Here is a 141,992-nt window from a genome sequence, read left to right as displayed (position 1 = left end):
TTCTTGAAAGTTTTCAACATTATGAATCTGGGATGTGATTCAAATGAATAATGCAATGAAATAACTTTTTATTTTGTTTGAAGTTGAAATCTTAACCATAAAAATTATGTCCTTTATGCTTCAACTTGATTCTGAGTTTCCATTTAAATGTTTAAATTGGTGTTGGTAATATCAATTCATATGCAGGGTCAGGCTTTGTATACAGGGATGGATACGAACAAGTTCTATCCTCTTGTGTATGGAGGTGACATTGCCTCTATTGATGCAGATGAAGACAGTGCCGGGTATAAAACCTTTTTGTCTACCTTTGAGCTTAAATTCTACCTGAACCTCCTAGCTAATACTAGAGAACATGAATTATAATGGTATGCACTTTTAACAGGAATTGTGACTCAGGAACTCTAAATGATACTTTAGCAAGTGGAAAGATGATTCTTTGTTTCCAATCTCGAACACAGAGGTTAGCTATTACTGCAATCAGAACAGTGATGAAGGTTAAGGGTGCTGGTCTCATTTTTGCTCAGTTTCCTAGCAAGGATGTTTCTTTGTCCTCGGGTAGGCTACCATGTGTCCAAGTTGACTTTGCAATTGGCACATATCTGCTAACATACATAGGAGCAACCAGGTATTTTCTAGTATGAGTAACTTTTCTTCGTGCAGAATCTGTACAAATTGGAAATAAAAATAAAGAGAGCATTGGGGTTTTCTTGACTTTAGTTTTTGGCCCTCCTTATCATATCATTCCTCATAGAAGCCATAATTACATTTCCCTTCTATATTGGATCCGTGAATTTCCCTTTCATTTTTAGTGTAAGCACTCCTATGAATCTAAAGATGCTGCAAAGCCATAGTTTTGCTTTGTTATTCCACCAATTCGGGATGGTGAACTCATTTAACATTATGGAGTGTCTGGTGTAATATATATTTCTTCATGTTTTTTACATTACTTTGCAAATTTCCATCTCCATAAGCACCATGCATGTTGTAAGCTTCATTCATATTTCTTACAAAGGCTTAACAACGATCGTTTGTGTTAATAATAATAAGCTGTGAGACTTTATTTTGAGGAGGACTAAGAAAAATTCCCTAACCGTGCCACAGAAATCCCCTAGTCAAGTTCAATCCAACGAAAACACAAGTGGGACAACAGATATCTCCAGAAGTGGCATTCTTCTCTTCCCGAGGACCCAATTCTCTCTCTCCTTCCATATTGAAGGTATTAAAACTGTGATATAATTTTCGTTGATTTTTTAAAAAACTTTTAAGACTAACATATTCGAATGTGTTGTGCAGCCTGATATTACTGCTCCTGGTGTTAATATTTTAGCCTCCTGGTCCCCTGCTCGTTCCCCATCCAAATCTCCAGATACCTTCAAAATTGAATCAGGAACCTCCATGTCTTGTCCCCACATATCTGGTATTGTTGCTCTGCTTAAAGCTATCCATCCAACATGGAGTCCTGCTGCAATAAAATCTGCCCTGGTTACAACAGGTGTGAAAGTAAATTTCATGGAATTTACTGCATTAAACTTCGTAACTTCATAGACAAATGATTTTCCTTCTCTTTACAGCTTCTCTAGAGGATGAATATGCTCAAAGTATTGTGGCTGAGGGAGCTCCTCACAAGCAGGCTGATCCGTTTGACTATGGTGGCGGTCATGTGGATCCTAACAAAGCCATATCCCCAGGTCTCATATATGATATAGAATCCTCGGATTACATCCATTTTCTTTGCTCCATGGGCTATAACAACACAGCCATCAGCTTAGTGGCTGGGACTAAAATCACATGCCAAAAATCGACCAAATTCATTGTAAATCTTAACCTGCCTTCCATCACCATTCATGAGCTGAAGCAGAGTATGACAGTATCAAGAAGAGTTACAAATGTCGGTCCGGTTAATTCTGTCTACTTTGCTCGTGTTCAAGCACCAGCCGGTGTGTCTGTGAAAGTTAAGCCATCAGTTTTGTCATTCAATTCTACTGTGAAGAAGCTGGAGTTCAAAGTTATCTTTTGTTCCCTACTAAGAGTTCAAGGAAGATTCACTTTCGGAAATCTGTTCTGGGAAGATGGTTTGCATGTAGTGAGAATACCACTGGTAGTTCGAACTGTCCTTGATGATCTTTATGCAGACGCATGATGAATTGCCATTTTAATTTAAATACCTGATCTAGACCATTCATATTTGTAATTTTAAATGTATCCCTATGAATCAATGGTTTATGGTCATAACTTATGTATCGCCTGTTGCTACATTCCTTGTTTTTTCCCACGTGGAATTTCCAAATTTCTATGTTTCTATGTTTATTTTATCCAAACACGGGAATTGGTTCATGTCAATTTAGAAATTCTGAATTTTGTCATAATCCCAAGTTTATTTTTCTCATTCAAACGCACCAACCGTCGGTATATAGGGGACAAAATGTTAGAGGAAGACCAGAGAGAACAAAAATAAGGATATGAAGTATGATGAACAAAGAAATCATAGTACTGCTTCTTTAGTAGAAAAGATGGAGTAAATGGACAATAACCATAGGAAAATCAGAAGTCCAATAAAAGAGAAAGAAGGGAAAGGTGTGCTGAAGCAAGAAATGCTCTGTTGTGTTTTGTCCACCTTTTGTCTTTCTTCGATAAATATTTTTCTCTTTCTATTTTCTTTTGTATTTATTTATTTATGCCGACATGATATTGGTGATAGCGAGAGAAACACAATGAGGAAATGAAAGGAATAAAAAGTCAAGGCATAATAGTCTATTCATTCCAAAAATAAATACAAAAAATTCAAAGATCTTTATAGACTAGCTGATCATGAAACTCTATTTTTCGTATCAAAAAAAATAATTTGGAACTCTATTTTTTCTATAATAAAAGATGCTATTGTTGTTAAATGCATAGCAGGAAAATACCATATTAGCATTTTCCTAGTCTTTTTTTTTTTTTTTTGGATTTTAGTCTTTTATAGTATTTTTAGATCATGGAGAAAGAATTATTGATAAAACTGGAGAAAAAAAAAATGTCTAAATGGATCCCAAGCTTCTACATTTAACGACGGTGCATTTATCCGTATTTCGCAAGATCTGAATCATTCTAATAATTTAACGACTCTTGATATGTGATGCAGACCGCTTAGCACTTACCTACATGGACCGTTGGGATCGCATTCATGCATGAGGATGGTCTTAATAACCTATTCTAAATACGTGCCTTTTCACATATGGGAGTTATTTTGGTTCATAAATAAAGTTATGGAGAGTCTTTTCATCTTTGTGAATTATAGGGAGATTTAATGTGAAGTTATCATTAGGAGGGAAGTTGGGATAGGAAAGGTTTAGGATAATTGTCTAATCTTACCTTATCTCATCTTAGGGGAGTTATGAGGAGTTATGTCATCCTGATTGAGAGGCTTCTATAAATAATGCATGAAATTTTAAGGAAGGGGGCAGTTTATGAATCAAATTTTGAGAAGAACTTTTTCTTTTCTATCAACTTGGTATTCCATGGGAATTAAAAAGGCAGACAGCCCTTTGTTCTTAGCTATTCTCATTCAAGAGAATCAATAAGGATTAAAAGGTTATTTGTTTTATTTCTTTGTTCATTCGCACGTTGTCAATATGACACGTCAATTTTTAACTCTTGACATGTATCTATTTAATTAACTACAACTTAATACTGTTAAGTTTAAAAGAATTATTAAAACAAAATAAAACAAAACAATAAAGAAAAAATTAAAAACCTAGCAGCCATCCTACCTACTTGGCCCCGCGACTGCCGTCGCTCCCTTTCTTCCATAAATATGCATCATAGTAGCGATGGTTTTTTCTTATCGTAGGTTTAAATACCTGATCTTGACTGCCATCATATCAAAAATTGGAGAGAGAGAGAGAGAGAGAGAGAGAGAGAGAGAGAGGGGGGGTGGAAGGGAGAGAGAGGAGGTTGGTTGTGAGGAGGGAAATGGGGTTGCCGTGAGTGGGTGGGGTGGGGTGTGTCATGAGTGGCTGATAGGTTTATGTTTTTTTTTGGGTTATTCGCAGCAATGGTCTCTTAACTATACCCGTAGTTGCAGTTTGGTCACTCAATTTAATTATTAGTTGCAGAGGTCACTCAAGTAAGTATTTTATTGCACCATTAGTCCTTCTGTCAAACTCTGTTAAATTTTCTATCAAAAGTAAGGGTAAATTCAGAAATTCATCCACAATCCTCCCCTTCCTCCACAACCCTCCATTGCCCAACCCAATCCTTGCAAACACCAAAAAATTCGAAGCCGCACAACAACAAGAAGTGGGAAGATCTCCTTGCTGTGAAAAGGCTCACACCAACAAAGGAGCTTGGACTAAAGAAGAAGACGATCGTGATATCAGTCTCTGCATTCTCAAGCATCCTCACAACTTTAGTGAACTGCTCTTGTATTTCTTAGACGCTTTTGATTTTGTATCTGAGTTGTTGTTTACATAATTACATTTCGTTTGGTACTAATGATGCTTGGCACTTAGGTTCACCAGTAGAATTGGTTGTAGACTACAATTGAGTATAATATGGGTTCGATTCAAAATACCATTTACTACTGTTGTGTATCAAGGGGTAATCGGATCCTTTATGTATACAGTGGTGGAGATGGTGAAATTGAGAACTTGGGTACTTTGTGCCTGGAAAAGAAGACTCCTTTCATATGTGGTATTTTGAGACCATGGGTAAAAGGACTTATGGGTTCCTAATTGAAGATGGGTATATTTATTTCACAATTGTTGATGAGAGTTTGGGAAACCTTGGTGTTCTTCAGTTTCTAGAGCATTTGAGAGACGAATTCAAGAAGGTAGCCAGGAAGGGTTCCAGGGGAAATTTTTTGTTGTTCGCAAAGATTGGGTTGCGGCAATGGAGGGTTGTGGAGGAAGGGAAGGATTGTAGATGAATTTCCTAATTTACCCTCATTTTTTACAGAAAATTTAACAGAGTTGACGGAACGACTAATGGTGCAACAAAACACCTACTTGAGTGACCTCTGCAACTAATAATTGAATTGAGTGACCAAACTGTAACTACGAGTATAGTTGACAGACCATTGCTGCGACTAACCTTTTTTTTATTATTTTTTTTCTTTATTTAAATTTATTTAGACTTAACGGTGTTAAGATGAAGTTAATTATATGGATGAGTATCAAAATTTAAAATTTGACATGTTATATCTTGAGTCATAAGGTTATTAGAATGGTTTAAATCTTGCGAAATACGGGTAAATGCAGTAACTAAATGTAGAGGCTCGGGATCCTTGTATGAAGTACGAGATTTAGCCTTTAGTTTCCTTTATTATTGTTAATAGACAAGGCACGCAAAACTCAATTGGTTAAGAGTAGTTACCTGCAACTAGGGTTCTGTGTTCAAATCCCCATCCCTAAAATCACTTGTTATTATTATTTTTTTTAAATAATTTAGTTTATTTGTAGTCATGGTGACTCTTTTCATCTCTAATCAATTATAGTTATAAATATAGAGGCTCGAGAATATAAGGTGTGGCCACTTATGTGTTTATTACACAAAGCAAAAAATACATTTTGAGTACAAGCAATTGAGCAATACCCCACATACCAAAGTAGAGAGCTCATTAACATCACAAAATATTGGGTTATTATGTAATCAATAGATAGCTGGTGGGGGTTTATTTATGTAGGCAATTGTCTCGTAGATTAGATTTAGAGTAATTTAGACTATTACCTGTATTAAAATAAATCACACCATTTAACGGAACAATGTTGTTGTGTCGTAAAAATTTTCAAAGAAAGTGGAGGGCACAATAGGTCTTCTTCTTCGCCATCTTACACTTCGAACGTCATTATCGCTGCCTCAATGCACCTTGGAACGCCTCCCCACCGTGTTGCGTTGGGCAAAGGGTGTAACTTGCTAAACCACAACTAGCACCTTGAGGTGATTCTTGGACTCCTCTCTTAATCTTGTTAGGTCATATAAATTGTAATAGCATATTTAAAATAATTCAGCATTTTATTTATGTATAGCATGTATTAATGTTATCATTTCCAATTCAATGTAATCTAATACGATAGAATTCCATCCAATCGAATTTTAGTCACCAAACATAAGCATAGTGCTATTTACTAGTCTTCCCCACAACACAAGAATCCAAAAGGGCCAGCTAGAAGCCAATGAGGCCATGGTGCAGCATGCTTTTTAACACGTGTTTGACAACTTGGAGCACTAAGCTTTGAAATTTCCAAATTGAAAACCAAATCTCAAATCCACCCCAAAACGCATGCCACTTTTCCTTTTGATAATCCCTGTTTTCCACTCTAAGCAATCAAAAACTATTAAAAAATATCACTCTAAACGCGTGGGTCATATTACTTATTACTAATTATCAATCAATTATCATTAGGCCTCCCTCAAATTAGAAAATATTAGGCGCGGGAGATACGTTGCAGATTAACCAGGAAACGTGGCGCGATTCACGCGTACAAGCAAAGCAAGCCATCGCAATCCCAATCTCGTAATAAACTGTAAGTCCAGGGGCGAATGTTGAGGGTAAAAATGCCACACATACACAAACACCAACGATTGGCGGTTTCCTGGGTGGTTCGTTTTGTTTTGAACCATCCTAGCGCCAAAAATCCCCACAACCCATTTGTCGCCAATCAACGCAACACCCACCGCACATTCAAACATTCAAATATCTTGCTTCTTGATAGGTATTGTTTGCAAATAAATAATTGCACATGAGAATTTGTATCCAATGTCAACAATAACATTCAAAGTATAGATTATTTGAATAGCTAATTTTGATTCTTATTATTCGAAATAGTTCACTCAACCGTAAAATTGTGAACATATAACTTCTAAGCTAAGAGTTCCGCAGTTCGAACACTAATAGAAAACTCTAGTGATTTACATTTGATTACACAAATACATATCTAATCATTATCTAAAGCACTGGTTTTCGATGAGAAAGTGGACCATGAAACTCATTCTTCCTATCAAAAGTCAATTCCACACCCATAATACATATTACTATTGTAAACAAAAATATTTGTATCATGTCATTATTAACAAAGTTCGCGGAAATTAGATAGAAGTTCAAAAACCATTCATAATTAAGAATAGTTAAAAGAAGGTTATATGCTATTCAATGCACACATTCTGACGTGTTTACTTATCAGTAATGGGTATTAGAATGACTCTAATTCTTTATTCCTGCTTATTAACATATGGGTATTTGAATGATTCAAATCCTTAGTTCCCCCAAGGTTACTTACACATGCGAAATAAAAAAAATTACGGGAGGTCCACGGTAAAATCCGTTAACAAACACTCTTAAAATTCGGAATCAAATCAACAAGGAGGAGTAGTTGATCCGATTCCAAATTCTTATCCAAGTTCTTCAATTCATGACTTCTCCTCACAAAAAAGAATAATCGCTAAATATCAATATAATGACGTGGTATGACGGTCCACATATGCTGTAATTTCTTAACTATATAAGATTTTGGGCTGGTTGGAGAAGTTGGAAGGGCTGGAAGCTTGAGGTCATATAGGTCATATAGGTCATAGTCAAACCCTACTAGAATTTGGTCATGGGGAGGGACTTGGTCCGAATAGGCCAAGCATGCCCTTGCCAACCCTTTAAGACCTAGAACAGTCAGCCACCCAGCCACCCCCACCAAATGTCACACGCATGCCAAAATCACCCCATCTCATTATTTACTTATTTATTTTTTAATGCGTACTAAATTTACAAAAAAATATAAATAAATAAATAAATAAATACAGGCAGACTTTGAAAGAGATAGATAAAAACAACACAAAGCCAATAACTCAGCACTTGCTTTGCCCACAACGCCAGCCTTTATTTCAGTGCTTTTTAACCCAACAAACTCTCTCTCTGTGACCCCATCATCTTCCACAGTTTCCATCTTCCTCAACTCCTTTTCCTCTTCTCTCATCTTTCATCTTATCAGGTACACCCTTTTAAAATAATGAAATAATATAATTAAAAAACTGCAGTAAATTAAACCCATGTAGAACTAAAGCAGAGCAAATTACAAGTTTAATTTATTCTTTTGTATATTTCTTTGGGTTAAATTTTGATGGTTGAGGTTTTGGGTTTGTAGAAATGGAGCTCTGCACAAAGGCTTTGAAATCAAGTTTACGCAGAGAACTGACCTTGAAGTCGAACCAGCAAGCTTTGATTGATGAGTTTTGGTGCGCCACTGGAATTTCTGGTGTACCCAGTGAAGATTTTTCAGTGGACGACCTTCTTGACCTCTCTAATGGCGAATTCGAAGATGGGTCTGTTGAAGAAGAAGAAGAAGAAGAAAAAGACTCAGTTTCTGTGGATGATGAAAGTTCCAATTCAAGCAACTTTGTCTCTGCCGACTCTGAGTCTGCTCTGGCCAGCCAACTCTTAGTCCCGGTAACAAGCTTTGAAGTAACAAGTTTTGTTTGAATTTTCTGTTAAATTAAGAAATTATTTGAAATTAATTTATGGGTTTTTTTGGGTTTTACAGGATGATGATTTAGCAGGGCTTGAATGGGTTTCTCACTTTGCGGATGATTCTCTGTTAGACCTCTCTCTGCTTCACCCAGTCGGTACCCAAAAACCGGAGGCTCTTGCCTTGACCCCGTCTGAACCGGAGGCCAAACCGGTTCAATCAAGACCCACATGGTTTCCTAAACAAGTTCCAGTGAAACCCAGGAGCAAGCGTTGCAGACCGGCCAGTCGAGTTTGGTCGTACCCGTCTTCGTCTTCACCATCGTCGTCGTCTTCTTGTTCTTCTGGGTTTTCATTTTCAACGCCTTGTCTTATCTTCAACAACCCGGTTCACAGCGCGGACGTGTTTGTCGGTGAACCGGCGACCAAGAAACAGAAGAAAAAACCGGCGGTTCAAACCGGGGTCGACGGTTCAGTTGGGGTACAGTTTCAGAGGAGGTGTAGTCATTGCCATGTTCAAAAGACCCCACAATGGAGAACCGGTCCACTTGGTGCCAAAACTCTATGTAATGCGTGCGGGGTCCGGTTCAAGTCTGGGCGGCTTTTTCCGGAGTATAGACCTGCATGCAGTCCGACTTTTTCTGGTGACGTCCACTCGAATAGTCACCGCAAAGTGTTGGAGATGAGGAAGAGAAAAGAGGCGGGCGGACCCGAGCCCGGGTTGAACCGAGTAATTCCAAGTTTTTGAGGGTTTAGAACTAGATAAAGTGAACTTAAACCCGGTTGAACCGGTTTTGTGTTGTACATTTTTGTGGTTGTAGTGTAGTGGTAGGCTCTTAGGGAGCTTTAGTCTTTAGCCTCAGTTTTAGGCTTTTAGCTTTATACTTTTTTTTCCTTTAATTATTATTTGGGTGATGTTATGAATGTGTTTTGCAGGTCTAAATTCTAATGGAGGGAGGAAGAGATAGGTATAGATATTAGGACTGAGTGACAGGAGGTTTTGTTTCGTAGGTCTGTTTTAGAGTTTAATGGAGTCTTTGGACCTTTTGATTTATTTTTGTTTTAATTTCATTTTGACAAGGCTTTGAAATGTTCAAACGCAAGAAGTGGTTCAGCGGTTTTTGATGGATGTTGAAACTTCAATCTTCAAAGGCCCACATGAGAGACAGAGAATGCTGAGCTGGTGAAATTGGGGGAAAAAAACATATTTGTTTAGTTCAATCATATGGCATGTTTGGAAAAAAAAAAAATCATATGGCATGACTCATCATTTAAAAGATTATTGTACATCACATATTTGATTATATTTGAAATATGCCCTCCCTTAGAGTAAAAAAAACTTATATGAAACGAATATCACTATTTTAATATTATTTTCGATTCATAACATAATGACATGTGGAAAAGTTATTCTACATGTTATTGCGTTATTAGTTAGAAATAGCAAAAAGTGTTATTTATGTTACGTGAGAGTTTCTCTCCCTTCAAAGAAGCTAATTTTGTGACAAATGCTCTAGCCACTTATGGTCATATGATTAACTCGTGCCATATTTGGAGAGTTGTCCGACAACACTCTCATTTTTTCAAAAAGAAAAAAAAAACATATGCATCACGGCACGGCAGATGCACTTGCACTTGCCACATATGCTAAGTAAAAGATATTAAGAAGAGATTTCATCCTTAAAGCAATAAGTGAGGAGACTAGGTCTAGGTGTGAAACTCATCGGTTGTATTATTTTTGTAAAGAGATTTAGAGCTTAACGTATCCTATCAATTCCATTATTTTTCTTAAAAGATACTTGACTTTAGGGTTGGTGTCATTGGTGTGGTTCCACTTGAAGTCAAACCAATCAAACATTAAGCAATGCAGTTTGGTTAGGTTTAAGGGCATGTTTACGTAACTGGAATCAGAATTGGTAGAATAGGAGTCATTTCCATTTCGGATGACTCATTTGTTTGCTTATACGGGTGAAATGAACGGTAATGTGGGGCCCATAATAAATCTCATTTATAATTCCTGATATAGAAGAGATTTGATTTCATAGAGGGGTGGTGGAATTGGAGAAGGGTGAAAAGGAAATCAAGTTTTTCATGCAAAAAATACCCCTCACAAATCTTATATTTTTCATATGAAAAATTGTAGTAATCTTTGGAAAGAACAACATATTTTGTTTAAGGGCATTTTCGTAATCAAATTTTTTTTTCATTCCGATTCATGATGGATAGTAAACATTTTAATAGGAACTTTAGTTTCATTCCGATTCCTAACAGTTAGTAAACAATTGGAATGCATGCCTTCGATTCTTAGTTAACCCGATTCCTGCTTAACACGATTCATGTTTACTCCAATTCCTGCTTATCCTGATTTCAGATTAGTAAACATGCCATAAGTTAAAATGAGAGGATAAATCAAAGCAAACCAAATCACTATTGGACGGCTTGGTTTAAGCGATTTGGCTAAGCTCAAAACTCTCTCTTTTTAGTGGTTAAGCTCAATATAGAGAGCTTCAGTTGAAGGATTTCTCAAATAGGGACACCCTTGTAAGGCCCACCATGCATTGTATTTCAATGATCCGAACAGTCTAGTTTTTAGATATTCCCTCACAGATCAAATCAACAAAAAAATCACTTGAATCCTGTTAAGACCCAAAAAAATTCACGGTTTGGCCCGAATAAATTATCAGCCCAAAACGACACTCTATTAAGAAAAGGCGTAAAATGGAGTACACGAAAACTTGCCACATGCGAGTCGCAGTTCACGTGCCATGCTAAATAAATAATTCATCATGCTAGAATATACTGGCTCTACAAGCCCATGCCAAAATTAAACGTCGCAGCCCTTCCCAAGGGCGATAAAATTAAAACATGCCAAGCGACATGCCGAGCACAAAATCGTTATTTCACACCCAACCACACACACTACAAGCCTAAGTGGGCCCAAGCCACTCAAATACCCGGGGCTTGCTTGAGTGAGTTGTGGTATGGATGATAATAAATCAACATGAGGCCCATTGATGGGCCGAGAAATGGAAAGTCTCGGGTCGCTTGGGAGCCTCGGGACTCAAGCCCATTTCTTAGGTCCAAACATATGGGTGAGCACAAGAGAGGAAAAATAGCCTAATAGCCCAATCAAAATAGCCTATTGACTCTACCAAAAAGCTCAATGTTTAATAAAAATAGCCCACTTACTTCATGAACCACCTTAGCCCATACAATTGCCACAATGAGCCACATAAGCCCCAACCCCTTGCTAAAAAAATAGAGGCCACGAAGAGAAGGTCTGAAGATTCATTGAACAGAACTACTGGGAGGTTCCAGCAAATGGAGGGGGGGGGGGAGAGCAAGTTTCAAAGCCAAAACATTCAAGGAACCAAGGGGTATTAGAGTGTAAGATGCCAGGAAGAGAAGCACCCTTCAAACCAGCATATATATTCCAACTCATTTCCCCATCAGACTTGGCCATGAAAAAAAAAGAAAGTAATAAAGGAGATGGCTGGGAATGAAAGTCTCTCATTGAGACAGCTGCGGGAAAAGAGAGCCTTGAGCTTCAAAAAAACTCTGATCTGGTGCAAATAGGCAGAGGATTTCATCAAGAGGGGAAAAGTCAAGGAAGGAGATGAGAAAAGAAGGGAAAAGCTTGGCCAAAATGGGTAGAAGCCATTAGGTTTCTTGGGAAGTGATGGTTTCCAGCGGCTATAAAATGAGGTCTCTTCCACCCAACAAAACTAACTGAGACCCAGAGAGCAAGCTTCCTCTCTTACCTGCAAAAATCTAGCAAACTCGTGCACTATTCACCTTTCTTCTCCATCTTCCTTTTCTGGCAGACAGAGCATCTGTCGAGCTGCCGGAAGAGCATTGTTTTTTATTTCTCCTTTCTTAGCCAAATCTCCTACAAACTTCTCCTTTCTCACCTTAGCACTTCCATTTTTCCCCAAGAGAGCCTAAATTTCCCTTCAGTGCTAAACTTATGTTGATTTTGCTTCCATGCCACATGCCTCTCATGCCAAACTCAAGAATTTATCTGTAAGCATTAAGAAATTACATGTAAGTTGTTGTTGTTTTAGTTGGTGAGGGTAACCAAAATACTTCCTAAGGCTCTGCTGCCCTTTCGAAGTATTTTGGGGCTTAATTTTCAAGCTCAGACAAAGGGGACAATTTCATCAGTCTGCCCTTTAAGGCAACCCAGCCCATTTACAGCTGCTAGAAGAAAAAGTCCCCTACAAATCCAAAATCATTTGACCACTCAATTAGATGGTTGTTATTATATTCTTTTCTTGAAGCAAAATGTTCGTCTATTTTATTGGTCCCAAATGCCTTAATGATTTTCAATTTGCATGATTTTTTGCAAGGATTGATCTATGAATGAAGACTTGAAAATTAGACGTTTTGGATCGTAGGATTTTTTTATTTTTTTATTTATAGGGTACCCTAAAGGATTTTATTTGAGAGATCCCTCAATGACTATATATATATATATATATATGGTCTCTAGTCTGGACATCCATATGGCTTTTAATATGCGGATGTGATGCTTTAACCAGTTTTCTTGCATCCAACTACTTGTGTGGATAACTCACAACTTACATTACGATGAAACAACACAGTGGAACACCAATTACAAAGGCAACTACTATTAGGGTTGGGCGCGGTTTGGTTATGTTTGGTTTTCACCTCACACCAGCACTATTTAATCGGTGCTGTTTGGTCTGATTTTTGTGAAAAAAATTTATGAAACCAGTTGGTCCGGTTTAAACCAGTTCGGATGCGGTTTTCTATTTTTCTAGTTTCTGGTTTGAGTCTAGAATATTTTGGAACATATCCTTACACATATCATATAAGTGTCGATAATATCGAAAAATAACGATGTCGATAATTTTTCTCACACTTCAGCAACATTTGGCCAAAATATCGCTATAATATCGAGATGATAAAGACAGTGAAAAATTTGAAGAGTTAATTACACTAACACCCCCCCTGAGGTTTCTTGTGTTTTCACAAAACCCCTTTAGGTCTCAAAAATTACACGAACACCCCTTGAGGTTTCAGTTTGTTTTCACAAAACCCCTTTTCGTTGATTGTTTGTCTAAAAATTGATGATTTCATTGGGAAAAAAAAACTTATGCAAATCACAAAATTAACCTCAATGAAGTATATGCAATCTAATCATAAAGGCCAACTTTGTCATTTGGAGAATTGTTTTGTATAAAATCATCAATCTTTGGATGAAAAATCATTGAAAATGATTTTTTTTTTAAAAACAATTTAAAACCTTAGGGGGGTGTTCTTGTAATTTCTAAAACCTCAAAGAGTTTTGTGAAAAAGCCGAAAACCTTATGAGGTGTTAGTATAAATAACTCAAATTTGAACCTTTAGGGACTCTATGTGGTATTAAGTCACTTGTGTATCTTACTATGCAATGTATAAAGTGTAAATTATTGTAGTAAATCATTATAAATAAATGATTATGGTGTGTTTAATCTACTTTCATTAATTATTACATATTTTCTACATTCGCAGTATTTGTCAGCTCACTATATAATCAACTTAAATCAGTTAAACTCATCATGCAATGTATTTCCTTCCAATTTTTTGTGATAAAGTAATAGATAAATGACTCAATAAACATCATCCAAAGTTTCAAGAAAAATTTCCAACTTTTGCTTACAATTTCCGTAGTTTTTATTCAATTTTTATCGATATCGATAATATCATAATATTTTCATCGAAATTTCCGTGTGTTTGGATTATCAATATTTTCGAAACCATCAATATATTAGCCTTATGAAGCCAAATCGTCAACTTGACAATCTTAACAATTTCAAACACATAAGGCCAACATTGCATCCACTGTTCTAATTTATAAATCTCAAAGTTCCTACCAATATTCAACATTCATAAAAGAAAGAAACAATCTGATTGTATTAAAGGTTGATATCAACGTGCTGAATGAAGCATCATAATAAATGATAATAGCCAATAAAAAGTGCCAAGTGCCATAAAAGGGGACACTAGAACAATTAAACCTAAAATTAATATAAGAGATTTAGTTTGATTAATGCGGTTTTCTTATAGAACAAACCGAATCAAACCAAACTAATTACTATTTAGTTCAATTTGCTCCAAAATTACACTTTTTTGAGTGTTAAAACTGAACCAAACTAGTTAATACATTGGTTTGATTCGGCCCAACTCAACCTCAACTAGTTGTCAGAGCAAAGAGATCTTAATACCCAATGGGGCTTCAATGGACTTAGTGGCCCACCACCCTTTTTGGTGATTTAGTTACCCATATCTTGGTGTTCTTGATGTGAAATCCTTTGCAGGATGATACCAAATATCAAAAGCTATCAAGGAGAACTAGCAACTAGAAAAAGACAACCCAGCAAACACACTATAAGCAGATCTCCTCAATTAGGAGAGAAGGGCATCCATACCATGCTTTTAATTATGGTGAATTTTTGTCGAGATCCACACTTGTGCCTTGAGCCACATTGTACAATTCACCGGATTGACTTTGATACCATTTATCACGACCCAGAGAAGCGCACGCAACCTCGGTGCTATACCTCAAAAGGACTTGTTACTAATGAGATACCCTCCTGGCCTGGTCGCATCTTTTGAAATTTATAGGATTAATGGCTAAAACTAGAAAGTGAGACAACAGTAGTCATTTAAAAAAAAAGTAAAATAGTAAATTCAGAAGGGAAACAAAAACCTTTTTTTAAAATAAAATAATACGCGGCCTTTTGCTAACTTTACTAGACTTGACTTGGGCAAGGCCCTAACGCTTAAGACGTGCTGGACCAAAGACCGAGAAGAAGAGATATAAACGCAAGCCGTGTGCTTTTCGCGCACGCAACCGCGAAACAAACGAACGCATAATAAAACGCCACCCATCCAACCACGTTTTTTCGCCGCCTCTTTCACTTCAAATACTTTACCCAAACAAAACATTCCCACAAGCTTTCTCTGTAAATCGAAAACAAATCCATGGCAATCTGCAAGCGCGTGCTTCAAACCGGTGCCGATTCCGCGTTTCTCTTCGCTAGCTTCCGACGAAACCTCTACTCGCCTTCTTCGACGGGCAACAATGGATATGGGCTCTTCAGCAGGCAGATTTCGGGACTGGTCAAACCGAATGGGAATCGCGCGTTTCTCGTGGACACGTTGGCTCTGGTGAGGGGTTTAGAGGCCAAAGGCGTGCCGACGAAGCAGGCGGAGGCGATCACAGCTGCGATCACTGAAGTTCTGAACGATAGCTTGGAGAATGTGGCTCATGCTTTTGTTTCCAAAGCGGAAATGCAGAAGGTAAAACTGTTCTCCAACTGTTTGTTGATTTGCTTCAATGAAGTTTTAGTTTAGAAGTTGCAGATACGGCGAATCTTGTATGTAGTTTTGATGCGTTTTCTTTGGTGTTTGTAGGCTGGAATGCTACAAGAATCAAACCTGTCCAAGTTTAAATCTGAAGTTAAAAGCTCACAGGTTCTAACAGATTTCTCCATCCTTCTTTCTTAAAAGTTATTCTTTGGTTTAGTCTTTAGTGAAATTTATTATCATTAGCTTAGTCGTTTTCTGCCATAAATTTTTTTATTTACTCCTTAATGCAATCTCAGTGTGGGGTAGGGGGTTTTGGTGGGCTTGATATTAACATGTGACGAAGTCACGTTGAGCATTGTTGACAACGATCAGCTTGGGCTTGTTTTGCCTTTCACATCATTGCACAAAACTAAATGTACAGATGCATGCATGTCATCCAAAACCGTAAGTCAAGGGGAAAATATTGACCGGTTTCTATTTTTGGATGGTTAACCTTGAAACAAAAGCAAAACATATGGTGGTCGTTTCGTAGGTAGAATTGAAGGTGGCCGGATGGAAGGCTGTGTTGACTTGAGTTTGTTAGGGAGAATTGAAAATATGGAAATTAGCAAGTGTTTCCACAGCAGGATTTGCTGGGGATAGGTTTGATCCCCAACATGCTGTCACCTTTCGTTGAATAATCAGAAAATTGACCTGTTTCTTCGAAGGGTTGACTAAACTAATCAATATTCTCATGAAGGTTTCTATCATGAAATGCTCAATGAAGTGCATTTCTTGCTTCATAATAAATCAAGGAATTCATTTTGGAAAACTGACTTGAGATGCTTGCATAGATGAGGAAGTAGTAGAGGTGCCATTCACACTTCTAATTTGAACTTCCAGTTCAACAACAAAATCCCTTCAAGAGACAGTTCAACAACAAAATCCCTTCAAGAGACAGTTCAACAACAAAATCCCTTCAAGAGACTAAGGACCTTAAATCTGTAAACATTTGTGCCATATGTTCTTCCAGATCTGGAAAATGCTCGTTCAAGCACCTTTCCACTTCAAATGAGTTGAATAAGTCCATGCATTGCTTTTATCAACGTATTTATATCTTATGTTCACATTCAGTACTAGATGCATGTGATGGTTTTAGGACTCTGGTAAACACTTTTGATGAAGCATCATATTCTGAATACTCCTTTATATAAGACCAAAATAAATAAACATTAATAGTAGTACATTCTTAATAGTACTTTATATGGGACCAATATCATTGTGTTGATTCTAATTAACCCACAACTTTACGCAGGAGCACCATTTTTCGATGTTGCAACGTGAGACTGAAAAACTTAGGGGTGACATAGAGAAGATGCGTAGTGAATTGAGGTATGTCTTATGATGTATAATGTTTGTGGTTTCTACCATCAGGTGGCATATTGGCTCATAACTTATTTTTTTCAATATTTTATTGTGTTATGTTCTTAGCTCAAATATTTTATTTCCTGAAACAGATACGAGATTGACAAAGTTACAGCCGGGCAGCGCTTGGATCTAAATCTTGAAAGAGGGTAAGCAAACTTTTGTTTTTCTCTGTACTATTGTATCTATAATCTTCAGGAGTTTTTTTTTTTTGGTTCTTGGTACTGTTATAATTAGTACTGATGCCTGAGTGCAGGCGCATACGCGATGAGCTAGCCAATCAAAATGCAGAAACCACCAATCTCACAAACAAACTTGACCGAGTGAGCACCATCATTACTGCACTGGAAGTTTTCTGGTTTGCATCAATTGATTATAACTTTGAATTTTATTTAAACTTTGTTTGAAACTTGTTTACAGGAAATTCATACATTAAGAGCTCAGTTGGAAGCTGCAAAGTATGACGTGATCAAATATTGCATAGGAACCCTTGTCTCCATATCTGCAGTTGGTCTCGCTGTACTTCGTATTTTGTTGTAGGATTATAGCTACTTTGATGGTCAAATGTGACAGAGAAACTCAACGGCCACTATTCTTTTCATGGCAAGGTGATGCTAGATCCGTTACAGGGTTATAGCTACTCTGGTCATGGCAATTTGATGCTAGAACAATCAGTTAAATGAATGGAAATGTGAGATTGTGAAAAGCCAAATCACAGTTGGCCTTGTTTTCTTTCCCCTTTGCCATATTTGAGAGGCAAACGAGGAAATAAATGATACAGTCTGCAATCACTCTTATTTGTTAGGATACTCTAGTTCTGAAATCTTAGTTTAGTTCTTACAGGGAAAGCATGACAAGGAAAAGCACTTTCAGCGGCGAAGCTGATTGGTCGGCTGTTCTTGCATATCCCTAAACACTTGTATCAGCAATGTATGATATGGCTGGAGGTATTGTAACTTTGGCCACCTTTATCATTCATTTTTCCAAATTACTTTACATACAGAATTTGCTATTTGCTTTGTTAAAATTTTCCAACATTGTTTTGATTAAGTAAATTTTTTAATTTTTATTTTTGGAACAATGCTCGTTCTCTGATCACTCAATGAAGCTCATTTAGTTTAGTATATCTCTTCAATATGTATTGACTTGCTATGTTAGTGAAATTCTTTGAGTCAGCATGTTACACGTGACACGTCAATCATATGAATCGGTTGTCCCTATTGCAGCTGCTAGTTGTAGTCTGAGTAGGACAATAGTTGATTTTCCCGTAACTCTGATCATGAAATTGGATTAAGATTATAGCACCAAAGAAATTGGATTAGGGATTAGTTCATGGCAAGGCCGGCTCTAAGTGCGTCTAAGAGATCAAGGACCCGATTTCCTAACATAAAATCCATTATTGAAGGCATGACAGTCGTGACCAACTTCACTTACCCTTTATAGAAATATCATTAATGCCAACAAGCTACCAGACAATCGATGATAAACCCCTAAGATTAGCATTTAGAAACTCTAATTCCCAACACAATCGCATTTTAAATTCCGAAGATTAGCTAAATAAAACCATTAAAAACGTAAATCACATATCTTGGTTCTTTGTCTTCAACTCGTCACGACTCTCAATTAATTCACATGTCTTCTGAAGGTTAGCTTAACAGCAAAACTACTTTTTCAAAATTTCACCATGTAAGGATACGTGTTCAAATTAAAACCACATGTATAAGCATGCAATTTTGTGCAAACCTGAGAGCATGTCCATCGCATGCCATTAACCCGGGCAAAAGGCCCCCTGCCAGCCCAAAAGACCCTCCAGCGCACGACCTGCAGTCCGGGCAAGTCCTGGGTCCCACCAGCCTGGGCAAGCCCGAGGGCAGATTTTGCCTGGGCTTCAGCCCTAGGGCGCTGATGTCAGTGGTGATGTCACGCTGACGTCAGTGAGTTAAAAAATTGAAAAAAATGGAAAAAAAATCAAATTTTAAAAAAAAAAAACCAAAAAATTATGGATGTTTTCCCTATAAATACATAACAATTTTATTCACTTTCCCTATAAATACATAACAAATTTATATTTTGTTGCATATTCTTTTTTTTTTCTTGCCCTTGCCCTAGCCTTTTGGGGTGGAACCATAAAAGGCAAGGCTGCCACTATTCACATGAATAGTGGCAGCCCTTACTTGCCCTTGCCTTAGCCCTTATGGGTGAAGATGCTCTTACATTCGCTAATTCCTATTCCTTACAAGATTTAACACCTCTCATAATTGTCAGTACATAATTTTTTTGGTGCATTTTGCATCCCTTTGTTATTATTATCAATTTTTTTTTGGCACCTAGTAGTTTCTTTTAATCAGAGGGATTTGAATGTGAATCCTTTTTACTAGGAATGCTAGGGTTTTTAAATTTGTTTTTTAATTGATATGGTGACATTCATTAATTGACATGTCATGACACATCAGTTGCCATATAAGATAATCAGTTAATGTGGTCAATGTTGTGTGTCCAAATACCATTACTCTAAAAAAAATTATGTTAGACCAATTTTTGGCTCTAATTGGTATGCATGAGTTAATTTTCTTATGAAATTTATCATATGATATGTAACTAATAAAATTTGCACGGATCCCGAGTCTTCACTGTTGAAGAATATAAGTTCCATATCGAAGACTTGACTAAATAAAATATAATATATGATGAATAGTTTCACTATTAATATCACCGAGATCTTTTGTGATAAAACTTCATACTTATTAAGCTTTGTAGATAATTAAATTGTAAATAATATCGATGTTGTTAGTTGTGTACTACTAGTCTTTCTGAATTTAACATCTACATCATAAGCAGTCCACATCACATATTATACATCTGACCTTTTATACAGATAATCTTTTGTATACCAAACAATATAGTAAGTCCCCAGTAATGACTTGCCACGTTAGCCCAATCTTCATAAAGGCTGCAGATCACATTTTAATTATATAAGAACCTCATCCTTTTCTTTTCAACCTTATCAAATTCATAATTTATATTAACCTCCTCACCAACCCCATTTTCAAGAACACAAACCAAGCCACGGATGATCTCCTCCTTCACCAAGCACTTGAATCCCTGCAATCTTCTTCCATGTTGCTCGTTCTTCTTCTACTCATCTTTTTCTTTATTGTTTTGTTCATGTCACGCCCAAAACTCCCATACCCATCAGATTTGAAAAGGGTCCAATTTCATTCAATTACTGCTAACACACCTCCAACCCCCAACTTTCTTCACATATGATGGCAATTTGAAAATTAGAAGTTAACAAATTAGTGAGAAAAAGGAGACAAAATCGCTAGTCTTGGCGTAGCCACCGAAAGGGTGAGAAGAAGATTGAGCAATGATTAAGCTGTTGAAGAGAGAGAGAGAGAGAGAGAGAGAGAGAGAGAGAGAGGGAGAGAGAGGCCGAGAAGGCAGCGCGAGGTTGACGATGGGTTGGGGTGGGTGGTGGCTATTTTCTTTTTTCATTGAGTAATGCTACTCTTACTACATTCTTGTACCACCTTACTTAGCAGATAAAGTGTACAGCTACATCAATTAGAAACTGTTAATAAATCATAAAAGAAAAAAAAATATTCAATTAATTTTAATTGATGTGGATTGTCCACCTTATCTGTCACTTAAAGTGGTATACAAATATGGTAAGAGTAGTATTATTATTTTTTTTTTCTTTTTTGATTTTCTTAGTTTTATTTAAAAGGATAATAATAATTAGATTCCAAGTCCACCTATAAAAAAATATAAATTTTTATTCTTAAATGACACATGGCAAATTTTCAATTGGAGTATCACAAGTTGAGATGGTAGTGGAGTACCACTAGGGGTGTACGTCGATTTGAAACTAATACAATTTAATCCATATTCGATCCAATATAAATTCGATTGTGATATTTTCAATCCTATCCAATCATATTAGATGTTTAAATTCAATCGGATATGATCCAATTGATATTGGACTGGATTGGGTTGGATGATTGGTTTTGAACTTTTGATAATGAAAAAAATATAATATTGAAATATTAAACATTTATTCTTAGGTTTAATCTAATCAAACATATTAAGACGTAAATGTAAAATATAAATGAAATATCAGAGAAAATTGTTTTGATTATATAATATATTAAATATAATTCCATTAAATAACTTAAAATATTCATAACATTTTCAACTACAACTACCTATAAGAGCAAAATAAGCATTACTATAATATTAGACCAAATTTTAGCTAGCTAATTAGTATGTTTGAATTAATTTCCTTATAAAAATTATACGATATGTAAATAATATCGACACGAATCCCGAGTTTCTAGATTTAAAGACATTCCACTTCTACATAAGCAGCCCAGATCACATATTATACATGTGACCTTTTATATAGATCCTTATTAATCTTTTGTATACAAAACAAAACGAATTAAAAGAAATCCCAATACAATTTCAAATATTTCCTTAGTGCAGACAAGTGGAGCCAAATTCCCACAGGGAATGGAGTTGGTGAGATTAGATCATCCTCTATTGTAAGTCCCCAGTAATTACTTGCCACATTAGTTCAATCCTCATAAAGGCTGCAGATCCCATTTTATATATATAAGCAACTCATCCTTTTCTTTTCACCTTATCAAATTCATAATATATATATATCAACCTCCTCAACAACCCCATTTTCAAGAACACAAACCAAGCCATGGATGATCTCCTCCTTCACCAAGCACTTGAATCCCTGCAATCTTCTCCCATGTTGTTCATTCTTCTTTTTCTACTCATCATTTCCTGGTTTGTTTTGTTCATGTCACGCAGAAAACTCCCATACCCACCAGGGCCAAGAGGGTGGCCCATTATTGGGAACATGCTCATGATGGACCAACTCACCCACCGCGGTTTAGCTCAACTGGCTAAACAATATGGTGGGCTTCTCCATCTTCAGATGGGGGTCTTACATATCATGGTCGTATCATCCCCGAAAGTGGCCCGAGAAATCCTCCAAGTCCAGGACAGTTCCTTCGCCAATCGGCCTGCAAATGCTGCCATATCATACTTGACGTATGATCGGGCCGATATGGCTTTCGCCAACTACGGCCCGTTTTGGCGTCGCATGCGTAAAATTTGCGTCATAAATCTGTTTAGTCGGAAACGGGCCGAGTCATGGGCCTCAGTACGTGAGGAAGTTGAAGAGATGGTTCGACATGTGGCAACAAAAACCAGCTCACCGGTGAATATCGGTCAATTGGTTTTCACTCTAACGAAGAACATAACTTATCGGGCAGCGTTCGGGTCAAGCTCCCATGAAGGGCAAGGAGAGTTTGTGAAGATTTTGCAGGAATTCTCAAAGCTTTTTGGGGCTTTTAACATGCAAGATTTTCTTCCATGGTTGGGTTGGGTTCATGCACAGGCTTTTAAGGACAGAATGGCTAAGGCTCGTAGGTCACTAGACGTGTTTATTGATAAGATCATCGATGATCACATGGCTAAGAGGAATACAAATAAGGCCAAGAAAGATGACAATGAAGCTGAAACAGATATGGTGGATGAATTAATAGCTTTTTTCAGTGATGATGCTGCAAAGGAAAGTGACGACCCCAATTCTACCTTTAGGCTCACCAGAGACAATATCAAAGCTATTATCATGGTAAGTCTTACATGAAAATATAATGAGGATTCATAATATCTCCATATTATTATCGTCAGCAAAATATACCGACATGTTGTTGTTGCATTTTTATAATATTTATGTGCGTGTCCATTCTTTAAATAATATATCCTGCATAGAGAATTTTTGATATATATAACAGTCCATACATAGATATTTATTAATAATTATTTTTTCAATTTTAAGAAAACCTCAACGGAATGAGGGAAATAATTATTCTTTTAATAAACATTTTAATACATTACTATAATTTTCTTTCCAATATTATTAACTACCAAACCCCCGTTCTACTGATCACATCGTTCTCCAATATTGTTGCCCTTTATTTGAGGTGCCAACTCGGTCTAGGGGTTTTCCTTTTTATTTATTTTAATTATCTAAAATTGAAATTTTTTTTATTTATTTAGGTAACTTCACAAGCGGATTACATTGTAATTAATATTTTGTAATAGGTGGGTCAATGCTTTTTTCCTTTTCTAAATCAAAAGAAACAAATCTGATTTCTTGTGTTTTTTACTATATTTACTCAGAATTTATGGTAAAATAAAGCACATTCTCATTTCTCACTCAGAAGATCAATATTATGTGTTCAATTTTGGTAATGGAAATTATGTGTTTAATTATCACTCTGTCACTTCTGATTTACCACTTTGCATTCATAGGATGTAATGTTTGGAGGAACTGAAACGGTGGCGTCAGTGATTGAATGGACAATGGCAGAGCTGATGAAGAGCCCAGAAGATCTCCAAAAAGTGCAGCAAGAGCTCATCAATGTTGTTGGCTTGAACCGTAGGGTCCAAGAAACTGACCTCGAAAACCTAACCTACCTCAAATGTGCAGTCAAGGAATCCCTCCGTCTTCACCCACCAATCCCTCTTCTCCTCCACGAGACTGCAGAGGAGACTTCCGTGGCCGGTTACTCATTTCCAGTTGGGTCACGGGTTTATATTAATGCATGGGCTATCGCCCGTGACCCGACTGCATGGGATGAGCCAGAAACATTCAAACCCTCGAGGTTTTTGAAAGATGGCTCGCCCGATTTTAAAGGGAGCGACTTCGAGTTCCTCCCATTCGGGTCGGGCCGTAGGTCGTGCCCGGGTATGCAATTGGGGCTGTATGGGCTGGAGATGGCTGTGGCCCATCTTCTTCATTGTTTTGCATGGGAGTTGCCTGAAGGAATGAAGCCTAATGAGCTTGACATGAATGATGTTTTTGGCCTGACTGCACCCAAAGCAGTTCAGCTTGTTGCTGTGCCGAGTTACAGGTTAAATTGCCCGCTTTGAATAGTTTGAGGAGATTGTGAAATACCTTTGGTTTTAAAACAGTGATGAGCCTATTTCTTTACGTATTGGTACTGGCCGCCGGTCCTGAATTTTTCAGGCCCCAGGGCAAAAGTAAAAATTATGCCCTTATATATATTTTAAATTTAGTGATGAACTCACTTTCATTTTTCAACCAAGATTTAACCTGTTCACATTAACTAAACATTTAGCAAATAAATTATTTCAATTCAAACTTCAAAATAAAAGGCTACAATGTATAAACAAGATAAATACTTGTAACAATTCAGTAAGTTCTTTTTCATCCGGCAACAAGCAACCAACAAATCAAAAATTTATATGCATGCTCAATAGCCAAAGCAAAACAACATCAATCTAGTTGAAATCCCTTTGCATCCTCGTCCACCAGCAAAATAAAAAATGTCTTTGCATCCTCAACAACACAAAGAACAACATAACCTGGAATTTGAGAAATCCCCCTCCACAACAACAAACTTGATATTTCCAAATTTGCAATCAGTTAGATCTTAAAAGAATTCTTGCAAAGAGAATGTGTAACTCATGTGAGTTCACAAATCTACAAAAAAAATAAAAATGAAAAAATAATATTTTCCTTTTCATTTGATATCAAATCATGAAAAATTACTTTCAATTGATTTTTACAAGGACTGATTTTGTACTGAACAAAAGTCCACACTTTGAATTTTGTAATCTCCCTAATCTACCAATAGAAAAATTAATTTAGGGATTCACAACTCTGTAACTAGTAGGAGAGGCTTAAATGAGATGAGAAGAAGAAGAGGAAGAACGAGAAAAAGAAGAAGAAGAAAAATTTTAAATAGATAAATCTAACGTTAACCTGGAGGAGTGGAGCGGGTTGCGCAAAAGGGTTCTTCTTGAGAAGCGAAAAGGATGCACGTTCTTCCAAAACACCATCTTTTTTTTTTTTTTTTTTCTCAAAAATATTAAATCAGTTTATAATAATATAATATAACACTTTTTTTTAAAAAAAAATTGAGCCCTTGAATAATAGGCTTAGGGCGGTCGCACTAACGGCCCTTGTTCAGGCCGGGCCTGTTTTAGTCTTCTATTTGTTCAGGCCCTATCACTGACTCGTTAGTACAGTTTGTTTGTATGGATCGATCAAATAAACAAACCAAAATATTCCCAATAAGAATCAAATGATTAAACAATGTTGGCTAATTTTTATAAGGGGTGATCTTTGAATGATAATCTGAAAAACGAATGTCCAAATTATGAGATTATATTGCTAAGTGGACCAAAAAAGTGATCAATGCCGTATTAACTTACTAATCGATTAATGCTTGATCACTCCTGATCAAACAACTAAGCCACATAATTATTTATGTAAAAATTTGGCCGCAAGTAACAAAAATTACTTGTAGACGAAAACCCATATGTTAGCAATTATTTTCAAACGAAAATATACAAACCGCTCCCTTCGTGTGATGATTAATTTGTTCATACAAGGAGGAGGGAGGGAGGAACATTTCAATTTAATCATACAACTGGGATCATGCCATTTCAGGCATTGGGCTTCTTTTATGCTATAAATTACTCATACAATCAAAATTGTTACTTAGGCCTTCTACGGTAAGGGTATAGAATGTCATCCACACTCTGTTTGATATAGCTTCCCACTCTATTCACATTCTTAGCAACACCTGATGCTACTAGTATTGCATTCCTCTTAAACCTGCATATATACAAATACTCAGAGTTTTAAAGTCTAACAAGAACAAACTGAACTGGAAAACTCAAACACAAAACCATGTGAAAAAAAGAAAGTCATGGATAACTTCTTTTCTTTGCTAACTCAAAGTTCTACCATACCTGTTGAGATATTCATCTCCTGTTGAATGTGGTGGTCTGTAGCTTTGGGGTTGAGGAATCGGCCGAACATTTTCTGGAGACACACCAAGAATTTATAAACAAGGTTGCTGTGAATGTTATAAGAAAATTCAGTCATTTTGCAACACTAAGTATTCACATTAAATATTAAGGTTTGTTGGTTTACTATGATTCTCAAAAGCTGAAGTTGTCAAGTGGATAGACCTAATAGGGGTATATAGCTTCACTGGACGCTTAGCCCAATCAATGAGGAACTAGTGCTCAACACTTTTCCTTACGTGGATTTCCTCTTGTGGGTGATCATGCACGTGACAAGTGGCTTCAACCGAGAGTTCTTATGTATAATAAGGTGACCTACACATTGTGGCTCTAATACCATGATAAGTTTGTTGATTTACCAGGTATATATTCTAAACACAAATAACACAGATAGATTCGGAAAAGAAATATTATACTTAGATGTAACAAAACAGGCACAAGTTCTTCAAATAAGTTTATTGCCTTTACCCATTCACAAATAGAGCACATAATTAATAGTAAGGCATTGGAACAACAAAGCCTTATCCCAACTATTTGGGGCAGGCAACATGAATCATCGTCCTCTATATCGTCCTATGTCGGGCCATATTATCATCTAAGTCACCCTAATTCTATTATCATATTTGTCTTCTTTCCCTCGAACTACTCTCTATGTTGATTAAGTTACTCTTTCTGACTACCATATTGATCTGCATTGAATATGTCCAAAAACTCCAAAGTACCATAGTCAGTTCTCTCTCATTTCCTATCTAATAAATGCTATTTTTTGGCCTGCCAATGGGTGATACTTCACCTTTCTCACAAATGTGTTCATTTTGAATCCTATCGTTCCTTGTCTTCCCACACATACATCTCAATATCCTCATTTCTGCCACTCACTTCATCAAAATGTTGCTTGCCCTGCATCTATCCCATATAGCATGTTGACCTAACAGCTATTATATAAACTTTACGAAGCATTTGAGAGCCAAATGAAAATGGACCCACTGCACATGAGTGCCATGGGCTTCCATTATCAAGAGAATAAATTATACATCAAAACAAGGAAAAACGTGGGAGATCTCAGTCTGATGGTAACCAAACATCCCTTAATGAATGCAGGAAAATCACATTGCAGATGAACATAGAAAGACTTCATCTAACTTCAGGTGTTTATGGTGAAAGCAACAAAATAGAGAGAAGTATACGTACACAAATAAAGTCACTGAATCAATTAGTATCAGAGACTAAGAAGATACGGGAAGATGGATTCTTTCTATATTCCGACAAATCAAGAGTGAATTGAGATCCCCACAGCCTTTTCAAATAAATAAACAGAGAAAAGAAAAACTTCATATACCTTCAATTTTATGAGCAGGAGCATCAGCCTGTGCATGGCCTGCAGGTTTTTTGTCATACAATACCTGACACAAGCTAGTTATGTCACATATCAACTGATTTTATGAGAAGATCATAAACATACAAATATGAGCATTATGAATTATCAATATAATTATATAACTAACTTAGACATAAGGACAGGAAAGGCAGGAAAGTGATATGGATATTCGACTAGAGAAATGCCAAACAGTCTTTAAGAATAAAATGAAACAAATCAAGAAAACAAGAAAAAGATAGAGTCAAGATATAACACCTCAAGACCAACACAAAACGGCAATTCCGCTTGTTTATTCTGCTGATCACTAGAAGAATCTTTTCTGTCTAAGAACACCGAGTAACCTACACAAGCATACTTGAAATCTGTAAGGCTGCGGTCCGCTTTAGAAGCCTCTAACTCAGTCTCTCCCACAATGTAGCTGGGCACTGGCCATAAATCCATAAATAAGCGCATATCATATAGATGACTAGAAATAAATAAATTTCAGATGCATCTAAATACACAGGAAGAAAATTATAAGAAATTATTATATACTAACAAATAACAAGGACATCATAAACAATACATACTCCACAAAGACAGCCCTTATTTTGAGTGGGAAAATATAGGCATCAATTTAGCCTGTGAATGTTGTAGCACTAGAATATCAAAGAACCGATCTTTCTGGCTTCCAGATTCAATTTGAATTATGCATCAAAGTAATTCATCAATTCAATTTGAAGAGTCTATGAACTTTGGCAATCAAAATGAATGAGAGAGAGACAGACAGACAGACAGAAAGACAGACCTTGTTGGAGGGTTTTGGAGAGGCCAACGCAGGTGGGATATTTGGATTTGGATTTCTGTGTGGATGAGTAATAGAGGCAACCCTTGCATGACTTTCCCTTCGCTGAGCCATTGCTGAGATTAGGGTTAGGGTTTGGAATTTTGATACCTCCTCCATCTGCGTCTTCGCCTTCCTTATCCATCTCTCTATAAGAATTAAAGATTTATTAGAATTTTAGATTATTATCTCTCTCTCTCTCTCTCTCTCTCTCTCTCTCTCTCTCTGACTCAATGGTTCAATTCAATATCATCATCATAAAACTCTCCATTTTGGTTATGGTTATGTGCCCCTACTCCTACTCCTACTCCTCTGTTTCTTGTCTGTTTTTCATTCGCTATTTTTTTGTTCCAAGTTCATTCACTTTTCACTTCCCTCTTGATCTGCACTAGATTCTTCCGGACGTTCAATGCTAATCGGACGGCGCAAAACTGAGCACTAATAACCGAGTCAATGATACATGAATTTGGCTAAGGTTGAGGAAGGATATTCTTGTAAAATCCATCACGCATTGTATTTTAATAATTCGAATCGTTTAATTTTTTAGATGTTTTTTCATAGATTATCTCTGCAAAAATCACTTGAATCCGAAATTATTTGACCACTTAATTAGATGGTTGTTATTATAGCGTTTTCTTGAAATACTGTATTCGTCTATTTTGTTTGTTGCAACAAGATGTTAGACAATTTATTAGAATTTTCTGAAATTAAATGAAAATTAAAATTGAAGAGATATATCTCTTCAAGTTTGAAGTAATGCATTTGTTGAGGCCCAATATGTCACAAGAAACCCAAAGATATTTCAAGCCCAATATAACATATAATATTGGTCATGCGTTAATTCAAGCTGTATTTTGGGAATTAATACATTAAATAAATATATAAATAATGTACATGTCATGCCAAGCCAATAATACATTTTCCTATGCTAAACCATCAGACACGCTTAAGTGGGCCTAAGCCATATACATGCTTAGGGCTTGCTGAGCAGGTTGTGGTGTGGATTGGTACAATAATCCATGAGGCTCGTCAAAGGTTCAAAAGAATAGAGGTTTTGGGCTGCTTGGGAGCCCCAAAACCCAAACCCAATTTCTTAAGCCCATTGAATGAGTAAGCAGAGAGAACATGCCTTCTGCCAACCTTCCAGCATTAAACCACCGACCCAACCACCAAGCCTCTTCTACCAGCATAAAAGCCAGAGCTACCATGCATTTTCCTCCAGCACTTAACTTTAACTTGCCAGTATTAAAGCCTAACTTCCACCATTTCAACCATCCCCATTAAAAGCTTAGACCAACAGTTGCTCTTCCAGCACCTATAAAAGGAGGCATTATCCAGAACCAGAAGGAAGAAACCAAGACAACAATATGAGCAAGCATATTCTCATTACTGGAAACACACCAAACTCAAGCTTAACCCTTTCATTCCTCTCTTTTTCTCCCAGGAAGGCAGAGGCAAGCTCACCCTATGCTAGAAATCACCCAGCCTCAGCCATTCCAAACTTAGAAACAAGCCTTAGCTATTCCAAGCTCAAACCAGTAACACAGAGGCAAGCTTACGCTCTGTAAACACCTAGAAACAAGTCTTACCATGCTTAAACACCATTCAAGTATCCAAATTCTTAAACACAGAACAACCACAGCAAGAGCAAGTCATACCCAAGCCATACTTTCTACCTACTAGAAACCTCAAAAATCATCCCAAGCCTTAAAACATCATCTGTATCTTTTACAACACCGTGCTTCAAGCATCCCCAGCATTCTCTCTCGCTAAACTTATGGATTCTCAGCTTCCACGACACAAGCCTCTCATGCCAAGCCTATATGATCTGTGTATAATATCAAAGTATCAACCCCAATATCAGTTGTCGTATGCCTTCCATCAGTTGCCGTATGCCATCACAACTGCCAGGAACTCCATCTTTTTCAACATCTTCTCCAGCACTATTTCACTACTTGTAAGACATATTATACTTCAAGAAAAGCACTTCCAATACAGCAAAATCAAGCAAAATCATTCGAGTACCTGTTATACATCAGAACCTGCAAGGAGCCATTAAACATGACCAGAATATTCCCTAAGAATCAGAATTCTTTTGGGGTATTTTAGGGTCTAGTGCTTGAACCCAATGGAAAGGGCAATGTCACTATCACATCCCCGATCGGCTCCGTCGTAACACGATATTGTCTGTTTTGGCCCCCCTACCCTCACGGTTTTGTTTCTGGGAATTCACGAGCAATTTTCCAGTGGGTCACCCATCCTGGAATTGTTCTAGCCCCAACTCGCTTAATTTAGAGTTCCCATAATTCCGAAACTAGTGAGTTACCAAAAGGCCTCATCCTAGATGGATGTGGGCATGTAGATATAAGTCACATTACCCCCTCTTCGTTGGTCGATGTGGGATGTTATAGTCACTCTTTAGCAGCCCAAGTCCACCTAGATTTGTTGGAACAAAAAGGCCCCCACAACATCTAAGTTAACATATGCATCACTTGACCTTTCAAATAAAGTCACATATTTTGGGGTGTAGGCAAGACCTACACATGGAAGGTAGAATAATTTTACATATACATATTCATTTCATAGTGCAGTATAAAGATCTTTGTAGAGTCTCATAAGTGAGTCCATATGAGATAGTTCAACACAATTGTGGTTTGCTAGGGCCTTATCATTTGGAGGGCTACTATCGTAAGGACAGGGTTGTTGTATCTTGGGACACAAACACCGATCAACCATAGTGGGGCATAAATTGTCTTAAAGACAGAGTACCTAGCACTTACTTCGACCATTATTTCTAGGGTTTTCTAATCCATATCATGTTAGCTTAGCATTGTATATGCTTGTAAGTATGCATTAATTTTGAGCAAGAGTTTGCATAAATTATTTATAAATTTTCTATGCATTAAATATAGAAATTAGACCCAATTGTTATTTCCAACGCTTAGAGGTGGATCCAGGATTCTCGGGTCCTAGGGTCTTAGTGTAAAAGTGTCGAAATTCTTTTAGGCTAAATTGTTAGGGCATTTTTTTAAGGACAAATGAGTCATTTGTTATCCAATTATTTAAAAAAATATATAAATATAAATATAAATAAATAATAAACACACACACACACACACTAATACTCTACCATTAACCCCAACCTACCCTAGAAACCCTTTGTCTAATACTCGGAAGAAGATAGGTTTTTGAAGATCTCAGGTGCAGCAATGTCTATTTCAATATATCTCACACACATCTTGCACTAATTTCTCTTTATCCTCTTTAGCAAAGATCAATTATCTGACTTTTTGGGAGCTTATACTCATTTGGTAGATCAAGTTATTGACAAATAAATCTAGAGCAGTGACCAGCAACCAAAATTGAAATGATGGAATAACATATATCAATTTCATCAAAAATACAAATTATACTGACATGGGGTGGCACGGGTAGAGTGGTGGTGGTGAGGAGGAAGGGTTTTGGTTGGGGTTTAATTAAGGGATGAGTGTAAAACTAATTTGGGATTGGCAATCAAATAATGGTTTTGCGGGGTTTGGGTTGCTGAAGTCGAGTAGAGAGAGGGGGTTTGAGTTTTTTTTTTTTAAAGCCTGGCTAAAAATGAAGCTGTTTTGTTGTCAGGTCATGAAAAAAATTTGAAATCGCCTGGACCAAAATGACGTTGTGGGAGCAAATTTTCCCACGAGAATATTCGATTACAAAGATTCCTCTTCCTTTATCGCCGCCTCTTTCTCCCTGCAAGATAGAACAAATAAGAGGACCACACCTGGGGGTGTTGGCCAAAGGCTCTCCGATGCCTAAATTAGTTCAAGAGTTTGTAAGAAAAAGCTAACTAGGGTACAGAGATGTGTTTAAGGTGTAAATCGGGAGGCCGGAGCCTTATGTAAAAGAGAGAGAGAGAGATGAGGTGGCTAGGGTTTGAGAGGAATTTTCTACAGAGTTTCAGTAGGAATTTTAGACGTACCTCAACCCTTGTGTGACCATCCTTTTATAGTGGTCTTGGAGGCTAGGGTTTCAGAGGAATAATTCCGTAGATGGAATGGAATTATTCCTCCTCGATTTGGAATTGATTTGATTAATTAAGGATTTGATTTATTAGGGTAAATAAAATCCCTAATTGTGGTAGGTATCAAATCAATTCATAATTTAATTAGGTAACTCCTCATTTAATTGGGAATTGTGGTAGGAATCAAATCAATTCTCAACCTAATTAGGTAACATTCCATTTAATTGGGTAATCCCCAATTAAATTGAGTAACTCCCAATTAGGTTGAATAATTCTCAATTAGGTCAAATAATCCCCAAATGGAAGGAATTATTTGACCTAAGGTTCTGATTTAATTCAGTTCTCACAGACGTCGTTTTGGCCAAGTAGTTTGAAAAAAGAAAAGCCTAACGCTGCAGTGCAGCAAGCTCTCCAGCATTAATCGAGCACGTTGGGGTCATCTTGCAGCTAGTCATTTGGTCTACTCAGACCTCCACAGGCTGTCCATAACCATATTTTCAGCTATTTTCATGGGGCCATGTGACCCCTCTTGTCCCTTAATCCATTCGCCACTGACAGCACTAGATTCCTTAATGATTTAGATTTGCTTGATTTTTTGTATGGATGACTTATGAATGAAAACTTGAAAAATAGATGATTTTGATTGTTGAAAAAAAAATGGTATGTGACCCTGAAGGGTGTCCCTCCTTCAATGGAAGGGGGACTGTTTATTCATTAGATCACCCCAAAAAGGTCGCTCCTATTTATTTAATTATAATTTTTTTTTTATACAAGAGATATTCTACTTTAATTTAATCTAAACTATAGGAAAGGAGATTCGAACTCAATGCATAGTAGGAAGTACATCCGCCCTAGCCAATATGTTTAAGCCCATGTCTGCTCTTATTGCATTGAAATATCCTAAACTCTGACCCAATAAAGTGTATCTAAACAAAGCAAAAACTATGTTTTGCCGACCAAAATGTATAAAATGTCAAATATACCAGTAAAAGGGAAAATATTTGGCTTAGCTCCATATACAAGATTGTGCTTGATATGACTAACTGGTTTGTAAGAAGGAATCAGGATATCAGAAACGAAACAAATAACCATAAGTGCAAATATAAAAGCATAGGAAGGTAGAAAGTTTCCCACATTCCAGTTTTTCTTGCATTTTAAGGATTCTCTTTCTATACCAATTCCACTCTCTCTCTCTCTGGGGATTCTCTTTCTGCACTAATTCTATCTAACACACACGTAGATCGACAATCATTTTGTATTTCTATTATAATAATGCAAATTACTCTGTGCTAACTATGTTTTGTATACAATACTAGGTTGTAGTCGGAGTCTACAACTTTTGTTACTTCAAAATGAGAAGAAATCTACCATATAATAAGGCTTTTAATGAAAAGGCGGGATAAAAGGAAGCAAAAATACACTAAACTGCCCCAAGTTATGGTAAATAGGAGATTTTAAAAAAAGTTTATACAAAGTCAAAACTCTGGATGGGAAATTGCTGTACAGTAACTGCTCTGCTGCTGTGTTCCCAAAATTCTTAATGGTCCGGGTGCAAATAATCGCACGACGCGCCCTTCTTGCAGTGACCACTTTCGAAGAACCTGCACACTCTCTGCCCTCTGAAAGGAGGCCTGGAAGAACCTCCTCCCCCACCTCCACCACCAAAAGATGACTGCCTATTCCAAGGTTTGCCACCACTGAAACCAGGATCACCATGAGAACCTCGATCCCTTTGATTTGAGAACCTATCTCCATTCTGAGTTGCATTGGGTGCACTCCAACCAGGATTGGCATTCCCAAGTGTTGGCCCTTGACCAGGTGGAGCCCAACCTGGATTTGCACTTACCGATGGTGGTCCTTGACCAGGTGGGACCCAATTAGTAACTGCATTTCCAGGTACAGGACCTTGGCTGGGTGCAGTCCATCCTGGACCTTGACTCGGAGGTCCCCAGTTCATGTTTGTATTACCAGGCACCGGTCCTCCCCAGGTCACATTTGGATTTCCTGCCATTGGCACCCAACTAGTATTTTGATTCTCTTGCCCCGTTCTTGGCACAGCACTTTGGCTATCTGGAACTCCCACGCCCCAAGGTGCCTGCGGTTGTGCGGGAGGCTGAATGTATGTATGATTACTCGGAACTGGGGGTCTCCAAGGATCAGAGTGCGGAACACCCGAGAAGCCTGATGTAGGGAAATTTCCAGCTAAATTCCCTGTGTTCATAGATGAGGGGGCATTGTTGGTAGATGGAGCGTTATTCCAGTAACCATGGGTGTGATGTTGTGCAGGCACAGTAGCAGCATTATTTGGTTCTATCCTTTGAGATGGAGCACCTCCCCAAGGTTGAGATTCACTCCCAGGTACTGGGCCGGAGGCAGTCATTTCCTGATTCGGAACTGAACCAGAACCCCATCCTCGAGCATCGCTGGCAGGAGCACGACTAGTCACTGACTGAACCAGATTTTGCAGATTTGAAACTAGGTTATTCACATCAGCTACTTGATTCATTGAGGCATTGGACAATACAGGCGCTGACCCTGTTACTTGACCATGCATTCGAAGAGCAGTTGTAGAGCCCAGAAGAGTAGCATTTTCAGACTTGGGTGCTGCATTAATGCCAGGAAGAGAACTTGAGCGATCATTTCCAGAAGCTCGCAGTGCACTTTCTGGAGTAACTACTGCAGTAGGTTGCAGCACTCCGTTGCCTCCCAAGACAGAGCCACCTGGACGAGCAGGGCTGGGTGACCAATTACTTTCGTAAGCTTGCCCCCTTGCCCCACCCAATGGAGTTTGGGATGGAGTAGGTGAGGGAAGGTTTGTTGTGCTCCACCCATCTGAAGAATACTTGGGGACCTCAACTGATTGTGGAGTACCTCTGCCTGAGGAAGAATTAATTTCATTTTGAGATCCCCAACTTACTCCTCCCGCTTGGCCTTCTGTACCTCGCTGAAAGAGAGCTCCTTGAGACTTCCCAGAATGTACAGGTGAGAGATGTGAATTATGCACCATTTGAGCCTTTGGAAAACTGCTGTCAACGAATGAAGGGTCTTTCTGGAACTTTCCAGCCAATGCATCAGTTACCAGTATAGAATCTTCTTCTTTCTCAGTGTTTTTCCAAACTCTCAAGTTGGCAGGGAAATAGCCAGTGTGATTCCATTTACGCAACTGTACCATGGAAAATGGTCCCTGGACTTTTCCAGAAGGATCCTTGTAATGCCAAATTTTTTCTGATTCATTGATATTGGCTGCAGATTGTGCTACACCAGTGGAGAGATGCACCACTGAATTTTCTGACCCCCCAGCAGGAGATGATTCAGATGGTACTGCAGACTGTGTACTCCTAACACCGGTTTCTAAACTTGAAATATTTTGTTTCTTCTCCCAGTGGTTTGTTTGCTGTGTTTCTCTGTCTCTTCCATGACCCCACGAATCATTTACTATCTCACCAGCTGCAGTTGTATTTTCTGCTTTGTTGAAGAACCCTTTATTTGACATGTTCCTGCTTAACTCCCGATTCATACTGGAAAAATTCCTTGTCCCACTCCAGGAATCATTTGAAGAAGGTCCTGCTCTTCGTGGAGAGATTGGCTCCCTCCCCTTCCTTCCAAAGCCAGAACCTGTAGGTCTAATATAACTTTCTGCATGAATTGAAAGCTATGTTATTAATGATTGAATTAATGACAAAGATAGTTGTGCCAGAGAATTTAAGGTATAAAAATTCACAAGAAGTTGAATGCGACCTTGTTTTTTATCATCTCCTTCATCTTCATCTTCCTCGGACTCATAACTTGGATCCATATTTGGATCCACATGTATTTCTAGAGTTTCCTCTAGTCTACGCTGGCGCTCCTCAGGTGTCTTCAGTAGCTGCAATTTCTCTACACACTCTCTAAGCGTGAAAAGGAAGTTAAGGATTACTTCATACCTATTCCTAGTCATCTTAGAGTAGCATATACAACAAAGAAAGAACATCTTTAATAATAAAAAGTAATTTAAGTTTTTATTTCCTAGAAATGAAGAAACTCATACGATAATGTATTTGGGGCATCAACTTTTGGTGCAATTGCAAAGATTGCACCCCAAGCAAAATTGTGAACAAAAATGTACTAAACATTAAAAGATAAGGATATTCCTTCCTACGCCCTTTTTCACTAGCTCGATCACGAAGATGACTGAGTCTCACTATCTCTGTTTCTAACCACTGTATCAGAATAAAAATAAAGAAATAAATTAGTCATCAAAGAAAATCAAGAAAAATTAAAACAAAATTATATAACCACGCTATACGACAGTACAGAGGACAAATAAATATATTCGATTTACATCTAGGAGATTAAGAGTTGAGAACATTAAAAGGAGACACAATCCATACTGTCCTAAAAAGAAAAGGACAAAACAATCCTGTTTTAAGAACAAATCTGCTTGAGCTTATTACGAAATTAACGAGGGAGATGCCACTGGTTCTTGCTGATTTCCATGTTATAGTCGCCCCATGATAAAGAATTAGGTGCAGATATGTTAGGTCTTTGCTTTCTTCTTGAACACGGTAAGGTTAAAAACATACTGAGCCACTCGCAAGTTCAAGGTTGGATTGAGCTTGTCTATTCTATATTTGGGTTGTTCATGAACTACAACAATCAAGTACTTGCCTCATCTCGAGCTTAGGTATTTAAGCCACATGACCATGTGTACATATATTAGGATCATGAGAAACCAAGGCTTATAAAAGGATCCACAGCCCAAGTTCAAGCTTGATTGGGTTTACGATGCTAGGCAAGCCAAATGAAGTCAAACTTGAGTTTTGGATTGACCTCCCCTCAAGGTGAGCTCGACCTTGCTTGTTCAAGCTCAACTCGAAGTCAAGCTGCCGTCAAGCGCTGCACCTCTACAGTTCACATATCCAGTCAAGTTGGAAAAAGAAAATAAGTTGGTTCACCTAGGCTTGTATTCAACCTTATACATCATGTTCCCCATCCCAAATACTAAATTGAAATAAGTAATAACCAATAGATTCTCCTCTTTGTTGCTTCATTATGGGTGGTAGGGATAACAAAAGCCAAAATCAATTATACTTGAATAACAGAACCTAGAACCTCTAATCAAACCCATTTTAGTAAGGACAGGGGAATCAGGGTACCTGATTACCAAACCAGCTTAAGAGAACAGGAGGATTAGGGATGGGGACAGCAGCTATGCCAAGCAAGTTTACTCTTTACAAGGCAAGATCTAAAGTGTAGAACCAAACACGAAGAAAGAAGCCTTCTTGGCCTTAAAAAATAAATATAAATAAATAAATACGAGAGAGAGAAAAAAAAACTTGGTAGTAATTCAGATTGCTAGCTAGATCCCTAAGTGTGTAAATACGATATTAAGTTTCTAGTATGATGACCATGTGATTTGTAGTTTCATAATTTGAGTCTTGGTTCTTATGAGGATGGTCAGTAACCCTACATATATATTCAGATTTTGTTACAGCTAAATGTTATAGAAGATTGAGTATGTCTCTTGGAATAATGGAAGAAAAAAAAATTGCAAATTTGTGAGTGTACTTCTTTACTTCTTATTTTTCTTTATCTTTTCCTTTTTCTTTTGCTAAGATACTTCCTTTTGGTTTTGTCTTTCTATCACTCATGTTCCCCATGGATTACCATAACTTCTTGCAGCACCTTAGAGCCAAAATCCAACAATCAACATATATGGTAAAGCTCCACCACCATGCATCAACCAATTAATAAACTTAAATTACAAAACAAAAAGATGCTTAGAACTTCACTCACATACTGTAAAGGTTCCTCGATATTCCCAAGTCTTCACCTATTTAAACTAAAAACCTAACATCCCAAATGCTTTTGAGAACCTTTCGACTCTCAAAAACCTTTTGACTCTCAAAAACCTTTCGACTCTCAAACATCTATTAAAACAACCCTGCAAATCCACAAATCCTCTACTTCCCAGAAAATTTAACCAACGAAATATCTTGAGCACCAACCCCTTTTGTCCCTTCAAAATATGTATCAAACCTTAAATCATCCTGCAATCCCAAACGAATTCCCCTACAACCCAAGACCTATTTAGCAAGACCAAATGCACCATATAAGGTGCATATGCTGGAAAAGACATTGATAGACACAAATCACTGTTGTTTTCCATGTAGAATTCCAATTGAAGTGGTTAAGGGATTGAAGAATTTACGAGGGATCTTATGTGGGAATGGAGAGAGGAGGGAAAGAACGAACACCTAGTGAGATAGGAGGTAGTGCATAGAGTAAGAAGGGTGGTTCGGTATTGGCAACTTAGTGAAAAGGATAAGGCATTACTTGGAAAGTGGATGTGGAGATCTATGGTGGTTAGGGGCACAAGCTGCTACCCTTGGCTTTGATTCATTTTATACTTGCTGCCAATCTATGATGGGAATAGGCGGTGTCAAGTTTTGGGAAGCACCCTCATCCATTTCCTTTACAAATTGTCAATCCTTCATAATGCACACAATTAACTCTTTATTTTGTCATTTTTGCGGATTTGGGCTGTAACTTTTATGAATGATTCTTATAAATTTTCTGGCCGATTGATAGAACTTTAGAGTTTTATTATATTGTATGTAGTGGATAATTTGTCCACAAGTCTTTTATTTCTTTCAAAAATTAAGGGCCCGTTTGATAACCATTTCAATTTTAGTTTTTAGTTTTCATTTTTTGTGCTAGAGTATCGAGGAAAAAGAGGGAGAATGGAAGTGAGAACGCCAGCGGAGATAGGATTGAGAGGGCAGATGAGAGGGGAGGATGAGAGGGAGTAACAAAAGTGAAAACAAAAACTAAAAACTGAAATCTATTTGATATTGTTTTCATTTTCAAGTTTTTGTTTTCACTTTTGTTACTTCTCCCTCCCATCCTCCAGTCTCATCCTCACTCCCATTCTCACTCATTTTCCTTTATACTCTAGCACAAAAAATGAAAACTAAACACTAAAAACTAAAATTGAAACGGTTATCAAACGGGCCCTAAATTTTTTACTAAATTTTGTTTCTGATCAGAAAATGAACTATATTTTTGCATTTAAAAGCTATATATATTTTTCTTGTAAATAAAGCATATTATAAAATTTCACCCTTAGAGAACACTAATTTGAAAATTGTAGCCATGATAAGAAAAATATTATTTCCTTCATCATCATCGTCGTTATTGCATCATCATAGTCTGTTTTTCTTTCCTCCTCTGTGCAACAAAAGTTTCCTATGTGCATTCCAAAACCTTATCCTGACAATCAAAACCACAGATATCCCTAACGCCAATGCTGTAATATAAAGCTCAATTTCAAAATGTACCAATCAACCTCAGATGCAACATAAAACATGTGCAAGCCCAATCGTACAGCCGCACGTGTAGAGGCAAATGATATAAATTTATGCAAAAAATAAAAACAAGCAAAAAAACTACTTTGAGGTAAAAAAGAGCAAGAAATTTACGTCTTTGACTCTGACTGCTTGGAGTGCCAACGCTTTCTCTTGAACATCACCCTACAAGCAACCACTTTCTCAGGACCTCAAAAAACAATAAATACCAACACACGAAAAGAGCAATGGAACATGGAAATACCACAGTTAGCCGGTTGATAAGTCCACATTTTATGCTCTGACGCAGTCGTTTGCATTCATCCTAACAATGAAACAAAGAAACAATGACATATATCAAACAGAGTATCATTCAAATAAAAAGTTTTCAAACAAATAATTTATTTTCCAGCAATCTTCCTTATGCTGCACATAAAGCTGCAATTACTCTCAATAATGAGGGCAAAGCCAACAACGCCATTGGATGTGAGAATCAAGTTCATTGCCCTGGTATGTAACACATATTACCCAGTGGCAAGCATCATCTGGCTTTCTAATGTTATTTCTAATAAAGGCCATCCCCTTCAAGGCAAGGAGATATTCAAATCATGCCTCTTTTACACCCACATTTATGCTATTTTTTGACCATGTTTGGAATCGAAAAAACAGTTAGTTATGAAGATTGAAGCAACTCTCAGTCTCACTCCTGCCATTGAAAAGAGGGAAATGTTATATGCTAAATCACCTCAGTGAAGTCTTGGTTTGAGATGATGTCAATTGAAATGATCTCTGTCTTGTTTAAGTTTAATATCTCTAGCAAGATATCTGTCATCCTTTTACCAACTTTATATGGCTCAGCAGCTTTGCATGTACCTGTTGAGAAAATCATTTGAAAAATGAACTTTACCATTCAGAAAAGTTTAATGCCTTCTTTGCTCAGGCCAAAAATACAATGAAAGACAATTAACCAAATGATTACCTATAACTTGGACCAGCCTATACAAATCTTGCTTTTGACCACTACCAGAAATTCTAATTCTGACAAAAGAATGAGCAACCTTGTCCCCAAAGTTATCCAGATCATCAAGTAGATCTTCCACTAAATTACGCTTTAAGTAAATTAAATTAATGTTGTGTATATCAATGGCTGCAAAGTCATCGATATTAGACTGTGGTCCTCTCCCATCACCCTTTTTACGTGTTTTGCGTCTCTTGTCTTTACCGGATTTTGCCGGTGTATCAGAGTTTCCATCAGCCTCCAACTGATTGCCTTCAGTATCAACAACACTCCCTTGAAGATCATCAGCCTGAGAATCCTCTTTTACAAGAAAGTGGGATTCCAGAAGTTTTAACATTTCAAAATGCCCAACACGTGGTTTCCCAAATAAATTTTGAAGCCTTATATCACAAATTATCTGACTTTTCCGGCGAGGGTCACGAAGTTTGTTCCTTTTTATATATTCTAGCAAAAGAGCCTGGACATCAAACTGAGATAGAGCAGATCTGTCACCATTTCTCATGTGCATAACAAACTCCAAGAGTTCCTTTGATCCCCACCCTGTACTGTCATCTGCAGATGGGCGTCCAGAGCCAGTTGCTGTAGCTGGACTTGATGAATCCTTCCCCTTTCCACGGGATCTCAATCGTTTCTTGGCCTTTCTTTTTTTAGAGTTGGCCAAATCCAAATTCTCAGAATTGTCTGACTCAGACCCTTCATCATTATTAACATCATAAGGTTCATCATGTGACTCCTGTTTATGTCCAGTTGCTCCTTTCCATGGATTCTTGGCCTGAGCAAGTTCATCAACCGTTAGAGATAACCTCTCTTTTAAGTCTATCCAATAATCCTTGAAGAGGTACTCCCAGCTGGTTTTATCATCAAAATCAACTTCATTCTACACAAGCACAACAAAAATAAGTACAAGCTGAATGCCACTGCAAGCATTTAATTTAGAAAATCGCACTACAGAGTTAAAGCAAAACAAAAAGTAAAAAGAACTAAAAAGATAAAAATAGAATTAATTCTTAACAATGGAAGTACTTAATTAAGGACAAAAATTTTAAAGGTAGAAAATTCCTGCAATGTTTCCAAAAGGTTCTATCTGATGGTAAGACAACTGCAAAGAAAAAAAAAATCGGCTAACAGATTTTTAAGGATGTAACAAAAAAGAATTACATGACACATTACTTTCACACGCTAAAATACTTCGAAGTAAGATATATCTTTCACCCTAATAATGACAATGCTCGCAAAAGGAAAATATAAAAGCGGTGAGAGAAAAAACAGAAGACAATAAGAAAGAAGGTATCATACCGTGTCCTTGTTTCCTTGCTCATTCTTTTCAATCAACATGACAGTTTTCATGCATGTCTCACAGAAGCCTTTGTTTCCTCGAACACATAAGAAGACAGCATCTTTGGTACACCCCTTGCACAAGGAAAAGGTACATGTATAACACATGTAGTGGGCATTCTTCTCACAGTTGCTGCAAAGGTGCCAACCTAATATACATTTATTCATGCATTAGATACTGGCCAGCAACCCAAAAACACTAAAACCATTTTCAAAAATAAGCATTTTTATAAATGATGAGAAATGATGAAACTAAGTCACAAATGTAAAAGAATTAGAGCTGATAAAATGAAATAAAAAAGCAATCATAATGCCTGCAATCTCACTCAAAAAAGAAAATGGCCACTAAATTCAGTAAAACTAGATGACAAATCACAAACGGAGTGCAAAAAGACAGAACTTCCAGGAATAAGGCCAGAGTCTGAACTACTGTAAATGCAGCATAACATAAACCCAAATCCTTCCAAAACCAAACAGATTGACCAATGTTTCCTAGAGCATGGTTCGCCCTGGTACTTGGTAGGAGTCTGGTACTCATTATGTTACTTTAACACACAATTGGGTAGGGGTAAGCTTAGTTCGCATATCTGGTCATGGGAATGCATTAGAATTTCTTATTAAGATTGCTTTGGTACTATTAAGTATATATTTAACGACAGTGATAGATTTAGAATCAACTTGTAAAAATATATAAACATCAGAATCAATTTTAAAACCATGTGACCAATAAAATAGATATATATGTGTGTGTGTGTGTGTGTGTGTGTGTGTGTGTGTGTGTATAACAAAATGGAAATGCTCTCTTGCCAGACTGTGAATCTGGGTTAGACATTAGGTTGATTCTTTCCTGAATGTAAGATCTAGATAGATGCACCATATGACAACATAAGCACCGGCCTAGAAACATAAATCTGGCAAGAGAACATTACCCTGGAATTGAATATATGTATAAACCTTTTGTGTTCTTTTCTTAAATAAGGCATAACTTTTTGTTTCAATTAATCCTTCATAAAAAATTAATCGAAGTATTATGGTTACTCATGGATGAAAAAAAAAAAAAGAAAAAAAAAAGAGCAAGAGAGAACAGAATAAAACTAGGTACGCTAGTTTTAGTGATCTGGAGTTTGGTGTACCATGTTTTGGGTCATGGTAAGTAGGGGGTGTAGCAATCATGTAACACTAAGGTTGACAATATAGCATATATAAATTCAATGCCACTATCTTGATTATCTATAAGAATATTAGAAATCATCTAAAATGCACCACACAAATTTTTCTAAAATGTAACATCTTAAGTAGGTATGAGATTCAAAATTTGACAAAGTAGGACTTGATTTTCATGCTTTAATAAAGATATATCTCCTAACTCTTGAATTTGATACATCATAAAGTGTAGCTCTATGAGTTCCACAGATTTGATTTACGCTGCTTAAGTCCCCCTTACTTAAGCAGCATTCCATATTATAAAGTAATCAGACACAACAAAGAACAATTCTGGGACGTTAACTACACACATAGCATGAAACTTTGGTCCGAACTTTCCATTGTTTCCCTAAAATACTGGAAGTATGCAAAAAGAAACTTACTGGAAGTATGTAAAAACCAAAATTTAAACAACAGTATCAATTTTTCAGACCTTGCCAACAACTGGTATTGCTTTTTCTTCTGTAATTAAAACAAATTTCTAAGACAAAAACATTCAATTTTACAACATGAAAACACTAACCCAATCATCACTAAAACTAACGATTTACTTATCCAGCTAGGGTTTAAAGGTACAAAAACCACATGCCAAACAAATAAATAATCACCAAAAATCAAACATCTGAAAGACACGGAATGAGTAAACAAAGGAGTATTAGATAAAAAGATGAGAATTTGGCAAAAAGTAAGAGAAAATTACCGCAATTCCATCGACCCTTAGCCCGAAAGAAAGCCTCATCACGATTAACACATGAAGGATGGTATGCTTTAGGGCATCCCCTGAAAACCACCAATTAAATCAATATCATTCAATCAACTAATCACAGAAGTAACATTAAAATAAGCACAAACAGTGAGCAGAGTTTAACTGACCTGCGATCACAAAGTACAAGCTCACCCCCATCAAAGCAAATGAAACAGACATCCTCTTCCATCTTCTTCTTTGAGAGGAGTTTTCCCGTCGCCTTAGAACTCTTCCCACGCTTCCTCTTCCCGCCACTGCCGGCCCTATTCGTTTCCTCATCCTCCTCCTCCTCCTCTACCTCCATCCCTTCTGCTTCTTCCTCTGCTGCCTCTGTCTCCTCTGCCTCAGTTGTCTCCTCCATTGCATCATCAGCCATATCCACCTCCTCCACCATGTCGGTCTCAGCCACCATGTCCGTCACATTTGCCTCATCATCTCCCTCCACCTCAGCCTCAGTCTTTTCACCCTCTGCCTCAGCCTGCTCTCCCACCGCTTGGACCTTCTCAGCCTCTGCTTCGGCCTCCTCCGCTTCCACTTCGGCCGTCTTTTCCTCTGCTTGGTCCTTCCATGAAATGACAGTCTCCTCAGCCACTTCAGCCACATTAGACTTCTCAGCAGCCTCCTTTGCCGAGTGAGCTACAACACCTTCCTCGGACAACACCTTCTCCGTCTCCAATCCTTTTTCATCCACGGCCCCAACTTCAGTTTCCTCTGTCACCTGACCTTCGGCGACACTCAGCTCCTCCACAATCTCAGTATCCTCTGTCCCATGACCTTCAGCGACATTCAGCTCCTCCACAATCTCAGTATCCTCTGTCCCATAACCTTCTGCGACATTCAGCTCCTCCACAATCTCAGTATCCTCTGTCCCATGACCTTCTGCGACATTCAGTTCCTCCACAATCTCAGTATCCTCTGTCCCATAACCTTCTGCGACATTCAGCTCCTCCACAATCTCAGTATCCTCTGTTGGAACCGCATCAGATTCCCCCTCAACACCCTGCCCAAAGCCCTCGGTTTCGGGCTTGAGCTCGGGCTCGGGTAAAGACTCCGACATGCATTGGGCCTCGGTTCTCCGGAGCTCCTCCTGTGTTTCAGGAGACAGTACGGCGTCATTTTGAACCGGAACCGAAGGCTCGTTCACCTTCAAAACATCTTCTTCTTCGGCTTCCATTTGAATATACTAAATTCGGAAATCGGAGATGGAAAACCCTAAAATCGACAGAGCTAGGGTTAGGGTTTTAAGGTTCCGGTTCCCTTCCCTGGTAGGATGATGTACGTTTTATCGTTAAACACTAAAAAGATTTTGTATTAAAATTAACTGAGAGTGGTACAGAAGGAGAAGCCAACCGTAAGCAAGAAGGGGTTTCCCGTGCCGCGCGGTCGAGTCCGCTCACTTATATGCAGTCACTGTATCCGGTCACCGTTGGATCTAATCCAACGGATGAAAAGATATCCAATCTTACAGTAGAAACGGGTAAAATAAAACCCGTATTTCTAATGAACACCCGACCCGACTAAACCTTGAACAAAAGTTACGTAGCGATCTTTCTCTCCTCTCCTCGTCTCCAACCAACCTGTGAAACAACTTCCTCTTCTTCCACACCAAGTCCACCATGGATGATCGCCGAGATCCAATCCTCCCTCTCACATTCGCCCTTATCTCCTTTCCTATCTCAAATCTTGAGGTCCATCAAGAAAAAGATTCTTCGCTCAAAGAATCTACAGTCGCAACCTTTAATCTGCTATCTCCTCAATTTCATCCTGGTGTGTCTTGGTTGGTAGCCTAGAGAGGTAAATATGCACTTTTTTTTTTTTACTAAATCAGCGAAATTGGTGTGCTGAAACCTGGGATTGTTAATGTAAATTAGGGAAAACCGATTTAATTGTGGCTTGGAAGTGAATCATCTAAGGAGAAAGAGTTTCTGTACTCGGTTTTCTTTTTGCTTTGTATCCACGGCATAATTAGTTTTTGTTATTTTTAGGCTTTGATTTTTTTTACTTTGATTTTGAGTTTTAGGTTATAATATCTGCCTGTGATTTATGCTGGTTTTCAGTTTTCTAGTTTCTAGTGAGACAAACCATTTGCAGAGAAGGAGAGGATTATATATTAATTCTGCACTAGCTGATGATTTTGTTTAATTTTCAGTTTGGCTGCTGCATTTTTTATTGATGAAGAAAATGAAATAGTGAATAGGTAAATGAAGACTAGTCCCAAGTTGACTGGCATGGTCTAGTCACTTAGAAATGGATTCAAGTTGGGAAATTTATAATTGGGTCCTTTGTTTGGATCATAAAAAAACTCTTCCTGTAGAGTAGTAAGATTGAATTACGCTTGAATTTACGGTCAACATAAATGAAAGTTTTTCGCATTAGAGCGTTTTTGTTTTATTTAATTTGGCTACATTGATGAAGGGATTCGTTTTGCATCAGAACTTTGTTTTTGTTGCTTCCAAAACCATACTACTGTTTGCCATAATTTCCCACTTTCAAGCAACAGAGTTTTGGTGTTTTCCCCCCAAATTCTTTCATCTACTAATTGATCATTTTCGTATAGTATCCAGCAATGGTAGCCGATAACAATTTCTGTAAGCAGCAGTTTATCTGTTTGCATTTAGTAATTTGTTTATGTATTTCTGTTCAGGCCATATATTATGAACTGATTCTGTGTGTCTCTCCTTTTGTACAATTAGGATTTGTTTCTTCAGCAAAAATGGTAACTAAAATGGTGGATCTGCGATCTGACACGGTCACTAAACCTAGTGGATGAAACAATGCAGGCCGCAATGGCAGCTGCCGAAGTTCATGATGATGTCAAAAGGTATGCCTGTCAAGAGTTATTGGTGCTCCTGTTGGATCTGTCCTTGTTGGTTCCAAATGCTTTATTACTAAGATACTGTTGAGAATTCCTCTCGTGAAGATCAACAACACATCTTTTCTTTCTTTTTTTATTGAAATTTGATTCGTTGTTGCTTTTGCTTCTTAGCCTAGAAGGCTCAGGAAAACCTTAGGAGGTGGAATGAGACAGGTTGGTATCCTTTGTGCTGCTGCTTTGGTCTCTTTACATGAGAATGTTGCAAACCTCGACACCGATCACAAGAGAGCTAAGATTTTAGCAGGTATATTCTCAGTCTACTTGATTTTGTATACCAAACTCTTGTTTGGAGGACAGCCATCGCCTTCTCTTCTCAAGCTCTATTCATGGATTTTCTTATAGTTCCTTTTGATAAATTCAGAGGGACTAAATCAAATCAAAGAAATCGTTGGGACCAACATTGTGAGTATTATCTGCTCAAATTTAGTCTAGCCGGCGCTGAATTTATTTCTACCATTTACTTTTATCGTTCTTTCAGGTGAACACATATCATCACATTCACATGTTTGCATATCTGCAATTGCTCTCTCTCTCTTGTCGCCCAAATTTATGCTTCTTTTCTATGTAAATGTTGCAGCGAGCTCTGACTGGAGGCCATGATGAAAATGGGAACTATACATGGGACAACACAAGCTCCACCCTTCTCTGTGTCTCCAACATGATTTCATCTACCTTTGAACATGCAATCATTCAATCTTTGCCAAACTTGTAAAACTTCTGTGCTAGTTTCATTTGTAAGATTTTATGGTGGCAGAATTTAATGTGTTTTTTTTTTTCATGTATATAACATGACAATCAAATACTTTCACCCATCCTGCTTATCAATATTTGACTCTCTATTAAAATATCTGACTTATAATAATGGGAATAATCCTTAATGTCTCCCTAATGAATCCATGATGAACGCTCTATCGATAGTGCCTATATAGAGGGGCTTTGCCCAGCACATACATAACACATAAATAGTGCCTCTATAGTGTCTTAGCATCTGCCATTATCTTAATCTCTAAAGCTTAAAACTATAATTTTGACTTGTAAAAAAAATTCTAATAAGTTCTCAAACTCAAGTTTGTTTATATACTGTTAAGTTGGATGTCATTACTCTTTCTCACTACAACTCTTCTTCCAATGACTTCTTAAAATTTCCCAAAATCAAATTTTGATTTTCACGCTTCATCGTTGAAGCAAATGACGGTAACGCGGTACCATGAATAGTTGGATGGGCAAGGTTCAAAAAATGAGACAATTATCTTAACATCTATCAATACAAGAGATTTTGGCCAAACTACAATAGAACCAACATCATCGTTGACAGTTAAGATATCATCACTCACAGGGATGGGAAACTTAGCTTCAACTTCAATTGATATAGTAAAGGCAACTATGTGATCCATTGAGTCTAAAAGCCAACTTGCATTCCTTCACACAAACATTAAATACAAAACCATGCAAATTAATTTATACCAAGACAAACCGATAGAAAGCATTTTTTAAAACCTATAGATATTAATTTATACCTTTGTAATCCTTATCCTTACTGCCATTCATTCGTATTGTATTATTGGGATCTGACTAGCACTATCATAATGTAAGACCCTTAACAAGCGGAATAGGCCATGGCATGGTTTTGGGGGTTTGCACCATGCCAAGGTAAGTGAAATATGCAGTGGTGGTGCACATTGAAAGCAAGCAAGGTTGGAGGAATGTATGGAATCTGCTAGCAAGGCCTTTGGAAGCTCTCGGCAGTGCATGGCGAGCAGATGCGCAGGGCATGAAGAGCAAATGCACGCATCACATGTCGAGCAGGCGCGCATTGCATGTCTAGCAGGCGCACATTGCATGTCGAGCAAATGCGCGCAGCGTAGCGTGTGGACAGGCCTTGCACCAGACATGGCAGGGGTAGGCATATGTGTTGGGCAAGTAATCTGACGTGGCCCGAGCAGTTTTTAGCGGTTTCAAGGGTGTTGGAACGTAGTTGGGATGCTGAGATTTGAAATTCAAAATTGTTAGTAAAATATAAAGATAATTGCTATATTTACAGAATTTCGAAAATAAAACTTCACTATAAATTCGACATAAATACAATAAAATAACGACAAGATAAATGTTAAGAATACTTTACAAATGATCAAGTCTAGAACTTGGTTGGTTCTATCTCCTTAAGACGAAATTGCCTCCTCACATGTGCTTTTAGGATTTGCTTGGCAAACGTCTCTTAGGATACAACGATCGACTTCTTGTTGAAGTAACACTACAATCCCCAAGAAAAGCCAACTCAAACTTGTGTATGAATTCTCTCTTACTAAATCACTATATTTCTAAAAATATAATGGTATGAATGCTCTAAAAACTACTATTGTTGGATGATAATTGGATTAATGAAATGTTGTGGGACCTTCTCTATTTATAGGCAACAAGGTCTCTGTTTAGAAAAGATGTGACCGAAAAATATCAACAAATGTGTCTTTTCATGTTGCAACTTAAGCCAAGAAGTGCAATGTTTCAATTATTATGAAACAATACAACTTAAGCCATGAAGTGCAATGTTTCAATTTCTATGAAACAATTCAACCTTTCACACATGAAACAATACAACTTAAGCTAAGAAGTGCAATGTTTCAATTTATATGAAACAATGCAACTTTTCACATAAATTATTATTATTTTATTCACACAAAAAAAATAATATATATATAATTTTTTCTCGGTTAAGAATTTTTTCTCGGTTAAGTCCCACAATTTAATTTCCATTCAATTATTAAAAAATTAAATATAAATTATAATTTTCTAACAATTCCCCACATGAATGGAAATTAGTTAATGCAAATGTACAATGCAAACACTTGAGAGAATTCGGTTGAAAAGGCACCACATCAAGATAAGTAGCTTTTGGCCTTGAACATTCCATAGTGAAGTAAAATCAGATTTACTAGCTAATCAGTGAACATAATGTCTTGAACTGTTCAGCCGTTGTGTAAATCGAAACAATTTTACTCACATAATACATTTTCATACACATTTGGCTCTAGGTTGTGTCCTTTCGGCCATGGACCACTCCTAGTGTTCGTTAGTACTTTAGAGAATTGAGTCTTGCAATTCTCATAGAAACGGCCTCATTTAATACTGATATAGGTGACTTCCTATAAAGAGTATCTTGTTATACTCCACTTGGTTTTCCAAGTTACAGGAATCATTAAAAGCTTAATTTAACCATACACGATGCAGGGAGCATTGTATCATCATAGGAATAGGCAAGGGATGGAATCCCCATAATGCTCGTACTTCAATCACACATAACTTAGTTGTCCCTTGGAACCTAGGTCTTGGGATCTCCAATCAGCTAGGTTGGGTGTCCATAATAGCAACTATTGAGATATAGGCTTTAGCCTCATTCCCCTCGATGATTTGTTAACTCGCTCTCTCGTCAAACCTTTAGTAAACGGATCTGCTAAATTATCTATTGACCTTATATAGTCAATAGTAATTATACCACTTGAGAGCAGTTGTCTTACGGTATTATGTCTTCGATGTATGTGTCGAGACTTACCATTATACATATTATTTTGTGCCCTTCCAATCGTCGCTTGACTATCACAATGTATACATATTGCGGGCACAATTTTCGGCCAATTTGGAATATCTTCTAAGAAATTACGAAGCCACTTAGCTTCTTCTCCAGCTTTATCCAAAGTAATAAATTCAGATTCCATAATGGTTTGTTCTGTATATTTCCATGATACAGTTGCATCGCCTAACATAAAGGCATATCCACTTGTGGAGTTTGAGTCTCTCGTATTTGATATCCAATTTGCATCATTGTAACCTTCTTGTGTAATACAATTCATAGTTCTTAGTATAGCTCAAATACCTAAGAACCCTAATAATCGCTTTCCAGTGATCTCTTCCAGGATTGCGTGTATATCTACTCAATTTATTAACTGAGTATGCTAGGTCAGGGCGAGTACAGTTTGTGACATACATCAAACTGCCGATTATTCGTACATAATCAACTTGTGATATACCTTGACCAATGTTCTTCGTCAATTGAAGATTCACATCATATGGAGTCTTTGTAGGATTATCTTCATACTTACTAAATTTGGCTAGTATTGTCTCAATATAATGTGATTGAGACAAGACTATTCCATCCGATGTTTTAGATATTTTAATTCCTAGGATAACATATGCAATTCCCATATCTTTCATATCAAATTTCTTTGACAAAATTCTTTTAGTAGATTTAATCATATCATTATCGCTTCCAATGATAAGCATTTCATCTACATAAAGACATACAATGATATAACCATTTTGAGTGATTTTTGTATAAACACATTTTCACACTCATTAATTTTGAATCCATTTGACAGCATTACATTGTCAAATTTCAAATGCCATTGTTTTGGTGCTTACTTTAAGCCATATAAAGACTTAACAAGCTTACACACTTTCTTCTCTTGTCTAGGAACAACAAATCCTTATGGTTGTTCCATGTAAATTTCTTCTTCTAAATCACCGTTTAGAAGCAGTTTTAACATCCATTTGATGTATTTCAAGATAATGCAAAGTAGCAATTGCAATTAGCATTCTAATGGATGTTATTCTTGTAACCGGCGAATATGTATCAAAGTAGTCTAAGCCCTCTTTTTGCTTATAACCTTTTACTACAAGCCTCGCCTTATACTTGTCCATGGATCCATCTACTTTCATCTTCCTTTTGAAAATCCACTTGTAACCAAGAGGTTTATTTCCCGGAGGAAGATCCACTAATTCCCACGTATGGTTTTGTATGATGGATTCCACTTCGGCATTGATCGCTTCTTTCCAAAAAGGAGCTTCAGAGGATGATATGGCTTCCTTATAAGTTTGAGGTTCATTTTTCCAATAAATAAGTTAGAAAATCATGACCAAAAGATTTAGATGTCTTTGCCCTTTTACTTCTTCTAGGTTCAACCTCATTTTCATGTCCATGGTCAGATTGGTCTTGATGATTTTCAAGATTACTACTATCATAAGTTCTTTTAAGAGAACTTTGCTTATGTGCATCTTTATAAGGAAAAATATTTTCAAAAAAATGTTGCATTCCTTGACTCAATAACCGTATTCACATTTACATCATCATTATTCGAATTATGTACAAGGAATCAATATGCACTGCTATAGAAGCATAACCAATAAATACACAATTAAAGATTTTGGGTCATATTTTAACCTTTTTAGGATCAAGGACCGCTACCTTAGCCAAACAATCCCATACTTTGAGGTATTTATAGGAAGGTCTTCGTCCTTTCCATAATGCATATGGTGTACTTTCCAACTTCTTGTGAAGTAACTTGTTGAGAATATGATTTGCAGAAAGCAAAGCTTCTCCCGGTAAAATTTTGGGATGCTCCAGAACTTATCAACATAGCATTCATCATTTCTTTTAATGTACGGTTCTTGCGTTCAGCAATACAATTCTGTTGAGGTGAATAAGGTGCGGTAGTTTGGTGAATAATTCCATGTTGAGCACAAAACTTAGCAAAGGGTGCTACATATTCACCACCTTTATCGCTTCTCAAAACCTTAATCGTTTTGCTAAGTTGATTCTCAACTTCACTCTTATAATGTTTAAACATTTCTAAGGCTTCATCTTTACTTCTAAGTAGATAGATATAGCAATATCTTGTGCAATCATCTGTAAAAGTAATAAAGTACTTTTTACCACCTCTAGTCTGCACAAACTTTAAATCACAAATGTCACTGTGAATTAAATCTAGAGGTTATGTACTTCGTTCTATAGAATGAAATGAATTTCTAGTAAGTTTAGCTTCAACATAAGTTTCACATTTTTTTAGTAAGTTTAGCTTCAACATAAGTTTTACATTTTTTTACTTGTATCAATATTAAACTTAGGTAATAAATCCATCTTAACTAATCTACGAATAGTATCATAATTAACATGTCCTAGTAGCATGGCAAACATTTGGGGATTCAAGAATATAAGCCGAACTAACTGTGTTCTTATTATTCATAAAATGTACAATAGTCATTACATTCATCTTGAATAGACCAATATCTAGGTATCCTTTCCCCACATACATCCCATTCTTAGTAAGTACAAATTTGTCAGCCTCAAAGACCAATCTAAAACCATTCTTGCTTAACAACGCTCCAGAAACTAAATTCTAACGAATGTCAGGCACATGAAGCACTTGAATTAGTGTGAGTTCCTTGCTAGAAGTCATCTTCAGAACCACCTTTCCTTGTCCTTCAACCTTGGAAGCTGATGAGTTTCCTATGAACAGTTGCTCCTCTTGGTTCAGTTGTTGATAGGTAGTAAACATTTTCCTATCAGAGCAGATGTGGCGTGTAGCTCCAATGTCCACCCACCATTCCTTGGTATTGCTTACTAGGTTCACTTCAGAGATTACGGCCGAGAGGTTAATATCATGTATCTCATTGGACAATTTCTCCTCCTCGGTCATTTGAACTTCTATGGTTTTTCCCCTGCTTTGACAGTTTGCCACTCTATGACCATGCTTGTTGCAGTTAAAGCATTTGCCCTTGAACCCTTTGTTCTTTTTTGAGTTTCCTTGGCAAGAGCCTTCCCCTGAGTGCTTCCTCTTTTTCTTATTCTTTGGCACATCCTCCACTACATATGCTTTAACCACCATGGAGTTACCACCAGTTTTCTTTTCAGAACCACGATTGTCTTCCGCAATCCTTAGCCTCACGATCAGATCTTCAAGTCCCATCTCTTTGCGCTTATGCTTGAGATAATTCTTCAAATCTTTCCAGGATGGTGGCATTTTTTCAATGATTGCAGCCACTTGGAAATTTCACTCAAAACCATGTTTTCTACTTCAATCTAAGGCAGAATAACTTGAAGTTCTTAGACTTGGTTGATGATCGTCTTGGAGTCCACCATCTTGAAATCAAGAAATCGACCAACCACGAATATCTTCATGCCAACATCTTCGGTCTTGTATTTCTTATCAAGTGACTCCCACAGCTTTGGCAATTTTGATTGGATTGTATACATTGTATAAAGTATTGTCCAATACATTGAGGATATAGTTCTTGCAAAGCCATACTGAGTGATACCATGCATCTGCAGCAGCCACTGCTTCTCTAGTACCAGTAGTAGAAGCATCTTCCTTCAAGAATTTGGCCAAATTGAGTGTGGTCAAATAGAACAGCATCTTTTGTTGCCACCTCTTGAAATCAGTTCCATTGAACTTCTTAGGTTTCTCTCCATGAGAGGAGGAAGCAGGGATCACCACAGGTAAAGCATAAGCCACACCTTTTCCCTTGTCATTACTAGTACAATCACTACTAGTAACATCAGTCATTTTCCTTCAATAAAGAGGAAAATCCGCAGTTTAATTCAAAGTAAACTAACAATCTTAATACGAAAAAGTTTTTGGTCTTAAGTCTTAAGGAGATAGAACCAAGTCCTAGACTCGATCGTTTGTAAAGTATTCTTTACATTTACCTTGTCGTTATTTTATTGTGTTTATTTCAAATTTATAGTGAAGTTTTATTTTTGAAAGTCTGTAAATATAGCAATTATCTTTATATTTTACCAACAATCTTAAGATGAAATTGCCTCCTCACAGGTGCTTTAAGGATTTGCTTGGCAAACGTCTCCCAAGATACAACAATCAACTTCTTGTTGAAGTAGCACTACAATCCCCAAGAAAAGCCAACTCAAACTTGTGTATGAATTCTCTCTTACTAACTCACTATATTTCTAAAAATATAATGTTATGAATGCTCTAAAAACTATTATTGTTGTATGACAATTGGATTAATGAAATGTTGTGGGACCTTCTCTATTTATCAGCAACAAGGCCTCTGTTTAGAAAAGATGTGATTGAAAAATATCAACACATGTGTCTTTTCATGTTGCAACCATAAGCCAAGAAGTGCAATGTTTCAATTATTATGAAACAATACAACTTAAGCCAAGAAGTGAAATGTTTCAATTATTATGAAACAATACAACTTAAGCCAAGAAGTGCAATGTTTCAATTTCTATAAAACAATTCAACTTTTCACACATGAAACAATGCAACTTAAGCCAAGAAGTGCAATGCTTCAATTTATATGAAACGATGCAACTTTTTACATAAAGTATTATTATTTCATTCACAAACAAAATAAATAATATTTTATTTTTCCTAGGTTAAAAACATGAATATTCCTAATGGATACATACTAATTCGTAAAAGTCATGTACTAAAAGTCACGTGTCCCACAATTTAAGTTCCATACAATTATTTAAAAAATTAAATATAAATTATAATTTTCTAACAAAAATGTGGATAAGTGTTGAAGCGGTTGAAGGCAATTTACGAGGATGTGACTGCATGCTTCAAGTAATGGGTAAATTTTCTTGGAGTGAAAATCGGCCTCAAAGCATAGTAGGTTGTTGGGGAGGCACTAAGTGGGGGCTTGATAGTTTTGTGGGAAAACTGAATGACTAGGTGGCAGACCTAGGGGCTACCAGCAATGCCTAGTAGATTGGGATGTCATCTACACGTTTTATGCTTATAAATAGACCTTGAGAAGGTTGAGTTGAGATACCAAGTTGTGAGAATTCATATTCTTAAAAGTTTATCTAGGAAAGTTAAAATTTTTATTTTTAAAGTAATTATTTTGATAATTATTAAATTATAATAATTATATAAACAATAATTGTTGTACTTTTATAATAAATTATAGTATTATAATCATTTTATAGAAGTCTATGTTTTATTTAATTGCTTCACCTAGTGCATGTTCATTCTTTTTAATTAAATGATTTTGATGATTTCTTTAATGTTTTCTTTTAAATATTAAAATTAGTTAATGGTAGTAAGATTGTTTTGTGCATGGCTATCTACTTGGAATATTTCATGCATGGCTATGTAATTGGGGAGTTATCTTATATGCTCCACGTGGTTAGCATGTGTCAATCAACTATGCAAATTACTTGCATGGTAGCCAAATTGGTTTACTAGTTTTATTTACTTGAAAACTAATGAGATATCAATGAAATAAATGGTTGAGTCATTTAACCTATCAATACATGTCCTCATGATATTTCTTCTTATTATTCTTTGACTTGGACTGAAAGAAAAGCTACTTGGGCTTTAAGAAATAAGGAGTTGATCTTTAAACATTGAAGTTAGCTCATAAACATAGCTACCGCCCTTGGAGTCCTATAAATACAACATTTGTTTCTTCAAGTCTCATTTCCCTCTTTAGAAAAGTGTAGTGGCAATAGAACGAAGAAATATAATAGAAAGTAAGAGAGAAAGAGAGGTAGAAAGAAGTAGAACTGTTAAGAAAAAGAGTGGGAGACTGAGTTTGTGGATATAGTGAAAAATTGGAAAAATACCTTACATTTCTAGCCAAAGCTTTGGTGGCAAGGTAGGGGGTTTCTTGAGGGCCTTTTACAGAGATTGTTTTAATCAAATTTTGTGAGCATTATATTATGCATGGTATTACAGTTTGGTTGACGTTCCTTGTTATTGAGTGTTTATGTATTCTTAACTATTTGAACAATGTTGGCATAATTATATATATTGGTGATGTTTTAAATGGTTACATTGTTGTGAGATATATAGGATATGTGGAAGGCATAATTGTATCATGTCATGGAACTTGATTGGAATTGTTGGGTTGAGAAAATAATGATGGAAAAAAGGGTAATGGAAATGATCTTTTGTGTAGTTAAATCTAACTTTTGGCAAGTACCAGATCTCAGGGATCCCATAGTGCACATGGTTTTTATTGGGTGATACAGGACTGGCGACATGAAGTTAGACAAGATGACTAACAAAAGGAGATTTATGGGATGATTGAGATGATGGTTAGTTCATATAAATGGGCATTCAGGACAAAGTGGTATAAGCATAGTATGGGATGTGCAGGTCTGCTTGTCCAGTTATATGAATTAACGGGAGTAAATGAAGAGCATTCATGCATTATTATTAATAATGTGATATTTGGCTATGTGTTTGTATGTCACTTTATTTATTCATATCAATTTATCGTGAAAAAGTTTATGTCCCTTCTGAGCTGTGGTTTTGCTCACCTCCTAACAGATTTTGCTGGTACTGAACCTGAAATCTAGGAATTGTGATGATTGTAGCATGTCTATAGGGTTATTGTGTACATAGCTTGTGGTTGAATAATGAGCTACTCTTTTAAGTGAACTCTTAAGTAGTTCTAATTTGTAAAATAAATGTAAAAATGTAAGATTTCGAATGTTGTCGTTTCCACTGAATATTCTGTGTGAAATATTTATATATTTATTTAAATTTTCTTCACATTTTAGTTATAGCTTTTATTAAATTATATAATCAAGGTGTGAATCACTACTTAATCCAAGATTAAGTAAATTTGTCGATTGGGGCGTGACACAAGTGATGTGGTAGTCCAACAAAAATAAGAAGCTTGTAATCCTTGCTATTGAGAGAAAAAATCTAGAAGGTTGGGAACTTTGCCAGTATATTGTGTGTGATTTTTCCTGTTTAAACAAGTCCTACTTACGTGTGTTGGCATTCACTTGTTCCGCTGTGTAAAATCTGAAGCCTCAAGAGTTGGAGGTGAGAGAAGGCTGACTTAGGAGGAGTCTTAGTGCCGAGCAAGGGTTGAAAAATTAAAAGCGCTTTTCACCCCTGTTACAGTTGGTATCAAAGTGTGCTTTAGTCATGTTTCTAGTTAAGTTCAAGTGCATATTGTCTTCTAGGATCCGTGGGAGAGTGACATTTTTGAGCAAGGAACAGTCTTAGAGTTGCAAAGCCAAAAAGGAATGGCTGGAGGTAGTGATTCCTTGAAAGAGAGTGTAGCAAGGATAGAAAATTTCTTTGGTACTATGAGTGGTGATGAGATAGAATGTGTGGTCACCCAAATTGAGGATCTTAATGCTAAAATGACAAAGATCGAGAATGTCTTTAGAGAGTTGAAAGCTTCTATGGAAAGGAAGGTCACCGATGTTTTATGTGATATGAATGGCTTAGTGGAGGCCATTGGTGGAAAGCTCAATAAGGTGGAGATTGGATTGGGCATAGTGAAGCTTTCTTTGAGTGGTAGGACTTCGAGCCAAGAGGGCTCAATGATGACAAAGATCAAAGTGCCTGAGCTAAAGGCATATGTTGGTGAGTGGAGCGCCAAAGAGCTAGAGAATTTCTTATGGGACATGGAGGTTAGTTCAATGAGGGACTACGTGAAGGCTTTCTTTTCTTTGACGCTCGATGTGTCCAATATGTTAGAGGAAGACAAGTAGTTTAACTTCCTCACGAATTTATAGCCCTGGGCACAGTTGAAATTGAGGAGACATGACGTGAAAGGCCTCAATTCCTTAATTGCTACAGCCGAGAAACAAATGAACTATCGAGCAACAGTCACTTCCAGTGAGAAGAAGAAGCAAGGTGGGAAAAGGCATTCAGGTAACAATACAGTCGAGAAAAGGAAAGAGATTAGGGCTGCTTCAAACGAAGCCAAGGGTGAGGAGCACAAAGACAAGAAGAAGTTTTCTGGTTCTTTCTTTACCGAGGAGCCTACCATGTGAAAGATTGTCCAAGGAGGAAAAACTTGAATGCAACAGTGACTAAAATAGAGGGAGGTGCTGAAGAGGGCAACAATATCTAAGTGAGTCTAATGGTGTTATTGAATTCACTAAGAGTAATCCCACCGGAAGATCCATTATGATATGGATGCGATTGAGCAACCGGTATTAGAGGTGATTGAGATATTCGTGGATGTGTTTGTCGTGGAACCCTTGGAGATTTTCATTGATACTTCTTTGGCGCATAGAGGTATGCTTATAGAGGCAATTGAAAACATGGAGCCGAATTGGGATCCAAATTGTGGGCTAGAAGAGATGCAGTAGGCGGCGTTGGCACATTGCCTTGACACTTGAAGAATCTATTTGCTGGATCAGAAGTTTGTGGAAAGGACTTGTGTGCTGTATAGCCACATGTACAACATAGGTACCATTCGAGATGACTTTAGTATTTATGTGGATGTGCGGGAGGAGTTCGATTTTGAGTTAGTATATATGTCTACGAGGCACAGGGACTTCGAGGACTGGTTTGATGAGTTGATGGAGAATGTGGTCTAATCTATTTCTTCAGCTTTGGACGTTTCGGAAAGTGAGTCAGAAGATGAGTCGTGGGTGAGCTCAGCAATCGATAGCATCATAAGGGATGCTAAATTTGGAAGTAGTGAAAACCCCAAGGCTAAAGAGGAGCCATAATGGGTAAATGAGTCTATGGTGGAGTCTAAGATCGAAATTATTGTGGTCTCAAGTGACGATGAAGAGGAGCCTATGGTAGATTTCAAGATGGAGGTGATCCTAATTGAGTTAAGTGATGACGAGTCTATTGAGGAAACCAATGGAAAAGTGGTTCAAGAAGAGCCAAGAGATGTTCAAATGAATGAACGGTGCGAAGGAGTTAATTCGACGAGGGCGTCGGACTCTTGTGGTGGGGATGGTTTGTAAAACCCTTAGCAAGCGGCATAGGCCATGGCATGGTTTTGGTGTTTTGTACATGGCGAGCAGATGTATAGTGCACGATGAGCAGGCTCGCGGCGCATGTCGAGTAGATGCGTGCATCGTAGTGTGTTGACAGGCCTTGCACCAAACGTAGTAGGTGCAGGCAGACGTGCTGCGCAGGTACTCTAACTTAGCTCGAGCAGTTTTTAGTGGTTTCAAAGGTGTTGGAACGTGGTTGGGATGTTGGGGATTGAAATTCAAAACGTGGATAAGTGTTGGAGCAATTGAAGGCAATTTATAATGAAGTGGTTGCATGCTCAAGTAATAGACATATTTTCTACGAGTAAAAATCGACCTCAAAGCATAATGAGCTGCTAGGGAGGTGCTGTGTGATTGTGTGTGATTTTTCTAGTTTAGACAAGTCTTGCTTGGGTATGTCAATATTCACTTGTTCTGCTGCGTGAAATCAGCTTCACGAGTTAGTGGTGCGAGAAGATTGCTTTATTTTTATTTTTTTTTGTTGGTTAAATTAAATGTGCTTGATTTATTTCTTATGGATAACCATAGCACGTACAAACATAATGAAGATATTCCAAAGTTTCAATTATAATGGGGAAAAAAAATGTTGATGCAGCATAAGCTATTAAAGGGTGATTTGAACTTTTTGCCAGATCATGGTTGAACTTATTACCGTTCAAAATGGTCAAAAAAATTCTTGGCTGTTGGATTTAATTAAAGCCCATTGGAACAATTTTGAAATAAAATAACATAATCTTATCAAACGCATACTTTTTTCTCCATAGTCGGGTTGCAAATTAATCTCTTGACCCTCATTTTCAAGAGATCTAAACGAGCTGAAACCTCATATATATTCTTTCTATCAATCTCCAAACTGTTGGTTTTGGATCTTAGGAATGGCATCGGCATCCGACGATTTTATAGTTTTCCAGTATAAATTTCCACCCTTAACCTATCTCGTCCACACGTCGCTAGGGTCCATATGTCTTTGGGAGCGGCCAAAATACTGATGTTATGCTGGGGATCAGTTGTAGAGGTCATAAAGCTTTGTTTTTGCGCCAATACATTGATCTTTATACAAATAGGCAGTTATTAGGATTATTACACCCTTTTATCTAATGGGGTATCAAGGAAGAAAATATTAAATGGTAAAAGAGTCATTGTCTCCTTATATAAAGGTAACTAACTAACCCTATTTCTAGCTCTACCCCTAAACCTAGCCCACGAGATAGAGCTGCTAGCTAGCTAGAGTTATTGTTGACATGCTTCGATAATAAAGAAGACGTTTTCTCGAACTGGGAGGAAGAGAAGAACCTTAGTTAATCTTATCCCTTATTTTCTTCAGTCTTGACACTTTTTTTAATATTGGTTTTGTAATGTTTGCTAGTCACTAGAAATACATTTCTTTTTTATGTAGAAGTTCCATCTCCAGCAGATAATTTCCTCCCTCCCTCCTTTGTTTATGTAGGAGAGGACCTTGTTCCATCTCCAGTTCGTCGCTCATTCTGCCTTTAGATTTCAACTTATTGATTCTCTATTTCCTTACTTTTTATATGCCTTATTAGTTTATTGAACAATGATTAAAAGGTGACATTTTATTACAAACGGTTCTCTTCTCTGATTTTAACAAATTATGAGGACCTAGAGGCAAACGCGTACATTTTTCTCCATATTCGGTTGCAAATCAATCTCTTGACCCCTATTTTCAAGAGATATAAACGTGTTGAAACTCCATATGTATTCTTTCTATCAATCTTCAAATAGCTAGTTTTCGATCTTACAAACCGCATCAACATCTGACAACACCAACTAGTTCTTAAAATCACCTTCATCAGTCGATTTGCTGATTCGAGCGGTTAATGGGCGGTAATTTCTGCATTGGTTTTACAGTTTTTCGGTATAAATTTCCGCCCCTAATAACACCTATCTCGCCGTCCACATGTAGCCAGAGTCCATGTGTCTTGGGGGAGTGGTCGACATACTAATGTCATGCTGGGCTCAATTGCAGAGGTCATAAAGCTTTGTTTTTGCACCAATCTATTGATCTTTATACAAACAGGCGATTATTAGGATTATTACACCCTTTTATCTAATGGGTACCAAGGAAGAAAATATTAAAGGGTAAAAGAGTCATTATCTCTCTTATATAAAGGTAACTAACTAGCCCTGTTCCTAGCTCTAGCCCTAAACCTAGCCCCAGAGATAGAGTTGCTAGCTAGTTAGAGTTATTGTTGACATGTTTCGATAATAGAGACGATGTTTTCTCGAACTGGGAGGAAAAGGAGAACCCTGGTTAATCCCATCCTCTATTTTCCTCAGTTTTGTCACTTTTTTTTTAAATATTTATTTGTAATTTTTGCTAGTCACTAAAAATACATTTCTTTTTCATGTTGAAGTTCCGCATCCAACAAATAATCTACTCCCTCCCTCCCTCCCTTGTTTATATAGGAGAGGACCTTGTTCCACCTCCAGTTGTTCACTCATTCTGTCTTTTAGATTTCGACTTGCTAATTCTCTCTTTCCTTACTTTTTTATATGCCTTATTAGTTTATTTTGCAATGATTAAAATGTGACATTTTTTACAATTGGTTCTCTTCTCTGATTTCGATAAATTTCGAGGACCTAGAGGCAAACGCGTACATTTTTCTTCATATTCAGGTTGCAAATCAGTCTTTTGACACCCATTTTCAAGAGATATAATGAGCTGAAACCTAAGTTACGATATTAAATGCGTTAAGGTTGGGCTTAGACAAGCTCAAAGACATCAACTGGACCAGCATTGACCTGAGAAAAAAAAAAAAGAAAAAAAAAAAAAGCAAACCCCTTTGGCACTAGGGGTGGGCATTGAGACCGGAAAATTGGAAAAAAATCATGTTGACTAAAAAGTTAACAAACCAATGCCAAACTAGTTCAAACCAATTCTGACGCCGATTTCACACCTTACAAAACCAAACCAAATCAAACCAAACAGACTAGGTTTTTTTTAAAAAAAAAATTATTTAAGTCCAATACTAAATTTTTAATCTCATAACTAATATTTTTCCAAGTCCAACTTCAAAGCACCTCTCTTTTATAGGCCTAATTATCTATTTTTACATGAAAATATGTCATTTATGATTTTTTAAGCAGAAAAAATAAAATTTTAGTTGGAATTTGTTTAAAAAAAAAAATTAATTTTCAAAAATCTAAAAAAAAAAAATCCAATCCAAACCAGAACCGCACTGTTGGAATAGTGTCGATTCCTGTGTGAGGTGAAAACCAGACCAGACCAGGGCCACCCCTTCTTGCACAAAAGAGCCTCTCTTGAGCCCAAAAACCATTTCCAGCAGCAAAGGCTGGCCTGGGCAAGAGGTGGGGGTCATGAGATTGGGCTTGCCCGAAGGGGAGGCTTGCCCGAGCTCGAGCCTGAGTTTTGCGATGATGTCAGCCAATGCACGCGCCAACGTTAAAAAAAAATTCAAACACACGCGCTACAGTGCCGCCAACAGCTAGCAGTCACGTGGTGTCGTCTGGGCTCTCCAATAGGATTTTTTTCTCTAATCCAACGACAGCGAATTTTTGTGCAATAAAATAATGGAAAAAATTAGAATTTTTTTAAAAAATTAATGAATTTTTTTTTCTATAAATACCAACCAATACTTTTCACTTTTAACACCAAATCCTCATACATTTTCTTCTCCTTCAACAAAAATTCACTTTGTACTCAATATTTTTTTCACTTTCAAGTTTTATTTTTCTCTATCATATTATGGCTTCTTCTATTGAAACTGGAGGGGCATGGAGCATCATGGAAGATGTTTTGTTGGATCCAAATTAATCATTGTCCCGTCTCGGGCAATGAGATGAAATTATGTCATATGTGAAAGAAAAAAAAATTCGTGCCGAATTTTGTGAAAGATTGGGTTCGACCTGTACGGAAATGACATTATCTAGTAGATAGAAAATTATCAATAAAGAGTTGGGAAAATAGAGAGATGTCTTGGCAAAAGCAATGGACAACCATATAAGCGGGGAAAATCTTAGCAATGAGGTAAATTATTTGTAATTTTTATTTTATTAATTTTTTAAAAAAATGTTTCTTGCAATTTTCTATATTTTGTTAATATTTCTTGCATTTTCAATATTTATTTAAATGTTTCTTGCATTACTAATATTTTGTTAATATGTCTTGATTTTCCAACAATTTTTTAATATTTCTTGCATTTCCATTATTTTGTTTATATTTGTTGCATTGCCAATATTTTTTTTAAGTTTCTTGCATTTCCAATATATTTTTTATATATAGATTATGCAAGCACAAATGTGGTATGGTCCTACTGGCCAATGCAAAAAAACTTTCAACCATGACTAATGTTGGGAGGTGGTGAAGAATTGTAAGAGATTCCAAATTATTCCAACGGGTCCGACCGTGGCGTTGAACGAGACGTCACTCCATGATTCATCGGTATCGGATTCACCTATGGATTCCCCAATGAGTCAAGACTCACCCATCCAAAAGGAGTTAAGGCTTATTGGGAGAAAGGCGGCGAAGGCAAAGAGAGGGAGTAATTCTACTAGTAATGCATCTAAATTTTTGGAGGAAATTGCAAGGCAAAGCGCCATGAGAATTGAAATAGACAACAAAACCCAAGAAGACGAGAGGGCAATTCATCTAGAATAAGCAAAAGAAAGGGAGTATCTACGCCAAGAAAATATTGAGAGGAAGGATCAGGAAACCATGGGCATGGATATAAGCCATATGTCCCCTGAAACAATTTTGGAAGCTAGAATGAAGGGATGTTATGAGACGAAGACTTTTTCGTGACGATGGACCTAGCAACACGGATTGGTTAAATGATCAAAACCATTAAGTTAGTTTGCTTGCCTTTTATTTCATTGTATTTTAATGTTTTGTTTTAAGAATTAGTTGTAATTCATGTATTTTATTTCATTAGTAGAATTGGTTTTCTTTGAGTGAAAAAAGAAAGCATTCAATAAAATACCTTTTTATTCAAAATATTCCATACACAAAAAACAAACCACAACCAAAGCATTCAAAAAAACACAAACCACAACCAAAGCATAAAAAATAAACAAACCACAACCAAAGCATTAAAAAAAACAAGGCATAACTAAAAATAAAACATAAACATAATAAATTAAAAAAACATCTTCACTTCACTTCATTCACCGTCATTGCCTTTCATCGCCCATAAATGCTCCATCAAGTCAACTGGACGTCGTTCATGAATATAAGACGATTGCATCTCCGTATATTGATCAATCATACGGGTCATGAAACAACCGTCCCTAACCAACAGTCCATGCTGCACTGGTTCTCCATTTGGCCCCATGGGTTTTTCATAAATTCTTGTCAAGACCGTGTTCATGGGATCCGGTTCGTACACGTCTGCAGCATCGTAATCATACTCATCCTCCACAATCATGTTATGGAGGATGATGCATGTCATCATTATGCTTCTTAGCACCTCCTCATCAAACAGACGCGCCTCACCCCTTATAATAGCCCACCAAGCTTGGAGGATACCAAAGCACATATCCACATCTTTTCTGTAACCCTCTTGATAGGCAGCAAATAATTTTTGGTTCTGGGATCGGGGATGCGGAATTGATTTCACAAATGTGGTCCACCTCGGATAGATGCCGTAAGCCAGATAATACCCATTATGGTAGACGAAATTATTGATTTCATAAGTGATATTCAAGACTTCACCTCTCAAAACATCATTGAACACTAGGGATTGACCCCGGACGTTCAAGTCGTTTCGAGATCCGGCAACCCAAAAAAGGCATGCCAAACTCATGTATCTAATCCAGCAACGGCTTCAAGGATGATACTTTTTTACCCTTTTCTATTTCCATAATCTCTTTGCTAAGCAGTTGGGCAATTCTTCCATTGCCAGTGCATGCAGTCGATGCTACCAATCATTCCTGAAAATCCTCGAGCTTTAGCTTATTGTAGAAGCCGTTGCAGGTCCCTGGGCGTAGGTATGCGCAGGTAGTCCCTGGTGTATAGAGTTTCGACTGCATCACAAAATCTCACCAAGCTTTCCAAAGCAGCGGACTTCCTCATCCGGGCAATCTCATCCACTTAATCAGCAGATGACTCATACGCCAACATTCATATAACAGCTGTGAACTTTTGCTCATGAAGAAGTCCTAAATTTCCAGCAGCATTTTTCTTTTGAATAAAGTATTCATCATAATTGTAAATATCATGCATGACTTTATTGAACAAATGGGGTTGCATTCTATATCGCGCTCGAAAATGAACATCAGAATACAGAGAAGTTGGAATAAAATAATCTTCCAGAAGATTTTTACCCCGAGAATATCTATGTCTGTTCACATTCGGGCCACGGCCTTCTTGTGAACCACGGCGGCTCTGGTTATCTTCATCAAGCAAAGCCACTGCTATGACAATTTTGCTGATCTAGTTCTCTCTGCACCCTTTTGCCTGCAGCTCGTCTACGCCTTCTTTCTCTTTCTCGCTTTTGCCTCTCCAAGACCTCATTCATGTCTGCCATTGAGAATGGAGTATGAATTCTAAAACCTGAGAAATGAAAATATAGAGAAGATCTTGTGTGAGGGGTATGAGCTGAGCCTCTGGTTTTATAGAAAAATTTAGGCAGATTGAGATGACACATGGCACAATTTTAGAGAGTTCAAATCTTATCTGAAATTTGAAATTCATATGAATTTTGAATTTTGAAATTTATCTGAATTTTGAATTTTGAAATGTATGACTTTTGAATTTTGAAATTTATCTAAATTTTAAATTTTGAAATTTATCAGAAATTTTAAATTTTGAAATTTATCAGAAATTTCAAACCCAAAATTTTATCCAATTATGAGATATGAATAGTATTGACGCGTAGAAACCCAAAAATCTTATCTGAAAATATTATCCAAATTAATTGTTTAGGTAAAAAAATTTGTGGAAAAAATGAATAGTATTTGCCCTTTGCCATGATAAGTGGTGGAAACACATTGCTTTTTGCAAAGGCAGCTACTATTCATGTGAATAGTAGCTGCCCTAGCAGCCCCCTTGCCATGACAAAGGGCAAACTGCTGGAAGTGCTCTAAGAGTTCACAAGCTTCTGAATCATACATGATGTGAAAAGCAAGAAGAGAGACAAAAATAAGCAGACATCACATCCTCAGGCAACCCAATTACATACTGTTTTATTTTTCAGTAATTGCCAAAAATTCAATACATAATCATACTAAGTCATCATCAATTTTGTTCTAATGCAAAATAGGTACTCCACATTAACAGAAACACATCCTACCAAAATAAAGTCTCAATTCAACTCCTCAATAGTCTGAAGTTTCAACCTTCAATCTAAAGCCTAAAATCAGAACTGCTTGCTTGAGATAAAAGGTAAATTCCGTAACATCATCTGCCATTTATCAGTACCTCCTGGGGTAGCGATCCATAAATCTGCCAGAAGGGCACTCGTATGCCAGGTGTCCTCGTCCCCCACAGTTGTGACAGATCATCAAGGGGCCCATACAATCCCTGCTCATATGCCCAAGTTGTTGGCAGTTCCTACAAACAATGTCACGGTAACCGCCGCCGCGCATTCCACCTCCTCCACCTCCACCTCCACCTCCACCTCCACGCTGCTCTCCCAAGACATTGGCTCGGGGGCACTGTCTTGCCACATGCCCAGATACATTGCATAAGTTGCAGATGGGTTCATTCGGGCAATCACGTGCTAGGGTGGACCTGTCTTTCTACAGTTGTTACATGCTTTATCATTTGTGCAGTCAGCTGCAATATGACCCTGCTTGTAGCAGTTGTTGCACAACCTCAAGTCCCCAGGTGGCATTGGGGGAGCTGTGCAATCTCTAGCGCGATGTCCAGCCTTACCACAGGTGTGGCAGATGCCTTCATTTGGGCAGTTACTGGCCATGTGACCAGGTTCCCGGCAATTCCAACATAGCGACTTTGTAGTACACTCTGAAGCAATGTGCCTAGTAGAACATTAAATGGCACAAGTACACTATGTCAGTAACAATCAATAGCTCCGTTAAACATGTAGCATCATTTTTTCACTTTTAAAAAAAATTAAAGAAGAAGACATCTGCATGAGGCAGATCATTATTACTGCGAGATAAGAAACCATGCAACCTTATTGAAGCAATGAAACAATTAATTCACCCACCGCTTTCACCACAAGGTACTGCTACTTTGCTTTAAAATGGAAAACAGAACATTCTGAATTGTCTTAATATGTCTAAAACCTGAAGATCTCCAAAACAATAACTTTTTCCCATCACCATAGTCTCACAGAAATAATGGTTGAATATTAAAGCAGTCCTAAGAGCATGGAGACCGAGGTGGCTCCAGAAAATATGAGAAATTTGACAAATTGTCATGCATCAAAGCCTTGTTGCTGGGGACCATGCATATTTCTCTCGAACTGTAGGTATTTTCTTAAAACCTTTATGGTCATACTATTGGCACACAGTTACAGGAGAAAGGGATATGAAAGTGATAGTGTTGGTGGCTAGTAATTGTCTAAAGTGGTACAAGGTAAACATACACTAGCATATTAGTGGCAGAGGGCAGAAACTGAAGCGGTAACAATGAAGATAAGTTGACAAGGGAAGACAGTAGCTGTGGGATGGTGGGGCGGTGTTGAGGCATGAAGTGGTAGCTGTGTTAATCTCAAAATTATAACGAAGATAGTGGGTGTCATTATGGCAATCCTGCACTGTTAAGGTTTATGTGATTTACCAGTGAAACCGATTGGTGGCAATAGTGGTACAATCATTGAAATGGTGGAGGAGAAGATGCTGTTATAACTAAACACGTGAAAGGATTATTATTATAATTATGAGGGTGATAATAATTTCTTAACAGAAAATGGGGGAAGAAACTTCAGTTTCTGAATTATCAATAAAACTATGATTGAAATAGATCGCTTGGTAGCAGAGACAGTAGCAAATGTCTGGCTGCAAAATGGTTAGGTAGAGACAGTAGAGGGATGTAAGATGCAGTAAAGCAAAATTACATACTCAGGATTTGTATGTTTGGACTTCTAGCATTAACTAGCATATTTAATTTCTCATAGAGTTCAACTCTCTAGAAAGTCTGGAATCCCAACCTCTTCAAACCCTCTCCCAGAAAACAAAAGGTCAAAAGAACAAACAAATAAAATGATTATAATGAATGCAGAGAAGCAAATAATGGAACATTATGATGTCCAATTGCAAGGCAAAAAAAGTTTCCGTACCCAGGAAGACCACAATTGTGACAAATTGCAACATTAGGGCATTCTCTAGCATAATGGCCTGGACGTTTGCAGTTCTTGCACAGATTGTCTCGGCTGGAAAAAAAAATTGCAATAGATTAGTTTCTGAGCAAAAACTAATGGCATTCCCAATTTCAAACCAGTCCTTAATTTTAACTTATCATTAAGAAGAATCAGACCCATAATCACATAAAGAAACAAGCAAAACCAAAACATTCAGAGCGTGAAACTAAAGCACTCTGAAGTTTTAATACCCAAAAAATGCAAAAAGTTGAGGGAGTTAATACATGTACTGAGCCAAATGTATCTGACAATACAAAAGTAAAAGGTGTACAGCCTTTGTGCACCACTGACAGAAACAAAGCTACCTCTACAACCAAGATGATGGATACTCAATTACGTCGTTAAACAAACAATAGGATTCACATTTGTATTCGAAAACTTACAAAGATCTAAACAAATGTACAACAAAGCAAAGCACGTTATTAACCAGAGCCAAAATTAAGAAATATCAACTTCAAAAGGTCTTCTGAGGTATATTCAAGTAGAGGTCTTACTCAACAGAAACGGTTGATAGTAAGATTCCAGAACATCTCCAACGACGACATGTTGACAGATTACTTTCTCCTTATCAACCCACATTTTACAAAGACGAGAAGAAATAAAATAATAGTCAAAAGCCATTAAACCTGAAACCCCGACGTCCTCCATCTCTCCTGTAAGGTGCATCGCGGTAGGAAAAGCGATCAGAACGGATCTTACGATCCGTAGGACTCCTGCTCCTGCTCCTGCTTCGGCTCCTGCTGTCTGAACTCATGTTAAATTAATTCTTATTAAGACCTAGCTCCACTGACTTGAAACACCACCACAACCAACACCACACAGCCGCTGCCTCCTCCCTGTCCACATCACAACCACACCCATATTACAACCACACCCAAGATCATATCCATGAGTCAAAACCAAACCAACTACTTTCCCTTCATACCAGAAAACACCATATCCCAACAAAGTACACAAAATTTTCAACAAGCAATCCATCTCACAAGAATTTAATGACCACCAGCCCCAGAACCTTATACTAAATACCCGATTTCTCAATCACATCCTTCAAAAGAAAGTCAAGCATCCGTTGCAAACAATCAGGGATTCCCACTAAAACTCGAGCTTACATCAACAGAAAGACTTTACCTAAACTCCAACTTCATGAAACCATCTAAACAGATTGATCATTAAATAGTTGGTTAAACTAGCAGGAGAGCATGAAAAATATTGGGACTGGTTACTCATTGGCAAATAGGAGCATTTCAAGTTGCAGGTTGGAATAGGAAGGACACTCTCACGATTATATGAGTATCATATGATATAATATAGGAGAATTTAGTTGTTGAAGAAAATCAAAAGGACAACCAGCTAGCTGGTGACATCTTTCCATTGTAAAAATCTGCAGCCATTACAAATATCACCCTCTACTAATCAGAAAACAGAATCTAGACCTTGTTGAAAATAGAAATCAACATTAAATTTGGAGACCTCAGAGAGTTTAAGAAGTTTCAAACAAAACCAAAAACTAGCTTTGGATGTTTAAAGCCCCTGGAAGACCACAAACTTTTATTAAACACAAAACTAAAGATCCAGGGGCTCCTAAACACACCATCAATAAATGATATTGCATGTTCAATCTATCCATCCATTTTCAAGAAGAAAAGCTCCTCATTCAACCTACTTGTAAGTTGCAACCAACTCTCCCATCCACTACCCATAAAATCCTTTAATTTTAAAAAATAGTCTTTCTGCAGTTGTCCCCAAACACATTCTGGTGCTTCAAGCATGATCTAATCTGCTCTTGCAACAATACAAAATCACGGTGATGTATGGAATCATAAGCGTCTGACGAAACTATGATATGATAGGAGAAAATTGAATCACATCTTCCACCAATGAACCAAATGGAAAAAGATAATGGAAGCAAAAATAAAATTGAAAGTAGCAGAGGCAAATCGGGAAGGCGCAGTCTTACTTCATTCCCCAAACCTTAACTTTTTGAAAAGATAATTCCCAAAAAGTAAAATTTTTAAAGGATAACTCCCGAAATTAATGAATAGGAAACAGTGCCTTTTGATAATACGAACATTTGCTAGTTGTACAAAGCATGCTTGTCTGAAAAAGGGCAGATTTCACTGAAGAAGTTGCGGGTGAGGGCAAGAAGGGAAGGATATTGGTACTTCGTTAGTATAACTTCTGAATGTATCACATGAATGAGTTCACCATGCTATCTACAAAAAAATTATTTGCGGTTATTGTTCTTAAGATTTCCCATAACCCTAGCCCAACTCTTGGCCAACCCATCTACTGTTAGGTCCTAAAATTCCCACTTTCTACGAGTTGCATATTCGATTGGCACTCTCTCGAAAGTGCACGTACATGTATGTGAATTTACATAATGTTCGTTTAACATGGGTATAACGTCAACAATATAAGGCTTGAGCCAAATTCTTGAAGTACACCCTTAATATCGTAGCACTATATCAATTTGGCTTCAATGATCAGTACACTCACACAGAAAACCATAAAAACCTTAAAATCAAACCACTTACCACCCAGATTCAAAATTACAGAGAAAATCCATAGCAGAAAGAAACCCAAATTCAAGTAAACAAAAACAAACCTGAAACCCAAGTTCAAATCAACAAAAACAAACCTGAAACCCAAACAATACACTCCGGTGTTTTTAAATTCGACGTATACATACACCAAGATTAGCCCTAACCCTAGAAATGGTAGAAAAGGGAAAGTGCAATGAAGAAGAAGAAGAACAAACCTGAGCCAAATAGCTATACAGACGGGTGGTGCTACTGTGACTTCTATAGCACGACGAAGTCAAAAAAAATTGCGGACCGAGAGAGAGAGAGAGCGCTCTCAGCCTCTGAGACTGCGATTCGTAGACGCACAACCGCTGAGCGTCGATGGCGATTTTTCGATTGTGGCTCGACTGAATTTTCAATTTTATGTGATTACCTAGAAGCCCATTCTTCCTTTTGGGCCCAAAATTGATCTGGTTGTGTAGTAACTGATTTGGCCTGGTCACCCTCGTTTTTTTTTTTCAATTTAAAAAAAGTTGCGCTAACTTTACCACATTATCATACCAATATTGTTTTTTTATTTCACTATGGCCAATGGAAGCTGCCGCCGCCGCAGTGCTACTTGTACAAGCTCAACTTTGACGGCTCTGTGCCACCTGCTAACCATGTTGTTTCTGGGTAGTGACGGAATTATGCACATGCTAATTTTGGCTATAGTTTAAGTGATTTGATTTTTTATAGCCCAACGTTAATATTCAAGCTCATTCAAGCGCACCCCACACACCTTCACTCAAGAACTGCTTCACTCTCTTCAACGCAGCTGCTTTATCTTCTATTAGTGCAATTAATACCAATGGCAACTTTTTGAAAATTAATACCAACTTCAATTTTCTTTCTTTTTCTACAGTTTTTGTACTATTCAATTTTCCTTATAAAACCCACCTATTTCTTTAAAATTTTCACACCACTAAAATCATTTACCACTCTTTAATTTTGCTTAATCTTTTATTCACAAAATTATTTATTAATTGCTTGTATGTTTTTTTATTAATATCTCAACATCATTATGAATATATTATTTATTGGTATATGTGTGAGAAACCTCCTCCCTCTTTAAACTATCACTTGTATTTAAAAAAACTAACGTTTTTTTTCTTTTCGTTTAATGTTGTTTTTATTTAAGGTTGTACTAGATCTATTTTGAGGGGCTCATTATGTCCCCCTGTGTATTTTTTGTTATCAATGAAATTCACTCGTTCCGTCGAGTAATCTATCCTTTCAGTAGGTTTGTACGTAATTTATCCTTTTAGTAGGTTTGTATGTAAGGCTTTCAAGCCATCTCCTTCAAGCATGTTTTCCGAGAGGCAAACTTTGTGGTGGATTCCCTTTCAGCACTTGGACACTCTACCCCATCACGCCACATTTGGTTGCTGAATCTTCCTTCTTCGGTGGCTAGAGCTGTATCTAGGGATTCTTTAGCTGTGGGTTGCCTTCGGGGTTTTGTGTTTTAATTCTTTTGTGCTTATTAAAAAAAAACCCAAAAAGCTTGTAGCTCAATTGTTTAAGAGTAGTTATTGTTAGAAAACAATTAGTATGGAACTCTAAAGAATATTTGATAACATAATTTAAATACAACTTAAATTATTCCAAAAGAAGTGTAATATGAATAAAATTATAAATGAACAAATTATACTCAAATATAAAATAAGCAAACGAAGTAAATTGACTGATAAAGGCTTGCAAATGCAATGTCCATAGACAGAATTTTGCCCTTACACTCGTGCCTTGCAGTTCTTCAAGCGTCTGTCCCAATATACAACTATCAATTCTTTGAACTCTGGCTAACTGTATTCGTTTTTTCTCTATCAAATAGTGATTGAAAAATGTTATTATTTAATTTTAGCCTAATCGTAGCCAACCCAAGTCTAATCCATTTTAATATTAGAAAGGCACTAATAAAGTGTGTCAACTTCTTGTGCTAAACCAATGTAGGACTAAGGAATTAATTATGAAGTTTGTATTTAGAATTAATTAAAGTTTATTAATTAGGTTTGTTAAAAACTCTAGCCCCCTTTCTCTCAAAAAACACTCTTAGAGCCTTTTCCACTTTGAGGGGGGAGGAAGCCATTGTTCTTCCCCCTTCTCCCCTCTTCTCTTCCTCCTTTCACCTCTTTCCCAATTTTCTGAGACAAAGGGTTTTCCCTATTTGTCTTAGTTTTGTTATGATTTTCATCCAACCATTATAGGCGGCTACGGCTCAGCGTCGGATCTTCACCTGCATTCGGCGTCGAATCTCCACCACCATCTCTTTTGCAATTTCTTTATGTTTGGAATAAGTTGCAGAGACCCTTTGGGTTCTCTGTGTAGTTTTCACCTCTCCTTTTGTGAGAGTTTTTCATCTCTACTTTGTGAGAGCTTTTCATCTCTTCTTTGTGAGAGTTTTATCTCTTTTTTATTATTCTAAGTTTGTAATCTTAGTTGGGATGCCTATGCCAGAGTTTCTTCGATAGTACTTGATCGTTAGTGGAGACACACCAGATTATCTTAATTTTGATATTAGACCGCTCCGTTATTGTAATGGCCCTTTTGTGGCTAGTTTGTATTGGCCCTTTGTGGCTAGTGGCTTTTTTGGCTGAATTATGAATGCAATCATAGAATTTCTCAACAACAAAAAAAAGAATTAATTATGATATTTTTAATAAAGTGTTACTTTTTTAACTTTTATTTGGTGTGCTAGCCTATACTTTATTTCTATTTTGTACTCAAATGCCAAGGCTGATAAATGAAATATATATTGTTGTATTTAATTGAATCAATCAAGAAAATGACTAATTAAAAAAAAATGTTGAATAGATAAAACGACAACACGAAATCTAGTAAAAAATGATGCTTATATCTACAATCTATATCAGCACTTGCATCAAAATGGATAAGATATATCATTTACCGCATCAATACTTTCAAGTATATTGTTGTAATATGATAGCAAAAGCTTATGTTACAACTAACGCCCTTGATGCTTTAGGCATCGTAAGCCAACGCCCATAACTTACATGGAAGCCTCATAAACATCGGGGTTATCTTGCACTTGGAAGAATAAGTAGAAAAAGGAATAAATATAGTGATAATTTGATTCTACTTTTGTCCAAACTGATGCTGTAAATGGAATACGCATTGAAGGTTCTCTATTGCTAATAAGTAGTTAAAGGCCACTGTGATGAATACCTCAGTTAGGCCTCTGTTGCCTAAGGCAAATTTTGGCATAGTGTTAGTTTTCTATTCGAACTTCCAACAATACCCATATTTGAATAAAAAATAAGTGCACACATATAAGAGAGAAAATCAGACGAATGCATCGGGATAGGTGTCTTTTGGACTTGACCTACCCTAGTGAAAGCTTATCAGGTTTACAAGATGACGCAGTGAATATGTAATCTTAAATTGTTCACCCTAGCAATAAACCAAGACAATAAGTCTCACACAATTCTCATCTTAACAAACACATGTTCATAAGTTTGTGTTCATTTTAGTCTTGACCAAGATGCTAGATTCATGAGAGCTTTAGAGAATTTGGCTATATAATTCTCATAAATGCAACCTCATATTTACTCTCATATAGTGAGACTAATTAAGAATAGTCAGTTATATTCCTCTTGTTACCAAGATATCAGTATCATTAAACATAAGTATCAACAACTTCCGCAAATAACACATTTCTTCCATCATAGGAATGAGGTATATAGTGTGTTCACATCCTTGAACCATGCCTAACCAGTTTGCCTATTGAACCTAGACCATGGGATCTCCAATCAACTAGGTTAGGTTTTCTCGGGGCTAGTTCATTTGTAGTATTGGCATTAGCCTTATTCCCCTCGATTTATACTTTACTTGCTCTTTTGGTAATCCTTTTGTGAAAGGATGTGCTAAATTCTCTTTTGCCCTTCATTGTCCTGCTAAACTATCACAATGTATGCATATAGTTGTTACAGGCTTAGGCCACAACGAAATATCTTCCAAAAAGTTTCTTAGCCACTCAACTTCTGCTGCATCCCTGAAGCTAAAATTCTGATTCCATAGTTGATCGGGCAATACATGTTTGTTTGGAAAATTTCCCAGATATTGCAGCTCATCCTAATATGAAAACATATCCACTTGTGGTTTGTTTCAGTATTGTCGAATATCTAGTTAGCATTACTATACCCTTTTAGTACTAGAGGATATTTTGTTTAATGCAATCCATAATCTAACATGTATTTCAAAAACTTTAGTACTCTGACTAAAGCTTCCCAATGATCATGTCCTAGATTGCTTGTATACCTACTTAACTTGCTTACTGAATAATCTATATCAGGTCTGGTACAATTCATTATGTACATTAATTCCAATCACTTGTGCATATTGACATTGTGATATAGCTTCACCAACATTTTTTTTTAATTTACCATTTGCATCAAATAGGATCACATCAGGTTTTTATCAAAATGACCAAACTTTCTAAGTATTGCCTCCACATAATGAGACTGGACAAGAATATAACCTTCGGCATTTCGCTTAATTCTTATTCCAAGAATCACATCAATAAGACTTAAGTCTTTCATATCCAAATTTAAATTCAACATTTTCTTGGTTGAATTAATTATATCATTATGCAGGGGCTTTTTCGTTCTGGCAGCTACTGCGGGCCTGGGCTACCGTAAATAACCAAATGAGAGAAAATTGCCCATGGGTCTGAGTTCAAGAATTAGGCCCCAAGAATGCTTTGAAAGGGTAGCTGAGCCTTAGGGAGCACCTTGGTTACCTTCACCAGCAAAACTAACAGCTGCTTACAGGTAGATGCTTAGCTTGGCATGGAAGCAGAGCAATCATGAGTTTAGCATAAACAGAGATAGGGTTGTGAATTCCTATGAGAAACATTGGTTTTAAGACAAGGGGGAATGGATTCTAAGAGGGTTTGTTGAAGAAAGAGAGAGATGAGGGTATAATAGGTATGTTGAGTAGTTTTCGACAGCTTGACGAAAACTCTGTCAGGCTCTGAAACGTTTTAACGTAAGAGAAAATGGGAGGAGATGAAGGAATAGGGCTCGAAATTGCAGAGATTTCAGGGTGAGAGATGAAGCTTGCTATCTGAATGTGTGTTGTAGCTAATGGTGAAGTATTGGGTATTTTGGGTAATTTTCTAGCACCTTGACAAAGGCTCTGTCAAGCTCTGGAATGACTTACCAAAAGAGAAATGGGAGGAGATGGAGGAATGTGGCTCGAAATTGCAAAGTTTCAGAGATGAGAGATGAAGCTTGCTCTCTAGATGTAGGTTGAGATGATAGGTAGGAAATGCCTCTTTTTATAGGCGCTGGAAGCTCTTTCTTCTCAAGAAACCCCAATGGTTTCTATCCAATTTGATCAAGTCTTTCCTCTCCTTTCTCTTCTCTTCCTTTGACTCATCCTATTTGGTGAAATTCTCTCTGCTCAATCACACAAAAACAGGGTTTGGGGATCTTTAGGCTTTTCTCGCAGCTGTTTCAGTGAAGGAATCCCATTTTCAGCCATCTTTCTTCCTTCTTTTCTCCCCTCTTCCATGGCTAGATCTGATGGGGGGAAAGAAATGGGTATGTACACTGGTTTGAAGAGTGTCTTAGCTCATAGCAACCTACGCGCGCTAATATCCCCTGGTTATTTGCGTGTTCCACCTTGGCGTTCGTTATTAGCCCATGTGTTGGAGCCTCCTAGCAGCTCACTGACATAACACTTTGGCTTTCATCGTGGTTCACGTTTCCAACTAAGTGCTGGAGACTATGAATATTTTCTTGGCTGCTTGGGTTTTTGCTAAAGTGATTGGTTAGCCTACCAAGGGAATGGGCTTAAATGATGGGCTATTTTATTTATGGTGATGGGCTAATTTCCTAGGGTATTAGGCTCCTTTTTTCTCTCTTTTATGCTTACTCACATATTTGGGCTCAAGAAATGGACTTGAGTTTTAGGACTCCCAAGCGGCCCAAAACTTCCATTTCTCGGCTCATCAATGGGCCTCATGAAGGCTCGTTACCATCCATACCACAACCCACTCAAGCAAGCCCCAAGCATTTGTGTGGCTTGGACCCACTTAAACTTGTAGCGTGGTTGGGTGTGAAATAATAATTTCCTACTTGGCATGACATGTCGATTGGCATGCTTTAATTTTATCATTTTTGTAAAGGGACATGATCCTTGGCAAGGTAACTAGCATGGGCTTGTAAAGTCGGTGCCTTTTATAGGCCCATTTCAATTCTTAGTGTGCCAGATGTCATATTTATTTGGTGTGGCATGTGGTCGTGGCTTGTGCAAGCGTGTATGACAAATTTTCGAGTGCCCAAATCGAGTTTCTTATCGGTAAGGTATCGCATTGGGTTGGGAATATATTTGGGCCCAACCGTGAATTTTTTGGGCCTCAACACATTGTTTCTCCCTATTATGAGCATGTCATCTATATATTGGCACACTATAACACATCCATTATTATGAGTTTCAACATAGACGCATTTGTCACACTTATTTATTTTACAATTATGTGTCAACATAACATGGTCAAATTTTTCCTATCATTGCTTAGGAGCTTGTTTCAATCCATATAAGGATTTGACATGCCTACGTACCTTGTTTTCCTGACCTTTCACAACAAACCTCTCGGGTTGTTCCATGTAGATTTCCTCATGTAAATCCCCATTGAGAAATACAGTTTTTACATTCATTTTATATTTTCATATTATAAACTGCAGCTATGGCAATCAACATTTGAATAGAATTTATTCTACTTACAGGAGCATATGCATCAAAGTAATCCAATCTATCCTTTTGACGATAAACTTTAGCTACTAAACATTTATACCAGTCAATTGTACCATCATGCCTCAATTTCTTTTTGAATATCCATTTATATCAAATTGGTTTATTTCCATGTGACAAATCAACCAATTTCCAAGTGTTGTCTTGCATAATGGATTTAACTTCACTATTGACTACTTCTTTCCATAACGGAGCTTCTGGACTTGACATAGCTTCTATTTGTGGTTCAACCTCTGCTATGTAAGTCATGAAATCTGGTCCATAATCCATAGGAGCATTTGATTTCTTACAACTCCTAGGTTTTGCCTCACTTGTAGAAGGATGATAAGTTCATAATTTCACACATTTGCATGCCTTCTTTACTTAGTAATTTTGTTAGCTTCTCTTTATTTTGAGTCTCTTACCTATGTTTGTGTGCTTTGTAGGTTAAGATAGCAAGGGGATGACATTTGATACAATTCATGCATGTTAAGGGCTGAGTGGCACAAGAGGAATATGAGCTTAAAGACAAAACCAATTTGCGCCACACTCCTTGTCAATTCAGTTTCGTAGGTCATCTTGCAGGCCTCCTTTCAGTAACTTACACAGGTCGGATGAGGAGACATCCTTCATAGAAGTTGTTCCAATGGGTGTCTATTATAACATATCCAAATTTCAGCCCAATTGGATAAATCTGGAGCCCTCAACACGTCAAAGACTGAACCACGTTCACAGAAATGTCATGTTGGCTGCCATCATATTTAATGTGGCTACATCCCTAGAGCCATGTGCTACACATTAGAGCAGCCACACATGGGAGACAAATCAGTATGGGAACTCAAAAACCAAGAAAAGTCCACCAAAGCAAGTATGGGCAGCTGGAGCAACAGGCATGTATGGGCAGCTAGAGCAGTTGGCAGCAGCTAAGAGAGGTGTGCTTCACCAGCCAAAAGGGAGCACGAAATTGCACTCTATAAATAGAGAGTTGCACACTCATTCAAGAGAGAGGGCAGACACACACATTCATTTCATCCATTACTTTCATACACACATTCAGATTCACCACAAAGAAAGAAGGGAGCTTGGAGCTGTCCTGGGAACTTCCTTGCTGCCATCATCTAGTTCTTCTCCTCTCTTTATCCTATCTATGTATTTCTTATTTTCTGTATTCATAGTTATGTCTAACTAATCCATTTAGTTAGGGCTTAGGATGAAGCCCTAGTCATGAATATTCAATGTTATGGATGATTTTATAGTTAATTGATTCCCTTGCTTTTATTATCAAGTTGTTAATCTCTAGTTTATTATGTGCTTGATGTATGTTCTCTTGGAGTAGCTAACTAGGATTTTATGCATCTAGCACAGGTTGGGAAGGGGTTTAGATTCACCAATTCTACTCTCCTTTCACAAGCAACACATGAATGGCCTAAGAATCATTCAAGGGGTTAATAACCATAGGTTGACTAGGACAGATACCATGTTCTAGGACTTGTGTGATTATCATATTCTCAAGGAGCTTAATGACTCTTGTATGCTTTATTCTAAGTAGATACCATACTTAGGTTGCATATTAGAGATCACGTGTTGTGTAGATACCATGCATAATCACATGCCTCAGGAGAATCATGCATCCTGCACCTAGATACCATAGGCTTGTATGCGATAATCTATTGCTAATGAAGCTTGAGTCAATTTCTATGCATTCATAACTTGGATAGGAAAACTAGTGGTGGATTCCAAGGCTCTAACACCTCTCAATCATTGTTTCACAACTTGTTGATTGCTGCCAGTGTTCACTTTCGAGCACTTTCATTTCACTTTCTTGTTTTCATTTCAACAACAACACCCCCCATTTCGAGTGCGTGTGTGGTGCTAGGATTCTGTCCTAGACCTTGAGTAATTAGCAAGAGGCATTGTTGAATTCGACCATGCCTTTAGCTAGTTAGTCAGTTTCTTTGTTCTATATTTTTCTAACATTCTAAGTAATTTAACTTGGAACCAAGTTACCATTCTCCGTGGGATCGACCTCGTATTTACATAAGCTATACTATAAACGGTTCGTGCACTTGCGAGAATTAAACTTTCTATTTTTAATAACTCATTTTAGTTGTTAAGAATAGATCCAACAAAGGATTAGATGAACTATCATATTTTTCTTTCAAAAGATCATCAATAGTTCTTTTATTCATAGAACTAAAATTTTCTTTCCTATATGGAAAGATTTCCTCAAAGAATTATGCATTCACAGATTATGATATGATGTTAACATGAATATCTGCAAGTTCGGATGTAATTACCAAAAATCTAGATGCTGCACTATTTTGTGCAACCAATGAAAACATAGCCAATCGTTTTAGGTTAGAGTTTAGTTCTCTTAGGTAAAGGAATTTGAACTTTAGCCAAGCAACCCTACTCTTTCAATATTTTCTAAGTTGGCAGTCTTCCTTTCCAAATTTCGTAAGGAGACTTATCAGTCTTCTTGTGTGGAATTCTATTTAGGATTATATAGGCAATAAGTAAGGCTTCACCCCAAAAATTGTGCGGAAGCCCTGAGCTATTTAGCATGGCATTTATCATATTCTTGAATGTACAGTTCTTCCATTTTATAAGGAGCGATTGTTTTGTGAATAATGCCAAGAAAAGTACAAAATTCAGAAAAAATAGAATATTCGTACTCTCCTCCTCTGTCTAGTCTTAAAATCTTTATTTTCTTGTTGAGCTGATTATCAACCTTATCTTTATATGTCTTAAACACATTCAAAGCTTCATCTTTGCTGTGAAGTAAATACACATAGCAAAACTTACTGCAATCATCAATGAATGTCATGTAATAATTTTTATCTCCACTTGTAGGAGTTTATCTAAAACCACATAAGTCGCTATGAATTAAACCAAGCACTTCATTAGACCTTCCATGTGCATATTTGAATGTTTGACTAGCAAACTTAGATTCAGTGCATATTTCACACTTAACACCAACACTTATATCACAATTAGGAATCAAACCTAAGTCAACCATTCTGCACAATGACCTACAATTCATATGTCCTAATCGAACATGCCAAAGATTAGAATAATTAACAAAGTAAGCAGAAGCCTTATTTATATTATTATTGAATGAATTAACAAGTACATTGAGTTTGAACAATCCTTCAACAATATATCCCTTCCCAACAAACATTCCCTCTTCGGTGAGAACAAATTTTTCTGACTCAAATACAAGTTTGAATCCATTTTTGCTCAAGATTGGTCAAGAAACTAAGTTTTTCCTAATTTCTAGAATATGCAGCACATTAAGGAGAATTAATTCCTTCCATAAGTAAATTTCATAACCACATTCCCCCTTCCAACTAAAGCAGACTCATAAGCATTTCCCATGAACAATTTTTCTGCATCTTCAACCTATTGGTAAGTAGAAAACTAGTTTCTATTACCACATATGCGTCTGGTTGCTCCTGTGTCAATCCACCAGTCACTAGTATATGAAACCACATTGGTTTCAAACCCTACAGCAGTAAGCATATCTTCAGTGACATTAGTCTGATTCTGGTTTCTGTTGTTAGAGTTGAAGTTTGCAAGATTCCTAGTCCCTTCTATGACTACATGCATGTGCCTTGTGTCCAGCTTTACCACAGACCCATCAACTTCCTTTGATTCGTTTAAAGTCTTTGCCTTTTGCTCTATGAAAATTCTTGTTAAACTTCTTAGACTTCTGAGAGTTTCCTTTCGGCTTCAAAGAATTGCCTTCCATAATGTTTGCTTTGGCTTCCATTAAAACCACTCTACCCTTCTCACTATTTTTGTTATCTTCCTCTATTCTCAACCTTACAACTAGATCCTCCATTGTATTTTTCTAAGTTACTCTGCACATACCCTAAGTCAAACAATATGGGTAGAATATTTTTCAGGTTGTATTTCATTCTCCAAAAGAAAGTATTTATAGTACAAGGATGTAACCCTAGTAAGGTCAAACAAGGAAACAAGATAAAATCTTAATTACACAATATCTGTACAAAAGGAAAGAAAAATAATCCTAATAAACTAGGAAATAAATATCCTAATTAAGCTAGGATCTCGCTAACACTCCCTCTCAAGTTGGAGCAAAGATGTCACGCATGCCCAACTTGTCAAGCGAGTTGAGAAAGACCGTAGTAGATATAGTTTTCGTAAGAACATCTGCCAGTTGATACTCGGATGATATAAACAAAAAATAAATAATTTCAGCATCCAACTTCTCTTTAACAAAATGTCGATCAACCTCCACGTGCTTTGTACGATCATGTTGCACAAGGTTATGCGCAATTGCAATTGCAATTGCAACTTTATTATCACAATACAAATTCATGGGTTTCTAGGGTCCAAACTCAAGATCTCTGAACAATCTTCTCAACCATAGTAACTCGCACACACCTTGAGACATCCCACGGTACTCGGCCTCAGGACTAGACCTAGACACCACTTTTTGCTCCTCCAAGTAACAAGATTACTACCAACAAATGTGAAATACCCAAACGTAGAACGTCTATCAGTGACTGAACCAACCCAATCAGCATCCGTATACCCTTCCACATATGTATGACCATACTTGCAAAACATTAACCCATTTTTAGGATTTACTTTCAGATACCTCAAAATGCGTATCACAGCACTCATACGATCTTCACTAGAATAATGCATAAACTGACTCACTACATTCACTGTATATGCAATATCAAGACGTGTATGAGATAAATAAATCAATTTCCCTACAAGTCGTTGATAACGCTCTTTATCTGTAGGGACTTGATCAGGATACAACCCCAACTTATGATTCTGTTCACTAAGGGCATCAATTGGTTTACAATCCAACATTCCAGTCTCTACAAGTAAATCCAAAATATACATTCTTTGAGACAGAAAGATACCATGTTTAGATCTGACAATTTCAATCCCAAGAAAGTACTTCAAATCACCCAATGACTTTATCTCAAACTCGGAAGCCAGATACTTCTGAAGATTTTGCTTTTCTGCCTTATCATCTCCAATCACAATCATATCATCAATATAAATAATTAAAGTTGTCAATTTACTTTTATGACGCTTTAAAACAAAGTATGGTCTGAGTTACTCTGCACATATCCAAATTTCTTCATAGATGCTGCAAATCTCCCAAACCACGCTCTTGGAGACTACTTCAATCCATATAAAGATTTATGCAGCTTACACACAACACCCTCCTTAGAGGTTACAGGAATACCAGGAGGGAGATCTATCTAAATCTCCTCTTTGGGGTCACCATGTAGACATGCATTTTTGACCATTGAATTGTAATAAGGGCTAGTCGTGGTTAGCAGACAGGGACAATAGTACACGCACAGTATTGAACTTTGCCACTGGAGCAAAGGTCTCCAAATAAAGTATGGTATGATTAAATTTGGGTATGTGAATTGGAGAGTCTTGGAGTGGAGAATCTTGGACTGGAATTGGAGAATGACGTGTTTGAAGATACTGCTCTCGGGAAGGCAACACAGTGCGATGGCTCTTGGCCAAAATACATGTTTCACACTTAAACTGGACTCATTACAAGATTAAAATAAAGATGGAAACAGACACTTAAGATAGCCAAATGACGGGTGTCCCAAGCGACGATGCCATAACCAAATTTGTTGTTTGTCTTTGGCACTGCAACTTTGAACAGTATTAACGACACGATCACGAACTGATACAGAAGGCAATGTCAAATAATACAACCCCCATATCCGTTTACCATGCCCAATCGTCTCGTGAGTCTTGAGATCCTGAAAAGAGCAATGCATAGGATAGAAAGTAGCAGAAGCATTAAGTGTATCAAGTAATCGACAAACAGATAACAAGTTACAATGGATATTGGGAACTAGTAGCGCACGAGACAAGGATAGAGTAGGAGTGAGAAAGATTGTGCCCTCGCCAGTAATTGGAGAAGGCAAGCCATTAGCACTAGTTATATATGGGTCACGAGTGTTACTAGACAAGTCATGAAAAAATTTAGCATCATAAGTCATATGATCAGAAGCACCATTGCCAATTATCCAAGTATTGGAGCTAGTACTTGGAATAGAGTCAGAAACACTCAAATTTACAGAGACAGCAGCAACAACACCAACAATGGAATTATCAACCATGATTGCAACAGAAACTCAACAGATCGCAGTAAAGTATACAATGGAACACGGCAGAAGCACAAATAGGGTAAATGCACAAACATAGCATAGTACACAGCGGAATGCAGCAAAGGTACAAATATGACAGATGCACGAAGACATGAGTGGCATGAACACAGTAGAGGCACGAACACTACAACACAACACACAAACCCAAGAGGGCACACACGGCATAGGTAGAGAAAAAAATATGGAGCGAAAACACGGATGGGCACAACACACAGGTCATTAAAAAAGTTGGCTCTGATGCCAAGTCAAACAATATGGGTAGAACATGTTTCAGGTTGTATTTCATTCTCCAAAAGAAGGTATTTATAGTACAAGGATGTAACTCAAGTAGAAAACATGATAAAATCCTAATTACACAAAAACCTGTACAAAATGAAAGAAATATAGTCCTAATAAACTAGGAAATAAATATCATAATTAAGCTAGAATCTCGCTAACACTTTCTCTTATGTTTGAGATAGCATTTGAAATCTTTCCAAAGAGGTGACAGTTTTTCAATGATTGCTGCAACTTGAAATGATCATTGATCTTCATGCCTTTTGCAATTATATCATGTATAATTTTATGAAGATTCTCTACTTGAGTGACAACCGCTTTAGAATCTACCATTTTGGAGTCCAAGAATTTACCTACAACAAATTTCTTAGAACCTAAGCCTTCAGTTTTATATTTTCTTTCCAACGATTCCCAAAGTTCTTTGGCAGTATTACACACTGCATACACATCATACAATGTATCATCAAGAGCATTCAGGATATAATTTCTACATAGATACTCGCTATGCTTCCAAGCATCTATTGCACTAAGTTTTTCTACAAGTATATCATCTCCATCTGCCTTAGGAGCATCTCCAATCACAATGTGCGCCATATTTAATGTTGTTAGATAAAATAACATTTTATGTTGCCATCGTTTGAAGTCTCCCTCTTTGAACTTTTCTAGCTTCTCGGTATGAGAGGATTTTTCAGAGTTCACACCGCTTGCTTGTTCCATTAAAATTCTGTTTGTGATTGTTAGAGAACAATCAGTTTAAAGAATTATTCCAAAAGAAGTGTAATATGAATCAAATTATATAAATGAACAAAATTATAATGCAAATATAAAATAAGAAAACAAAGTAAACTAATTGATAGAGGCTTGCAAATGCAATGTCCACAGACAGAATTTAGGCCCTACACCCGTGCCTTGCAGTTCTTCAAGTTTCCGTCCCCAAGATACAACTATCAACAATTCAACAGCCAGGCACTTGGATTTTGAACTCTGGCAAACTATATTTGTTCTATTTATCTCAAATAGACCCGTTTTGTGTTTTATCCTGTGATGGAATGGTAAAATTTTCCATTGCCTTAAAAACCATTGACTGGTCAACAAGTCAACTTTCTTTAGTGTGCGAGCGTGCCACTGCTAGCAATAAAAATCCTAGTAGACTTCTTAAAAATAGATGACTTGCGCCCCAAGTTACTGATTTCTAAATAAACAATTGTGAATTTGGGTGAAGAATATCTCCCAAGTAAGTTCTTTTCCTGCTTCAGACTGGTGAAGAATTCATAATTTTTCACAGTACAATGTTGATAGTTCTGGCCATAATGGATAGTGAGAAAATAGACTGTTTTCAGGTGGAACTGACTTTTACAAAACTCTACAGTAAAAAATCAACTCTAGAAAGACAAAAAGAAGGCTGGACTTCCATTTCTGTCTGGACAGAAGTGTCTGATTCGGGCTGGACTGGGTATGCTTGTGCTGGACTGGACTGTCAGCAACTTCAACAGTCGAGTTTCAGCTATAAATCGAAACCAACGTTTGAGTTAGGCAGAGCTTTAATCTATTTCAAACCCTGGAAGGCTTTTTGAACAGACAGAATTGCAGCCTCTTCAGTCTGAAGGGAGTATAAGTGGCTGGATTCAAGGATTACTGAGCTGGGATTACATTGTGATGTCTGTTCTTCTTGATCAGGGCTCTCCACAAATTTGTTGAGGTTTTCATATTTGTAAAAACCTGAACTTTGCTTGTTTTGGTTTCTGCTGAACCAAATTCGTAACGAGAGAAATCTCTTTTTGAATGACTTATTTCTCTAGGTATGAACTAGAAGTTCTTATTTGTAGCTGGCTTCTTTTGTGGCTCAAATGAGCTTTTGGTTGCTTTAGTTTGTTTGAAGGTTCTCAGAGATCAAGTGATCATTTTGAGTTTTTGTCTTTCGACTGATTTTTGGTTGTTTGATTGATTGTTTTTTTTTTTGTCCGTCTTCTACCCTGTTCACCTTCTCCTATATTTATAAGAAATACTTTGGAGTGGGGTTTATTTCTTTTAATAATGGGCGGCAAAATTTCTCAAAAGATCTTTCTTTTTAAATGCAAAGAAAGGGGGTTTTATCGGTTCTGGCAAATAAGCCTTCAATAGTCAGTTCTTAAGACAATCACTTCTCTATTTTTTGAAAGAGAACCTAACCCCTTTTTAATTCCAACTGTCCCCTGTGAGAGCTCGAACTGTGATTGTTAGTTTGATTTTCCAATTTTGAACAACTCCTCGTTTTCTGCTTATCTATTTTTAGAAAACACAATCTGCATATCCCCTGAAAGATGGTGCCTTCTGTGGAGTAGAAGCAATATCTTTGAATATATAAAAGGGATTTGATCTTATGGTGGCAGAGATTCAGAGACGTCCCTTCTTTTCGCCTGCCTTTGTCAACTCCTTATCAACCCAATTGAAATTGCTGAATTTCCTAAGTAAAAAAAAAAAAAGATTCACGTGGGTCTGTTTCCTTTTGTGCTTCTTCTTCTTTTTTAATCATGCTAAGCCTTTTTTATTTTTCTGGAGCTATGGACTGATTGCTCTTTTCTTTTTTTTCCCCTTTTTTTCTTTTAAAAGGCCCAAGTGACAGATGTTGGGCTGGGCCTTTTTGGATTTGGGCTCTTGAATTCAACTTCGATGCAAAGCCCAATATGCTTGGGTCCTGAGATTGCTTAATTTATTCTGGGTTTCCAGTATTGGGCTGAGTGTGTATTTTTGGCATGGACTTTTGATATTCGGACTGGGTGTGCCGCGTGTAGGCCCGAACACTTCTCTAATAAGTTGGCTATTTAAAGACATCTAGATAAGCTGTAAAAGGATAAGTTTAATATGATATTTAATCATCTGACCCAAGAGTCCACCTTTTTGTCTTGAGACCAAATCTGCAAAAATGTATGGGCTCAAATTTCTACCAATTTTGTCACGAGACAAAATATGTAAAAATATGAGGGCTCAAGTTTCTGCCCGTTTTTTCTCGAGACCAAAACTACAGAAAAATGCTCTTATTCAACGTCGGCCTCTCTCTCCCATTGCTTACCCACCCCCATATCTACTGGTTTGTCAGTTGGGTTTGTCTCTCGAAGCTAGTTTTCAATGTCGTTGTTTCTTTGGAGAATTTGAGGACCTGTCGGAGTAGGAGTACTCATAACGACACAGGCTCTGGAGCCGGGTGCGGTTTTAGATACTTGAGCTGTGTTGGCAGACGTGTGTGCATGTAGAATCATAGCAATGGTAGGGTGAGAATGTGGAGGAGTGATTGGCGAGGAAATTCGAACTAGGGTCATGATTGGAGCAGTTGGTGCTGGTGAGCCACACTAGACCACTGCCCATATCTGCGACAAGAAAGAGGCTCTATGGTGGGGTTCTGAGGAGGAGATCAACAAAGTACTGGCCAGAGTCTGTGGAGGTGCTGGAAACGACAGGGGGTTTTGATATTGTGGTGGCGAGCGTGGAGGAGGGAGATGTGGTAGGTGTTGTAGGAGAGGGCTTGTGAAGGGGAAGAGAAGGGTTGCTTGTGGAGAAGTGGGAGCTGGAGGTAGTCTTCGGTAGTGGGTCGTTGGGAGTTACAGAGGTTCGTGAAGGTGAAGAAGATGAAGAAGAAAGACAATAGTGACACCATTGTTGTGGGCAACGGCGGATTCATGAATTTTTATAGGGGTAGGCTAAAATTTTTTTTATAGAGGAGATATATTATAAGACTTTTTTCTCTTAAAACAAAAATGTAAATAAAATTTTATAAATCAAACAAAGCCACAATACGAGCAAATATAACACAAAGAAGTACAAAATATAAATAAATACCAAACAATCTCAAAAAAAGGTTCTCGTACAAAACTAACCTTATCAAAAATCTTTAAAAAATGGTCATTTGCTCTCTATTAGATGCATTTTTTGCTTTATCAACAAGATACAATAAGTTGATTCCCCAAAAATACTAGACATTAAAAATCATATATGCTAATTAATAATTCAAGTTGCAAAAATAAAACATATATCAACAATCTCCAAAAGTTTTCACTCAAACCCTAAATCATAAAAACTTAACAACAACAATTAAAATTGAAATTGAATATATATATATATATATATATTTAAACTTACCAAGATTGAAGAACCCACTCAAGATAGGTTGGTACAATTTTTAGAGGAGGAGAGCTATTTCCTCTAGGTTCTTAAGGTTCATATATGGTGTTTTGGGTGGCTAGAAGAAATTTTTTGATGTTTGCTCTATGTGGGCGTAGCCCAATATCAGTACGATTAGAGTAGCTCAAGTTGATAGAGCCTTAGCGTGAGTTCTGCTTCTAATCAAATTTACATAGGTTTGGATTGGATTGACGTTTATTATTTCCTATATGCTTCAAGAGTGGGCTTATTTTAAATAGAGGACTGAGCTATTATTAATTTATTAAAAAAAGAAAAACAATGCATGTGTGGGCTATATTTATTTGGTGCAATGAGCTAATATTTATTTGAATAGGAATAAACCTATAATAATAAGACCATGTTTAATATTTCATAAATGTTTCCCTAGGCTGGAGCCCAGTCCAGCCTAGCCTTAGGTCCGCCTTTGGTTATGGGCTCAAAGAGAGAAGAGATATGGGGTCAGTCAGCGACCGGAGAGATAGGAAAAGAAGGAGAGAATGAGAGAGTGGGTCGGCGAAAAATTGTTGATGTTGGGTTTTTATTTTTTAAACAAATTTAATTTTATAATATTTTAACAAATATTTTATAGTTTTTTTACACATCATCATCAAAGTGGGTACCACACTCACCACGTTACCAATTTAACAAACAATCTAACGGTGAAGTTGATAGAAGTCGTAATTTGGTCAAATTTAAAAACATTGAGTATCAAATTGATGAAATTGAAACTTTAGAGTGTATTTTGATATGGCACCTAAACCTCAATGGAATAAAATGTGGTTAGTCCTAAAAGCTATTCAGTTTCCTACCCATTTAGCTTTGACAACTCACAAACTATTACCTAATGCACTTGAAGAAAAAGAGAACTTCACACCCTCTCTCTCATGCATGCAATTAATTAGACCACCATACAAATTCCACTTGCAAAACCAAAATGAGAAAAATAAAAAGAAGAGAGAAAAATAAATTTATTTGAAACATATGTTATGACATTTTTTTACACATTTTACCTTAATGATTTGCATTTCTAAACAATCTATTTCTTAGTTCTTCATCCAAAAATCATTTTTATAAAAAGTAGACAATTTAAAAATCGTGAAGACATCTCATTAATACCTACAAAATAAACAAGTACGGTGTTTCAAGAAAAAATTAAAATAATTAAATGGCTAAAAAGTTTCAAATTCAAGTGATTATTCTTTGATATGATAATTGAGTGAATACCTAAGAAATAAATGGTTCATATTTATAAAGTTCAAAGTGATCCTACAACAATATTCCTCGAATAAGAGCTCCCTCATCAACAATATTTTCTATATATAAAATACATATATTAATAAATATTAATTTTCTTAAGAATTATCTAATAGGCTGTTGAAGAGAGTTTTTTTGATATGGCTCATCCATTTTAGAATTTCAAAGTTGTTGAAGAGGTTGTTAGAGATGGAATATTTTAACTTATCATGAATGCAAAATCTGTGCACGCCACTTTACTCGTCATAATTGTAAATTTGTAAATTGATAAATGTTGTAGTGGGCTTACAACAATACACATTGCCTCAGAGTCGGGTTCATCTGTCATCAAATGACGGCAAGGCTGCTCCCACCAAATATCTGTTATTATTATTTTATTTATTTATTTATTTATTTTTGGCTTGGCAGATCATTGATCAATCCCATATGAAACTTAGAGGAGATAGCTTTTTATTTATTTATAGTACGTATTTACTTCTATTTTTGTCAAGGAAATTTCCTCTAGTAATATTTGAACAGAATTTCACCCAACACCCATATGCTTCCATTCCATGAAGTCTCTTATGAGGAAAGCCAACAATGATGATGCCTTTCTTAATTTGATATAAGATTTTGATTCATGGAATACACTTGAAGTTGCTTCAAGTGTGTTTTTATTATAAGAAAAACGGATGCTCACAACACAAGTGATACACACTTGCAGTTGCTTAATTCGAGTATATATTTATTTTTCTTCTTTTTTTAGGTTTTTATTTTTTTTATTTTTAGAGTCTAAAGAAGCGAAGATTTTATTGAATGTTTTCAAAAGAAAAATGGATGGAAAATAAGATATAATGTAACAGAGACTTTACTCAGAACAAGTCTAAAAGAAACTCAAAGGAAAATCCTTGCGGTCTAGCTTATGTTTGACAGCTTCAGGAGGATGTACCAAAAGTGTGAGAAGAATCCAATTCCCAAAGCACTTTCTTTTAAACTGCCCCTAATTCTTACGTCCCATTTCAAGCAAATTATATTCCACAAACAAAGCAATAGTTTTCCTAAAAAGGCAAAATATTGAGTGTAAGCACCGCCCTCTCTTCTCTTGGCTGCCTTGCACAAGGAGATAAGAATCCTTCTGTATAGGTACTCCATTTTATAAAGAGAAATGTAATTTTAAGAGTTCAAGACAAGTAAATTAAATTGTGGATGTGAAATAAGGTTATCCTACGACTAGAAAGGGAAGGCTTCGAACTCTAACATTGACTGTTGAAATCAATACTCTTAACCACTAAAATTATAAACTCCGACATTGTGTAACAAGTTCATCACTATATCCCATTATATGCTTATGCCTTGTTAGGTTTGATTGGAACAAGGGCCTTGCAATCTACAATTTAGTTGCTGCATTCACATTGGATGTAAAACTGACCTCAAACATCCTAGGCCCAAATCCACAACAACAAATGCAAGGAGAAAAATCCAAATGCATAAGCCTCAAAGGGCACAATTTTGATCATAAGCATAATGCTAATACATAAAATATAAATGCACGATACAAATGCTTCTCTAAACACTCACCAAGATTCAGTAACCTCGAACTCGAAGATACTTTAGAACAATGAGAAAAATCCTCACGGCATTCTTACAGAGTTTCATATTGAAAATTTAATAAAATAAAGTCTCATATAATAAATGGTTTCACTCCTAATAACATTGAGATCTTTTGTATAAAACCACACACCTGCTAAACAGATGATTAAGTTAGAGACAATATCGATATTACTAACAGTGGACTAAGGATCCGTCCTTTTAAAATCTTAACATCTTCTTCACTAAATATAAAAGTTTATGATAAACTATGAAGACGCACATACTAGTAAATCACCAATGTCAAGTAAATTCAAATGTATTTTTTTTAAGCGCACACAAGTGTAGTTTGTTTGATCAATTTATTAGAGGAATCCACATTCCTTAATATCAATTCCAACCCAAACTCAAAAAGATTTATAAAAGAAAAAACGAATATAAAAAACCCAATGCACTCACTTTTCTATTTAGAAAATTGTCCCCACCACAAAAGCATCACATTCATATGTGAGAAGTATTGCGCACTCACATAACATAACACTATTCCATTTTTGTGCAAGGCATGTGAGTCTCACTGACACTCCCTCCACACTCACCTGTCGGCGCTCACACGACTCCCTCTCGCTCCTCCTTCCCTCCAATCTCCTCACCTTTCTTCCCCGTGACACCTTCATTTGCCCCATATAAATAAAACCACCACCCAAAACCAAACCAACCCAAAATTTCAAAACCAAAACTCATCATCAAAAACTTGCTAAAACCACAAAAACCAAACCAACCCATTTCAATACACCATGAGAACAACCCTCTCCTTCCCTCATTTCCTTGCTTCCATCTTTTCCCTAGCCATAATCAGCCTCCCCAATTTTGCATCATCAAGCCACCATGACTACCAAGAGGCATTGTCCAAGGCCATCCTCTTCTTTGAGGGGCAGAGGTCAGGGTTTTTGCCCCAGGACCAGCGCCAATCATGGCGCGCCAACTCGGGCCTAAGTGATGGGTGGACTTACAACACAGACTTGACTGGCGGCTACTATGATGCTGGGGACAATGTGAAGTTTGGGTTCCCAATGGCCTTCACCACCACAATGCTGGCTTGGAGTGTGATTGAGTTTGGAGATTCCATGCCTCCCAATGAGCTGAGGAATGCGCTTGTGGCAATCCGCTGGGCCACGGATTACTTGCTCAAGACTGTGTCTCAGCCTAACAGGATCTTTGTGCAGGTAAGGTAAAAATTAATGGCTGTGGTTGTGGTGGTGGGTTTTTGGGTAGGAGGGAAAGTGGGTGGACCAGTTAATGTGTCTTTGTTAAACTTTTAATATATAAATATATAAGCTAGTGATTTTGACACTCCTTATTTACCCTACGTACAAATATATGACCAAATATAAGTGTTGGAATTCAATTATAGTTTGACACATAAATTTTAGTGTATATATAATTATTTTATATTTAGATGGGTGGAGGAGTGTAGAGTTTTTGTAGTCCATTGGGTCTGGGTGGCTCAATTGGTTTGTCACCTAGTCCTGTGGCCCCAGTCTATTTTGATCCCCTTAAATTGCGTGCAATTGCATCTGCCTGTGAAAAAGTTTATAAGAGAATCTCAGTCCTTGAGTTTCTCAAAATTCATGAAATGTGGATCAAGATAACTTGCCTCCCATCCACAAGTGTGCGTGTCTCTATTTTGTTTTGTTGCTTCACACGCAGGTTACTATTAAGGTTGAAGGACAAACATTTTCACTTACTCCTTTGTTTGTTTATTTAGTAGAACAAGCTGACACATTAATCCCTTTGTCCGTCAAATGGTCACATTTCGAAGTAAAACTTTCATGTAATATGTTTTATATACCGTTTTATTTTTATCTATCTCTGCGCGTGAGTCGTCACACACTCTAAAAGAGTAACATAGTTGTAATTTTATTTTTCACTGTTGTAGTTTTGTCAACATTAAACTTTGATTTCAATACTTACTCCCCCCTCCCCACCCCCCCCAAAAGAAAAAACTTTAATTCCAATAAAAGTGTCTGTGTCTAAAATAGCAAAAGATAAAGGAAGGGGGAATCAATTATATTTTCTTAAGTAATTATCATCTGTGAGTGGGCGGTGGGCTATGTCTACATACCACTTTTTCATAAAGCCCGTGAGTTTGCATGGGACAATCAATTGTCTTCATCAAGCTTTATGCTCATGACAAAATTTGTCCTCAGCTGAGTCCAAAATGGGTCCCAAATAATCAACCAACGCAAATAGGGTTTGTGGTGCTATTGACAAGGAAAGTTTGCCAAATTTTGGAGGGTGTAACTATGTTTTTCATGGAATAATAGGTTGGGGACCCAATTATAGACCATAATTGCTGGGAAAGGCCAGAAGATATGGACACAGCCAGGACTGTTTATGCCGTGGACTCGCCCAATCCGGCTTCTGATGTCGCCGGAGAGACCGCCGCAGCTCTGGCAGCTTCATCAATGGCATTCAAATCCTCCGATCCCGGCTACTCAGACACATTGTTACGAAATGCCAAGAAGGCGTTTGAGCTAGCTGACACTTATAGAGGAGCTTACAGTGACAATCCTGACGTTAGAGATGGTGTCTGCCCATTTTATTGTGATTTTGATGGTTACCAAGTAAGTTCAAAGTCAAAATCACATGACTTTTTGTATTATTTTAAATATTTTAAAAATACTATATTTATATTTAAAATATTACGTATGTCTCACATGTATTTGTTTGTATATTAATTTTGGTGATATGTTTGACAGGACGAGTTGCTATGGGGAGCAGCATGGTTGAGTAGGGTCACTCAGGATAGTGGTTTTTTCGATTACATACAAAACAATGGCAAAACTCTTGGTGCCGAGGAGAATATAAACGAATTTGGGTGGGACAACAAGCATGCTGGCCTAAATGTTCTAATATCCAAGGTCAGTTTATATTTTTCCCACCACATATAATATCTATAATGTGTGCTGATTTTATATATATCGTCAAACAAACATGACATTTTAAGATATAAGTACAATATCAACACAGAAAATATAAGTAGATAAACAGGACATAAATGTATCAAAAACAAATAATAAACCCGAGTTTTTTTTTCCTTTTTCAGGAAGTCCTAGAAGGCAACATGTACACTCTTGAATCCTACAAAGCATCAGCTGATAGCTTCATGTGCACATTAATCCCGGACTCATCGTCCTCCCACATCGAGTACACTCCCGGCGGCCTCATCTACAAGCCGGGAGGCAGCAATTTACAGCATGTAACTTCCATCTCATTCCTACTACTCGTGTACGCAAATTACCTTTCGCGAACTTCGCAATCTCTGAACTGTGGCAACATAAATGTCAGTCCCACAACCCTACGCCAAATTGCCAAAAAACAAGTTGATTACATTTTGGGAGATAATCCAATGGGGATGTCATACATGGTTGGTTATGGTGACCATTTCCCACAACGCATTCATCATCGTGGCTCTTCATTGCCATCAATCAAGGACCATCCCCAACCCATTGCTTGCAAGGAAGGCTCGGTCTACTTCAACTCCTCAAGCCCTAACCCTAATGTACTTGTGGGTGCCCTTGTGGGAGGTCCTGGAGAAGATGATGTTTATAACGATGATCGTGCCGATTTTAGGAAATCTGAGCCAACCACTTACATCAATGCACCATTTGTTGGTGTTTTGGCATACTTTGTGGCTAATCCCGATCCTAATTAGCACACATTGATACTTGGTCAAGAAAAGGTCATTTTTTTGTTTTTGTAAATAACCCATATCAGGATTTGACAAATAGGGAAAGAACAAAAATGTCTCTCATCTTGAGAGCAAAGAGAGAAGAGGCTTGTTACTTAGTCTTTGGAATTTGAATTATACTGTCATAGGTTTTCAGTCACAAAAATTTCGTGTGACATTTTACAGAGAATAAAGAAAGGTTTGTTATGTAAAATTCAATATATATGGTTTTGATTTCTCCTAAAAAAAGAAAAAAGAAAAAAAAAGAATAAAATACATTCTTTTCACTCTATTCCAAGAAATTTTTCCAAAAGTGTGGGGGACTTGTAGCTCAATCCCTGATCATGACTCAGGAACAAATAATTTCTCCCATTTCTCATATATGTCAGATCAATGAATCCCCCATGTCCCAAACTAATTAGACAAACCAAGTAATCCCCCATGTGGAAATCGAAAATCAGACAAGAAAAAAGAAGAAAAAGTATGTGCAGCACGTGAAGTTAGAGTCCACAAAAAGAATACTCATAAGGCCAAATAATGTTGCCTGGAATTTAATTCATTTATTTTTCTCTTTATTTTGTTTTTCTTGGTATTGATTGATTCAATAAATTAATGAAAAAGGTTTGTCTGGACTCCGATGCTTTGTAGATGAACACATGAAAACTGAAAACTCCCATGGCTCTCGTGAACAACACGGGTCTTGTTCCTTTGTGAGGGAATGATTACGGTTTTCAGGCTCATAACAACAAACAAATTATTTGCATTAATCGATATTTCATAATTTAACTTTGTTGCTTATTTTGTAGAATATTAGGGTTACATCATGGTAGAGGTTTCTTCCTTATTTTATTTGTTGCATATATGAGTTTGATAATTTATAACATTTATGTGTTTATATACAGTCTCGTTCTATTGAAGAATTCCTCAAAAGTCTCATTTGAGGGACACTTTGTGAGATCAACTACGACTCTTATTTCAACAATCTGAAACATCCTTTTTCAAGTCTTACCATTCATAAATTATCCTTTCAGACAATTATACAAATTAAAAATCATTAAGACATTTAATTGTGACCAACAAAACACAATACTTTAACAAAACACTAAAATAACAACCACTTAATTGAATAGTTAAACGGTTTCAAATTTAAGTGATTTTTTGCCTATATGATTTTTAAGAAATACCTAAAAGATAGCGGGTTAAGATCTTTGAAATACAATGTGAAGTGAACCCTACAAAACTGCCCCTCAAATAACTCCTCAATCGGAGCTCTCTAATATTCTTATTACGCTACCTAATCACGTTAGACACATAACATCCATGAGAACTCTCAACTCAATAGAAACACATTTAAGTCAACGAAAAAAAATTTGCACCTACTAAGAGCTAAACTTAATATTATTTAAGTCTCTAGCACTAATAGTAGGAGACCAACATTTTCTTGAGCCATTGATTGCATTATTTGTGACCTACCAACATTTAAAGTGCAACCAAAAGATAGTTTGTTTGTGATGTTAGTTGCCACCAATAATATTAATTGGTCCCATAACATCCGGCTCTGTACTGTACGGTAGGTTCGTATTCATGCCATTCTCATAAATAGTCATTTTTCTTGTTTGTGTTTATTTATTTATGTTTACCAAAATAAGGTGACAAATTGACAATGTGCCCGAATTTTGTCCCATTCTGCAAAATTATAAAAATATGTGTGGCTCCTGGTTGGGTAGGGTTCATGGTGGAAGATGGTTTGGGTCAAGAACATTGTCTTATGAAAACCTCCAAGCAAAAAAAATTAATTTATTTTTGTCTTGCTCAAAGTTTTCTGCAGGATTCAATTAATAATTTAATTAGTGTTGCATCTCGATTTAGATCAACAATTCAAAATCACCCCTTTTTGTTTTTGTTTTTTTTTCAATTAGGTCAATAGCAACCACAGAAATCAAATGAGAGTCCATCGCCATTTCTTTTCAATTGATTTCGACCCATTATCACTGTGGCTGCAATTTAAGGCATTAGGTTTTGGGCCAGGCCCAACAACAAGGTAATGCATTTTGCAATGCTATGCATAGAAAAAAGCTTAACTTTGTTAGGAACTCTTCAATGTCTTATTAAGACAGGGCAAAGTTACACCTACAATATTACTATAACAGGGCAAAGAGGAACTCTATGGTGGCATGCACATATTTTCTGGCTACGAGCCACTGTGTATGGAGCAATTGTCATCTTGCCTAAACAAGGGACTGGTTTTCCATTTCCTCAGCCATACAATTGACTGGTTTTTTAGAGTTTATGCAGAAAATGATTGTATTGTTTCTTGTGAAAGGTGTAGAATGGTGGAATAACGACGTCGAAGAGGTTGTTAAACAAGGAAACAAACTGGGATTGCCACCAAATATGTCAGATGCACACCATCAATTATGGGAAGCCAGGGCCTCTCTTTCCCTGTTCTGAAAAACGCACAGCTTTCTGTAGAAAAGTTGTTGCCTACAATAAGTTTATACAATGCACAAGGTGGACGTGCAACTAGTTAATGTGAGAGCAATGCCGTATAAACTCATTGTATGCAAGAACTTTTCCCATCTATGATACTAGATGTTCTGAGACCACTTTTGTTTTATGGCAACGCCATTTAGACATGAAAAATGAGACTGCGCATTCTCATCCTTTCTTGTTCTATGCATTGGAGGTTGAACAGGGAAAGACGTACCTGCTACGAATCATCAATGCTGCACTCAATGATGAGCTATTCTTTGCCATTGCTGGTCACAACTTGACAGTGGTAGAAATTGATTCAGTCTACACCAAACCAAACCATTCACATCTCAAGCAATACTAATAGTGCCAGGTCAGACCACAAATGTTCTCGTTCAAGCCAACCAAGCGCCCGGCAGATATTTCATGGCAGCTAGGCCATTCACGGACGCACCGGTTTCCATTGACAACAAAACTGCCACTGGAATACTGCAGTACAAAGGCATCCCAAATACTGTGCAGCCAGTTCTTCTCCAACTTCCGGCAATCAATAACACAGTTTTTGCATTGAGCTTCAATGCCAAGCTAAGAAGTTTAAACACAGCACAGTTCCCGGCCAGTGTACCTCTTAAAGTTGATTGACATCTCTTTTACACGATCGGGTTGGGAATCAACCAATGCACGACTTGCCTTAATGGAACACAGCTCACTGCTTCTTTAAACAATATCACATTTGTGATGCCCCAAATTGGGCTGCTTCAAGATCATTATTTCAACACCAAGGGAGTATTTACCACAGATTTCCCAGACCGCCCTCCAACTCCTTTCAATTACACTGGTGCGCCAATCACTGCCAACCTTGGCAGTTGGCACTAAACAAGGCACCCGGCTTACACCAATCTTCTCACAGTGGAGTCCCATCCTTTCAACCTTCATGGTTACAATTTCTTTGTTGTTGGGACCGGAGTTGGGAACTTTGACCCCAAAAAGGACCCGGCAAAGTATAATTTGGTGGATCCTCCCGAAAGAAACACAATTGGAGTTCCTGCCAGTGGTTGGGTTGCCATGAGGTTCAGGGCTGATAATCCACTTAAACACATCAAACTCACCAAATAGCATGCTACATTAAACTTCAAAGTTACTAATTCAGCCAGAATAATCTCTCTTCTCTTTTTTATAAATATTTTTTAATGGTATCTTAGGTGTCTGGTTCATGCACTGTCATTTGGAGCTCCATACCTGTTGGGGTTTGAAGACTGCATTCATAGTGGAAAATGGGAAAGACTCAGATCACTCTGTCTTGCCTCCACCTACAGACCTTCCACCTTGTTAGTTCCTCGAACCGGAGAACTCACAGTGGGGTACTTCTTGAGGAACACAAACCATTGTTTGTTTTGAGCCTTTTGGCTGACAATTGCTTGCAAACACTCCTGCATGACACGTGTAATGAAAGTAGTTCAATCCATCAGCCATTATAGTCAACAATCACAGCCAAATTCAAGATGAACTTTGATCTCAAAAATTTCAACAAGCTAAGGTGGAAATCAGGCTTGACTGCAGTCACTTCTTAGAAAAATGTGTGAGGTTCTTTTGAGGTCTGGTTTGGATTCAAGGTCTATTGTGGCCTGTTTGATAGCCAGGACGAAATTTGCTTGAGTTCCCTAAAACGGTAATAATTCACCGTTATAAGACCTCATATAGTGTATAATATATACTGACAATATATATGAAGCATTAAAAATCAATAGAACTGAGCTCAGGTCTTTACATTCTTAACCAGACTCATGCACTCACTGATCTGGCCCAAGAAAAATAGGGTGAAATATTCAAAATGTTCCTTTCAAACGCTTAGACACCTAACTACATGGCAAGGGTGGCCAGCTTTGGTATGTAGTAGCCAGCTTTTATGGTGGATTTCACTTGTGTTTTGAATGCTCCCAAAACAGCTTATTGTCTATGTTCAAATGCAGTTAGAGAACAGTGTCAAACTAGTTCACCTTTAAATTAAAAGCTTTCAAATACAATTTTAAAAAATTAAAAGCTTTCAAATTGTGACAAATTACTTTAATTTTCTTAAAATCAATGGGAGAGTGCGATGATCTTGGGAACTATTCTGACATATGTTTAGCTTCACGTACCTCTCTCTTGCTTATTTAAACCCTCATTTTTCTAAACAATAAAAAATACAAGATTAGGATCTTCAGCTACTCTGCTTCTCTCATTTCTCTAAACAACAAAAAAAATTCAGTATTTTGCTTCCAAGCTTTCAAATGAAACCTCTACAGTTTCTACCTAATGTTGACAACAATACCTCCATCTTACAAAGTGATGACAAATTTGTTTTATATTTTGCCCACAGCCCCATAAAACTATTAGACCTTGACCTGCTATCGTGTCTCGTCCCTACAAAAACCAACAAGTTATGTTGGGGTTCTGCATTTCTATTCTTATGTTTAGCTGGGGTTCTTACAACCATAGAAAGATGCATAAACAAATTCGCCAAAATCCCCATCTTCACTAAGTTCCAACAAACGAAGCCTCTACCTAAGAGTCACTAACTACAAGTCTAAAACATTCAACTGCAAGTCTAAAATAAATATATATAACCAACTGAAATTGTATAGCCATGACAATAATATAATTCAATACAATTATTCAAAATACAAAAGATAATACAGTTTGTCAAATAGTCTAGATTAAAACTATTGAGATGAAGGTAAAGAACTTGTCAATTAGAAGCTTTCACTTTCCTCATAACATCTCTAAGTAGTTTGAAGCCTTTTATGATCCTAAAGCTACCTTTGTATTTTGAACCGCCTAATTGGTCCGACGTCGTTGAATGTCTCCTCCAGCTGAGGTTTAAAAGAAAAACAAAGCCTTCATTACTAAAGCTAAAGCAGCACAGAAAATTTCAACTTAAAGAACAAATAGAACAGCAATCATATAAACAGATTGTAATGCAACTATTCAACTATTCTATTTCAGTAAAGAAACGAAAGACAGGAGCAAAATGGGGTGTGAGAAAGAGAAAGTACCTGAGAGTTGATGAAAGAGTAGGGCAAGTTAGAGGCGAAGACAGTGGAGGCACAGTGCTCGCTTTCGCTTCTCGTTTTGCCACCATCTTTGCTTTTGTTCTCCCCCATCTCTGTTTGGTTATGGAATATGGACCTAAAACCTCAGCAGGGAAAGAAAGAGAAGGGTTTCGTTTTTTTTGTTTTTGGTTGTTGTTGTGTGTGTTTGTTATTCAATGAAGGAGAGGGTTTTTGTAACCAAAAAACAAACAAAAGGAGAGGGTTTGTAAGAAACGTGGGCTTGCAATTTGGGCCTGACCCAGCAAGAAAAGTAGTTTTGGATTTGGATGACTTTCAGGCTGCGTTTGTTTCTTTGTTTTTGTTCTTTTTTTAAGGGGGGGGGGGCATTAGGCAGGGGTGGCAATTTCGGATACGACCCGATACACGACTCGAAACCCGCACGAGAAATTAGCGGGTTCAACCCGCACGATAAAAAAACGGGTCAATTTCGGGTCAACCCGTTCTGACCCGTTTAATAAACGGGTGGGTTTCGAGTCAACCCGCTAACCCGCTATAATACCTATCTAACCCGTTTATTAAACGGGTCGTGTCAACCCGTGTACAACCCGTCAACCCGTCTCTTCTCCTCTTTTTTTTTTTTTTTTCCTTCTTTCTTCTCCTCTCTTTTTTTTTTCCTCTCTTTTCCTTTCCTCTTCTCTCTTTTTTTTTTCCTCTCTTTTCCTTTCCTCTTCTCTCTTTTTTTTTTCCTTCTCTTCAGTTTTCTCTCATCTCTCTTTTTTCTTTCTTACTTTCCTTCAATCTTCTCTCCTCTCTCTCTCTCTCTCTCTCTCTCTCTCTCTCTCTCTCTATTTTTTTCTTTCTTTAGCTTCTCTCTTCTCTCCTCTCTCTATCTTTTTTTTTTCTTTCTTTTCCTTATATTTTCTCTACTCTCTCTGTTTTTTTTTAATTAAAATTTTTTCGGTTGTGAGTTTTGTAACATGCATGTTATTCTTTATGAACCCGTTACACGACTCGAAACCCGCACGATAAAAGACGACCCGAACCCGACACGACACGTTTATTAAATGGATTGGGTTCGGGTTGAGCATTCTTGACACGTTTATTATCCCGACACGACACGAACCCGACACGACACGACCCATTGCCAGCCCTAGGGTAAAATGGCCCAACACAAGGGCAGAACTAGTTCTTTACTCTTTGGGAAATTTGCCCCAACAAAAATATGTTATAAAGATAACAAAGAGGGAATCATAAGGACAACAAAAAGATACTATATAAGGAGAAAGGAGTTATCCCGAAATAAAAATTGTGAAAATAACTATTTTAGCACAAACTTCAATTTTTTCCGGAATTGAAAGGTGGCACAAAATGAAGCCCAGGTGTTAAGCATATGTAATATGTTCTTGACTCCTTGAAATTGAAGATGAGTTTCTCCTCAAAACAAACAGGGTTTTGACACTTATCAAGTTGACTCAACTTTGTTTTTCTTTGGTTCCTTTCAGTATTTTTTTTTAGTTTAAATACAATAACTGCATTTTTTTTTTTCGTTGTCCGAAAATACAAAATACAATCACATAATTTTGTATTTACCTTGTTCGCTTTTCATATGAAATAAAAACCTTGATAAGCACTAAACGCCAGACTTATTCGTTTCTTCAGCGTCTGCCTTCCAAAGGTTTCATCTTTGTCTTCCTCCTGTTCATCACAGCTTCTCAAGCTAGGGTTTTCAATGGCACAAGGTACGCTCCTACAATTTTCGTTGTCTTCTTTGATAATTAATTTCGAATTCCTGGAATTCCCTCCCTTAGGGCTTAGACTTGCGTTAAAGGTTGTTCCTTGACAGTTTGTATGATCTTAACATGAGCGAGTTCTGTTTTTGTTTGTGTTTACATTATGATTTTTTATTTTCTGTTTACATATACATCTGGCAATGAAAACCCAAAATTGTTTAATTTGAAATCTGTGTTAAATTAGTGCAGAGTAGAACACGGAAGCTAAATATATACAAAGCAGAAAAGGGTATATAGTGATAGAGGGAGTTTCAATTGGGTATCCCTCAGACCTTATTCGAGGGACACCCTTTTAGGCCCGTTCTGCATTGTATTTCAACGATGCAAACCATATATTTGTTAAATCTTCATTTACATGATCACCTAAATCAAAAATCATTTAACCAGTTGATCAAATGATAGTCATTTTAGTGTTTGTTGAAAGCTCCTTGTTCGTGTATTTGCTTCATCACAATTAGATGTTTTAATGGTTTATAATTTGTCTATTTTTTTTAAAGATGATCTATTAATGAAGACTTAAAGTGTAGACGGATCGAATCATTGAAATACTAGACGGAGTGGACCCCACAAGTTGTCCCTCAAATAAGTTGTTTGAGGGATACCTGACTAGATGGGGACTCTGTAGTAATATATTCATATATATGTTTTTGCGTATGATTATATGTGAATGGTTTGCTTGGATCATTTTTGTTTTGGCGTTTTGACAAGAATGAGTAGTTTTATCGAAATGCTTGAAAACCTTTGTCTCCCTTTGTTTCAACATAGAGCTTTATACTTATGAGGCAAAATGAAGGTTTTGTTCTTGAAGGTAATTATTGAGGTTTGATTATTGAGTAGATTACATTTATCTTTTGGGTTATCAATGTGTTTCACTGATAAAGTTGGACATTCTTGCAAAACACAAACAAATTGTTAGTGTGAGGTGTTTTTACTGCAAGGTTGAATTCTCAGGAAAATTAGCTTGTATGTAGAAAAGTCCATTCCTCATCCATTACTCCGCTTCTTGCTTGGTTTGTTTGCCTTATAGGAAGTTGCACTTATATTCAAAATAATTCCTCGCAGAAGAAACATATATGTCTTCAATTCTAACGTAACAGATTTGGTTCAGTCACCCTGAGTGCTACGATTCTATCTTATGCATTGTTAATTAGTTGTTTATATCATCTGTTGGCTTTGTTTCTTCCATCAGTATGAACTTTTATGTCTGATTATACTGTATTTTCTTTTGTTTATTACATGAATATTTGAATATCATGAATGAAACCATGCTAGGGTGTTTTGGGTATAGCATGAAAGGTTGTTTCAGATGATGTTGAACCAACATACTGACTTTGGTTCAAAATGATTGGAAACTAGGTTTTTGTTATCATTCGGCATTTTTTACGAGGAGCTTTTATCTTTTTCTGTTTGGGTGTTTTTTTTGGCTCTAAACTTTCATGTCAGAATGGAGCAGGAACATGAAAATTTGCATGTGAACATGTATATAAACCTGTATACTGACGGAATATATTCACATTCACATGTCAGCATAAATTGTTTTGCATTTGCAACAATTAGGTGTTACTTGTACTTATTTCTACTTACTGTTTCCCACAAATTTGTAGCCATGGATGTTGGAGGTGAGGTGATGGAAAGCACTATTCCTTCTCTTATTGTAGATTTTGTTCAGAAAGGAGAGGTACTTTCTCCAGAAGATAGTGCTTGGGTTGATTCCTGTCTGATTAGTGAATCTGATATTTTGGATGATGACTGGTCTTCTCTGAAAGGTGCCCTGCTAGAAATCCTTAATTCTCAGCCTGAACCACTAAGCTATTATGCACTTCCTTCCGGTGAGGGGGCAGATACAGAACGCTTCCAAAGAAGAACCCAAAGGAGTCTGCTTCCCATTAATGAAGACGCAGAGAGTGGAGATGATGATATGCCCACCGATGAGGATGCTAATAATTTGCAGTCATCAACTTTTACGGGAAATCCATTCTTGCCAGGTTACCGTGATGATGACCTTGGAGTGACTGGAAACCTTGAGTTAGGAGCCAATGTTGTTTCTACAGTATCTGAGATGGAGCCTTCAACTGAGGATATTTTCAGGGTTTGGGATTTGGATGTTCCAGCAGAGGAAGATGATCTTGTTAGGCAGTTGGAAAAGGCCCTTGAAGAGAGTTCACTTCAACCGCTCCCACCAACTTTCGATGATTCTGATGTGTGGAAAAATTTGAAAGTAGATTCGGTTGATGCTCTAATTGCTGGAATTGCAGACCTGTCTTTGGTTCAAATTTCCAGATAACATATTCATATTTTATATATATATATATATATATATATATATATATATATACACCAGAAGTTTAATTTGCCGTTATCATTGTTCTGCTGTTGAGTATTGGCTTCTTGTTGTCTCAAATTTCACTGAAACATGGATGACGGTTTAAGACCGGGGAAGTTTTAAGGATTGCAGTTTTGGAAACTCTGGTTTTGTCTTCACAGTGTTTCATAATTTATGGGTTACATGATGCCCAAATAATTTTTTTCTTCCATCAGTCTAGTTCCCATGTTAGAAGATGATTGATTTATTTGTTGACTCTACTTCAACATCTTACCAAAATATGTCATGGAGAGGCAAGAGCTAGATGATGCTGTTTGTGCAAATCAGCAAAACCACTCATTGCCACTGCCATTGTGCACCAACCATGCATCTGCTAGTTGGTTAGGGCCTTTAGACTGGCAAGGAAAATCATGACCCCCATCATGTGGAGTAGCTGACGTGTAATGCTATCGGTCGTCCATGTGGTTTTTGGCCAACATCAAAACTTTACTATTAAACCATAGCCATTTGTCAGTAAGTATGGAAAAAACAAGCAAGAGAGATCATAACAACCGCGTATTTACTTTCCATTTTGGACTCTTCACAATGTGAGCGTCATGCATTTGTCTGTTTACTAAACAGAAGAAAAATAAATATCATAAGTTTTCCAAGACAATATTTCGGCCTATTTTTACAAGGTGGGCAAAAACCCTCATGTCTGAACCACGTATGCAGCCGGCCAAGTCAGCAAGTTATCATCCACATGGCGAAGCAGTATTGGTCCTCGCACAACAGCCTCAAATTAGACATCTTTGTTATACACAAGACAATTATAAATACAGAGAGTGAGCCCATGTGTGGCAAAGAGCGAGAGCTTTGCCAGAGGAGATAAGATAATATTAAACTGCTCTTCACTAGGCTGCTACTCTCGCAGCTAACAATGGCTTCTGCTTCTCTCCTCAAGTCTTCTCCAGTCCTCGACAAATCTGAGTGGGTGAAAGGCCAGACTCTCCGTCAGCCCTCAGCCTCTTCAGTGGTGAGATGCCTCCCCACCACCCCATCTGGTCTCACCATTCGTGCCAGTTCCTACGCTGATGAGCTTGTTAAGACCGCTGTAAGTTTCACAACATTTTATTTGCCATATGATTTGTACATTATTATAAATTATGCTCTCCAGAAAGTATATGCATGCCTTTTTGTCTTGCTCTGCTCTTATCTATAGTCTTAGCCCCAACAAAATCTAAAAATCTTATGGGAAATGTTAGTTTGCCAAAACTAAACTGTCAGTTTGAACTATTGATAACATGTTGTAATGTTAGTAGAGAAAATAGTATCCTTAAACTTGCATAGCCTGTTGAGGTTTGAATACTGATGATGATTGGTTTTGGTTTGGGTGTAGAAAACTGTTGCATCCCCAGGCCGTGGTATCTTGGCCATGGATGAATCAAATGCAACCTGTGGCAAGCGTCTTGCCTCAATTGGTTTAGAGAACACCGAGGCTAACCGCCAAGCCTACCGTACACTCCTTGTATCAGCCCCTGCCCTTGGCCAGTACGTCTCTGGTGCCATTCTTTTTGAGGAGACTCTCTACCAATCCACCATCGATGGTAAGAAGATCGTTGATGTGCTCGTTGAGCAAGGCATCGTCCCCGGGATCAAAGTCGACAAGGTAAGCCACTGAAATGAAAATAAATACATACCTAAGGAGCTTCAAGCATACTTTGAAGAAAACATAGGGCATAAATCTTATTGTAGCTGTATGTTTTTATCATGATAACAACAGGGTCTGGTGCCCCTAGCTGGTTCCAACGATGAGTCATGGTGCCAAGGTCTTGATGGTCTTGCCTCTCGCACAGCTGCCTACTACCAACAGGGAGCTCGTTTCGCCAAATGGTATGGATCAAATCTAAAATCCCCATGTTAATCTGGCAATAAAATTTAGGTCATATCATAATAAGGTAAACTGATGAAAACAGAATTTTAACATATTTTCCAACTTTAATGAACTAGGCGTACTGTTGTGAGCATTCCCAACGGGCCATCAGCTCTTGCAGTGAAGGAAGCAGCATGGGGTCTTGCCCGCTACGCTTCTATTGCCCAAGTAAGAGAGCTAATATCTATGCAGACAATATTTGTATTCTTTAACTGGTCATCAGTCAATAGTAGTTTTGCTACTTGGAAAGTTTTGCTTTCAAAATTTATTAAGTATCAAATTGCTAATTAGACAACCGGGTTGGTGTTTTCTGTCTAGTTAGGATGTGTTTCTGATTAGGGTTTTGCTTCTTGATTGTTTAGGACAATGGTTTGGTCCCAATTGTAGAGCCAGAGATTTTGCTTGATGGTGAACACACCATTGACAGGACTTTTGAAGTCGCCCTGAAGGTTTGGGCCGAGGTTTTCTTCTACCTTGCTGAGAACAATGTCTTGTTTGAGGGTATCCTCCTCAAGCCAAGCATGGTTACTCCTGGTGCTGAGGCCAAGGAAAGAGCCACCCCTCAACAGGTTGCAGACTACACCCTCAAGCTCCTCCACAGGAGAATCCCCCCAGCCGTCCCCGGGATCATGGCAAGTATCATAAAGATTTTCTAAAAACTTAACACTGATTTATTATTTCTATGATGACAAGATATCATGTACTGATCTTGATGGAATTGTCTTGTTGAGCAGTTTTTGTCCGGTGGACAATCTGAGCTTGAGGCAACCCTGAACTTGAACGCAATGAACCAATCAACAAACCCATGGCATGTGTCATTCTCCTATGCCAGAGCTCTCCAAAACACCTGCCTGAAGACATGGGGAGGCAGGCCGGAGAACGTGAAGGCAGCTCAGGATGCTCTGCTCCTTCGTGCCAAGGCCAACTCACTTGCACAGCTTGGCAAGTACACCGGAGAGGGAGAGTCAGAGGAGGCAAAGAAAGAGTTGTTCGTCAAGGGCTACGTGTACTAAGTCATTTGTACCAAAGCTATAAATGATGAAGAACAAAAGGCAGCTGATGGTGTTGATGTTGATGGAGGAATGAGACTAGGTTCTCTTAAATGTGTGTAATGATTTATAGCCATGAAGACTATTTTTGTTGATGAACATTCCATGTACTTTTTAGCAACTTAATAAGCTTCTTGATGATGAGTTAGCCGGTAGTTATAAATCAGATTCTTTAATGCCTGAAATTTGCATTTTCAGTTCATAAATTAACCTCAACCCCGAATAAAAAGCAACTTTCAGCGCCCGCTTGATCCTATGTAGTACATAGCTGTTTTGTTCATGGCCATATAATTGCTAGCTTTTCTTTTCTTTAGCTCTTACTCTCCCACTTAAATTCACTTAACTAATACAGTTCAAATCATCAGACCATATCGTAAAGTACCTCCCAACGACGCGATTCTCATTAAGCTAAGCCTTCAACTAAGGACCTCCTTGGACTGCCGTGCATGTATAAACACTCCGTTAAGCAACTAATCCTGATTAATTAGACCTATCGTGATTAAAACACTAAAAGTACTTTGATGCTCACAGTAGAAGTGTTTGCATTTTACATTTTCCTTGGGATTGAATTCAAAGACATATAGGGGCTGAGAGACTCCAAGACCATCAAAAAACAATTCACTTGAGTTTTTGGGGGAGCATTAAACTACAGAATTAGGCATAGTTAAGTAGCCTACTATGATTCTAATGCTACTATTTAGGTACAAGCTTTTGCTCAAATTCACATTTGCTTTTCTAAGATTTGTTCAAAATGTCATATAAATGCAAGCAAGACCAATGTCAACGATATTCAAATTTGATTACAAACATTTTGGGAAAACTATAGTAATAACAACTTTCATTTCTCTCTTTCAAGCTAGAAACAATGTTTTTGACACAAAAGTAGATACTTTCTTCATCTAATCTACTTTGCACAAGGAATGTGACAGACTGATCCTGAACCAAAGAAAACGAAAGAAATGTACGAAGAAGGTTACAAGTACTTGAGTTGACAAGCATCATGAAACAGTAATTGTCCAGAACATCTGCAGTCACAAAGTAGAAGCAGAGAAGGGTTCGTAAATTTTTCAGACAATTTTGTTGACAAAGAAAAAGAAAATCACGTTAGATTAATGAATACATAAAACCATCAAAAATACAAATAGGCTGGCAGCATAAAAATACAGCGACATCTTGACTTCATTCTTAAAAGAAGTTGTTTATGTCCACACGCAACCGATATCAAAACAAGTAGAGTTACATATTCCGGATAATCGCATCATAAGACATTAATTTCCCTACTTCCCCAAAACTCTAATCCGTGACATATATTTTGTTTGGTCGTGGCAATAGTATAACAGGAAAGCCAATACAATTTCCACCTGTTTATTTCTACCAAAACTTTAAAGATAGAAAGGGTGGTTTACAAATTGGAGGGAGAAGATGACAGCTCACATTCAGTTTGGTTTTAAAGACACACCATGAGTCGCTCAACATAGTTGGAATTAAGAAAAAATACCAAGCAAAAATCTCTTAAGATCTGCCACCAGACTAGCATTCGGTTATTTAGGAGGACTAACTCAACTTTTAAGACCAATATGTTTCATTCTCCTTGAAAAGGTCTCTACTCAAGTTTTTATAAGCCATGCAGAGTGGTTCTCACAACCTCAGAAGTTCCACGTATCCACATACCAATTAAAAGCAAAAACTTGTTACCAATACCAGAGCTAGAATCCCACAAATAACCAAACAGCAATGCCGAAACCTGGTTGTTTTCCAACATTAAAAGGCACATTAACCATATCCAATTTTTCATAAAAGGGGGGAAAGCCTCTAAGTTTTTCCTGAAACAAAGAGGATGTAGCCTTTTCCTCTCTTCAGTAAATAGCAACTGTTAAGAAAAACAACCATCCTTTTCGTTTCCGACATATCATCCAAGTTCTAGGAGAAAAACAACCGTTTAAATTGCCCAAAAATGGCTTTTTAAGCCTAAGTACTATTGTTCTCTGCTAGCAATTAAAGTAGGTCAAGAGCTAATATGGTGGGTGTTGGCATAAATGGATGGGGGTACCTAGAGCAAAAGACTACCTTAAACACTCCATTACATTACTTTAATTTATTAACTGAAGTTCATTATGTAAGATAACCCCTTCTTGTTTAAAATATCCCCCATTTATATATATGCTTTCTTTTTGTGCATTCAAAGTAAAATTATGGTTATAAAAAAAATTAAAGGTAAAAGGAAATGTGCTTTCTATTTAGTAATCAAATCTTAGTAAGGATCCAATTTTGCCCATGCATTATCATATAATAAATAATTGGGGAAGTTTAAAAAGTATTATAATGATTATAATTGCAAAAGGTTGTATAAAGTTCTTTAAAATTCATACAAATACTTTCTTATAATATTAAAATTGACAGTATCTTCATGCCAAGGAGGTATGATATCAAATGGAAATATAGAGCATAATAGTAATAAGTCTCTAAACTGGTAGCATCCAGTCACATGTAGCGGGTAGTGGGTGCTGGGGCTGGGCTTTGTGTGGTGGGTGCTGGGGCTGGTGGACCAAAGATTTTACTTGTAAACTTTTTTTTTTTCCCTTTGTAAGAAATTTACCCTTGGCAGTGACCCAATTTGAGAAAAAGGTTCCAGACATTTTTTAGCATTTTGAAAGCAAAAACTATTGAAAATTGCCATCTATTTTATGTGCGCTTGTCGATACACAATTGATCCGAACAATTCTTTGTTTTTAGGTCTGAATTTTAAAAAATCAAACTCAATGCTAGAATACCTTCCTGAGCTATAAGCAACAATGACAACTTCATACTAGAAAATTGACAAAATACAAAAGAGATGGACGAGGATAAGGAGTTATGTAAAAGGCACCTTGGTCACTTTTCAGGCTATCTTTTGACGGACCCAACAGGAACAACACTTGCAGATTCGTCATTCACACCATTTTGAACATCCAAACCCTGTTCCTAAAATATAATGGCAAGAAAATTGTTGTTTTGATAACCCAAAATGCTTATAAATTTCAAATAACTGAGGGATCAGAACAAAGTTCACAACAGTCAAACAGAAATCCAATAATGAATGTCATAAAAAGACAAAAAGTACAATATTAAAGAACCAGATACTGAGGTCAACATGGGAAAAATATATACCGGGCTAGTTGAAGCTTGCCCGTTCATTCTTTGGGGCCTGGTATTAAGATCAATCAATCTATTGTCCATCTTGTAGTCACCAACAATATTGTTGTCTAGGACTGCAACTGGAGAGGCACTGCAATTCTGTTGATTCTCTCTTATACTTAAACTAGGTGGCTGAATATGGTCTTTTCTTACTTCCTTTTGGTCAAGTGGTTGAAGCCCTAGTTCCTCTGAACGGCCAGGCTTATCCCCTGGAAACTACAGAGAAATGCCCAAGAGAAAGGAAATAATCTCAGGAGGTCTATAAGCCAGATATAAACCTTAACCAGAACTCCCCAGTAGAGAGGAACAAACCTCAACTCTCTGCCTGAAAAGGAGATACCTCCTATGGGTTCTTTTACCACCAACATGTACAATCATATCGCATTGCAGGCAAAGGGAACTACCATCTACTTCACAGTAAAAGAAGGCTACATACATGTGCCCACAGGGAGGAGAAATCTTCAAAATCTTTCTACATAAGTTCAACATTGATATTCTCACAAAAACCGGAAACATAAAAGTCTTGCATACCAGGAGCATTTTCGCAAATATCACAGCAAGGAACGTCACTGGGGCTAGCTAGCCCAACCCGTATATGTCTACTGGCAAGTTTATTACACATATGGACCTGCGATTCCAACACAAAAGAACAAAATAATGCTTCTACTATAGTTTGTGAATTATATAAGATACAAAGAGCAGATGGTGCCATATGCCTGCTAAGAGCTTTTATTCAATACGTATACGTTTCATGATATTTGAAACTAACACACTACATTCAATAGAATCCCACAATCACTACTCTTACCAACATCTCAAAATTCATCATTTATGTGAACTAATTAAGTTTCCCCATCTTTGGGTTCAGGCAACAATATACCATAATTAAGCACAGCCAAAAAGGGAAATTTGAGCAGGCGACAACTACATCAAGTAAGAGGACGAAGTCAATGGATTAAGTATAAACCAACAAGTGATTCAGCTTACAATGATGAAATCAACATCATAGAAGCAAGGCAACAAAGCAGTTGCTATAGCTTTTTACTTTTCAAACATGGTAAAGCAATCAAGACAAAAATACTTTGCAAAACCCAAATTCCAAAAACGTGCAAATTTTTATGCTAAGATCACTGGAAGCATAAAAAGCAACCCAATCCCAAAACCCAAATTCAAAATTCCCCAAAACCATGAGTGTCAAATAGTAAGTCAATGTTTGCATAAATAAAATTGCAGATGAAGAACCTTTTCGTCGCAGGAACGGCAAAGAGCGGCCTCGTCAGCTGCGCAGAAAACGATGGCAGCAGCGCCCTCGCACACGTCGCAAAGCGTTCGCATTCTGTCTCCCACTCCTTCTCATTCCTCCGTTCTACTCCCAAACGCCATCGTTTTCGGTTTCCTCAAATACAGGCAAAGCCAAAGACAAAGGGAGGAGAATTTAAGTCTTGGAGTGGTCCTTTTATACAGAACGCGGGCAGTACTACTTTGGAGTCTTTACCTGTGACGTTTGATTTGGTCTCTGTGCTTTCAGGTTTTTAATTTCATTACCATTTATGGAAATGTCTCTTTTGGTAGCTACACTTCAATTTCAGTTGATGGTGTTCCTCAAGCATCAATTAATGCAAGTACACATGTGGTTCTGTTGGGGTTTTCCCAACCATTCAGTTTTTTTCTTGTTACATTTATTGTCTGACCACGTTTCTAATATATCTTTTCTTGGTGAAGTAGACGCCTGTATAATTACAAAACTCCTACTAGAGGCGAAATAATATTTCAAGGAGCTTGCAATTCTACAAACCTCTATTTACAAATCAATCACTTTTTGTTTACTTCTATGTCATTTCATTCAAGATAACTTACCTCTTCTTTTTTTTAAACAGTATATAATATAAACCTAATTCTTGCCTAATCCATCTTGAATATATACCAAGATATTTAAAGGCTTCTCTCAAATTAATTATAGGAACCTAATTCTCTCTCTCTCGTTGCACTGATTTTTTCTCTCTTTCTCTCGACTTGGATCTCACCGAAACCGAGCCAAGCCAATGGAAGCTTTAGACGATTTGATGTTAGTCCAGGAGGATGGCTCGCCGATAATGGAGGCTTGGTTGTTAGTTTTGGCCAAAGATCGAGTTGAACTACTTCGAAGCCAGCCCTAACAAGAACTATAAGGATCGAAATATTGTAGCTTTAAGAAAGGAAATAATCAACATTATTTTAAACATCTTTTTTTTTTAATAACAACGATATTCTAAACTATTTAATGTATCATTAGGGGAATTCAAACTCGAATTCAAAGGGTTATATGCCATTCCTCTGGCCATGGTTAGATGCCATTTTCACGACAATGATAGGATGGGTAGACAAGGAGTGGAGAGCTTGGGGTGAGGCAAGGGATGCGATTTCTTCCCTCAGTATCTAGAAGACCAAAAGGATCCACATAATTTTGTTATTACATGTTATTGTGGCATTGCCACTTGTTCACAGCTGGTCATAGAATGAAAGCTCCTTCCAATCCATTTTAAGCCACTAATCTCCTTTCTCCATTGACCCACCCCCTTATTTTTTAAGTCTCTAATAAATTTGGGCCAGAAGCTCCTCTTTTGTTTTCAAATTATTAAAATGAAACGCTCGCTCAATGATTGCAGACAAGGTGCTCTCTCAACTCAAAGACCCTTTAAATTAAGCATAGATTTCTCACGTCCCAAATCCATAGTCCATTATTAGGGACCCCAAACTCAAGACGTTGCCCAAGTTTATCATGTTTAGAGTTTACATCTGAGTTCTGGAGTTCGGGATTCGACTCTTTAGTCCCATGTATGGAGTCCAAGATCTTGAGTTTCGAGTCAGGGATCACGAATTTGGGTCCGATACCAAATCTTGAGACTCAGGTCTCATATTATGAGTCCTTCATCTAGGGTCTATAGTTCTGTGTCTAGGGACACCTTTTACGAATTTTTTCAACGATTCAAACCGTCTATGTTCAAATCTTCATTCATAGATTATTCTTGTAAAAAAAATCATCAAAATTGAAAATTATTAAGGCGTCTAATTGGGAAAAACAAAATAGACGAACATGGTGCTTCAAGAAAAGACTATAATAACAATCATCTAATTGAGTGGTCAAATGATTTCATATTTAAGTGATTTTTTTCAGAAATAATCTTTGAGGTAATATTTAAAAACTACAGTTCGGATCATTGAAATACAATTCGAGGTGGCCCTACAAAGGTTTATTTGAGGGACCCCTCAACTAAAGCTCTCTGTATATATACTTTTTTTTTCTTAGTAGGAATGTTCTATTAAATTTGAAAAAGGATAAACTTGCTATTAGTTGAATTGGGTTCATGTCTTGAGTTGGGTTTGTCAATCTTCCATGATCCTCCTGATAGTATTAGGTCTTTTATTAGTGAAGATTTACTTGAAGTCTATAGACCTCAAAGCATTATTTAATTTCTTTGTTGTGCACTAACCCCGTTTCTTCACCCCAAAAAAAAACCTTGCCATTAGAATTTATTTGGGTGTGGATATAAAATTGAAGGACATCAATAAAAGCTCCCTTTTGGTTTCTCTCTTTCATTTTGTGCCTATCAAATTTGAGAGCTGGACAAATTGAACTTTTGGGCTCTATTGGAAATATGGATGGGTCAGCAAGTAATTGCCTTTCCACCAAGCCCCACAATAGCTGGAGGGGTACCAGCTCCCTTATGGGTATGAGAAATGCAATCAGTGAAAATTCTATTCGAATACTTATATGCAAATTTTACGTCACATATGATAGAAAAATTCAGGTCTGCAGATGTTAGAAGAATCTCTTTGGTCACTTTCTCTTTTATTCTGGTAGTTCGTTCTATTCGTGCTTGAAAAATGACCCCATCGCTTATGGTATTGGAATTTTTGAATCAATCCGTCCATGTTTATTTTACGTTCAGAGTCTATTTTATTTCCTTTTGTAGCTCTACTTGGTTTTTTTTTATATTTTTAATACTAGTGATATTGAGAGAAGGGAGAATTGAAACTAGAATCTCGGCTACATGAGTAAATACTCTTAATCGTTTGAGTTACAAGTTCCTTGCTCAATCATGATATTCGTTGACAAAGACGCACAATTATGCTATAATACTTAAAATCAAAACAATAATGCTAGAGACATTAACTTATTAATTACATCAACTGTCAACAAATTAAACCATATGTCACATCAGTTTGTGTAATAAATCGATGCTTCTAGCATGACCCATATCAGAAAAGTCCTATAGAGTGGTTGTCACATTTTAATCAGTGGTTAGTTTGAAGATGATTGTGTTGTTGACGTTGTAATTGATTAAACAAGCTCATGGATTAATCTAAGCTATCATATAATAATTCTTAAAATAAATAAATAAAAGCTTTATTGTTATTGTGACAATGCCTTACAAAAAAATTTGCAACAACTACTTCCTATTTTCTGTTGCACACTTCTCTCAAGTACTGTGTGCAAAAGAATAATCTCAATTCCAAGCAAGAACATTATGTCTTTGTGACTTATAACTCTAGTCACTAAGTATTTATTCTCACATTCACGGTAAAAGTTTAATTCTCGTTCGTTCTTCTTTAATTAATAAAAATAAAAATTACAAATAAATGTAATTGGACTAATATAGTTGTCATTTGGTGAAAATAGTGATTTGATCATATAGTACTTGTTATTAAAATTATTAGATCTTCATTTAATCATAAACATACACAAAAGAAAAAACAAACAATACAATGATGAATATAGATAGATAGGACAGGATCCAAAGTTTAAGTCCTCCCGCAGCCAAAAGTACCTTTTTTAAGTGCCTATTTCGTGGTTTCCAAGCGACAAATATTCTGACCAAGAACATGAAAAATTATCTGTTTCATTCTTCACACTCATCATTTGATTTTAAATTTCCTATTTCAGTCCAATTATTTCGGAAATGTTTAGAGTTCCTAAGGCCACTTTCGGTGGGCTAGCTTGAAATGGTTATGATGACTTTGAAACATTGGATTGGACTAACTAGGTTTTAAGTCTCGTTGTATTCATTTTTGCACAAAACAACATACTACAAAAAAAAAATTTATTTATTTAATTATAAATTAATTAATTTTCTTTTTAAAATCAGATGCAAAATTTAGACCGAAGAAAACCCTTGACCTTTTGGAAAAAGCCTAGAACCATATGCAAAACCCAAAAATTTAATCTAAGGAGACGACATCGTCAAGTTGGAAGTCGCATCCACCCATTAACCCTGCATCTTTGAGATCTTGCTTTTACAGTTTGGATCTCTGAGCAACGACGTCGAGTTGGTCTCAAAGCACCGGACAGCCGCAGGAGAGGGCTTACTGTTGGAGGCCATGACTCTAGAGAAGGGTCGAAGGCGGTGGAACATAGAGATGAGCGAGATTGGGCTGATGATAGGGGAGAGAGAGAGAGAGAGAGTAAAAGAAGAAAAAGAGAAAGAGAAGAGGAGAAGACTAACTACCAGTTTGACATTATTGTGCTGTGAAAATAATTGCTGTTAAATTTGCTATGAGAGAAATCAGCTGTGAAAGAAAGCAGTTCATAATCATTAAACCAAACGCCTCTTCGAAACTGATTCCTGTATAATCAAAAAATGAAAGCACCTCATTAGCTGCTTATAGCTTTCTCTCACAACAATTTTTAACAATAAGTGATTTTCTCATAGTTTACCAAACGCGCTGAACTTCTGAAATTTTTTTTAAAATCACTTATCACTCCAAATGAGCAATGTCAAACAGGCACTAAGAGAACGGCTTCGAAACCAATGTCTCACCTTGGGTTTTGATATCCAACGTATGTTGGATTCATATCCTAAACAAAAATTAAAGTCCAAGCCAGTGTGTAATGCAATTAAGTCCACCAAACAATTAACTGGACCCATGTCCATTTTAATTGAAAAAGTCTCATTCATTCCATCCCACCAAACATGGCCTAAAGTTACAAATTAACCAAAAAAAATTCATAGTTGAGAAGGCAAAAAAGCAAATTTGTGGCAACTTACCAATGTGACACCCCATATTTCTAATGACGTGTTTTCTTGTGATCCACAAAATTATGTTGTGTTTGAATACCAAATATTAAAATGTAACATCCAACTCAAAATTAATGAAAGCCTTTAATGCAAAACTTTTATTTCAATGTGGGATAACACTCTCAACTACGAATATCAATACACAATATATACGTGCGGACGATTGTTATCATTTATACATACGTAATGGTCTGCAAAAAGTTGAAAGCAATGCTCTTTTTGAGAATGTGTCATACTTTTTTCTCTGTCTTGAACCTTTTAGTGAGAAAAGGCCGCATAAAGAGTCAAATCACAGCTGCTAGCTGGTTGTGAATGGTGTAAAGAACATGAGATTTGGTAAAGATGCTTTCTTGAGGGGTAAGAAATGTAGGGTCTCATTATGTTACAACTTAATGCATGCAACTTTGAGGTGGTTGCTAACTAAAAGGTGCCATCAGTTCTGTTGTATGCATTCAAGGGCATGTGGGTTGGTCATGCTCCAAGTAACATGTGGGTGCCTGCAGCTTAGGTCCTACTATATTAATCAGACTGTTTAACACTGCAGAGTGGAGAGTGGGATATAGCTCAGTGGGTTGAGCTCTTTCGTCTCCGTTAATTAATGTATTGTTCCACTTGTATCATAAAGAATTTATTTAAAATATTTCGTTTATGACATTTTATTTACCAAACAATGTTATTAGCATGTCAAACTGTTTAACTTGAACGATTTTAGTTTTTTTTAAATATATACTAGCTTTTCTGCACGTGTTTCCGCGCTTGCGAGAGATTTTTTAAAAAAATAAGTAAATTTATTTTAGAATTAAAAAAGATAATGGATAGTTGTGTTACATAAAAATAGGATTCATTATCTGCTTTTTCTTTTTCTTTTAATTTTTTTAAATATGAAAAAGTGTGAATTTACCATATTATCCTCATTTAATTAATAATTTAAATTCTTAATGTTTGCATTAACCAAGAACATTTTCTGGTATTTTGAATGTTTCACCATTCTCTGCCTTTTGCTTTATATATATAGATATATGTTGACATTACTCCACTGATTAAAAACAATATGTACATTATTAGTGCCATAATTACTGCTATTATTATAATTTTTTCCCCCACCACAACTTCATATCTATAGTTTTTTCGTTGAAACTTTATATTCATAGTTTTCTTTGGGTGTTGTTAAACGATTCTTAAAATTGATTGAGTACATCCTAATATTTAAATTAAAATATAAAATTAACTAAGTACACCCTATTTAACTACAAAAAATATTCTTGATACACCTTAATACACTTTATCACACAACACCAAACCATTCGAGAGTTGACTGCCGAACAATATTAGACCACCAAACCCTTCTTGCCAAACACTGTCAGACAAACACAAAACTAAATCAGATATATATGATTCCATTCTCTAAAAATCTGGTTATTAAAAACCCTACTCCCATTTGAGAAGTGGCTGCCGAACACAATCATATAAAATAAAATAAAAATTAAAAAAATAAAAATAATAAAAAGAACAGTTCACGATAAGGGGGAAGATGTGCTGAATAAGAACATCAGTTAAAAAAAATAACGTGGAGAACAAGAGTGGTTAAATAACGTGGAGAAAAATTTGCAATGTTCACAACCCATAAAGCTGCCTCAAACCTCCGCGGTTGAAGACCCATGGCCCTGCGATTTTTTGCTCTTCAAATGCGTTGAGAGGATATAAGTTGGAGTTTGAGTAACACATATTACCCGCAACTGGTTTCAAGAATGAGTGATTGCCCTTCTCCGATCTTTACTGCCCAACCTAAAAACGGACAGCTAATGCGGTCCACTTATTGGTGAGGACCAGAATATGTGCTTCAAGTTTGGGATATAATAATCGAGTGTACAATTTGGCAACTGGAAGTTGTTCAGATATCATGAAGTTTAGTTGAGATTAAACTTTTTTATTCATTGGAAGTGATATCCAAACTATACGAAACATGTAATACTAAAGGTGTGGGAATTAAAGATCTTGAAGTTAAATTTTGAGATATTTACAAGGGTTGGAGACTCTGAGAGTTGCACAATCCTTGACAAATAGAGGAAGATATTTGATACTAAAGTTTTTGAAAGTAGGATTTTTTCGCTTATGTTTGATTAGGGTTGAATATGGTGAGTAGAGTGTACCTATTAAAATCACATCTATTTCACAATTTAATATATTCTTTTTGGTTATTTTATATTAGAATAAATTAATAATTCAATATATAGTTTAATAATAAAATGTACTCAGTTAATTTTAAGATTTGTTTAACAACTCCCTTCTCTTTTCGCTATTGACTTACCTTAAGACCTTTGCGCACGTTTGTAATTATTGTACAAGACACATTTCCACTTGGAAATTTTGGTGATCATGGTCCCATATAATGATGGATAGGCGTGCAAAATCTTGTAATCGAATGGAACCCTTGTCCTTGCCTTTGACTCCATCAACAACCCTAACTTCTTTTGCATATTTTATTTTGCCGTTTGTCAGCATTTGTTATGCCTCAAATCATGCCACCAAGTGTGGTGGGGAGCCTGAATTGACGACTAGGGTATTTTACCGATCATCAACAAAAGGTTTTACCATCGAGATAAAATGTTAAAGACAAAACAAAAACTATTTTACCTTATAGATTAGACAATGATAAACCTAGATGACTAGACAACGGGGTCTAATTTAATGAAAAAGGGCCTTTGATTTGTAGATTAGAGGTTTCAAACTTGAACCTCCATGGCATCTTAGTTTTTTTTTTTGTGTGTAAAAAACCCTCATTCCCTGTAATTTAAACTATCATTTGTACATATAAAAAAACATAAATAATTATAAAAGGTTTAGTAAGAGGGTGTTCTACTTGTTTAGGGGTGTTTAACGATTTTGATGACTTTGACGATTGGATTGGGTCTCATAATTAATTATTAATCATGATTCAATCCGATGACAAATTTGCTTGTGATAATATAATTTTAATCCACTCTAATTGGTTTCATGTTTTTTTGCTGGTTTGTTAATTATTTATTTTTACTTTTACAGATATTACAAATTTAACGATACTTGTTTCATGTTTCAATATTTATTTAGATAATTTAGGTTACAAAGCCGATTATTCAAAATTCAATCAAATCCAACGTAGGTTGAATTAAAATTAGATTTGATCCTAATCTCTGATCGGATTGGATTGAATTATAGAATCCGCAATCTATTTAAAAAGCCTACTTCAACAACCAGAAATGTTTTGAAAAAGACATTAAAAAATCTTATTGCTCACATCATAAGTATATTGTTGTTAGATGATGTTGAACGTCTTTAACGACCCAGCTTTCCCAAAGGAAAAATGCTTGAAGTCATCAGCAAAATAAGAAGAAAAATAAAGATGATGCTTGAGATGTTATACATGCAGAGAAAGTAAATTGGTATGCGCTCACGCACGTGTCAAGAGACTAGTTATATAAGGAGAAATATCTAAACAATAAAATATCTTTTTTTAATACAAGTGATGGTCTAAATATAAGAGAAGAGAGATTTCTCACACACGCACTACCAAGGTGCTATGGGATTCAAACTTGATACCACTATTCTGCAAGTCAATGTCATATTTTTCTTTGTGTTAGACTCCATTAGCTAAACGGTGAAACATTTAAATCCCCGAAATGCTCTTAGTTAACTTAAATGTTAAAAATAGAGGAAGTTGGTTGAGAGAACAATTGCCAAGTGAGTTAGGCATACATGTAGCATAAACAAGTGAAGGAATTTTTAATATATGATGATGTTTTGGAACTAACGTGAGTATTGCCCCGCTCCCAATATTAAGGTTGGTACTTGGTAGTTAGTCAACCGACAAACCGGCTCAAGCACTCAAAAACTTTTTTTTTATTTTTATTTTTAAAATCATCATCTTGTTCAATGTCAGATCCGCTGACAGCCAAAAATTTGGTGATCCGTGATCCATGTTGTTAATCAGATCCATTCATTATACTTAGAGCGTGCCGATCGGTTTTTTTTAATTTAAAATTTTATTTTAGGTTAGAATTAAAAAAGATAATAGGTATATTTTTATTTATGGAAATAATTAGGTAGTTGTGTTCTATAAAAATAGGATAAATTATCTGATTTTGTTTTTGTTTTTTATTTTATTTAATATGAAAAAGTGTAAATTTACCATATTATCCTCATTTAATTAATAACTTTAATTCTTAATATTTGCATGAATCAAGGGCATTTTGAGGTATTTTAAATGTTTCACCATTCGCTGTCTTTTGCTTTATATATTTGCTTTATATATACTAGCCTCTCCACACCTGCAAAAGGCTTTATTTATTTATTTATTTAAAAATTTAAATTTATGTTAGAATTCAAAAAAATATAATAGGTAGTTGTGTTCCATAAAAATAAGATCTATTATCTGATTTTTTTAAAATAAATATAAAGTGAATTTATCATATTATCCTCATTTAATTAATAATTTCAATTCTTAATGTTTGAATTAACCAAGGACATTTTCTAGTATTTTGAATGTTTCATCATTCTCTGCATTTTGCTTTATAGATATACTAGCCCCTTGGCACATGCATGACCGTTTCCCTTAATCAATTGGTCAAGTGGTAATCTTTTTTCACTTTGTTAGAAGAGATCATCAGTTGAAGCGATAGCTTTTCAATTAGTACTCCTTTTATTTTTAGAATTAAGAAAAGATATTATGTTCCATAAAAGTAGGACCTATAATCTTATTTTGTTTTTGTTTTCATTTTTTTAATATAAAAAAAGTGAATTTACTATATTATCCCCATTTAATTAATAATTTCAATTCTTAATGTTTGAATTAACTCAGGATATTTTCTGGTATTTTGAATGTTTCATCATTCTCTGTATTTTGCTTTATATATACTAGCCTCTCTGCACGCGCTTCCGCGCATGCGAGAGGTTTTTTTTTTTAAAAATTTAAATTTATTTTAGAATTAAAAAAGATAATGGATATTTGTGTTCCATAAAAATAGGACCCATTATCTGAATTTTCTTTTAATTTTAATTTTTTTAATACGAAAAATTGTGAATTTACCATATTATCCTCATTTAATTAATAATTTCAATTCTTAATGTTTGCATTAACCAAGGGCATTTTCTGGTATTTTGAATGTTTCACCATTCTCTGCCTTTTGCTTTATATATATAGATAAATATAAATATTCAAACGTTAAATATTACTCATGTTCTTCACTTTGAGCGTTTCATAGTACACATGTTTTTTGTTTCAAATTTTATTTTGTAACAAAATAAAGAAAGAAAAATATAAGAGAAAAGCATACATATACATTACTTGGTGGAGATTTTTGCTCGAAATTATACACAACAATTTGCCACGTTACTATGTTGCCATCTTGTACTTGTATTGCATATTTTGTAGGGGTGACAATGAATTGTCATGTCGAGGTATTACATGGGTCTGAAATTTCCAATTCAGATACAATCCGTATTAAGAAGCTCTAACTAGGGCCGGTTTTGAGTTTTCAAAGGTCCAGGGTGAAAATCTAAAATGTGCCCTACACACATTAATCACTAATATTAGTATACTGCTTGTTTTATCAACTAAGCATTAGGTTTTTTGAGAAAATATTTATTCTAAAATATTTTTAGACTTTGAGCAATGTCTTCCATATTCCTAAGTAATGAAAACAAATGTCCGACTATGGATACCATGCTAGTGAGTCAAAGAATTTCAAGAATGCAAGTCAAGCCAATATCAAAGAATTTCTTTTAAAACTCTCGTCATGGATCCTTTGTTCCAAAATTTCAGATTCATCTCAATATCCTATTCCTAAAAATTATGGACAAATATTAAATCAATTTATAATAATATAATATAACACTTAGTAACTGCCCTGGGCAGGGCGGGACTGACTCCAACTTAAACACTATTTGTTTATTAAACGGGTAACACGACATAACATGTTTATGAATGAGTTGGATTATTTAGGTTAAGCTATTAACCCATCCAACTCATTTGACATGTTTAACCATTGTAACTTATTTAGCATAATTAAACCAATTTGGTCTATTTAAACTCATTTAATCTATTAAGCATTTATCAATAATGTCACTCACATATTCTAAGAAATTTATAATGATATTGAGTATATTATACGAAAAGACAAATTTAGTGTAAAAAAAGGTAATTTTAATCCTATGAAAATTTAAACTAACAAAATTAAATAGGCTAAATTTGACGGGTTACAAATGGGTTGAAGGATTGGCTGGACGATCCGAAACCCACCCATTTATTAATCATGTCTTAGCGGGTTGACATGAATTTGACTTATATTTTCTATCGTATAAGTTGATGTGCATATATTATGTCGTATGAGTTTTAAGTTGTTTATCAGATTGTGTCGAGACCCTAATATTTTGTCTATCGACAACTTTACGTTTTCTTTCTTTCACTCTTAAACACATTACATACAAATGGTATGTGACATTTTTATTGTAGATTAATCTTAAACCATCTCGTAATTTAGACTATATAGAGCGAGTTGTCAATGAATGTTGCTAGTAGCACACTCATGGATACATGCGTATGTTATGATCAAAGGTATTTTTAAAAGGCAAATATCTAATAGTCAATAATGATATGGTCTAGTGACATCTTAACTTCAATTTTTTTGTTATAAGAAGAAAGAAAAACAAACATGTAATACATTTATTTGTTTTTTGATAATTATTACCAACTATTAGTTATCAAATTATTTGGTGTTAACCCATGATTTCTTTGGTAAGCAATCATGTTGATTTGGATTTCTTTTTGGTAAGTCATGTTGATCCATGATTGTTAAATTTAAAGGCAAACATTCATTACTTATTTATCTTTTTTAGGTCAATTTGGGTAACCGAAACATGATTCCTTCTTTTTCAGTTTCACTAATGACCTACCTTTCACCTTTTTAGTACTCTACCGCAATCCACCGTCCATTTCCGATCGTTGACGACAACCACCCAAAACCGGACCATCCGACGGTCATCAACTTCCGATCGAACAGTCGCAGAACCCGAAACTACGGCACCGAATCACAAAACCCCACGTGTTGCCCATCCGAAGCCCTCATTGATTCATCCCAAGTCCCCAACGTCTTTCCCTTTTTCACGTGCCATCCCACAGCTTGAAAAAGCCACGGGCAAAACCGTAATTTCACCCGCTCCACGTTCAGTGAGGCTCTGTTTTAGAACGAAAGCAACCGTCTCTTTCTCTTTTTGGGAGCGTGAGGGAGAGAGAGAGAGAGAGCTTCAGATCGTGGGCTGTGGGATATAATCGCCCCAGTTTTACTGTTACATCGAGCTCCCCGGGCCTCCGTTACAACGCCGTTCCGTTCCGTTTCGGGTTCTGAGCTTTTTCTTTTTTCTCTTCTTCCTCGCATTCTTTTTCTCTGTTTTTTGCTTTTGCGCTTTATTCGTCGAGTGAAATAAAGTTCCTTCGTCAGTAAATCTTGCTTCAAGTTTGCTTCAAGTTCCTTCGAAGCTATCTCAATGGCTCCTTCTCCTCTTCCTCTGGATCCCAGAGAAGCTCCAAATCCGAAGCGTTGAGCTTTGTTTGTGCTCGAGAAAGGTAAATAAATCGGATTTCGAGGGGCATTTTTTGAAAGTGTAATAAAATAACACAGAGATTTTTATGGCACTAGTAGTTCTGGGTTTTTATATTTTTGTTTTTTGAAATAAATAACCGTTGGAATTGGGTTTTACTGCCATAATGCATTAATTCTTAGTTAATTTTTGTTTCTTTTTTGTTGTTTTTTGGTGTTGCAGAGCACAAATCAGAGTAGCAAAGAAGCTTCAGAGCTCAGACTGAAACGACAAGTCGTCGGCAAGTGTGATCGCCGTATGCTTCTAGCCACATATTGCCCATCCAATCGGAGAGCCTCTAACGGTTTTGTGAAAGCGACAAAGAATTTGAAGGTAAAATCTCATCTGGGTTTTGTCTACTTGTAGAAATATTAGCGCTAGTGAAAGAAACGGAAAAAAGTACAGTGAAAAGCTTGAAACTTTACTTTGAGAGGTGAAAACGAATAAATGATGATGATCTGGGTAGGTTTGGAACTTTGGGGGACCATATTCTCTGCAGGCTTGCACGTTTTGATTGCATATTGAAGATTTTTTAAGTGAGATTCCGTTACTTGCTGTTGAAGCATAGTAGTGGGTCGCCACTTTGGATTTGACATTCATGTTGGTCGTTGTCAGATGAAGCATTAAAAAAAAAAACAAATGAGATTTCATTTTTCATTTTTTAATATAGTGAAATGAAGCTTAGAATCGAAGAATTAAGCTTTAACAAACCTTGTAATTATAATTAACTTTCTTTGTGAATGTTGTCTTCTGGGGGTGGTTGGATTTAGCCACTGACTGGCTTGTGGGTGCAGATATGGGGCGTGATTGGCATTTGGGGTTTTTATTGTCTTAACAATCTTTATATATTTTATTTTTAAACGAGATGCTTGGGTTAAAATGCTTAAACCCATGGTTTAGCTTCTTGTTGCTGATGTGACCTGTAGTCAGTATTCTTTTATGTTCTTTTGCTTTTCTGAGGTGGTTGGATAGTACCCATGATTAGCTTGTTGTTGCAGACAATGTGGTAATGAAAGGCCTAATTTATGTTTGGCGAGTGCAACAACCCTGCTTTTAACATTTAAGTCATCTTGCATTTTAGGAAACCAAGAGTGGGTTGGAGTACTTGACCACTGAGCTTATGTTTCCACTTTGAGATTTTTGATTTATGTAATTTTTTTTTAAAGTTTCAATTAATTGGTTGTTGGGTTGAGAAGAGCGTTGGGTGGAAAAGTTAGATAATGGGGGCAATTGGTGGGGAAGATCTAATGAAGTGGGAGAAGATGCAAGGAGCAGGTGCTCGCGAAGAGAAGATTCTAGTTTTAGTGAGGTTAAGGCCCTTGAGTGAGAAGGAGGTTGCATCAAATGAAGTAGCAGATTGGGAATGCATCAATGACACCACCATCTTATACCGAAACACACTGCGGGAAGGGTCTACATTTCCAACTGCCTATACATTTGGTAAGAAAATATTCATCTGTTGAGAACGGGACATCTGTATACAATGTTACTCACTGTAATTCCTGTAAAGTATGATTATGCCCAGCAGTGGCCTTTGCCTGCTGAATTTCTGGGAATGCAAGTTTTATCACAGCTCATAAATTTAAGGTAACATCTAAACTACTTTATCTCTGTTTGTATTTTTGTGATAGACAGAGTATTTCGGGGTGATTGCTCTACAAGGCAGGTTTACGAAGAAGGAGCCCAACAAATTGCCCTTTCAGTTGTCAATGGTATCAACTGTAAGTACAAAGATCTGGGTCCTAACTATTTCCTCATACCTTACTTTATGCAACTAGTGGAAAGTTTACACCAAGATTTTCTTTTCAGCAAGTATTTTTGCATATGGTCAAACAAGCAGTGGGAAAACATACACCATGGATGGTATAACAGAGTTTACAGTAGCAGAAATATTTGACTATATACACAGGGTAAGAAAAATGTGTAGTGATTTTATGCAGTTATTTATTTGCAATTTTTTACTTGACTGTACTCTTTATTTACAGACCTTAATATAAAGATCTTATTGGAGACATCACTAATCTAAGGATTGCTATTGCTTTCAGCACGAGGAACGAGCTTTTGTTGTAAAGTTTTCAGCAATTGAGATATACAATGAAGCTGTTAGAGACCTCCTAAGTTCAGATAATACTCCACTTAGGCTGCTAGATGATCCTGAGGTGGATGCATTTTTTTATTTTTTATAAAATAATTTCTTTCATGTGTATATGAGTTTTGCTTTGACACTTTTCCGTTCTCATCAGCGGGGGACTATAATAGAGAAAATCACAGAGGAAGTTCTGAGGGACTGGAGCCATTTAAAGGAGCTCCTTTCTATCTGCGAAGGTAAATCATTTTAGAAAATACTGCCTTTACCAGAAAATGTTGTATTTTAAGTATTTTAGTGTATTATTGCAGCTCAAAGACAGATAGGGGAGACTGCATTGAACGAGAAAAGCTCTAGATCACATCAAATTATTAGATTGGTGTGCTCTTCCTCCTGGATTTCATTTGATAAGGGTTTTCATTTTTTATGCAGTGCTTTAGACTTTTCTACTTAACGCTACTTTAACTTGTAGGCAATTGAAAGTTCTGCTCGTGAGTTTTTAGGCAAGGGAAATTCGACCACCCTTGCAGCTAGCGTGGTATATATATTCATTATTTATAGATTGAATATTTGGTTCAATAGATAAAAATTATCTATTAAATTAATTTAATGGTTTCCAATCCCAAAATCATGTTGATAATACATTCAGAAGTCATGGGTTTGTTGCAGAATTTTGTGGACTTGGCAGGAAGTGAGCGTGCAGCTCAGGCATTATCAGCTGGGACGAGATTAAAAGAAGGCAGCCACATTAATCGCAGTTTACTTACTCTCGGGACTGTTATTCGCAAGCTAAGGTTGTCTAGTCTGTCCTTTCTTTATGTCATTCACTATACCAAGTTGATTTGGCAGGCAATGGTCTGGTAAATTATTACTTATTGTGGATATTTGCTGTTTTATTATGTTTATCTACCTACATGTGTAATAAATTTTTTTGGTTTCAAGTCTGATAGCTTTTTTCTATATCATTGTTTAGAACCACCTTGTCACTGGAATATATGATTTCTTGGAGGGAAATAACAACTAGGCACAAAAACTGGCTAAACCCTTTGAATTACAATTACATGCCTTATCTTTATCTGCGTTTTTTTTTCCTGTCATTTTTTAATAAACTGAAAATGTCTTTTTAACCTTTTTTTTTTTTCCGAAAAAAAGTTAATAGAATAATGGTCCGATATGCTAGGTAATCTAATCATAATTTCCTGGATTTGTCTGTAATGTTTCTGATAATTAACAAACTATTGAATTTGGGTAGTTATGATGAATGACCTGAAGGTTCCAAAAGCAATGCCTTTGTCTTGGCTATCATTAAAGATACAAATTTGAGTACAAGTATTCCTAGTTTAAATGAAGGTGGTTAGTATAATGATTAATTAATTTGTTTTGTTACCCACTCCCCCGTTGATAATAGAAAAAGAAAAAAAATTAGTGTTTTGTTTACTTCCAGGAAAAAATAAGATATATACTTACCTCATATAATTTCTGACTTTGCAAACATTGACTGACTGACCTTTCTTCTGAACAATTTATGTTTCCTCCTTTGTCGTACTTACCCATGTTATATGATTTATAAATCTACTTGTATTGTTCAACACAGTAAAGGAAGACATGGACACATCAATTACAGAGATTCTAAGCTGACACGCATACTGCAGCCTTGCTTGGGTGGTAACGCTAGAACTGCCATCATTTGCACTTTGAGCCCTGCACGAAGCCATGTTGAGCAAACTAGAAACACTCTTTTGTTTGCTTGTTGTGCAAAAGAAGTGACTACAAAAGCACAGGTCAATGTAGTCATGTCAGACAAGGCACTGGTTAAGCATTTACAAAAAGAGCTGGCTAGATTGGAGAGTGAGTTGAAAACACCTGGCCCTCCTTCCTCAACTTGTGACTACACAACATTACTTAGAAAGAAAGATGTTCAGATAGAAAAGGTAATGAGTCACTTTCTGAAGTAGTTTACAATTAGGGATAGCACCTATAAACGGGAATTAAATATATGTACACAGCTACGAAGATATTGCTTAAGACCTGTGACAGATCACAGGGCATTATTTAAAATGCAGTACATGAGATGAGTTAAGACTTTAATGTGGGAGAAAATTCTGTCAGAAGATAGGTCAAGAAGACAGCATTTGAGATGTGTTGAGTTTGCTTCCAAGTTTCACAAACACGAACATGTTTCTCCAAGTTTTCTTTCAAGGAGAAATACTGCACATACCTATTCTGACAAATTTTACCAATCATACTTGGTAAAACCAAGTCCACAAGTAGTCCTTGATGCAGTGGAAATCATCAGTTATAATGTACCAAATTGCCTGTTTCAAGGAAATTTGCATGTACCTAGTATCTAAAACACACTTGCATCTACGTAGTCATCAGCTAGATGTAAGTGTGGTCTAGGCTTTATATTTATCTATGCTCATATTTGGAATCTGTAAACATGGTTGATTTAAGAAAGCGTCGAATCCAATGCATTTAAACCAAGACATGGCATGCCACATTTTTGCAGATGGATAAGGAAATCAGAGAGCTGAAAAAGCAACGCGATCTTGCTCAATCACGGGTGGAGGATTTACTACGGATGGTTGGAAATGATAATGATTCAAGACAAGTACATAATTTTGCCTATGTATTTTGGAGTTATATTACAGGTTATATATGCCCTTATTCTTCTAACTCTTGCTTATTTTTTCTCTTTCAGGCTTCAGACAATCATCATCCTAAATGGCAAGCAGGGGATGTTTCGGATGATGAATATTCAGTATCATCAGGTGTGGTTGATTCTCATTATCCGAATGGTGTCAGAAAGTTCAACAATCCACATTTTGATGAAAGAGACAGGGAGAGCAGTCCTGAGGAAACTGCAGGTGGAACTGCAGAAAATACTGATGACTACTGCAAAGAAGTTCGCTGTATTGAGATGGAAGAGCCAAGCTGGGACAAGAACTCTGGATCCCCTGCCTTATCTACTATTGGCAATGAAGGAACATCTGCTTTGACATCTGGGGATACAAGGGTAACAGGTCAAGAATTGATATCTACCCCAGTGAATGCAGATAGAGAAGGGATTCAGATGCAAAATGGTTTTGCATATGGCACATTGGAGCAGAGACTACATGATGTACAAATGACCATTGATTCTCTTGGTAGTCCTTACCCTGAAGAATCATTTCCACATGATATTTCAGCAAATATGTCAAGTTCTAGAAGCCTAAAGTTAACTAGGAGCTGGAGTTGTAGAGCAAATCTCATGACTGGCTCATCTTCTCCGGATAAATTGGAGAGAACCCCACCTAATGGGTTTGAGAAAAGCTTTCATGGGAGACCAGAAAGTTTTGGGAGGAAGGTTCCTCTATTACATTATGATTCCAACAGAAGGTTGTCAAGAAATGATTCTCAATCTTCCCTTGGGAGTGCTGTGGATGAGCTTGGAGCACAGACCGCTGATGAAGATATTACTAGTGTCCATACTTTTGTCGCAGGACTAAAGAAAATGGCCAAAAAGCTTGAGTATGACAAACAACTTGCCAATGGTCAGGTGAGAGTGTGCCTAACTTCCAAACTTTTCCAAAAAGCAAACAAAAAGAATGCCATTTTATGTCTATCTTGCTTTCTGCAGAGTTCATCTCTTATTTGAGCGATGGCTATCTTTTTTGAATGTGCTTGTTATAGTAATTAGAATGATTTTCTGAGAATGTGAAACATTATCCATCACTCTGACTCTCTTAATATTCACACTTTTATAGTTTTCAAGTTAATAAAGTCGGGAAGAATTTGTGACTGTTTTGCATTGCAACATTTGCATTTCCATGTTGGGGAGAATTTTGCAACTTTTAAAAACTTTATACATTTCAACTGGTTCGTGTGGCTTGTGTGGATATGGAATTATGCAAATTCATAATCTTCTTAAGTTGCACATTCTCACAACCTATTTACCAATATTCTTAGCTAGTAAATTGCTTATATGAACTTTAAGGCATTTGGGTGAGTCAGCTTCTCACCCTTTTTTTGCTTCATTTAACATGGATTGGTATGTGCATGCTAGGACCAAGAGACTGGGGTAGCAGCTGTAAACTTTGAGAAGAATGTGAAAGATGTAGGAATAGATCCAATGCTGGAAGCATCAGAAACACTTGATTGGCCTCTGAAATTTGAGAGACAGCAGAGGGCCATACTTGAACTTTGGGAAACTTGCTACATATCAGTGGTCCACAGAACCTACTTTTTCTTGCTCTTCAAAGGTGATCCAACGGATTCCATTTACATGGAGGTAGAGCTTAGGAGACTCTCTTTCCTCAAGGAGACTTTTTCCCGTGGAGATCATGCTGTGGAAGATGGTCAGGCGCTCACACTGGCTTCAAGGTTCTCTCTCTCTCCCTCCCCTGGTTTCCTCTCTTCCTGTAGCTACCCATTTAAATAAAAACTGTTCAATGGTTGTCATTTTCACTAAAATTTGCCTCGCAGGCTAGTAACATGGTATTTTAACAGAGATTGTCCTATATTCTGAATTTCAGAGTGCTTTTAGATGCTAAATTTAATAAAGGAAAATGTATTATGGTTATAACTTGAAACAAGTTTCTTTTTGTTAGATGAATCAAGTTTTGTTTCTTGTCTCTTGTTTTTTGTTTTCTTTTATCTAACACAATGTTTCTTTTATTGTTAAAAACCTGTTTACAACCCTTTAGACCAATGTTGGAGTCCATGAAAATTTGGACTTGAGTTTTGTTTCAATGCAACATATATTTCATGCACACATTAATAAATATCTGTTCATGAATTATTGCTGTAACTCTATGTTATTTAACTGCATTGTCCTATCCTTGCATGTTTATTTGGACACAGCATCAGAGCTATCGGTCGTGAGAGACAGATGCTAAGCAAGCTGATGCAGAAAAGGTTTTCAGAAGAAGAGAGAATGAGACTCTTCCAGAAGTGGGGCGTTGCACTGAATTCCAAGCGCAGGAGACTGCAGCTGGCCAACCGCTTGTGGAGTGACACAAATGATATGAACCACGTAACGGAGAGCGCTGCCATTGTTGCGAAGCTCGTGATGTTCATAGAACAGGGGCATGCCCTCAAGGGAATGTTTGGGCTGAGTTTCACACCCCCGAAAGCAAGGCGTAGATCCTTCGGATGGAAAAATAGCATGGCATCTCTTATATAAACATGTTGCTCATACATATACTACTTTGTAGAGGCCACATAGCATCATCAAAACTTAAAACAGTTTGCTTATAATTCTGATAGGATTGTATAAATCTTAGTTGGCAATCGGCATGCTCAGGTTAGAAAGCTATGTTGTGTTTTGGTAATATGGTTTTCTGGTTAAGTTGCATCCTGAATGAAATCTTAGTTTTGAATCTTATGTGTTGTCATTATGATGCAACAAAGACGACATAAGAATGCTTAGAACATATGGCCCGCGGCCCATGGGCCAAATTGGGTCGGCCTGATTTTTTGACGGGAAGGGTGTAGTCGATGAATTTAAACTTTAGACACGGTGCATGGCTTGCCCATTTGAGTTCAGTATGATCTAACTCAGCCCAACCCGACTAGGTCCGCCCCTAATATAAATACGATTCAATTAATTTTTAAATATTTATGTCATATTTAATGGGCGAGATTCAATTTCTCCACGTTTTCTTTCAAGGTGATTACAAGCTTTCAGGGAAGTTTTTTATTTGAACCCAATTATTTTAGGCTTAAATGTTAAAATAGTCCCTGTGTTTTATCATGTTGGCCAATTTAATCACTGTGTTTTTAATTTGGCCAATTTAATCCCTGTGTTTAGGACCGTTAGCCAATGTGATCCAATCCGTTAAATTTATGTTTAAAAAATTTAAAAACTGTTTAAATATTAATAAAAAAAATAGATATATTTGAATTCAATTTTAAAATGGATAATTAAATAAGATCTCTAATTTTGGTCTGGGCTTTTAGTCCCCTTGTTACAAAATAATAATAAAATCTAAAACTAAAAGAAATTAAAATCAAAGGATGATACCACCATCCAATCTAGCCCCCACCCCCACCACCCTTCTTTCTTCTCTCTTTCTCCCAACAACAACCCACCCCAGCTACTTTCCGCAGCCCAGACCCAAAGGCCCCAACTCCCCTACACACACACCTACCTCCTGAACACAAATCCTTCCCACCCCTGAGCTCTCTCTCTCTCTCTCTGTCTCAAACAACCCCTACCGCCCGACCATGTCCCAGCAAGATCTTCCCCAACCCCACCATTCCCTGGCCATTTGTCCCATCCCCAGCCGAGCCGCTCGGATCCTCTAGCCCCTCCTTGATTATGCCCATCTTGTCTTTTTTTTCTTTCCTAACGTTATGTTTTGGTTTTAATGAAGTTTCAATATATTTTTTAATTAATTAAAATTTTAAAATCAATTTCAAATAAGTTTATAGGTTTTCAACAAAAAAGAAAAAAAATCATTTATGTTTATTTAATGGCAATTTTAACCGAATGGACCACATTGACTAATGGTCCTAAACACAGGGACCAAATTGGCCAAATTGAAAACACAGGGATTAAATTGACCAACATGGTACAACACAAGGACTATTTTAGCATTTAAGCCATTATTTTAAGTAAAACTCAACCAATGTTTCTTTTATAAAAAAAAAATACCAATTTTTCTTTTATAAAATTACAAGTTTGTTCATTATAAAATTTTCAGGTTCACAATGATTAAAAAATAAAAAGTAAATTTTTTTGTGTGGAAAACCACAACAACTCGGGGCTGTGAACCGTTGGGGTGGTTTTTCTATTTATTTATTTAAAGTTATATATATATTTTATTCTTTTTGTTCATTTTAACTGTCGGGCAATTAAAAAACAATTACTTTATACTTAGGAAGCAGAAGTTGTAGCCGCCTTCGCTCCAGTGTCTCCCTCTCGCCCCTGGACATCACCATTCCTGAGCAGTGAGTGAGAGAGAGAGAGAGTATGAAGAGAAAAAATATTAGATTGCTGAAAGAATATTTGTACAGAAAGAGCTTAGAAGGCAAAGAACGCCTTCTCTACGAGAACAAGCGCAAGATTAGAGAAGCTCTGCAAGGTTACCCTTTTATCTTTGATTTTGTTTTAGGGTTAGTTGATTTTCTACTTTATCTTATTAAGATTTCATAAGGACGGAACTTGGCCTACCACTATCAACATTGATATCGGTCTCAACTTAATCACTTGTTTAGTAGGTGTGAGATTTTATACAAAAGAACTGAATTTTATTAGAGATAGACCATGTATTAAATGAGACTTTCTATTTTGTTAAGTTTCCAATGTTTGATTAGTGTATTCTTCAACCACCTTTATACACCATGAGCAACATTAATATTATTTACAACTTAACCACTTGTTAAACTACAAAAGACACTATTTATTATATGAGACTTTTGATGTAGACTCGTGTATTCTTGAACAAATTTGGTACACCTTTTGTTTTCTTGCAGAGGGGAAACCGATTCCCACTGAGCTTCGGAATGAAGAGGCTGAGCTTCGTCGAGAAATCGATCTCGAAGATGAGAACACTGCTGGTATATGAGTATATAAAAATTCTTCTTTCTCTTCTTTGGTTGTTTAGACCGCCAACGTATATTTCTTGATGTTGTTGGTTTTTAAAGAAGGAAAAAGGAAAAGTGTGATAAGAATGAATGCTTAAAGTTTATTTGATTTTCACATTATAGATATAGATATGTGTCTTTTCGAGAACATTCAGTAAAAATTTGCATGTAGTTATGATGAGCCTGTACAAGTGCTCTTCGAAATTGGCTGTGTACATGATATCACGGGCGATTCTAATTCTTTATTCATTTTTTTTTTGACACCCGCAAATCCCCCCAAACCCATGTTGCAGGCCCAGACTCGAAACTCGAAACTGGGGTCCTGCTACTGAACCCTATGATACAATCTTTAGGAGGCAGGAAACTCTAGAATAAACCTAGAATATGAGGGGAACTTTTAGTCTTGATGTACTCAACAGAAAGTAGGAAGGGTTAGTATTCTTCTATAATTTAAAATAAATACTCGAAATACTCAAAACACCCAACTGCCCTGTAATTTTTAGTTTTACATTTTATCATGTGGTCAGTTCTTGACTGTTTTCATTTCTGAATCCTAGTCCCAAGGACACATATCGACGATGAGTATGCAAAAGCAGCTGAAAGAGATCCCAAGATTTTGATCACTACTTCCCGGAATCCAAGTGCTCCGCTAGTACAATTTGCAAAGGTTGGCTTAGCCTCCTTCAATTTCTCTTGTTCATCTAGCTGCACTTTTGGTGTTCAATTTGTTGGTCCTTATTATTTGCTGCAAATTTGGTTTTGATTAGTGATTTTGTGGTTCACGTAACACTTGTTGTAGGAACTGAAACTTGTTTTTCCTAATGCACAACAAATGAACCGTGGTGGCCAGGTTGGTGAACTTTTTCGCCCAAACTTGTTCGGCTTATTTTTCTCTTCTTCCCTATTTGTTTTTACATAAATCATCGGTTTCTTGATGTGCGTTTTCCAAGTTTTGATTTTGTTTTTTTTACATGGATATCAAATATATGCCCAGTGTGTGATAACAAAATTTATACTTGGAAAAATCGTACACCTCATGGGGTTTAGTCTGAAAATTAGGACTTAGGTATAATGGACATTTTGGTGCTGGGACTTTGTGAGATTGGGCCGGGATGTTTGGCTCCTCAACCCTGATCTGCTGAATCTTTTATATGAATGCAACAGTGAATTATTTCACAGTTCTATTTTTGATATGGACTTTGTTCACCATTTTAAATATGTTGTAGGGAACTGACTAGCTCTTAGTCTACTGGTGTTTCTCTTTCTAATGTTGGAAGAGATCCCAAGTTTGAATGCCCCCTTCCTGATTTATAAAAAAAAGTTAATTTTCGAGACAACACGACACCGGTAACAGAAATTAAGCATACTATGAAGTCAATCAATTAGGATGAATTATTATTTGCTTAACATGAACTCATAACTGGCAAGACCTGCTAACAAAAAAATCCACTTACCTTGTAAAGCTTAGGATTTTTTTTTTCTTTTCTACTTTAATGACTTTTAGCACCAGGAAAAAATAGATTTTTAGGAAGAGTCTATTGCTTATATACTCAGTATAGAAATAAGATAAACAAAAAGTTGTGAAAAAAATCAACCTAATCGTTGCACTAGTAGTAAAGTGGTTGGACTAGAGTTTCTTCTAAAAATATTAATGTACAGGTTGTGTTTCTAAGTCCATAAAAGAATCCTAGACCCCAAAGCTCTGTCATTTCAACTTTTCCATAGGCACCAGAAAATAGAAAAAGTTCCCGGAATTGCTTATTTGCAAATATTTTCTGTGCATGGTGCTGTTTCACTTCTGTTATGTGTCATGTGCTTAACCATGCATTACTCACATTAAGTCATTGGCACTAGAGCTGGCATTTTCTACCGAGATACCGCAAAACTGCAATTTCACCACAACCAAACCGTAATGTCCCGAAATACCGACCACATATGTGCCTTTAATTTTCAGTTCAGTTTGTTCAGTCTTTTACTGTTCACCATTTGTTTGGTGTTGCGATTATGTCTAGATTGACCCATACATTTAAGAACATGGTGAATATCTTTTTTCCGGGCAAATGACCTCTTCAATTTTTTTCTGATGTTATTCTATTTATGTTATATGTTAGAATTCTTTCTCGACAGCTTATTGCATTTGAGGATATACCTGCCATGGTTCTCATCCTTTGGTCTGTTTTCCGTAGTAAACTATCTAATTGACTTTAAGTGTTTTTCTCCCAAACCCTGCAGGTTATTTCTGAAATTATTGAAACTTGCCGTGCACATGATTTTACAGATGTTGTTTTGGTTCATGAAAATCGTGGCGTACCTGACGGTTTGTTTATAATCCACCTTCCTTTTGGTCCAACGGCGTTTTTTGAACTGCGCAATGTGGTAAGTGATGTAATGATCCATGTTAATGTAAATATATATTTGATATTAAAACTGACGTTTGACTGCAGAAAAAGAATCCAGACAACAGTAATTTTCTAGGGGTCTTCAGCAGAAAAACATAGGGAAAATTGAGGCAGAGATAGTGTTTTTAAAAGTGAAAGAAGAATGATGGTATTTTTCAATATAAAAGCATCAGCTTCCCAGGGCAAAGAAACGTAATAGGAAGAGCTGATAATGACAATTGAAATATGCCAATCATGATGAACATTGAAAATTAAACCCATTTAATTAATTAGATTTATGATCTTGATCATTTTTTGACCTTGTCGCTTTTTGATTGTATCTGTGCTTGAACTTAATAGTTTGGGAATTTTGCTAAAAATATTCTACTTAATAGGTTACAAGACATGACATCAAGGACAAGAAAGCTATGGGAACAATGCCGCAGGTTTATCCACATGTGATTCTTGACAATTTCACGACTAAGGTACCATCGTCTTGATTGCTGACATTACCCAATATATTTGAGAATAAAGATAAGACCCCATGGATTAATAGCATTGTTCACAGATTATAATTGTTGTGCGAATCAATGACCAGAACAGTTTTCATGAATTTACTACTGACCATGAAATTTCGAGGACTCTCACCCCTCGAAGCACCATTTTGTGTTCTGCTGGTTTTGGTGCTTGTTTGCATCACTCTATCGCTTTCCCCCTTATTACTGTTCTTACTTTTTCTAAATTCTCCACTCTTTTGGGTTTGCATATGTGGTTCTGCTATACCTTAATCTTATGTATAAATACATCACTCCTATTTTAGAGTTGGCCTTCTTAGTTACCACCCTATCAACATTATATTATATTATCTTTTTTCTTCTTGATGTGTTGATAGTTGGGTGAGAGAACAGCAAATATTTTGAAGCATCTCTTTCCAGTGCCAAAGCCAGATACGAAGCGCATAATCACTTTCGCCAATCAGTCAGACTATATTTCATTCAGGTTTGTTGTCTCATTTGTGCTTTTCTTTTCCCACTGTGTGATTTAGTAAGTGAGTTTTCTTATTTGCGATTCTATTCTTCGTTAAATGTGTAACTTTTGCTTTGCTTTTCCGTTAACAAATTGAGAACCTACAGGCATCATACTTATGGGAAGCATGGAGGTCCTAAATCCATCGTTCTGGAGGAGATTGGTCCTCGGTTTGAAATGAGGCTTTTCAAGGTTAGTGCTTTACCTATATGGTCAAGGATTTGTGCTTCTTGCATTGATATCACACTTGCTCTCTTATTTTCAGTTTAATTTACTGTTTTGTATATATTTTTCTATTTTTAGTCTTTTTGCCTTCATGTCTGTTCACCTTTCGTATTGTTTCAAACTGCACCCAAAAGTACTTCGCTATGTCTGGTTATGAGCTTACAGGCATTTGCTGATGGTAGGTTTGGCCATTGAAGTGTCCTGCCTTGAACATTTTAGCCTTTCTTCCCTATGGCCCAACCCTTTCTCCAGAAAAAATGGTTGGGAGAGGGTGGGTACTATTCTCCAAGACCAAGAATAGTTTAAAACATAGCCTTAAACTGGAAAATATTGATGTACCTTCCCATAAATGGCCATCATGGACAGATGAATGGAGTGTGATTCTTTTTTTTCAATGAAAATGGTTATACATAACTCGAGTAGACTGTAATATTTCATGTATTTTACTTTTTTGGCTAGCGTGCACACACACATATCATGCCACTATAAATTTGGAGGAAAATAGGGAGGGATAGTAGAAAATACATGGCGTTCGCATAAGAGAATTTCTGTATATATAATATATATAAGTTATTATCGTGCGGATGCTGTTGTAAACAGGGAGGTGTAGTAGATGATACATGGCATCCGCATGATAATAACTTCCGAACATCCGCATAGGAGAATATATATTGAAATTTTAATCGTCTCCAAGAGCAGTTACTAATCACACATAAGGTTTAAACTGGAAAGTAATTACGATTTCCCATAATGGCCGTCTTTTATTCCAGTTCAAGTTAAATGTTTAAATTGGCCATAATGGTTACAGTTGAACCTCGAGGTTTCTATGACTCTAGTACATTTTTTAATTAATATTTCATTGTGTTGTTTTGCTTACGCTTTTTCTCTCTCTGGTGTTGCAGATAAAGTTGGGAACACTGGATCAGACTGAAGCCCAGGATGAATGGGTCTTCAAGCCATACATGAACACAGCCAAGAAACAGAAGTTTATAGGGATTTGATGTGGTGTGAATCTTGATCGCTAGCCGTTACGTGCGGTAGACAGATTAAGATTGAGGTAAGCGATCGGCGGAAGAAACGGCCCAAGAAAAAGGAAAGCGTGCAGCAAGGAAAAGGGATACTAAATCTGTCGCACCCGAAATCATGGCCAGTTGCCTCAAATTTTCTGCGTTTATTTAACTATTTTATGCACTGTATCAAACTCTGGCTGTCTATGTTAATGAAGATTGTGAGAGTTTTCTGCTCTTTTCCTATCTTCTTCACCCGCTTCGCACTTCATCAGTAGTATGGTAACCTGCTGCATTTCTTGTGAAGCTTTATGCATACAAGAATGGAAGACTGATAACAGTGCATTTGGATGAGGAAATTTAAAAGTACAAATGAATTCATAAATAATGGAATTTAAAATTACGGAAATTAATGTTTTAGAATTTGTAAATTTTCTTGTTTCGGTAATGAATTTAAATACGAAATTTAGCTTTTACTTGTCTCTTGAAATTTTGGAAATGACGACTTTTTAGATGGAATTTAAAGTTGGGAAGACTTTCAAATTCCATGTTTTTTCCCACGTGGAATTTCTAAATTTCTATGTTTTTTTATTATCCAAACACGGGAATTGGTTCATGTCTCAATTTAGAAATTTTGACTTATGTCAAAATACCGAGTTTATTTCTCTCATCCAAACGCACTACTACGTAAAAGGTAGTGTGAATGTGTTAAAGTTCAGATGTTCAGGTGCCAGCAGTCGATTGAGTGTAAAAGGCTGTTGTGAAATTTGTTTAACAAATGCTCATCTAAAATTTGAATATTATGAGTTGGACAAATAAGAGTCAGGGAAGACACTAGATGTAGATAAGTAACCCTCCCTGTCTTAAACTTTTGGTTCTAATTCCTCATTTTCCTTTTTGAATGGAAATAGAAACCCTGTGCACAAATAACCCAAATCACCAAACAGCTACCACCAAACATCCCCAAATAACTGCAGTAGTTTTTCAATCAAAAACCAACCTTGATGCTGTCACAAAACAAAAAATTTACCCACAGCAAAGTTGCTCCCTGGAAAGAATTTACCCAACTCACTTTAGCCTCCCCAAACCTCCCCAATTATCTTACAAAACGAACGTTATCGGGGCAATGGAAAAGAGAGAGAATGAGTTTCAAGTTTAAATTGATGCTTCTTGAAGAAAAAAACTTCCTGTTCCGTACATTTATTTTTTCCCTTAAACTGGCATTGACGTTTGAACTAAGTCCCAGCTTAACGAAGTCAAACAATTAACTGAACATATAGGTGAAGTTCAAACTACAGTCTAAGCAAAACAAAAACAAGTTCAAACTTGCAGTTTACAAATTCCAAAAAGGATGCAGTGGCTTCAGGCCTCCAACTTCACCTTCACCAAACATAAGATTAAGAAAATTAGTAAAGCATAAATCCAAAGAAAATTTCAGGTAAAACATAACCATAAAATATACCTTGAATAGCAAAGTAATCAGCGAGTTTCCCCTGTCTGATTTGTTGGGAAGCAGCTGCAACAAGAAAAGTCATAATCAACAACTAATCAATGGGAAGGTAACAAGTACCTGCTTCATACACTCTTCCAGCTTGCTATTCTTCATTACCTTCCACTTCTTTCATTGCCCTTCTCTTCTTCATTACTGTCGTCTGGTGCATTTACCCTGTAGATACAAAGTCAAACAATGAGATAAAATTACGTCAACATAAGATTCTACAAATATACTAATATGTCTTTCAAGTCACTCTTCTTCATTACCCTCTTCTTCTTTTACTATCACTCTCTTCTTCATTACCGCCATCTGGTGCAGTGACCCTGTTAATAGATACACAGTCAAACAATGAGATAAAATTAGCATCAACATAAGATTCTACAGATAAACTAATATATATGACTGACTTTCAAGTTACATTTCTTCATTACCCTTCTCTTCTTCTTTTATCAACCTTCTCTTCTTCATTGCCCTCATCTGGTGCAATTACCCTGTCAATGAGTATAGCCAAATAATGAGAGTCACATAGCATTAAGTGTCACGCAATTTAGAACCTATACTATCCAAACTTATAAAAGCTCGGAAGCTTACAGATTGGTTGAATGACTCATTATTCAAAGTTTTGATGCTCAGTTCAGCAATAGGAGCCAACATTTAACAAAGAATTTTGTTTCCTGTCATCCAAATAACCGAAACCACAGGGGCCATGCACCAAACAGCCCCGAAGACCTTTAGTCTTCTTTCATCCTCCAAAACGGCTTAATATTTTCACAATGCAAAGAAAAACTGGTCCTTGGAATTACCCAACTTACATTAGCCAGTCTGAACGACTTGAGGCACACACACTTGAAAAGGCTATTGGGCAGACAAAGCAAAAAAGAAGAGTTATGCATTTAGTTTGAAACTTCTTATCTCTAAAGAGAAAGTTGTGCTTGTTCAGCTTTTGTTTAAGTTTTAAATTTAGCCATAGACAAACTAACCACACTTAGTCTGCTGTCAGTCGTCTCAAGCAGAGTATATAGGGACGTGTCGATGTGATTGCAAAGAGATAATTAATAGCATGCTGACTTCTCCATATATATATATATATTACTTATAGTTTAAACTCTCTGGGTTGTGATCGGAAAGATGGCACGACACAACAAACAACACATGCAGCTAGATTGATAAACATAACAACTAATTAGCATATGCATATTAAGGGACGTTACTTACAATCCTGCTGTGCAATTTATCACCATGTAAGTGGATTCATCTAGATTGCATATTCCACTTGACAGCAATTCAGCCTCTAATATATCACCACCATTAGGGGTAAGTATCTTGAACTTGCACCAATGAATTTGACAAGACTTTACATCGTTGTCGTAGATGATCATGCGATCCCATACAAAACCCAACTTGTGGTGGCCATTCTCGACTCCAACTTTAACCAACGACAGTGGAACCCACCATGGCTTGAATGGGTTTACAGGCTCATCCGTAGGGCCACGGACAACTCCACGGTCATATGAACCCTCACTGGGAAGGACTGTCTCAAGGCCAAGGTCAGGGCCAAAATTTTCATGGCCTACCTCATTTTTCAGGCCCTCAAGTGGGCTGGACAACCATCTACGAGCACGAATATCAAACGCATAAACCCCTGGTCGAGCCTGAAAACCGAGGGATTCTGTATCCGATGATGGGTTTTGCGTTCCAAGGGAGAATAAAAGCGAGTCGTCGAAAAGTATCACCCCAGGGGACCATACACCCCAAAATCTGTG

At 36.8% G+C, this 141,992-nt stretch overlaps 14 protein-coding genes, 2 long non-coding RNA genes and 1 pseudogene across 23 annotated transcripts in view; 11 read left to right on the top strand and 6 right to left on the bottom strand.

The window, feature by feature from the left end:
- LOC18768400 (subtilisin-like protease SBT3.6) overlaps positions 1 to 2,333 on the top strand; it is a 5,541-nt gene extending 3,208 nt beyond the window's left edge. For both annotated transcript variants that reach the window (XM_020570610.1, XM_007201682.2), the window contains 5 exons: positions 187 to 284; positions 383 to 625; positions 1,102 to 1,216; positions 1,294 to 1,492; positions 1,572 to 2,333. In XM_020570610.1, coding sequence (XP_020426199.1) covers positions 187 to 284; positions 383 to 625; positions 1,102 to 1,216; positions 1,294 to 1,492; positions 1,572 to 2,140 — 1,224 coding nt within the window. In that variant the 3' untranslated portion in view covers positions 2,141 to 2,333. The remainder of the gene's footprint in view (positions 1 to 186; positions 285 to 382; positions 626 to 1,101; positions 1,217 to 1,293; positions 1,493 to 1,571) is intronic.
- Positions 7,791 to 9,560, top strand: LOC18767283 (GATA transcription factor 5). The gene is made up of 3 exons (XM_020570568.1): positions 7,791 to 7,958; positions 8,112 to 8,413; positions 8,508 to 9,560. Exons 2-3 carry the CDS (start codon positions 8,114 to 8,116, stop codon positions 9,177 to 9,179), a joined length of 972 nt encoding a protein of 323 aa, XP_020426157.1. The 5' UTR covers positions 7,791 to 7,958; positions 8,112 to 8,113; the 3' UTR covers positions 9,180 to 9,560.
- On the top strand, positions 15,277 to 18,273 carry LOC18768889 (protein FMP32, mitochondrial). The gene is made up of 6 exons (XM_007201219.2): positions 15,277 to 15,739; positions 15,854 to 15,913; positions 17,043 to 17,119; positions 17,245 to 17,301; positions 17,409 to 17,475; positions 17,573 to 18,273. Exons 1-6 carry the CDS (start codon positions 15,422 to 15,424, stop codon positions 17,690 to 17,692), a joined length of 699 nt encoding a protein of 232 aa, XP_007201281.1. The 5' UTR covers positions 15,277 to 15,421; the 3' UTR covers positions 17,693 to 18,273.
- LOC18768550 (cytochrome P450 84A1) lies at positions 21,864 to 24,113 on the top strand. Its single transcript, XM_007199184.2, has 2 exons — positions 21,864 to 22,805; positions 23,489 to 24,113. The coding sequence occupies exons 1-2, from the start codon at positions 21,864 to 21,866 to the stop codon at positions 24,107 to 24,109; spliced, it is 1,563 nt and encodes a 520-aa protein (XP_007199246.1). The 3' UTR covers positions 24,110 to 24,113.
- Positions 25,425 to 28,613, bottom strand: LOC18767722. Of its 3 annotated transcripts, XR_002269512.1 has the most exons (6): positions 28,183 to 28,613; positions 27,651 to 27,820; positions 27,357 to 27,420; positions 26,183 to 26,332; positions 25,961 to 26,067; positions 25,425 to 25,823 (listed from the first exon to the last, which is right to left on the bottom strand). XR_002269512.1 is itself a non-coding variant. In XM_020553846.1 (5 exons), exons 1-5 carry the CDS (start codon positions 28,361 to 28,363, stop codon positions 25,703 to 25,705), a joined length of 525 nt encoding a protein of 174 aa, XP_020409435.1. In that variant the 5' UTR covers positions 28,364 to 28,609; the 3' UTR covers positions 25,425 to 25,702. The 3 variants fall into 3 exon arrangements, 2 of the variants coding, with proteins under 2 accessions (XP_020409435.1, XP_007200541.1); XM_020553846.1 differs by lacking the exon at positions 26,183 to 26,332 and having other exon boundaries at positions 25,961 to 26,033; positions 27,651 to 27,736; positions 28,183 to 28,609; XM_007200479.2 differs by lacking the exon at positions 26,183 to 26,332 and having other exon boundaries at positions 25,961 to 26,033; positions 28,183 to 28,605.
- Positions 33,464 to 45,209, bottom strand: LOC18768264 (zinc finger CCCH domain-containing protein 19). The gene is made up of 10 exons (XM_020553881.1): positions 43,979 to 45,209; positions 43,806 to 43,885; positions 41,864 to 42,051; positions 40,529 to 41,444; positions 40,295 to 40,422; positions 39,815 to 39,874; positions 39,685 to 39,735; positions 36,353 to 36,423; positions 35,963 to 36,117; positions 33,464 to 35,860 (listed from the first exon to the last, which is right to left on the bottom strand). The coding sequence occupies exons 1-10, from the start codon at positions 45,022 to 45,024 to the stop codon at positions 33,762 to 33,764; spliced, it is 4,794 nt and encodes a 1,597-aa protein (XP_020409470.1). The 5' UTR covers positions 45,025 to 45,209; the 3' UTR covers positions 33,464 to 33,761.
- Positions 45,374 to 47,572, top strand: LOC18767941. Of its 2 annotated transcripts, XR_002269522.1 has the most exons (5): positions 45,374 to 45,644; positions 46,544 to 46,671; positions 46,837 to 46,969; positions 47,087 to 47,203; positions 47,303 to 47,572. It is a non-coding gene; the product is annotated as an uncharacterized LOC18767941 (long non-coding RNA). The 2 variants fall into 2 exon arrangements; XR_002269521.1 differs by having other exon boundaries at positions 45,383 to 45,644; positions 47,087 to 47,572.
- Positions 66,348 to 71,610, bottom strand: LOC18766833 (zinc finger protein GIS2). The gene is given in 5 exon segments (XM_020569972.1): positions 66,348 to 66,943; positions 66,946 to 67,195; positions 68,461 to 68,553; positions 69,168 to 69,377; positions 71,300 to 71,610. Coding segments are annotated over 4 exon segments (786 nt in total). The 5' UTR covers positions 69,296 to 69,377; positions 71,300 to 71,610; the 3' UTR covers positions 66,348 to 66,628.
- LOC109950864 (uncharacterized mitochondrial protein AtMg00810-like) lies at positions 82,242 to 82,889 on the bottom strand. Its single transcript, XM_020571010.1, has one exon. The coding sequence runs from the start codon at positions 82,887 to 82,889 to the stop codon at positions 82,242 to 82,244; it is 648 nt and encodes a 215-aa protein (XP_020426599.1).
- LOC18768413 (endoglucanase 24) lies at positions 91,653 to 95,243 on the top strand. Its single transcript, XM_007201710.2, has 4 exons — positions 91,653 to 92,517; positions 93,619 to 93,918; positions 94,054 to 94,215; positions 94,401 to 95,243. Exons 1-4 carry the CDS (start codon positions 92,089 to 92,091, stop codon positions 95,007 to 95,009), a joined length of 1,500 nt encoding a protein of 499 aa, XP_007201772.2. The 5' UTR covers positions 91,653 to 92,088; the 3' UTR covers positions 95,010 to 95,243.
- Positions 96,573 to 98,926, top strand: LOC18766204 (annotated as a pseudogene).
- Positions 98,933 to 100,624, bottom strand: LOC109950594. The gene is made up of 3 exons (XR_002272846.1): positions 100,532 to 100,624; positions 100,296 to 100,348; positions 98,933 to 99,157 (listed from the first exon to the last, which is right to left on the bottom strand). It is a non-coding gene; the product is annotated as an uncharacterized LOC109950594 (long non-coding RNA).
- Positions 101,902 to 104,877, top strand: LOC109950563. Its single transcript, XM_020569734.1, has 3 exons — positions 101,902 to 101,920; positions 102,188 to 102,267; positions 103,923 to 104,877. Exons 2-3 carry the CDS (start codon positions 102,258 to 102,260, stop codon positions 104,600 to 104,602), a joined length of 690 nt encoding a protein of 229 aa, XP_020425323.1. The 5' UTR covers positions 101,902 to 101,920; positions 102,188 to 102,257; the 3' UTR covers positions 104,603 to 104,877.
- LOC18768059 (fructose-bisphosphate aldolase 1, chloroplastic) lies at positions 105,462 to 107,782 on the top strand. The gene is made up of 6 exons (XM_007201731.2): positions 105,462 to 105,734; positions 106,020 to 106,289; positions 106,404 to 106,513; positions 106,631 to 106,721; positions 106,916 to 107,185; positions 107,288 to 107,782. The coding sequence occupies exons 1-6, from the start codon at positions 105,561 to 105,563 to the stop codon at positions 107,564 to 107,566; spliced, it is 1,194 nt and encodes a 397-aa protein (XP_007201793.1). The 5' UTR covers positions 105,462 to 105,560; the 3' UTR covers positions 107,567 to 107,782.
- Positions 108,486 to 112,362, bottom strand: LOC18768024 (B-box zinc finger protein 19). Of its 3 annotated transcripts, none has more exons than XM_020569584.1 (6): positions 112,019 to 112,361; positions 111,308 to 111,404; positions 111,089 to 111,204; positions 110,750 to 110,992; positions 110,469 to 110,557; positions 108,517 to 108,627 (listed from the first exon to the last, which is right to left on the bottom strand). In XM_020569584.1, exons 1-5 carry the CDS (start codon positions 112,109 to 112,111, stop codon positions 110,486 to 110,488), a joined length of 621 nt encoding a protein of 206 aa, XP_020425173.1. In that variant the 5' UTR covers positions 112,112 to 112,361; the 3' UTR covers positions 108,517 to 108,627; positions 110,469 to 110,485. The 3 variants fall into 3 exon arrangements, with proteins under 3 accessions (XP_020425174.1, XP_020425173.1, XP_007201842.1); XM_007201780.2 differs by having other exon boundaries at positions 110,469 to 110,563; positions 112,019 to 112,356; XM_020569585.1 differs by lacking the exon at positions 110,469 to 110,557 and having other exon boundaries at positions 108,486 to 108,627; positions 112,019 to 112,362.
- LOC18766272 (kinesin-like protein KIN-7E) lies at positions 123,992 to 131,892 on the top strand. The gene is given in 16 exon segments (XM_007201744.2): positions 123,992 to 124,429; positions 124,627 to 124,776; positions 125,442 to 125,883; positions 126,075 to 126,164; positions 126,253 to 126,353; positions 126,489 to 126,602; positions 126,687 to 126,768; positions 126,841 to 126,908; positions 127,002 to 127,067; positions 127,199 to 127,323; positions 128,124 to 128,460; positions 129,039 to 129,140; positions 129,231 to 130,067; positions 130,575 to 130,891; positions 131,372 to 131,595; positions 131,598 to 131,892. Coding segments are annotated over 14 exon segments (2,739 nt in total). The 5' UTR covers positions 123,992 to 124,429; positions 124,627 to 124,776; positions 125,442 to 125,663; the 3' UTR covers positions 131,654 to 131,892.
- On the top strand, positions 133,367 to 138,980 carry LOC18768632 (U3 small nucleolar ribonucleoprotein protein IMP4). 2 transcript variants are annotated; one of them, XM_007198956.2, is made up of 9 exons: positions 133,367 to 133,596; positions 133,988 to 134,071; positions 134,656 to 134,765; positions 134,898 to 134,948; positions 136,331 to 136,474; positions 136,872 to 136,961; positions 137,369 to 137,475; positions 137,610 to 137,694; positions 138,630 to 138,980. In XM_007198956.2, exons 1-9 carry the CDS (start codon positions 133,485 to 133,487, stop codon positions 138,726 to 138,728), a joined length of 882 nt encoding a protein of 293 aa, XP_007199018.2. In that variant the 5' UTR covers positions 133,367 to 133,484; the 3' UTR covers positions 138,729 to 138,980. The 2 variants fall into 2 exon arrangements, with proteins under 2 accessions (XP_007199018.2, XP_020425299.1); XM_020569710.1 differs by lacking the exons at positions 133,367 to 133,596; positions 133,988 to 134,071 and adding an exon at positions 134,371 to 134,529.

This window comes from Prunus persica, chromosome G8, assembly GCF_000346465.2.
Source record: "Prunus persica cultivar Lovell chromosome G8, Prunus_persica_NCBIv2, whole genome shotgun sequence".
Lineage (NCBI taxonomy): Eukaryota > Viridiplantae > Streptophyta > Magnoliopsida > Rosales > Rosaceae > Prunus > Prunus persica.
This window is presented reverse-complemented; position numbering and strand designations above follow the sequence as displayed.

What these genes read in the sequence shown, in the direction of transcription:
- LOC18767283 (XM_020570568.1), top strand. Translation starts at nt 8,114, where the DNA reads ATGGAGCTCTGCACAAAGGCTTTGAAATCAAGTTTACGCAGAGAACTG. An exon ending in CCAGCCAACTCTTAGTCCCG is followed by an intron (nt 8,414 to 8,507) that starts GTAACAAGCTTT and finishes TGGGTTTTACAG; the next exon opens with GATGATGATTTAGCAGGGCT.
- LOC18768889 (XM_007201219.2), top strand. Translation starts at nt 15,422, where the DNA reads ATGGCAATCTGCAAGCGCGTGCTTCAAACCGGTGCCGATTCCGCGTTT. An exon ending in CCAAAGCGGAAATGCAGAAG is followed by an intron (nt 15,740 to 15,853) that starts GTAAAACTGTTC and finishes TGGTGTTTGTAG; the next exon opens with GCTGGAATGCTACAAGAATC. An exon ending in TCACAAACAAACTTGACCGA is followed by an intron (nt 17,476 to 17,572) that starts GTGAGCACCATC and finishes ACTTGTTTACAG; the next exon opens with GAAATTCATACATTAAGAGC.
- LOC18768550 (XM_007199184.2), top strand. Translation starts at nt 21,864, where the DNA reads ATGGATGATCTCCTCCTTCACCAAGCACTTGAATCCCTGCAATCTTCT. An exon ending in ATATCAAAGCTATTATCATG is followed by an intron (nt 22,806 to 23,488) that starts GTAAGTCTTACA and finishes TTGCATTCATAG; the next exon opens with GATGTAATGTTTGGAGGAAC.
- LOC18767722 (XM_007200479.2), bottom strand. Translation starts at nt 28,363, where the DNA reads ATGGATAAGGAAGGCGAAGACGCAGATGGAGGAGGTATCAAAATTCCA. An exon ending in TCCTGCTCATAAAATTGAAG is followed by an intron (nt 26,034 to 27,356) that starts GTATATGAAGTT and finishes GTGTGTCTCCAG; the next exon opens with AAAATGTTCGGCCGATTCCT. An exon ending in GGAGATGAATATCTCAACAG is followed by an intron (nt 25,824 to 25,960) that starts GTATGGTAGAAC and finishes GTATATATGCAG; the next exon opens with GTTTAAGAGGAATGCAATAC.
- LOC18768264 (XM_020553881.1), bottom strand. Translation starts at nt 45,024, where the DNA reads ATGGAAGCCGAAGAAGAAGATGTTTTGAAGGTGAACGAGCCTTCGGTT. An exon ending in CTTGTACTTTGTGATCGCAG is followed by an intron (nt 43,886 to 43,978) that starts GTCAGTTAAACT and finishes GGTGGTTTTCAG; the next exon opens with GGGATGCCCTAAAGCATACC. An exon ending in GAAAAAGGGCGTAGGAAGGA is followed by an intron (nt 36,118 to 36,352) that starts ATATCCTTATCT and finishes CTTCCTTTTCAC; the next exon opens with GCTTAGAGAGTGTGTAGAGA.
- LOC109950864 (XM_020571010.1), bottom strand. Translation starts at nt 82,889, where the DNA reads ATGATTGTGATTGGAGATGATAAGGCAGAAAAGCAAAATCTTCAGAAG.
- LOC18768413 (XM_007201710.2), top strand. Translation starts at nt 92,089, where the DNA reads ATGAGAACAACCCTCTCCTTCCCTCATTTCCTTGCTTCCATCTTTTCC. An exon ending in CTAACAGGATCTTTGTGCAG is followed by an intron (nt 92,518 to 93,618) that starts GTAAGGTAAAAA and finishes ATGGAATAATAG; the next exon opens with GTTGGGGACCCAATTATAGA. An exon ending in TAAATGTTCTAATATCCAAG is followed by an intron (nt 94,216 to 94,400) that starts GTCAGTTTATAT and finishes TTCCTTTTTCAG; the next exon opens with GAAGTCCTAGAAGGCAACAT.
- LOC18768059 (XM_007201731.2), top strand. Translation starts at nt 105,561, where the DNA reads ATGGCTTCTGCTTCTCTCCTCAAGTCTTCTCCAGTCCTCGACAAATCT. An exon ending in CCGGGATCAAAGTCGACAAG is followed by an intron (nt 106,290 to 106,403) that starts GTAAGCCACTGA and finishes TGATAACAACAG; the next exon opens with GGTCTGGTGCCCCTAGCTGG. An exon ending in CAGCCGTCCCCGGGATCATG is followed by an intron (nt 107,186 to 107,287) that starts GCAAGTATCATA and finishes CTTGTTGAGCAG; the next exon opens with TTTTTGTCCGGTGGACAATC.
- LOC18768024 (XM_007201780.2), bottom strand. Translation starts at nt 112,111, where the DNA reads ATGCGAACGCTTTGCGACGTGTGCGAGGGCGCTGCTGCCATCGTTTTC. An exon ending in GCCGTTCCTGCGACGAAAAG is followed by an intron (nt 111,405 to 112,018) that starts GTTCTTCATCTG and finishes TTGGAATCGCAG; the next exon opens with GTCCATATGTGTAATAAACT. An exon ending in TTTTCAGGCAGAGAGTTGAG is followed by an intron (nt 110,993 to 111,088) that starts GTTTGTTCCTCT and finishes ATTTCTCTGTAG; the next exon opens with TTTCCAGGGGATAAGCCTGG.
- LOC18768632 (XM_007198956.2), top strand. Translation starts at nt 133,485, where the DNA reads ATGAAGAGAAAAAATATTAGATTGCTGAAAGAATATTTGTACAGAAAG. An exon ending in CGAAGATGAGAACACTGCTG is followed by an intron (nt 134,072 to 134,655) that starts GTATATGAGTAT and finishes TCTGAATCCTAG; the next exon opens with TCCCAAGGACACATATCGAC. An exon ending in TCAGACTATATTTCATTCAG is followed by an intron (nt 137,476 to 137,609) that starts GTTTGTTGTCTC and finishes GAGAACCTACAG; the next exon opens with GCATCATACTTATGGGAAGC.